The sequence below is a fragment of the Molossus molossus genome, unplaced genomic scaffold (assembly GCF_014108415.1).
Source record: "Molossus molossus isolate mMolMol1 unplaced genomic scaffold, mMolMol1.p scaffold_m16_p_2, whole genome shotgun sequence".
Taxonomy (NCBI): domain Eukaryota; kingdom Metazoa; phylum Chordata; class Mammalia; order Chiroptera; family Molossidae; genus Molossus; species Molossus molossus.
Genome location: NW_023425355.1, coordinates 116,915,337 through 117,037,232, shown reverse-complemented (window position 1 = coordinate 117,037,232; position 121,896 = coordinate 116,915,337). Strand labels below are relative to the sequence as shown.

Sequence of the window (121,896 nt, the reverse complement as noted above, 5' to 3'; positions counted from 1 at the left end):
GGGGATCTTTGAGTGGGAAGGGGGTTCCCAGAGTCCATGGGTGGATCTCTTGCTAGAATCCTGGGGCAGACAGCATGAAAGGCATTTATTTAGCTCTCTTTGTCTGCCTTCTTTTCATCCCTCCAGTCAGGGAGGTCTTTCTTCAGAAATCTGGGGAGTTGTTGAAGAGCAATGGGGCCATCCAGCTATAGCCAAAGTGGCATGACAGACTTTCACTCACCCCATTTCACTTTCCACCTCCTCTGCTAGAGAGGTTGCTGATGTATCTGGTGCTGCTGTCTTCTGTCATTTTATCTATTTTATTTATTTATTTATTTACTTACTTCTTTACTTATTTATTTATTTTGGTACGTGCCCCTAGCGGGAACCGAACCCGGGACTCTCTGTTCCGCAGGCTGATGTTCCAACCGCTGAGCCAAATCAGCCAGGGCATTTTATCCATTTTTAAAACACCACGAAGAATAAGTCCTAAAACCATTGACGATACTAAGTATGGCTGGTGCTTTGAAAACAAAATGAGTTTTAATAAATTTGCTCCAAAATATTTTATTAGTAAAAGTTTTATATTAAAAAAATTGAAGAAAAGTTACCTGTCACACTGAATAACATATTAAAAGCATGTGTATGATATGGTTTCTAATTTCTCTACAAAATTAACCAGCCATCATGGAGTAAAGAAAGTTAGAAATAGTAAATATAGTCATATCATTTTTTGGAAAACTTCAAAGTACAAAAAGCATTGTGCTAAATTTTAAGTGCAAAGAAAGGTCATAATAAAATAGACTTTAAAAATTACAAATAAAAATCTGTACATCAAGGATATTTTTAAGGCCTTTCCGTGTGCATAGCACTATATAGAAAGAGAAGAGGGACTGCAGAGATAAGAACTATCACATCAGGTGTTACAGGTCTGGCCCATTTCAGCTTGCAGGACCATCTCCTCTTTTCTCAGGGGAAAAGTGTCAATCAGGTTGAAGAGAGCCACAGGTGTCACTAGGGAGACATAGCGCTCCTTGTCCATGCCATGCTTATCTACTAGCACCATGCTGAAGGAATAGAGTGGGATTCGCAGCAACAACCTAGGGCAGAAAAAGAGAAGAATGTGTCAAACCTGCCTCCCAAGGGTTCTGATGGACAAACCAGGGCCCTATAGTGACACAGTGTGCAGAGAAAAGCTTAAAACAACAAAGGACTAAGTTAACCTTTAGACTCTTGTTACTCAAAGTGTGGTCCCTTGGACCAGAAGCATCACATGGGATCCTGTTGGAAATGGAGACTTCCACACTCCACTTCAAACCTACTGAATTAAATAGAATCTGCATTATTAGCAAGATTTCCCCAGATGATTGGCATGCATATAAAAGGTTGAATAACTCTGCTTCAGATTATAATGGTCAGGAAATAATTAGGCCTGCAATGGTGCTATACACCAATAGTTGCTACAAGTCGACAAGTCATGTAAAACAATACTAATGAATATTTTGCATTAAATTGGAGACAATCCAACTTTGCAGACTAGGTTTGCACAACCACATGCACACTATATCTAGGTCAGTGGTTATTATCAACGGGGTTGATTTTGTCCCACAGGGGACATTTGGCTATGTCTGGGCACATATTTGGTTGTCACAGTGTGGTAGAGACCAGGGATGCTGCTTAACATCCTCCAATGCACAGAACACCACCACCACCACCCAAAATGGATTATCCAGCACCACATGGCAACAGCAAAGGTTGAAAAAGCCTGGACTAGGTGAAGCTGATTGAAATAAGTTTCTAAACTTTGTAATTCTGGTCCGTTTAGTAGCCAGCACAAGATAGTACAGTTAGAGGGAATTGAACTTGGGTCTACACCCTTAAGTATACTGATTTGTTTAATTATAATTTATACCTCAAAAAATTCCAAAAAGAATTTGAAGTGGCTTCAAAAGTCTGATTTTTTTGTACTTTACTTCACTAGAATCTGAACTGTAAAAATATAATTGTTATTCAATAAAAACATATTTAGATGAAAAGCCAAAGAAAGCAAACAATGGCTAAGCTGAGCCCAGTGAAAAAATTAGCCTGCTCTGTCTTTTTTCCAGCTTTTGGTTTTTTTAGTTTAGATATCATGAGATTGTGTGTGAAGCAGAATACATAGTGCCATATGGATTTAAAATAAAATATTTTTCTCACACATATGGATCAAATAAAAAAAGGCATTCAAATCCAAACTGACTACACTTTCTTCTGCCTTTTAAGAGGAGTTACAGAGAAGATGGGAATAATTTGTATTTTATCACAATGGGAAACTAAATTACTACTCCACTTCTAGTGACTAGAAATAACAGAGACATTACAGTGTCTCTGCAAAGTTCCATGCAGTGGTAAAAGGGGAGGTCAGGTGTAGATGCTTTCTAGAGGTGTTTTAATGAGTCTTTGAACTTGTGAATGTAGACCATGAAGTCAGGGGAGAATGGAGAGCTAAACTGCTCTGCATCTTTAAGAAGAGAAGTATCCAGTTTTTTGGTGGGGGTGGAGAGAGTGAGATATCCTAGCAGGGTTGGGGGAGTTCCAGGAAACAGAAGACTTGAGAAGCAAGCAGGTCTGGAGTGAGAAAAGGGCCAAGCAATGTTGTGGTATCTGGAGTCTGTGGGTAAGGGTGACCAAAGAGGAATTGGAATATTTGATGTTATAGTGTTTATGAGGCTAGGATGAACCCCCCTGCCCCATGATGCCACCATCTGCTACCATGCACATTCATCATGTCAGCCTTGTGTCTTAATTGACATATAATACAAAGAGAGAAACCACCAGGGGAAGAGATGAGTGTTGGAGTGGGTTCTTCCTGGAGAATCTTCTAGAGAACACTGCAGACTCAAAACATACCATAGGAGGTTCTGGTTCAAAATGGTAACATAGGAAGTTCCTGAATTCACCTTATCCCACAGACACACTGAATCGGAAACTACATATGGAACAATTTCCTCTGAAAAACAAATACTAAAAACTAGCAGAGTGACTCTGCATATTGGGTAACCAAGAAGGAAACCACATCCAGGTGGGTATGAAAGGTTGAGCCACATTCTCACTATAAACTCCACCCCAGCATGATGGCCCACAGTTTGGAAGTAACTCAAAACTGAGAGCTTTTCCCCAAGGATTGAAGGGTTTGTACCCCACATCATGAACCCCAACTTTTAAAAGTTGCATCTGAGAGATGAGCCCTCTAAACATCCAGCTTTGAAAATCAATGGAGCTTGAGGCCATGAAACCTGTAGGGCTGTTGCAAACTGAGAAATGGCCCCTTGCATGTAGACTCACTGACTCCAAGGGACAGTGTAGAAACAACCATTTGAAAAGCACCCAGACTTTGTGAAAGAGGCTCATTTGATTATTTTAAAGCTTCAGATTGAGGGGCAGGGGCCTGACCAGTACTCTCCAGCAACAAAGGCTGGTAAGTGCCATTTTGTGCTTTCCCTCTGTCTTACTAAACCCAGCAAACAAACACCACCTCCTTTCTTTATTTTCTCTGTTTGTTTTGTTTTTTTCCAAATGGCTGTCATGTTTACACTCCAGCTAGTGGGTGCCATCATTGCGTTATCCCTCTGCCTTGCTAAAGCCAATGGGTACCATATCTCTCTCTCTTTTTGTTTGTCAGTCATTGTCTCCATCTCAGTCTCTCAGACTCTATCTGTGTCTCTTTCTGTCTGCTTTCTCTCTGTTTGCCCCCTCTCTCCACCTCCATATCCATCTCTCCCTATCTCTCAATCTCTTCATCTCTCTGTCTCTGTCTCCCCATCTCCATTTCTCAGTCTCGGTGTCTGTTTCTCTTAATCTGTCTGTCTCCTATAGTCTCTGTCTTGTGTGTCTCTCTATTTCTCCTTCTCTCTGTGTCTATCTCCATGTCTGTGTCTCTTTGTATCTCTGTCCATCTTGGTCTCTCATCTCTGTCTCAGTTTCTGTGCCTCCATTTGCATGAGTCACTTCTCCATGTCTCCCCAACTCCAAATCTTTTCTTACTCTCACATGATCCCCACCCCCCATTCCCACTGTGTGTTTTCACCTCACTTCTTCATTCTCTCCATCAAGCTTTCTCTCTTGTGGACTCTGAGAAAGAATATACCTACTAAAATGGGCTTCTCATGGCTAATGGGGCTCAAATTAAAACAAAACAAACAAAACAAACCAAAAAAACAGCCTAGCAGCCATTTCTACACAAGGGCCTCTCATGCATACTTCACTTCAGGGAGAAGAGCCTGCACTGAACTGCCTGCCTGTTCTGTTTGCTGAGCCAGCCTTCATGAAGGAGTTCCTGGAGTCCTATTTCAACCAATAGGACTGAGACTTTTCTTATCCATTTGGTTCTGTGCAGCTATATCCCCATAAGCTTCTTCACCCACTGAACAATCAGAGTAACTTCATTCTGACCAATCAGGACAGTGCCTTTTGGACCAACCAAATTGTAAGAATTTAGAGACTTCATTGAGGATGGACCAATCAGGGACCAGGGGTGGGGATTTCTGTCTATATGAGACAGCTCCCCTTGCCTCTGAAAATGCATGTTCCCTTTCCACTAAGACTGTGTCCCCAGCTGGAGCTGAAATTCAAACATATCTTGCTGGAGAAGAGAGGAGCAGACCCACACAGGGCAAAGCCAACCAGTGAGTAGCAGAGCAGATCTGCCTAGCCTAAGAGAGGCCAGGCCCAGGGCCCCCTGGCCTCAGGGCTGCCTCACAGCCCTGCTGTTTTCATAGTCCTGCTGTATCACAGTGGAGCTGTTTTACACTGAATAAAAGTTTTCTTCTTCATTGTACCCCAATTGGGGATTCCTGTTGGCACCAACAACCATTAGTTGACACTCTCCACCTGTCTCACTCTGTCACTCTTGGTCTCTGTTACTCTCCTTTTCCTTCTCTGTCACCATCACTGTCTCTCTCCATCCTATTGTCTCCATTTCTCAATCTGTCTCTGTGTCTCTAACTATATATGATTCTGTCTCCATGTCTCTGTGTGTGTATCTCTTTTGCTCAATGTCTCACTCTCTATAGCTCTGCATGTCTCACTATGTATCTCTTTGTGTCTATCTCTGTTTTCTTTGTCGGCCTTCTTTCTCTCTGTTAATCTTTCTTTGTCACCTGTCTCGCTGTCTCTCTTTCTACCAACTTCCTCACTCCTCTGCTCCAACTTACCCATCCTTCCTCTCCCTGCTTACACTCTCGCCCTCCCATCCCCACTTCTCCTCATTCCTCCTCCCCCTCCCTTCTCCTTCATCCCCTCTTTCCCTCTCCATCCTCCCACCTCCCTTCTTCTCCAACCCCTCCTTCCCCTTCAGTCCTCTCTTATTCTCTCTCCTCCTCCCCCATTCTAGTTCCCCTCCCCTCCCCCTTTCCCATTCTCTCTCTTCCCTTTCCCTTCCTCTATCCCACCTTTCCTCCCTCTCCCCCTCCAAGTCTGTCTCTCTCTCCCACTCTCCTTCACCCCTTTCCTCCCTGCTCCTTCATAGCCTCCCTCCCTCCTACCCATGTCCTCCTATTTCTCTCCCTCCTCCCCCTTGCCCCTTCTCCTTCTCCCCCTCAACCTTCTCCCTCTCCCTCTCTGTGTTGGTGTCTAGCTCTATGTCTCTATTTCATTCTTTCTCTGTCACTGTCTCTCTATTCTCCCTTTGTGTCTAATCTTGTCTATGTCCTCACTGTCTGTATATCTCCCTTTCCATCATCACTCTCCATCTATCTCTGTAATCACTGTCTCCCTATCTCTATCACTATCTCTCATACTCTTTGTCTGTCTCCCTCTGTCCTTCTCTCAATGTCTGTATCTGTCTTTCTGTTGGTGTCTGTCTACCTCATCCTCTCCCTCTCTCTCTCATTCTGTGCTTTCTGTCTCTCTTTTTGCCCTGCTCTCCGTAGGTCTCACTCCCTGTCTCTGTCTCACCATGTCTATCTCTCCATATCTCTGTGTCTATCTCTCTGTCTTGTGCTCTTACTCTCTGTTTCTGTGCTCTCTCTGTGTTTTTCTCTACATCAGTTTCTGTATCACTCTCTCTCCCTGTCTTCCTGTTTGTGCCTGTTTATCTATGTCTATCTGTTTCTGTCTTTATATCTGTCTCTATATCTGTCTCTCCATGTCTGTCTCTAGTCTTCTGTTCCCCCTCTGTCTCTGTCTCCCTCTCTGTCACCATCCTATTTCTCTGTTATTCACTCTGTGATTTCTGTATCTCTGTGATCTCTGCCTCTGCTCTTCCCCTCAATCTGTATCTTCGTCCATGTCCCTCTCTGTCTTTGTCGGTCTTTCTGTATCTCTCCCTCATACCCTCTGTCTATGAGTGTCTGTCTCTATGTATTTCTTTGTGTCTTTCTCTGCCTTCGTCACTCTCTTGTCTCTTTCTTGATCTGTCTCTCACTGTTTCTCTGTCTGCTCTCTATGTCTCTGTCTACCTCTCATGCTCTCCCTCTATCTATGACTGTCTTTCTCTGTATGTCTGTGCTGTCTGTGTAGATCTCTCTGTGATCTCTGTCTCTACCTTCGTCTGAATCTCCATGTCTGTTTCTCTGTCTCCATCTATCTCGCTCTCCTTTCTCCCCCCTCCCTCTCCTTGTCTTGTTCCATATCTCTGCCTCTCTGTGTCCCATTCTCTTTCTGTTTTTCTGTGTCTATCTTTGTCTTTCTACCTGTCTGTCTTTCCCTGTCTCTCTGTGTCTGTTTCTCTGGGTCCCTCTCTATCTTTGTCTTTTTGTCTCTACTTCCCTCTTTTTGTCTCTGTCTCAAGGTCTCTCTTTCTCTGTATCTCTGTCTCTCTCAGGTATGCTCTCTCTCTCTGACTTTCACTGTGTCTTGATCTCTGTCTCCCTCTCAGTCTCTCTCCGTTTGTCTGCTCTCTCTGTCTCATTCTTTCTGTATGTGTCTATCTCTCTCTGCCCCTGTCTATTTTAGTCTCTCATATTTCGGGGGCTGCTATTATCCTCACACTCTCTCACTCTAGCTCACTGTTATCTTCCATAAAGTAACTTATGTCCTTTTCTGGCTCACTGATACTTGATGCTACTGCTGCCAGGGCACATTTCTACACCATCTGGCACTAGTGACTAGCGACACCCTCGGGTCCCACAGGACTGTAACCAAGAGAGAGAGAGAGAGTTCTTAAACAGCTACCAGCTTCAGGGTATAGCAAGAAGTAACAGACCTAAAAATTCAGTCTTTCTGTGAAAGAGGCCTATTGGCTTATCATCACAGCTGCAGCCTGAGGGAAAAGATTCTAATTAAACAAACATGTAAGGGCTGGCTGTAAACTGTTCAGAGACCTCTGATGGATAAGTTCTATCTCCGCACTTGCCCTCTGCCATGCTCCAGAGCACTAGCATCTATCAGAGGTAAGTTTGTATACATAGATGCTGCCCAGTTTTTACAGCTGGTGGCCTGGTTTTAGTGGTTGCCACCTAAGGGACACCCCTTGTTTGCCTGGTTCTAGTGGTCATGGGGACCTGTGTTCTTGATCCCACAGGACTGTAATAATATGATACAATTCTCAGCAGACTACTGCCCCCAAAGCACTGCACAGACAGCAGACTGAAACAGACCATCAGTCTTTCTATAAAAGAAGTTTCTTTGCTTGTCCTGAAGCTTCATCCTCAGGAACAGTCTTTAGGCCTGGCACACATGTAGGATCTTACTATGGGTTCTCAGATAATGTAGGCAAGGGGGTGCCATCTTTTCACTCTCCTGCTTCACACAGCTTGCCAGTATCTCCCAGAAAGGAGCTTATGCACTTGCCTGAAACCCCAAGTTTTGTGACTGGCACCCAAGGAGCACCTCCAGATCACTTGGCTCTGGTGGCCAGCCAGCAGAGATTATATTGTGGTCCCACAGGACTGCATATATTTGCATTTTTTTTAATCCTCACCCGAGGACATTTTTCCATTTTTTTGTTCAGATAGAGTGGGAGGGAGATAGAGGAAGAGAGAGAGTGACGTGAAAGGGACACATCAAGTGGCTGCCACCCGCATGACCCAACCAGGCCCAGGGACAAACTACAACCGAGGTACATACCCTTAGAGGGAACCGAACCTGGGTCTCTCGGGATTGCAGGCTGACGCTCTAACAGCTGAGCCAAACTGGCCAGGGCTATATTTGCATACTTTAAAAGCAGCTGGCTGAGGGTTTGGCTTCTAATCAGCCTGAATATAGCTGTTGGGATCCTTCCCTTTGGATACTGATGTTGTGTCATACCCTCAAATACTAGTAGATATTAAAAGTAAAATAGACTTCTTGGGCAATCAAAAATACTGAGAAACAACCAAGACCTGGGCATAGTTAATTGAAAAGTTTCATCTTTTACATGAGGCCAGTACTTCAAAACTGGAAGAGGTGATTGTCTGATCTAATACAGATAAACCAACAGAGAGTCAAACAAAATGAAGAAACAAAGGAATATGTTCTAAACAAAAGAATGAGATAAATCCTTGGTAAAAAGCTATAATGTGGTTACTTTACCTAGCAAAGCTATTATTTAAAATTGAAGGAGAAATAAAGAGTTTCCCAGACAAGAACACACTAAAGGAGTTTGTTACCACTAAAACAGTATTAGAAGAAATGATGAAAGACTTGCCAGAAGAAGGAAAAGGAGGAGGAGAAAGAAAAGGAGGAAGAGAGGAAGAGGAGGAGGAAGAAGAAGAAATGAAGGAAGAGGAGGAAGAAGAAAAAAACACAAAAGAGAGGAAACATAGTTAAAAAATAAAATGCAATAAATGCATACATATCAATAATCACTTTAAATGTAAATGGCTTAAATGCTCCAATCAAAAGACATAAGGTAGCTGTATGAATAAGAAAAAAAGACCCACGTATATGCTGTCTTCAAGAGACCCACTTCAGAAGGAAGGTGTGTAGAAGGAAGGAAATAATGTAGATGAGAGCAGAAATAAATAAAATTGAGTCTCAAAAAAAAAAAAAGAAAAGAAAAAGAAAAACAATACAAAGATCAAGAAACCAAGAGCTGGTTCTTTGAAAAGATAAACAAGGTTCACAAACCTTTAACTAGAATCATCAAGAAAAAGAGAGAGGACTCAAATAAATAAAATCAGAAATGAAAGAGTAGAAGTAACAACTGACACCAAAGAAATACAAAGGATTGTAAGAAAATATTATGAACAACTATATGCCAACAAATTGGGCAATCTGGATGAAATGGATAAATTCCTAGAAACATACAATCTTCCAAAACTAAATCAGGAAGAATCAGAGAATCTGAATAGACAGATTACAAATAGTGAAATTGAAACAGTAATAAAATATCCCCCAACAAACAAAAGCCCTGGACCAGATGGCTTTGCAGAATTAATATCTATCCTTCTCAAAGTATTCCAAAAAAATTCAAGAGAAGGGAAGACTCCCAAGCTTATTTCATAAGGACAGCATTATCCTAATTCCAAAACCAGATAAAAACACAACAATGAAAGAAAATTACAAGCCAATATCCCTGACAAACATAGATGCTAAAATCCTCAACAAAATATTAGCAAAACGCATCCAGCAATATATTAAGAAGAGCACACACCATGATCAAGTGGGATTTATTTCGGGTATGCAAGTTGGTGCAATATCTACAAAACAATAAATGTAATGCACCACGTAAACAAATTAAAGAATAAAAATCACAAAATCATATCAGTAGATACAGAAAACAAATTTGATAAAATTCAGTACCCATTTATGATAAAAAATTCTCAGCAAAATGGGAATAGGGGGAACATACCTCAACATAATAAAGGCCATATATGACAAACCCACAACCAACATCAAACTCAATGTGCAAAAATTACAAGTGTTCCATTTAAGATCAGGAATGAGACAGAGATGTCTGCTTTCATCACTTTTATTCAACAAAGTACTGGAAGAAGTTCTAGGCACAGCAATCAGACAAGAAGAAGAAATAAAAGGCATCCAAATGGTAAAGGAAGAATTAAGATGTCATTATTTGCAGATGACATGGTGCTGTATATAATCCTAAAAATTCTATCAAAAAAAAAAAAAACAACTATTAGAACTGATAAATGAATTCAGTAAAGTAGAAGTATAGAAAATAAATATCCAGAAATTAGTTGCATTTTTATACATCAATAATAAACTATCGGGAAGAGAAACTAAAAAAATATCCCATTTACAATTGCTTCAAAAATAATAAAATACTTAAATACTTAGGAATAAATTTAATGAAAGATATAAAAGACTTGTATTTGGAAAATTATAATACACTGAAGAAAAAAATTGAAGAAGATACAAATAAGTGGAAGTATATAATGCGTTCATGGATAGGAAGAATTAACATCATTAAAATGTCCATACTACCAAAAGCAATCTACAGTTCAATGCATTTGCTATCAAGATACCTATGGCATATTTCACAGAACCAGAACAAATATTCCAAACATTTATATGGAACCACAAAAGACATTGAATAGCAACAGCAATCTTGAGAAAGAAGAACAAAGTTGGAGGAATCATGCTATTTGGTATCAAAGTACACTACAAGGCCATAGTAATCAATAGTGCATGGTTCAGGCATAAAAACAGACATAAAGATTAATGGAACAGAATTGAGAGCCCAGGAATAAACCCATGCCTTTATAGTCAATTAATATTTGACAAAGGAGGCAAAAACATACAATGGGCTAAAGATAGTCTAGTCAATAAATGGTCTTGGGAAAATTGGACAGTACATGCAAAAAAATGAGACCAGACCACAAACTTACACCATACAAAAGAATAAACTAAAAATGGATAAAAAGATTTAAATGTAAGACGCAAAACCATAAAAATCCTAGAAGAAACCACAAGTAGTAAAATATCAGACATTTCTTATAGCAATATTTTTTTTTATGATATATCTCCTTGGGCAAGGGAAACAAGAGAAAACAATAAACAAATGAGAGTACATCAAACTAAAAAGGTTTTGCACAGCAAAGGAAACCATCAACATAATGAAAAGACAACCCACTTAATGGGAGGACATATTCACCAATACCTCTGATAAGAAGTTAATATCCAAAATTTATAAAGAACTTATAAAGCTCAACAACAACAATAAACAAATAATCCAAATAAAAATGGGCAAAGGACTTCAACAGACACTTCTCCAAAGAGGACATACCGATATTCTATAGACATATAAAAAATGTTCAAGGTCACTAATCATCAGAGAAATGCAAATGAAAACCACAATGATGATGTCAGAATGTCTATCATCGATACATCAACAAGCAGCAAGTGCTGGTGAGGATGTGAAGAAAAGGGAACCCTTGTGTATTGATAGTGGGAATGCATATTGGTGTAGCTACTGTGGAAAGCAGTATGGAGTTACCTCAAAAAATTAAAAATGGAACTGGCTTATTCCACTTCTGGGAATTTATCCTAAGAATTCCAAAACACTTATCAGAAAGAATATATGCACTCTTGTGTTCATAGCAGCGGTATTTACATAGCCAATATCTGGAAACAGCTGAAATGCCCATCAGTAGATGAGTAGATAAAAAAAGCTATGGTACATTTACACAATGGAATACTACTTGGCCATAAAAAGGAATACATTTTTACCCTTTATGACAGCATGAATGGACATGGAGAACATAACGTGAAGTGAAATAAGCCACTCAGAGAAAGACAAGTACCATATGATTTCAATCATATGTGGAATTTAATGAACAAATGAAACTAACAAGCTAAAAAGAGACAGATTCATAGAGAACAGGCAGACAGCTCTGGTGTGGTAGATGGTGTTGGGGGTAGAGGGATTGAGCAAAAAATTAAAAACAATGAAAAGAACTCATGGATATGGACAACAGTGTGGCAATTGCAGGGAGCAAGGGGAGCAGGTGGAGGAGGAAGAGGGTATAAAGGGGATAAATGGCAATGGAAATAAAAGAAAAGAAACAGAGATAAGTAATTTACTTTAAAAAGAGTTCAATGTAATGCTCATAAAGATTCTCACTGAACTCAGCAGAAGAATGAACACCGTAAGAACTTCAACAAAGAGATAGAAAATACAAGAATGTACCAAACAAAAGTCACAGAGCTGAAGAACACAATAACTTAACTAAAATACACACTAGAGAGGATTAACAAAAGCCTGTATGAAGCCAAAATAGGGGATCAACAATCTGGAAAAAAGGGCAGCAAGAAGAAAAAGAACAACAAAAAAAGTTAAAATAACTTAAGGGACTTATGGAACTATATTAACAAGACCAACATTTGCATTGTAGGGGTTCTAGAAATGAGAAAGGGGCAAAAAAGTTATTTGAAGAAATAAAGGCTGAAAACTTCCCTAACCTAGGAAGGAAAAAACATCCCCATCAGTAAACCCAGAGGGTTCCAAATAAAAGGAACCCAAAGAGATCTACACCAAAACACATTATAATTAAAAATGACAAACATTAAAGACAAGGAGAAATGCTTAAGAGCACCAAGAGAAAAATAGCTTATGTACAAGAGGAAACCCATAAAACCTTAAGCAGATTTTTCAGGAGAAATTTTACAGACCAAAGACAGTGACACACTATATTCAAAGTGTGTATATTAAAAAAACATATTTTTCGGTTGCAGTTTGTCCCCGGCCCTGGTTGGTCGTGCGGGTGGCAGCCACTCGATGTGTCCCTTCACGTCGATGTTTCTCTCTCTCTCTCCCTTGCTCTCTCTCCCTTCCACTCTATCTGTACAAAAAAATGGAAAAATATCCTCGGGTGAGGATAAAAAAAAAAAAACAACAAAAAACATATTTTTCTGATGTAGCTCCTCAGGCAAGGGAAACAAGGAAAAATAAACAAATGGGGCTACATCAAATTAAAAAGCTTTTGCACCACAAAGGAAGCTATCAACAAAACATAAACCTACTAAGTGGGAGAAGATATTTGCAAATGATATATCTGAAAGGGAATAATATCCAAATATATATATATATATAGAACTCTTAAAGCTCATCTTCAAAAAAACAAACTATCTCAATAAACGGGCAGAGGACATAAATGGACATTTCTTAAAAGAGGACATACAGATGGCCAACAGACACATGAAAAAATTTTCAACATCACTAATTTTAGGAGAAATGCAAATCAAGACCACAATGAGATATCACTCTACCCCTGTTAGAGTGGCAATTATCAATAAATCAACAAACAAGTGTTGACGAGGATTTGGAGAAAAAGGAACCTTCATGAACTGTTGCTGGGATTGTAAATTGGTACAGCCTCTATGGAAAACAATATGGAGGTTCCTGAAAAAATTGAAAATAGAACTACCATATGACCCAGCAATTCCACTACTGGATACTTATCCAAAGAAATCCATAACACTAGTTTTAAAATATATATGTACACCTGTATTCATGGCAGCATTATTTACAATAGCCTAAATATGGAAGCAACCTACGTGTCCATTTATAGACGAATGGATAAAGTGGTACACATATACAATGGAATATTATGTAGCCGTAAAAAGTAATGAAAACATGTGCCCTGGCTGGTTTGGCTCAGCAGTTAAAGCATTGGCCCACAGACCAATGAGTTGCAGGTTTGATTCCAGTCAAGGGCACATACCTCAGTTGCAGTTTATCCCAGGCCCTGGTCAGGTCGTGCGGGAGGTAACCAGTCAATGTGTCTCTCTCACATCGATGTCTCTCTCTCTCTCTCTCCTCCCCCCTTCCTCCCTCCTTTGCACTCTTTCTGATGATAAAAAAATATCCTCAGGTGAGGATTAACAATAATAATAATAATAAAACTTGCCACTCAGGAAAACACAGTGAACCTAGAGGGTATTAAGCTAAGTGATATAAGTCAGACTGAGAATGACAAATACTGTGTGATTTCAAAAAAATAAAGGAACAAATAAAACAAACAAACTCCTTGATACAGAAAATAAACTGATGGCTACCAGATGGGAGGAGAGTTAAGGGGAGAGGCAAATAAGGTCAAAGGGATTAAGTAATACAAATTGCCAGTTATAAAAATACTCATAGAATATAAAGTACAGCATAGGGGATATAGTGAATAATATTTTAAGAACTATGTATGGTGTCAGATGGGTACTAGACTTATCAGGGTGATCACTTCATAAGGTATATAAATGTCTAATTACTATCTTGTACATCTGAAACTAATATAATATGTCAACTATAATAAAAAAATACAAAAGGAAAAACAATCTCTTGTACAACTGCATGAAAACAAATAAAAATACCTGGGAATATATTTATTCAAAGAGGTAAAAGACCCGTATATTGAAAACTCTAAGACTTTGATGAAAAAAACTGAAGATGACATAAATAAATAGAAACATATTCTGTTTCCATGTATTAGAAGAATATTGTTAAAATGCACATTGTACCTAGTGATATCTAGAGATTTACTGTAATCCCTATCAAAATTCCTATGGCATTTTTCACAGAAATAGAACAAACAATACAAAACTTGTATAGAACTACAAAAGACCCTGAATAGCCAAAGCAATGTTAAGAAGAACATAGAGGCATCATGCTCCCTGATTTCAAACTAACTTACAAATCTATGGTAATCAGAACAGTAAGATATTTCCTAAAAACAGAAATTTAGATCAATGGAACAGAATAGAGAGCCTAGAAATAAGCCCATGCATTCATGGTCAATTCATTTAAGATAAACAAGTGAAGAATATACAATAAGGAAAGGACAGTCTCCTCAAAAAATGGTGTTGGAAAAACTGGACAGCTACATGAAAATGAATGAAACTGGACCCATTTCACACTATTCACAAAATTTAACTCAAAATGGATTAAAAACTTAAATGCAAGATCTAAAACCATAACACCCTCAGAAGAAAATGTAAGTGGTGAGATCCTTGACATAGCTTATAGTGATAAGTTCTTAGATTTGATAACAAAAGCAAAGGCAACAAAAGCAAAAGTAAACAAGTGTGTGTGTTGGGGGAGCAGGTACATCAAACTAAAATGCTTAAGCACAGCAAAGGAAACTATCAACAAAATGAAAAGGCAATCTAATGAATGGGAAAAATATTTACAAATCACATATCAGATAAGGGGACAATATCTAACATATATAAAGAACTCATACAACTCAATGGCAAAACAACAAACAACTCAATTAAAAAATGGACAGACGGCCCTGGCCGGTTTGGCTCAGCAGTTAGAGCATCAGTCTGTGGTCTGGAAAGACCCGGGTTTGGTCCCCTCCAAGGGCATGTACCTCGGTTGCAGTTTGTCCCAGGCCCTGGTTGGTCGTGTGGGTGGCAGCCACTCGATGTATCCCTTTCACGTTGATGTTTCTCTCTCTCCCTCCCACTCTACCTGAACAAAAAATTGAAAAATGTCCTCGAGTGAGGATAAAAAAAAAAAAAAAATGGACAGACGGACTGTATAGACATTTTTCCAAAGAAGACATACAGATGGCCCACAGGTACATAAAAAGATGCTCAACATCACTAATCATTAAGGAAATGCAAATCAAAACCACAATGAGATATCACCTCACACCTGTTAGATTGGCTATTATAAAAAAGACAGGAAATAACAAGTGTTGGTAGGATTATGGGGAAAGGGGGATCCTTGTGCATTGTTGCTGGGAATTTAAGTTGGTACAGCCACTATGGAAAATAGTATGGCAGTTCCTCAAAAAATTAACAGAACTACTATGTGGTCCAACAATTCCACTTCTGAGTACCATCCATATAGAAAAAAAAGCATTAAATAAAAAAGTTAGGGAGAGAAAAAAATGGCGGTGGAGTGAGTGAAAGCTACACAGACCATCTCCCAGGACCAAACTGGATTTACAATGAAAATAAAGACAAATCATTAGGAAGGGGCAACGGAAAGGCAGCTTGGAGGAACACACAACCAGGGACACTGACTCAATCCTGGTAGGCTTGCGAGGACATGAGAGGGGGCCAGGAGCCCACGGTCTGCAGCGGCCTGGGCTGGGACCAGCAGACTCAGCTGGGACCAGGGGACTCCGCTGGAAGCTGTGCCCTCGGCTGGGACCTGTGACCTCGGCTGGGTCCAGCTGCCTTGGCTGAAAGCTGCTGCCGCCTCGGCTGCGTCCGGCGACCATGGCTGGGTCCTGTGGCCTTGGCTGGATGCTACGCCCTCGGCTGGTGCTGCAGACTCAACCGCCCTTGGCTGGGAGCAGCGCCCTCAGGTTAAAAGTCTCAGGCGGCTCCAAGAAGCAGAGTCCGGACAGAGGTTAAATTGGCAGCAGCCACTCACCTTGGGCTCCAGCAGAGGGAAGGCAGACTGGACTGGAACTGTGTGGGGACACTCAGGATTTGGAGGGTGCTCAGAGCTTTTGCTGAGTGTAGTCACACAGGACTGTGGTTATCTTACTCCTTCCCAGGGCCCTGGGGAGAGGCAGTGGCCCCTCCCTCGGAGATTCAACCCCACCTGGTGGCCATTGGAATGCTAATTGAGGCCCAAAAACAACCAGCATCTGCCCCACCCTCCAGAAATCCTCTTACACTGAGCACCTGAGGGAGTTTTTCAGGCAACTCACAAACCAAGGTTCTTCAGGTGACCTCTACTAATAGCCACCAGGCCAAAAAAGCTAGAGGATAACTAACATTCCATGGGCTAGCAACTCTAAGCAGGAAAGTTAAGACTTGACAGTGGTGTTAAAAGTGGGTCCTCCCTGCCTCATCCAAACCTAGGAGAGGGAGCCACAAACGGCAGAACACCAACACCCACAGGGAAAATTTGGCATACTCCAAATCGCACTATGACAGCCAAAATGGTGAAATACAGAAACAAAAGCCAAATGAAAGAACAAGAAAACTCTACTGAAGATGAGATAAATGAGGTGCAGTTAAGCAAGTTAACAGAACTAGAATTCAGAGCCATGATCTTGAGGAAGCACAACAGCATGTGTAAGGACATAGAGATGCTAAAAATAAGTTAATTGGAAATTAAAACCACCAAGAAGAGATACAATATGACATATCAGAAAAGAAAAACACATTGGAGGTCTAAACAGCACAGTAGAGGAAGCTGAGGACCGGATCAGTGAATTACAGGACAGGGTAGAAAAAATCAACCAATCAGAAAACCAAAAGGAAAAAATGATTAAAAAACAGGAAGACAGCTTAAGAGAACTGTGGGACAACTGGAAACGTAATAATACGGGCATCATAGGAGTCCCTGAAGAAGAAGAAAATGAGCAAGGGTTAGAGAACATATTCAAAGAAATAGTGACAGAAAACTTCCTTAATTTGGTGAAGGAAGAAGGCACTCAAGTTCAAGAAGCACAGAGAGCCACAAGTAAGAAGAACCCAAACAGGCCCACACCAAGACACATAGTAATCAAACTGCCAAAAATTAAAGACAAAGAGAGAATCCTAAAAGCAGCAAGAGAGAAGCAACAGGTTACCTACAAAGGAAACCCCATAAGGTTCTCAGCTGACTTCTCAACGGAAACACTACAGGTCAGAAGGGAATGGCACGAGGTAAACAAGGTCATGAAAAACAAGGATCTGAATCCAAGACTACTCTACCCAGCAAGGCTATCATTCAAAATAGAAGGTCAAATAAAGAGCTTCTCAGACAAAAAAAGGCTAAGGGAGTATATTAGCACTAAACCAGCACTACAAGAAATGTTAAAAGGATTGCTATTATTAGCAGGAAATATGGGAAGAAAAATAGAACCACACTAAACAAAAATGTCAATAAATAAGTACATATCAATAATCACCTTAAATGGAAATGGTTTGAATGCTCCCATAAAAAGACACAGAGTCACTGATTGGATAAGAAAGCATGACTCATCTATATGTTGTTTCCGAGAGACCCACCTCACAACAAAAGACTCACATAGGTTGAAAGTGCAGGCATGGAAGAAAATCTTCCAAGCAAATGGAAAGGAATAAAAAACTGGGGTAGCAATATTCATATCTGATTAAATAGATTTCAAAATGAAGGCCATAACTAGAGACAAAGAAGGCCACTACGTAATGTTGAAAGGATCTATCCAACAGGAAGATATAACCTTGATAAACATATATGCACACAATATAGGAGCACCAAAATATATTAAAAATATTCTGGAAAAATTCAAAGGAGAAATTGATAGCAATACAATCATAGCAGGGGACTTCAACACCCTGCTGACATCACTGGATAGATCTTATAGACAAAAAATTAGCAAGGAAACACAGACTCTAAATGAAGCACTAGACCAAATGGATTTAATAGATATCTACGGAGAATTATACCCCAAAACTACACAATTCACATTCTTCTAAAGTTCACATGGGACATTCTCAAAGATAGACCACAAGATAGGACACAAACTAAGTCTCTACAAGTTCAGGAAGACTGAAATAATATCAAGCATCTTCTCAGATCACAATGGCATGAAACTAGTAATCAATTGCAACAAGAACATGCAAAGACTTTGAACACATGGAAGCTAAATAGCATGTCATTAAACAATGAATGGGTTACCAAGGAGATCAAGGAAGAAATTAAAAACTTCCTGGAAACCAATGACAATGAAGACACACCAACACAAAATACATGGATGCAGCGAAAGCAGTTCTGAGAGGGAAGTTCATAGCACTACAGGCCTACCTCAAAAAACAAGGAAAATATCTAATAGACTATCTAACCTCACAACTTAAAGAACTAGACATCAAACAAATAGAAAACCGCAGAGCAAGTAGAAGGAAGGAAATAGTAAAGATCAGAGCACAAATAAATGACATAGAGTTCAAAAAAACAATTCAAAGGATCAATGAAACAAAGACCTGGTTTTTCGAAAACATAAACAAGATTGATGGACCCTTAGCAAGACTCACCAAGAAACAAAGACAGAGAACCCAAACACACAAAATCAGAAATAAAAGAGGAGAAGTAACAACTGACACCATAGAAATACAAAAGATTGTTAACAACTACTATGAACAATTATATGGCAACAAATTCGACAATCTAAGCAAAATGGACAAATTTCCAGAAACATATAGTCTCCCAAAACTGGACCAAGAAGAGATAGAAAACTTGAACAGACCAATAACAACAGAAAAAATTGAAGATGTAATCAAGACTCTCCCAAAAGAAAGCCGAGGCCTGGATGGCTTCACGGGGGAGTTTTACAGAACATTCAAAGGAGAACTAACACCCATTCTCCTCAAACTATTTCAAAAAATTCAAGAAGAAGGAAGACTTCCAAACTCATTTTATGAAGCTAGCCTAATTCTAATTCTAAGAAGAGAAAAAGTCACCATGAAGAAAGAAAACTACAAGCCAATATCCCTGATGAACATAAACGCCAAAATCCTGAACAAAATACTAGCAAATCGTATCCAGCAATACACCAAAAAAATTATTCAACATGACCAACTGGGATTCCTTGCATCCCTGGGATGCAAGGCGGGTACAATATTCGCAAATCAATAAACATGATACACCACATAAATAACATGAAGAATAAAAACCACATGATCATATCAATAGATGTCAAAAAAGCCTTTGACAAAATCCAGCATCCATTTCTGATAAAAACACTCTGCAATGTGGAAATAGAGGGATCATATCTTGATATAATAAAGGCCATATATAAAAGACCTACAGCCAACATCATACTCAATGGGCAAAAACTAAAAGCATTTCCCTTAAGAACAGGAACAAGGCAAGGATGCCCCCTTTCACCACTCTTATTTAACATAGTACTGGATGTCTTAGCCACAGCAATCAGGCAGGAAGAAAAAATAAAAGGGATCCAAATTGGAAAGGAGGAAGTGAAACTGTCATTATTTGCAGATGACATGATACTATATATAGAAAATCCCAAAGACTCCATCAAAAATTACTAGACTTCATAAATTAATTTGGAAAAGTAGCAGGATACAAAATTAACGTCAAGAAATCGATGGCATTCTTATACACCAATGATGAACTCACAGAAAGAGAAACTGAAAAAACAATCCCATTTACCATTGCGGCAAAAAAATTAAGATACCTAGGAATAAAGTTAACCAAATAAATAAAGGACCAATTTGCAGAAAACTACAGGTCATTGAAAAAAAGAAATAGAGGAAGATATAAAAAAGTGGAAGCACATACCTTGTTCATGGATTGGAAGAATTAACATCATTAAAATGTCTATACTGCCCAAAGCAATCTATAGATTCCATGCAATCCCCCATCAAAATATCATCGGCATACTTCACAGAATTAGAACAAATACTTCAAAAGTTCATATGGAACCAAAAAAGACCTCGAATAGCCACAGCAATCTTGAAAAAGAACAACAAAGTTGAAGGGATCACATTACCAGATTTCAGGTTATACTACAAAGCCACTGTAATCAAAACAGACTGGTACTGACACAAGAACAGGCATATAAACCAGTGGAACAGAACAGAGAACCAAGAAATGGACCCAAGGAAATATGCTCAATTAATATTTGACAAAGGTGGCAAGAGCATACAGTGGAGTAAGGACAGCCTCTTTAATAAATGGTGTTGGGAAAATTGGACAGCTACATGCAATAAAATGAAACTAGACCATCAACTTACACCATACCCAAGAATAAACTCAAAATGGATAAAAGATTTAAATGTGACTCATGAATCCATAAAAATCCTAGAAGAAACTGTAGGCAACAAAATTTCAGACATCATATGCAGCAGAATTTTCACTGATACATCACCTAAGGCAATAGAAACAAAGGAGAAAATGAACACATGGGACTACATCAAACTCAAAAGTTTCTGCACAGCAAAAGATACAATCGTAAAAATGGAAAAGCTACCCACTGTATGGGAGAGCATTATTGCCAATGATATATCAGATAAGGGGTTAATTTCGATTATATATAGAGTGCTTGTACAACTCCACAAAAGGAAGACAAAGAACCCAATTAAAAATTGGGCAGAAGAACTAAATAGACACCTCTCCAAACAGGTCATACAAATGGCCAAGAGTCATATGAAGAAATGCTCAACATCACTAATCATCAGAGAGATGCAAATTAAAACAACAATGAGTTATCACCTCACACCCATCAGAATGGCCACCATCAACAAATCCTCAAACAACAATTGTTGGTGAGGGTGTGGAGAAAAGGGGACTCTAGTACACTGCTGGTGGGAATGCAGACTGGTGAAGCCACTATGGAAAACAATATGGTGTTACCTCAAAAAATTAAAAATTGAACTTCCATTTGACCCAGTGATCCCACTTCTAAGAATATACCCTAAGAAGCTTGAAACACCAGTCAGAAAGTATATATGTACCCCCTTGTTCATAGCAGCACTATTTACAATAGCTAAGATCTGGAAACAGCCCAAGTGTCCATCAGTAGACGAATGGATAAAAAAGTGGTGGTACATATACGCAATGGAGTACTATGCAGCTGTAAGAAAAAAAAGATCTCTTATCCTTTGAGACAACATGGAGGGACCTGGAAAGTATTATCCTAAGCGAAACAAGCCAAACAGAGAAAGACAAGTATCATATGATCTCACTTATTTGTGAATATAATGAACATAACAGTCTGAGGAATGGGGTAGTCCCAGAGACATGGAAGTGGGGTACACACTGACAATCTCCAGAAGAGGGGGTGGTGGGGGAGAGATAAACCACAGAACTTATATGCATGTATGCATGAACAATGGACAACAAAGCTGGGGACAAGGCAGGGAGGGAGGGGTAGGGGGGAATCAGTGGGGGAAAAAGAGAAACATCTGTAACAAAAATATGTAAATTAATTTAAAAACATTAATAAATAAATAAATAAATAAATAAATAAATAAATAAAAATTTTAAAAATTACATTGGGATTTTGATGGGACTTGCATTAAAATATGTATTGTTTTGGATAATATGCCATTTTAACTATATGATGCTTTCCATCCATGAAGAGAGAGAGAGAGTTGCCTCCTGTATGTGCCCCACAACCTTGCCCCCACCAGGAATGGAACCCACAGCTAGGTATGTGCCCTAACCAGGCATCAAACCCTCAACCTTTTGGTGTATGGGATGAAGCTCCAACCCACTGGGTGAGACTGGCCAGGGCTTAGGGAGGTTTTTAATGGTTGTTTCAATTTCCTCACTGTTGATTGGTCTATTTAGATTTTCCAATTCTTCCTGATTTAGTTTAGGAAGGTTGTATATTTCTAAGAACTTATCCATTTCTTCTAGCTTACTGAATTTGGTGTTATACAGTTTTTCATAGTATTCTAGTATGATCCTTTGCATAACTATAATGTCAGTGGTAACTTCTCTTTCATTTCTGATTTTATTTATGTGAGTCTTTTCTCTTCTTTCCTTAATGAGTTTAGCCATGGATTTGTCAATTTCATTAATCTTTTTAAAGAACCAGCTCTTTGTTGTATTAATTTTTAATAGTCTATTTGTTCTCTGTTTCATTCTATTTGGCTCTAAGTTTTATCATTTCCTTTCTTCTGATGACTTTCAGTTGCTTTTATTCTTCTTTTTCTAGTTCTTTAAGATGTAATGTTAGGTCTTTTCCTTGGAATTTCTTTTGTTTCTTGGGATAGGCTTGTAATTATACAAACTTTCCTCTTATTACTGCTTTAACTGCATCCCAGAAGTTTTCATATGCCATATTGCCATTCTCATTTGAATTTCTATATCTTTTCATCTCATCTTTTCTTTCTTCTTTGACCATTTTTAGTAGTATGTTGTTTAATCTCCACATATTTGTGGATTTCTTTACTTTCTTTTTGCAGTTAATTTCTAATTTAAAAGCATTGTGGTCAGAAAATATGCTTTGTATAATTTCATTCTTCTTTAATTTGTTGTCTATCCTTAAAAATGTTCCATGTATAATTTGATGTCCTGGATGAAAGGCTCTGTAAATGTCAATGAAGTCCATTTGGTCTAATGTGTCACTTAAAGCTAATATTTCTTTATTGATTTTTTTGTTTGGATGATTTGTCTAGAGCAGTCAATAAAATATTTAAGTCCCCACTATGATTGTGTTTTTGTCAGTTTGTCCCTTTAGTGCTGTTACTGGTTGCTTTATATATTTCCGTGTTCCCTGACTAGGTGCATATATATTGAGAAGTGTTATGTCTTCTTGATGTAGTGTCCACTTTACCATTATAAAATGTCCATATCTTATTACCTTTGTTATCTTGAAATCTATTTTGTCAGCTATAAGTATGGCTACACCTGCCTTTCTATGGATACTGTTTGCTTGGAGAATCATTTTCCACCCTTTCACTTTGATTCTATCTTTGTCTTTCCAACGTAGATGTGTCTCTTGAAGGCAGCATACTGCTGGGTTTTGTTTTTTTGTTTGTTTGTTTTATCCAATCTACTACTCCTGTGGCTTTTTATTGGTGAATTTAATCCATTTACATTTAGGTAATTATTCAGGTATTAGGATTTTTTATAGAAAATTTATCTTTTGTTTTCTGGTAGCTCTGTGCCTCCATTGGTTCTTTTCTGCTGTTTTTCTGTCTGTTATTTTTGTTTGGTAGTACTCCATACCTCTTTCCTCTGTTTTCTCATTTTCTATGCTAAGTGTTTCAGTTTGGGGTTGTGTGTGTAGGTCTCTCTGTGTGTGGTTAGTATTTGGTTTATGAAAAAAGAAGTTTCATATATACACTAGTCCTTTTTCTTTTGAATGCATCTCACCTCCATCCTCCTTTGCAAATTCTGACCTTTACTCCCTCCCCTTTTATGTTTTTGTTGTCACAACTTATCCCTGTTTATGCTGTGATTTTGTTGGTGATCTTACTCATAGTTTTGTGACCTTGTGTTCTTCGTTTTAGATAGAATAACCCCCTTGAGTATTTCCTGTAATGGATGTATAGTAAGATTTGAAAAGATTTGATACTGATCTCAAAGGAGGTTATAGGTGCAAATACAGTAGGACAAAAACAAATCAATAACCTTATGAGTGTACCTAGCTTTCTCTTCCCTCCTTCAGCCAAATGAAGGTAATTCAGGCTTCCTCCTTTTTTTTTTTTGGGTCCCATCCCTGTCCCTCTATGTTTTTATCTTGATGTCGATGGGTCAAACTCTTCTTAGGTGGTGAGAGAAGTATAAATCAAATATAGGATGGGTCAAAAGGCAAATGGGAAATAAAAGAATCTACTATGTCAATCAATGACATCACTTACTAAATATATATTTCTATCACATATCTCAAGGAACTTCTGTGACCCTTTTTGAATATCTATAATAGGGTTCATCAAGTCTTATTTTATTTGCTTCTCCCTGGGAATACAGAAAGAATGTATTTCCCAGCCTCCCCTGGAGTTTGGTTGTAATCATGTGATGAGTCCTGGCAAGTGGACTAGGAAAGAGAGCAATTTTATGCTTCCAACCTAAAGCATAAAAGAGCAGTATGGGTTCCTTTTACCCTCTCTTCCCTTTTTGAAGAAATCTGGAACCATGTGTTCTGGACATTTATGCTACAAGATGGTGGAGCCGCCATCAGCCTGGGACCCTGAAAGACAATGTAGAGCAGAGATCTGCACTGTACCTTGCAGTGTGTGAGAGAAAAAGACTGGTGAGGAAGGAAGATTTGCAGTTTTGCTTTAGCCTAATTAAATTATCTTTTTCACAATGGTCAAAATATGCAAGTAAAAATTTAGTTTGTTCTGAAATTACCTTTTGGCTGCTGAATTCTGCTTCTTTAAAGCACCATTACTCAGAGTCTGAACACCATGGCTCTGGCTTTATAAGTATTACCAAAATAAAATATAATTGTTAAAATGAGGATACGGACCCATGTCCTGAAAGCATGGAGGAAAAAGAGGCCATGCCTGAAAAGGCTCATTGGATTAACAAGACCAAGGATTACTTAAATCCATTGTGCAAGCTCTCCTCTACCCATACCACTCCCACCAAGAGGGAAAAAAAAGAACAAAGACAAAGCAGAAACACTTTGTTGCAGGGTGAAAGAAGAGATCACTGGTAATTACCCACTGCATGATCCATTTGGACAAGCAGCAACATGACAATTAACATCGTTATAATTATCCCAGCATAAAAGCAATTAACTGTTGACAGTTACCCAGAATAAATACTCAATAGAAAGAAATCAGGGAACCTGTCAGGAAAAAAAAAAAAAGTATGTTTTATAAGGGAGAAAATTTAAGGATAGGATCTCCCCCTACCTGAGCTGCAGAGCTAGGGCTGGAGGCATAATCTTTGCTCCTATTCTGCCAATGAGGGTTGGGAACACGCCTACCAGCTCTACCACGGTGATATGTCGAAGATCCAGGTTGCACTGTGCTTGCTGGGGAAAAAAAAACACAGTAGGGGAGGTGTGAGTATGACTGAAGAAAGAGACTTCCATATCAAACTACAGACTGAAGGAAACAGAATTGGTCTGTTTTGGAAGTTTATTAGCTCACTCAACACTGTCCTGAAAACAGTTGAAAAATTGGGGGAAACCAGTGGCTATAAAACCTTAATACCTTCCTAGAGGAATCATTCAGAAATGGCTTGGCAGTGGGATTTTGAAAACCTAAGCAAAATAGCAGTCTCTGTGTTTCCAGATGGGGTAAGACCTTACATGAGCCAAATTTCCTAGAAAGTGTCCAAGAACATCTCCACAGGATTCTAAATTTGTCTTTGCAAGGACAGAAAAATATTTCCAGAGTCCCCCTATCTGACCTTGTGTCCACCCTCCTCATCCCCTGCGCTAAGCCCCTATACCCAAGCACGTGAGGGAAACAATGATAAAAAGTTCCAGCTCTCTGAGCTGGTCCTTGGCAAGAGCCTCAGGAATATGGCCCACTCAGTGTTGTGCCAGGAGGACTCTCATTAGGAACAACAATGGCAATATGGAACAAAAAGTAACATAAGTCAAATCTGCCTAAATGAGAAAAGAAATTTGAACCTCCTGAATCATTAGAACACCATTTTTTAAGTGATAATTCCACTGAAACATCCAACCCTATATGGGATGACAGAATTGGTAAATTAAAAAAAAAAAAAAACAAAACTTAGAAAATGTTAAAATACACTTTTTATTATTCTAACTGAAACACCTAAGTCAATCAAACATTGAAAGCTCTGGTTAAAATAAAAATATAAATATATTGAGTGGGGGGAGGTGACATATAAACACCTTGATGTCAAATATCTTATTCAACCTGTTGATTGGTAATTTTGCTAGTACCTGAAGGAATGGGCTAGACTTGAGCAGGGGTTAGCAAACCTTTCCCACAAAGAGTCAGATAGTTATGTTAGGCTCTGCAGAGCTGTATGGTCTCTGTCCTAATCAACTGTGCCACTATGCTACACAAGCAACCATAGGCAATGCACAAATGAATGAGTGTGGCTATGTTCCAATAAAATTTTACCTACAAAAGTCATAGTTTGCCCACATAAAGGAAAAGCAAGTTGTTTGGTTTAATCATTTTTCTATGGAATAAGAAGAGGTCAGGAAATGTTTGGTTACAGAATTATAGCCTGCAAGATCAATTTCCCACACAATGGAGTGGTATGAGATTGTGTTATCTGAAGAGCAAGTCCCCTAACTGGGACAAGGGGATACAAGAATGAAGGTAAGGTGGCAGGGTTAGGGATAAAGATGCAATGAATTGGATTCCTATTTAAGAAGCCTAAAAAATTTTGTATGGGGAAGTCCTTCAAGTTCATGAGGAGAATGAAGACTTATGATTTATTATATTAGTGTTGAAATGAGAAATAAAAGTGTAGCTTTTTATTAAACCAATATTGTTCTATACATTTAGTTCTATTCACTGTACTAACTGAAGTATTCCTCAGAAAAAAATGCAGCACCGTGTCCATGACCCAGTGCATATCCTGCCTCTTTAGCATTCAGTCAGTTGGCCACTCTTGCTGCAAACAAGCTTAAGGACAAAATCAAGCAACTTCTAGTTTGATCCTTTCAGTTTCTAGTTGTTGTTACTTAAAGACATTTAGCAGTTACAAAATTGACACAGCTAAGAAGGGCACATTTCCTAGAAAAGTATTCCTCAAATTTTCAGGTGCTTAGGAATCACCTGATCTAATTAATGGTAGGCTATTATCCAGTAGGTCTGGAATTCAGCTTGAGAATTTGCATTTCTAGTGAGCTCCTGGGTGATGCTGATGCCACTGGTCCATGGACCACACTGAGAACCAGTGTTCTGAAGATGGTCATCACTCTCTGAGGAACTCTGTGAAAGTTGGGGAAGCTCCATGGGGTTAGAATCTGGAGCCTGGGGGTTCCTGGACTCCCCTTATCCCTTGAGCCAGACTTTAGGGCTAATGATTGATCACCTCCAGCCCAGGCATAGCCTAGACAGGTTCAGCAAAGAACTGTTTTTTGGCTACCCTGGACAGCATGTCAGTGAGGCTCATTAGTGAAGACAAATGAACCTAGTTAGTTGAAAATGATTAGGTTAGTGCTGGGGAGGAGTCAATGTTGATGTTAATCAGGTTATGCCCCAGAACCAGAAATGAACAGTGGTAATTCTAAAGTGCCAGTACCTAAAGTTCACGGTAAATGGATTAGGCATTGAAGCTGGCCTTTACTTTTAATTTAATGACTGAGTCCTTTCTGTTGGGGGTCCCTTCCTCATCCTTGCCCCAAGAACTCACCTGTAGCATTCCCAGCTGTAGCCTGTAGAGGAGGTTTCGGGCTGTGGGTGTAGACACAATGAGGAGTCTCCTTTTCTCATAAAATTGATCCAGAAGTGCAGCTGCGGTTCTGACACCCACATTGATATTCATGGCTATTATTAGAAAGGGCAAGATAGGTCATAAATGCTCTCCTTGTTCTGGCTCAACATAGCCTATGATGACACAGAACCATATGTGTAAGAAGTGGACCCTAAGATAAAGATTCAATTGTAAGCAGTTACTTGGGGAAGTATATTAGTTTCCTCTTATTGCTGTGACAGATCACCAGGAACTTACTGGCTTAACACAGACACATTTATTCTCTTACAGCCCTGCCCATTGGAAGTTTGAAATGGGTTTCACTGGCCTAGAGTCAAGGTGTTGGCAGGATGGGATTACCCCAGATACTCTAGAAGAGAATCTGTTTCCACATCTTTTGCATCATCTAGAGGCCAACTGCATTATTTGGCTCATGGCCCTTTCTCCATCTTCAAAGCCAGCAGCACAGCCCCTTCAAGTTTCATGTCTCTGTAACTTCTGTTTCCATCATCTTTTTCTCTGGCTCTGACAGCAGTTCTTCCTCCCTCTTATAGAGACCCCTCTAATTACCTTGGGACCCCAGGATAATACAGGATACTCTCCCTATCTCAAAATCCTTAACATAATGACATATGCAACACCCCTTTTGCCATGTCAGGCAATATATTCACAGGTTCTGGGGATTAGGAAGTAGACATGGGGGAAAGGGGTTGGAGAGGGTCATTCTCTCACCTTTAGGAAGTGATATGGGGAAGGAAAGAGGTATGTTCTTTCTACTTTAATGTATGAAATTGAAGAACCTTAGGCATTTAGCTGATGGTGCACATGTCTCTCTCTCTCTCTCTCTCTCTCTCTCTCTCTCTCTCATCTAACTCTGAATGGCTGGGACTAAAGGGAAATCATAAAGATGAGAAAGGACCAGAAAAAGAGAGAAAAATAGGAGTATATAAATAAGAGATATGTCAAGAATTTTCTAACTAGTCCAAATTTGACACTATTATCGCTACCCAGTTCAAGTTTTGTTCCTCAATAATAATAGCTGACATGTATTGAGAGCTTACCGTGAGCCAGGCACTGTTCTATTCAACAGCTCAATGGATGACCTCATTTAATTATTTCAACAACTCAAATAGTAGGCATTATCTTTCTTATTTGACACAGGATGAAGGATTTAAATATCCAATTTTGAGATGTGTGACTTTCAAGCCAGTGCTGAAAAACAGGCATTATATTGCCTGGACACGTGGTATACTGCCTTTGTGCAAAAAATCCTTACATTTGTAAAGGGAGGAACAAATGTAACTAGAGCAGGCTTTGCTGATTAATAATGTCGCTGAAGGCTGGTCCTGGGTTTCCATATAGCTTCTTCCTTAGGGGACATGAAAGATAACTTAGAAGATAGGTAGAAATAGAGGGGGGTGGGTGAGATGAGCTGCAGCAGGAAACCAGGGACTTTTTTCACCCATCAGATGAAGAGGGATGGCATTGAAACTTTCAAAGTATGTAGACTAAAACCCTTCCTCCCTGTACTAGAATCCAGAACCAAGGGATTTTCAGGTTCTGCTGTTGGTGGTTGATAGACAGGGCTGCACACATACCTGCACAGGTGGGTTCTGTGCCAGACCAAGCCAGGTTGGATTGACATACTCGGGCAGGACTACCCTGTAGCTCATAGCCACCGATGCAGGAGAATTCACAGGTGGCTCCGTAATTATCCCCGTCGCTGGAGCACTTCATGTAACCATTCTCCGGGGCATTTAGTTTGCCACAGCGTCTGACTGCAGGGACACAAGCTCAAATGGGTCTCAGTGCTGAGCTCACCTCCACAAAGCAACCAGGGAAAAGGTCTCAGATGCACTAGATTTGTAATCAGGCTTCTATATCAGCATGTGAAATGAGCCAGGGGAAAGGGATGGCTATTTGTTTAGCAGGTGGACCTTGGAATGGTCACTGTTCATACCAGTGAGACCATTGAGATCAACTGGTTTAGACCCATGTGTTTTATATGAGGAAGTTGAACACAGAGTAGTACAGAGTAAAGAGTTAGTAATTAGCTACCCAAACCATGAGGCATAAAATAAACTTTAAAAACACTTTTTTTTAAGGTAGACTAAAGGCTGTAGAACACCAGGAACATGGTCCAGTGGCCCAATCTAGGGGGCTTCTAACCTCACTTATAGAAGGGCTTGCAGGCTTTAGCTGGTCACCCAAGCCCAGTGATGGAAAGGTTATCAAATAATATTCTTCTAAGATAGCCAGGGGAGGGCTCATATGAGACTAGCTTATTGCTCTCTCGAACTCTTTAGTAAACTGCCAGCACTGAACCTCATCCAGATTTATATTGTGAAATTCAGAGATTAAGATGGCACATTTTCTCAGCCTCATCAGAATTGAATCCAACCTAGGAAGTATATGCATGGCAGTGGGTGCTCACAGAGGGTTCTTGCTTGAGAGCCTGCTTCCCTTTGCTCTTGTAAAGAGGAGGGGAAGCCAATAAGCAATATTCTTACCTCTTACTTTAACTCGAAATTTGCAAGTGCCCTTGTTCTCAGCTCGGTCATAAACTGTGTACTGGATCTTGTGGTCTCCTTCTGGAAAATTAGAGCCTGGGGGGAGGCCTTTTAGAATAACACTTAAAGGGGGAAGAAAACAAAAAGAGCAAAGATGATTATTATGGGCCTAGCAACACTTAGGCCATTGTGGGCCTAATGATCAAAGATGATCATCCTGGGCATTTGTTTACATTTATTTTTCTCACTAAAAGATAGAACAGAGGATAGAGAGGGCTTAGAACTTAGGGCCTAAGTCTTCAGAGTGTAGTCTAAGCACTCATTGGCAATTTGGGCCTGAAAGAGGTACTGGAACTTTTTTTAATATGTGGGCCAATAGAGACCTTTCCTGAGAAAAATTCAAGTTCACTGCGATTCCTTGATGATAACAATAATGATAATTATGATAATATTGTTCTTTGCACTTACATAAACATGTATGTCAGGCATGGTTCTAGGCATTTTAAATATAGTAGTTTATTTAATCCTCACAACAACCCTATGAGGTAGTATTATCATCTCCTTTTCAAAGATGAGGAAACTGTAGCATTGAAAAGTTAAGAAACTTGCCCAACATCATGCAGCTAGAGTGACTCCAACATCTTTCTTCTTAGCTATATGATAAGAACACCAAGAGGTACAGCATGATCAAATGACACATTTTGTTTGTTTTTCAATAGACAAATACTTTCTCCCTACCATTCTTAAGAATGATGAGAATATTTGCTAACAATGGACATGTGAAATTATCATTGTTACCACCGAGGAGAACCTTATACCTTAGAACCTTGTCTAAGGTGGCTATGTACAAGGTATAAAGTGAGGGGTCTTGGGAAAGTTCCAGAAATCCCACCACTAGAGACATGTCACTTTGGCCTTTAGATGCTTTATAAGCCTCAGGAAGCATGACTGAAATGCAGATAAACCTGAGAGGAATCATACTTCACATATGAGTATCTGCCAACCTCTTGGAGACTATATCTCATTTGTGACATGCAAACAACAGTCATGAGGAATAAATAAGGGAACTCACAAGAAGCACTTATCTCAGAGCTTGACACTAGAACCTTCCCTTTTACAGGGGGACCATACAACAGTGGCTTGCGTAAGACCTGGGAAAGGGGTCACAAGAGAAACGCCAGAGAAGTAAGGGGCACAGGCAAGAGAGCTGAAAAGGGGACATGACAGCCTTCTCTGAATTCCTTATTCTGTCAGAGTGCACTGCCCACAGAATCTTAATCCAAGCCTCTGGTTCTGGGCTGTAGAACTCTGGAAGCAGACAACTGCTTTGAACAGAGAGGTAGGGGCTACTAATATGCTCCTTTAAAATGTCACATTTCTAACCATAACACAGGTTAACAATTAAAAGGCTAAAGTGAATAGTCACCTGGTGACCTGATATTTTATGTTTATTATATAGGATTTCATTCACAGTTATAGAAATTTAGGAACGTATTATATTTTAGGAACGGAGCCAGCCATTGTATGGGGCCTCAAAGATTCAAAGATAAATAAAACCTAAACCCTAATTATGTAAACTGTGAATTATTTTTAAATCCGAATTGCCCAAAGTTTCTCATTAGAGGTTTGTGACATGCATATGTGACAGCATAAATAATTTTCTCAATAAAGTTTTGAACTTTTTATTTTTTAATTTATTGTTATTGTTGAAAGTATTACAAATGCCCTCCTTTTCCCCTACTGACACCCTCCTCCCCACTCCCGCCTCCACCCCTGCCTTCACTGCACTGTTGTCTGTGTCCATGGGTTGTGCATATATGCATATAAGTTCTTTGGTTTATCTCTTCCTGCCCCTCTCCCTTCTCCCCTCTGAAGTACCATGTCTCTGGATCTATTTTATTCATGAGTTTATTCTGTACATTAGATTCAACATGTAAGTGAGATCATGTGGCACTTGTCTTTCTCTGACTGGCTTGTCACTTATCATAATACTCTCCAGGTCCCTCCATGTTGTCTCAAAGGGTAAGAGATCCTTTTTTATTATAGCTGCATAGTATTCTATTGTGCAAATGTACCACAGTTGAACTTTATTTTTGAGGAGTTACAATGAGAAACAAAACTAGTCATGTTATCTAAGCTAGATGATACACTGGGAGAAATTTATCATGGTGTAGAAACAAAATGTCCTCCAAGGGGTGGGCGACTCAACCTCTTCCAAGTATATTTTTTGTTATTACTAACAATTGATTTAAAATGTTTTCTGTTGCATAGCCTGAGTTGATAGGATTATAGAAAGGCTTTCCCTGCTGTATGGCTCACCGGGGGTAAGTCAGAGGTATCCTTTGTCCACAGATGGAAACTCATTGGGGAGGTCTAACAGGGCCATGAACTTTAAGGAACAATGTGAACATGGTGATATGAAGTAGTGGCCTCCAGGGAACATGGAGGTCAACAAAAGAGCTGTGGGGGTACAGGTCCAGATGCTATATTAGAATATGTAGTTAACCTCACCAAATGGAATAAACCATTAAAAACCATTTTGGATGTACATTACATTATTAATGCAATTAGTCCTGAAGAATGGGGGTAGGGGTGGCGAAAAAGGCAGGGTACCTCTGTTCTTTTTAAGTAAGCTCCTTCTGTAAGTGTTTAATGTAGTCACAAGTTTCAAAAACATTAAAAATAAAAAAAATTTGAAAGAAACAGGTGCCAAAAAAGGGAGGTGGAAAAGATCTGTATTAAATCATATTCACAGAGCACAAGGGGGGCTGCATCTGGCTCCACCTGGGAAACACAGAAACTTCCAGTGGGGTGATGGCTTAGTAAGGCCTGGTGGCATGTGTAGGAGCCCTCTGGGTGGCCAGTGGAGGTGATTCTAACCCTGAATTAACCAGGTGGCTTTCTCTTCCTCTTTCTGTCCCTCCTCTCCCTTTCTTCCCAACATCCATTCTAACTTTCCTTCAACAAATATTTACTAAGTATCAACTATGTGCTAGGCATGGTTCTGGACATTAAGAACATGGCAGTAAACAAATATATCAGTAACATATATAGTATGTCAGATGGGGAAGACAATTATGGGGGAAAAAGCATGAATGAGGAATAGCTGACAGAGTGCTGTACCCAGTCTCAAAGCATCAATAGACCAGCATAAATACACTTCCCCACTCTGGGTAGTAAACATCTCACATAAAAGAGGTAACATCATTCCATCTGTCAAGTTTCACTTACTCGGTTAGAATGCCATCTGCTGTGTCTCTTCCTTCAGGGGTATCCCAGGACACTCGGACTGTCAGCTTATTGGGTTCAGCAATGCGTTCCTTCACACTTGGGCATTTTATTCTAGGAGGTTCCATATCTGAAAATATAACCAGAGTATTCTTACCATCATCAAGAAGTATCTCATCAACTTGGGGTTTGACACCCAGTATTTGACATTCCTAAAGCTCTAGGTACTCCTCATTTTTGAAAGGTTTGTTTACCCTCTCTGTATTTCTTTCTTCTCTCTTCATCTTGCCCCTTCTTTCTTGCTCACATTTGAAGATTGTTTGGGTACTCACATGTGCATGGCTAAACCTACAATCAACTGGCCTTGCTAGGTGTCTACTGGCATCATTTATTAACTATAGCTTCTTCTTCCCCATGTTTCTAAATTCTGCCTACTGACTTGGCAATATGGTAGTAACCCAAGTAAATCTAGAAATAATTCAGCCTTAGTGAGTCCCTCCTTCTTTAAAAAAAAAAAAAAAAGCATCATAGAATATTAGAGAAAGGTACCTTGTCTATCATCCAGTTCAATTGAATTCAATACAACAAATCTTTAGTGTCTGTCTTACCCAAAGCATCATTCCAACTCCTGGGGTTGAGGTGCACAAGGCAAGAGAATCATGTGCTTATCAAAGAATTTACAGTCTGTTAAGAGAATTATGCCAGCACATAAAATATGAAATGAGGTAGAAATAGCACTGCGCTAAGAGAGGTAAAAGAAAATGCTATGCAGGCTTACAGGAGCCACCCAATACTCTCATTTCACAGATGTGGAAACAGAGGCTCAGAGAGTTTAAGTGGTTTATTTAAGGCCATGCATGTAGATAGTGACAGTGTGAATTAAAACTCATGTCAGAGCACATACCCCCAGAACAAGCCCTCTCTCCTCTGACTATATCTATACCCAAAACAACTGTCAATCTCTTAAAGTAAACAGTGCTCTGTCTCCCCTCTAATTGCCACTGGGCTACACCTACAGTCCGTGTTTTGGAACAGCAGTTTTACCTTGGCCCTGTTCCTCTAAAGACCTCCCAAATTTCCCCAAGTAGTTTACCTATGTGATAATAAAATTTCTGACCCCTCACTGTTAAGGATGAGTTGATAATGAGGGCTATGAAAAAAAAAAGAGATGTTAATTCTACTTTGGGTTGGATTTTGTCTTATTATAGCTAAAGTGAACTCACAACAAGGGGAGTTCAAAATTTAACAAATTCTACTTGACAATTCTAAACAGGTAGAGAATGTATTTCAAGAGGGCATAGCAAATTAACAACATTCACATTTGCATTGCTTTACATACCAACTAATAATTACTCAAATGTTATCATAACCTGAATTAAAATTAAATGTTATTTGATTCTGAATCACAAACATCTTCAAAAGTTAAACGCACCAAATTAAGTATTCATATACTTTCTCCTGTGTCTTGTCTAATAACTTTTCTTATTATTTAGGGTAAAAAATTATTAATCAACTGTTAAACAGTTTTGCCTTCAGCTATCCAAATTTATTTTTATTCTATATCATGCTTCAATGGAGTATGGATTTATAGCCTTAATAAACTAATACTAACAACCACCATATTTTATTGAATCTAAGTCACTATCAATTCTGAGACACATTCCAATTTCAGGGATATTACAGGATGAAAAATTATGTTTCTTAGAATTGATAAAATATATAAATGTTATGATGAAATGAAAGCTGCTTTAAATGCATTTGAGTTATCTAATTTCAGTTTCTAAGTTTTTAAAAATATATATTTTTTCTATGCTACGTAATGAAAGATAAACTTTCACAATTCAGACAAACATTTCACAGTTTAGGATGAATCAGAAAGACAAGTATACAATATCTGCTCCCTACTCGTCAGATATAGCTGACAATCTCATCATGAACAGCATATTCTTTTTTTATCTTTATTGTTGAAAGTACTACAGATGTCCCTTCTTTTCTCCCCCATTGACCCCCTCCTCCCCACTCCCACACCCTCCTGCCTTTCCCAAACTATTTTCTGTGTCCATTGGTTGTGCATATATGCATATAAGTTCTTTGGTTTATCTCTTCCTGCCCCACATCCCCCTTCCCTCTGAGATTTGTCAGTCTGTTTCCTACTTCCATGTCTCTGGATCTCTTTTGATCATCAGCTTATTTTGTGCATTAGATTACACAAGCAAGTGAGATCATGTGGTACTTGTCTTTCTCTGACTGGCTTATTTCAATTAGCACATTACTCTCCAGGTCCCTCCATGTCGTCTCAAAGGATAAGAGATCTTTCTTCTTTACAGCTGCATAGTATTCCATTGTGTAAATGTGCCACAGCTTATTAATCACTCTATTGATGGACATTTGGCTGTTTCCAGATCTTAGCTACTGTAAATAGCGGTGCTATGAACAGAGGGGTGCATATATTATTTCTGATTGGTGTTTCAGGCTTCTTAGGTTATATTCCTAGAAGTGGGATCACTGGGTCAAATGACAGTTCAATTTTTAATTTTTTGAGTAACACCATATTGTTTTCCATAGTGGCTGCACCAGTCTGCATTCCCACCAGCAGTATACTAGAGTCCCCTTTTCTCCACACCCTCGCCAACACTTGTTTGATGATTTGTTGATGGCAGCCATCCTGGCAGGTGTGAGGTGATACCTCATCGTTGTTTTATTTTGCATCTCTCTGATGATTAGTGACACTGAGCATTTTTTCATATGTCTCTTGGCCATTTGTATGTCCTGTTTGGAGAAGTGTCTATTGAGGTCCTCTGCCCAGTTTTTGATTGGATTGTTTGTCTTCCTTTTGTTGAGTTGTATGAGTACTCTGTATATTTTAGATATTAACCCCTTATCTGATGTATCTTTGGCAAGCATGTTCTCCCAAAGAGTGGGTTCCCTTTTCATTTTGATGCTGGTTCTTTTGCCATGCAGAAGCTTTTTAGTTGGATATAGTCCCATTAATTAATTTTTGCCTTTGTTTCTCTTGCCCTGGGTGATATATCAGTGAAAATTCTGCTATGTGTGATGTCTGAGATTTTTCTGCCTACATTTCATTTTTTAAAAATGTAAAGCCCAAGTACCCATCAGTAGATGAGTGGGTAAAAATACTGTTGTACATATACACAATGGAATACTGCTTGGTCATTAAAAGGAAGGAAATCTTACCTGTTGTGATAGCCTGAATAAACCTAGAAAGTACTATGCTAAGTAAAATAAGCCAGTCAAAGAAAGACAAGTACCCTATGGTTTCACTTATATATGGAATCTAATGAACAAAATAAGCTAACAAACAAAATAGGAACAAACTAATAGACACAGTGAACAGACTGACAGCTGTCAGAGAGGAGGAGGTTTGCAGGGATGGGTGAAAAAGGTGAAGGCATTGAGCAAAAAAACCAAAAAAAAAAACAAACAAAAAAAAAACGAAAAAAACCTCATAGACACAGACAACAGTATAGTGATTTCCAGAAGGAAAGGAGGTGGGGGGAGGTAGAAGAGAGTAAAGGGGGAATAAATGATGATGGAAGGAGACTTGACTGGGGGTGGTGAACCTACAACACAATATATAGATGATATATTATAGAATTGTACACCTGAAACTTATATAATTTTATTAACCAATGTTTCCCCCAATAAATTTAATAAAAATTTTTAAAAGGGAATAAAGGAAAAAAGTAAAGCAAAAGGGGTAGTTGGAGAAGAGGAGATAAATTCTATGTAAAATTACATTGTGCTACTACTTTTTCTTGGAGAAAGATTGTTAGAGTGAAGAGATTCTCTTAGTCTCTGTGTCATGTGAACTAAACATCTGGATGATATGATTGGTTGTTTTCTGTATCACCTAACATTGTGAGCAGACAAGTTTCCAATTAGGTTATCTGGGTGACGAGTCTCAGTTTCACAAGGCCAGCTTATGTCTAGCTAACAATGATCAGTTAAAACTGCCCTAGTTTTTCAGAAGCAGTGCTTTTCCAAACCAGAAACAAGAAGAAATAAATTACTAAAAATAATAGCTAATATTTACTTGAGCCTCCTATGTGTCCACCCCATACAAAGTATTATCTCTGTATAATTTCATTGAATTCTCACAATCGCCCACTAGACTAAAGATTATTATCACCATCGCCATTTATAAACTGGAAAGCAATTTCTCACTTTTGGAGTTTTTTTATGGTCTGATATTTTAAGATATGATCAATCATTTTTAAATTATTTTAATAAGCCAAACACTTCTGTGTGTCTGCCTACTGCTGACCTAGTGTTTTCCTCCACCTCTGCACATGCATTCTTTTGTGGTTGCCTGCTATAGCTTCCACATAAATCCTTGAAGAGCAGCAACAAGACTGGATTCTGTTGCTTCCTCAAGCATCATGCCCTCTCTTTCAGCTGATGAGAACAGCTGGTTGGCTGCCCTTCGCAGATGCTCCAGAAACCTAAACCTATTATTATATAGCCATGACCCTCACTGCTTTTTATGTTATTATAAATTTCCATGAATGAAATGAACAAAGTTGCTATAGAAACATAATGAAAATTCCCTGTTGAGTCCAGATGCCCTTAGAGCCTATTATTATGTGTAAATCTTGAAACGTTCATGAAAATCCTGGCCTCGGCCCCATTCATTGAAGACATCTGACAGACTGCCTCCCTCATCTGTGCTCTTGTTTACTCTCTACGTATAAAATACTAGAAATAAACATATAGCACAGCATCAACTTCTATTTATCTAAAAAGCTGAACTATGTACTTGGGATCCTTAACACATCTAACCAGGTAGGTGGTGAAAATAAGAAAGAGGTTCAAAGGACAATGTCCTGGCCAACAGGTAACAAGCAAAACAAAACAAAACAAAACAAAACAAAAACCTTTTAAATTAAAGTTATAAATAAACTGTATTCTAAATGTTTGCTTAAATAGTAATTTCCAGTGGAGATATGTATTTGAAGATGACTGCTAGAGAGATATGATTAAAAAGTGCTCAGAACATGACAATAACTTGTGTCTGAGACTGCCTGACCTGGGGTCCTTTCTTTCCACCCCATTCTAAGGCAAGATGATATTTTTATCCCAATAAAGGGTTGTCATAGCTTCTCACAGAAAACAGGCTCCATTTAATGTCTCTTTCCTTTCTGACTTCCTAAATATCCTGTTCAAGCTGGCTTTTTAATTGCTGCTTCTCTCGTTTCTCTTATCCTTTGATCTTTCACACCAACTTCCTCTCAATCTGTACAGTTGATGCAGCAGAGACTCATGAATGCTCACTCACTAACTGAGCCCCCTTATTTTAAAACTAAAGAAGTTTGCCTGGGCCTTTGGCCTTCCATAATAAAGACTACATTCTCCAGCCTCCTTTGAAGTTAGGTGTGGCCATGTGATGGGTTCCACTAATGGGTTGTGAGAAAAAGTGACATATGCAGGTTCTGGGTTGTGCTTTTCAAAAAAACTAGGGTCTAAGGAGTGTACTCTGCCCTTTCCCCTTCCTTCTCCATCCTGGTTTGAATGTGGATGTGGTGGGGAGCTGGAGTAGGCATCTTAGACTATGAGATGAAAGCTGAAATTTGAGTATGAAAGAACAAGTGAGAAGAAACTTGGGCTTAGGATGCTTCCCTGGACTGCTTAAGCACAAACGTTTATACAAGAATGAAACTTCTATCTTGTTTAAAGCATTGTAATATTGACCTTATTAATAGTACCAGAAAAATATATAAGCAATCACACCTGTTTTTTTTTTTTTTAATTACTCCTATATAGTATCGTGTGTGGCATCTTCCAAGATGTATCTCACTAATGATTTCCAAGCACTGATTTCCAAGAATATTGTGGTAAATTTCCTGCAAATATGGCTACCCATAACCTTCTTATATATTTGCAGATCCTCCTACCAAGAGGTCGAGTCTACTTTTCATTCTTTTGAATCTATGTCAGTCCTGTTACTTGCTTTGACTAGTAAAATGCAAGGGAAGTGATTCTGTGCCAGTCCCAGGCATATGCCCTTAAAGAGTCTGACTTTGGCTAACCTGGAAACCAGCTGCCATATAAGGAATTCCAAATACCTGACTAAAGAGGCCATGTAGATGAGAAATTATAAAGGAAAAGAGAGAAAAAGGCTCAGCCAAACCCTGGGCAGTACAGCCACCTCTGACTGAGATGCCAGACATGTGAGTGAAATTATCTTGGATCCTCTTGTTCCAGTCAGTCACTATGTGGAACAGGGATGAGCGATCTCCACTGAGCACTACCCAACTTCCCAGTACAAACAATCCTGAGCAATAACATGGTTGTTTGAAACCACTAAGTTTTGTGTGGCCTGTTGTGTAGCAAGAGAATGCTGATCCAAATATAAAACAGCTTGAGGTTGGTGATGGAAGAAGGAAGTGAGCATGTCATGGGACACAAGAAGAGTGTGACTGCCAAAGGCAGAACAAACCTGAGCACTGAAAACTTTCCCAATTGTTTGCTTCCCCAAGCTAGAGTGTAATCTTTGTAGTTGTCTTTGGGAAGTGGTTCCATTTCTTTTGCACCATATAAGATATTAGAACACTTTCCCAAATGGACAAAAGAAGCAAGACTGGCAGCAATGAATTCCACAATTAAGAGTCAACATCTTGCCCTGGCTGATTTGGCTTGGTGGTTAGAGCATTTGCCCTCAGACCAAAAGGTCTCTAGTTCAATTCTGGTAAAGGGCACATACCCAGGTTTTGGGTTCGATCCCCAGCCCTAGTTGGGGTCATACAGGAGGCAATCAATCAATGTGTGTCTCTCACATCAAGGTTTCTCTCTCTCTCTCTCTCTCTCTCTCTCTCTCTCTCTCTCTCTCTCTCTCCCTCTCTCCCTCCCTTCCATTCTCTCTAAACATAAATTGGAAAATATCCTCAGGTGAAGATTCATCTACAACAACAAAAAGAGTCAACACCTTTACCAGAAAAATGCCCAAGTAAAAATCAATTGGTGATATGTTTACATTGGAGATGTCCATTATGAGTTTACCTGTTCAGTACGCACTAGCAAACCAAGTCAGGTAAAATGTGAGTCAGTATGTCAATCAATCAAGTAGTTTCAAAACTGAAACTAGTTTCCTGAAAGTTTGCAAAGAATGTACATTTGTCAACCCACGAAAAATTTGGCATAGTTACACTCGTCTACAACAATGCACTGATACATTTATTTATTCTTACCCCACAATATTTGTATTTTCAACTGAATCCCTGGAAATAATGCAGTGCAGCCCAGCAAACTTTTCTATGGGTCTTTGAGTAAACCCAGTTGTCAGATAGTTGGGAAGCCAGAAAAGTATTCTATTAATTTGCATGTCTTAAATCTCAGCATTTTTATTCCAAAATTTCATTTGTCATACAACTCCATAAAAGGAAGACAAAGAATCCAATTAAAAAATGGGCAGAGGAACTAAATAGACACCTCTCCAAACAGGACATACAAATGGCTAAGAAACATATGAAGAAATGCTCAACATCACTAATCATCAGAGAGATGCAAATTAAAACAATGAGGTATCACCTCACACCTGTCAGAATGGCCGCCATTAACAAATCATCAAACAACAAGTGTTGGCGAGGGTGTGGAGAAAAGGGGACTCTAGTGCACTGCTGGTGGGAATGCAGACTGGTGCAGCCACTATGGAAAACAATATGGTGTTACCTCAAAAAATTAAAAATTGAATTTCCGTTTGACCCAGTGATTCCTCTTCTAGGAATATACCCTAAGAAGCCTGAAACACCAATCAGAAAGAATACAAACACCCATGTTTGTAGCAGCACTATTTACAATTGCTAAGATCTGGAAACAGCCCAAGTGTCCATCAGTAGATGAATGGATAAAAAAGCTGTGGTACATATACACAATGGAATACTACACAGCTGTAAGAAAGAAAGATCTCTTCTCTTTTGAGACTACATGGAGGAACCTGGAAAGTATCATCCTAAGTGAAACAAGCCAAACAGAGAAAGACAAGTCTCATATGATCTCACTTATTTGTGGAATATAATGAACATAACAGTCTGGGGAATGGGGTAGTCCCAGAGACGTAGAAGTGGGGTACAGACTGACAATCCCCTAAAGAGGGGGGTGGTGGGGGAGAGATAAACCACAGAACTTATATGCATGTATGCATGAACAGTGGACATGGACAACAAACTGGGGAAATGGCAGGGAGGGAGGGGGAGGGGGGACTCAGTGGGGGAAAAAGGAGAAACATCTGTAACAAAAATTAATTAATAAAAAATATATATAAAAATACAAAATCTGGCCTCTGGATGAGGATTTGTAATTTTAACTATCCATTGTTCTGTCTAAATGCCAATGTAACTAAAAATAACTTAAAATAAAAAGAAAGAAAACACACACACACACCCCTAGAACAATAGTTGTTACACTGTAAGGTTTATTTAATTTTATACCAATGGGAGTTGTGGTTCTTCAAATATTTTACCCTCCTAAAATTTGCTATATGTTTTTTCTTTTACATTGACTTATTTCAGTCTATATCTGTTTCTGAAATAAATGTGGATTTGAATCCACTGCCAGAGTGTGGTCTGCATAAGAGAATTAATCTTAACTTGTGGTACTTTCAAATTTGCCAGACCACAGAACTCACCACCTCTGAGTCAAAAGTCAGCCCAGCACTCTCTCTTTCATCAAAGTCTGGAGGAGAAGTAGGACAATTTCTTCAGCACTCAGCTCAGTTTTAGCCAAGATGCACTGTTCAAGGTTGTGTGGTAACTACTGGGAGCTACTAAAATCTGGGAACTACTCAGTCACCATGTGTCAGCTCCTAAAATAGGCTGAGGCTCTGAGTTGTATTCAAAGACCCTGTAGCCCCACCAACACACAAACTTATTAAACAAATTTAATACAATTAAAACCAAAAAGAATTAATGATGTCCCTGGAGTAACATTCACAGGGGACAAACTCCAATTTATCTGTCACCAAAATTAAAAAAAAAAAAAAAAAATTGCATGCTTGCTTTTTCCATTTCTCTCTCTTTTTTTATTTTTTATTTTGTGAGCCCTATGCTCACTTGTGGCTCACTGGTGCCCCTTTAGCCACTCCTACCTAATTTCATGCATAAGTTCCCTTCCCCAAAATATTCTAGAATGTTGCCCTGGAAAACTCTAAGATAAATCCCCTGAAATAGGGGTTTACTTTGTAGTTCTTTGTCTCTCCCTCTGGGAAGGTTCCAGGCCCATCTGGTCCAGCTTAAGACATGCTTGTTGCTTTTTGAGAATAATTAGCATTTTCTTTCCATTGTTCCACACAATCTGGACAACTAAACAGTGCGGTCCCTAGAGAACTCTTTGCCAATGCTTTCTTAGCAGAAAGATTTTTGAGCATTCCTTCCCATCACCTCTGCCCCTTCCAATGTGACGGAGGAAAGATTCAACATTTTAAAAAAATTTTGAAGAACTAGCTTGCACATACCAAGTCACAGGGGACATACTGGAACTAACATCTGTGAGAGGCCCTTTTGACCTGAACATCTGGCCTTAGGTTAAAACCTTCAAGAGGAACATGTCCAGAGTTCACAGCCTCAACACCATCATAACTGCTCCATTTGACCAGGACTGCTCGGCAGTCTTCTTTTCACTGACAACTACAATGATTCTTGGGGAGAAGTTTAAAACCTCAGAAAAAGGTTGTTGGGCCAAATATTCTGTTGATAGTAAGTTTTCCTATAATCTCCCCTTTACTGCCTGGACTAAAAGACTCAAAGTTATATTTCCCAGCTGGGTGCCAGATAAGTTTGCCAGAGAGAGGCACTCTCCTGAAACTAGAAGGCATAAGAAGGTGGAAGCCATTATGCTTCTGGTAGGAATGTCAGTGAGGGTTTCCTGGATTCCTGAAATATCAGCAAGAATGTTGGCTCCTGACTTCATCTCATCAATGATGGTGTCAGTTACAGAAATGTCAGCATGAAAGGTGGGCTTACGGACTTTGGGTAACACTACCACCCCACTTTTGCTCCTTCAGCCCTTGCTTGGAACGGCTTTCTGCAGTAACTAATCTCTGGTAACAGTTGTTCCTCTTTTAATCCTCCAGCTCTTCCTGTTTGTTTTTGTTTGTTTGTCTGTTGTAACCAATTCCCTATATTAAATTCCCTTCTGTTTTAAATACCTGGAGTGTTTTTTTGTTTTCCCAATTACTAACTAATACAAAATACTACCTAACTCCTAGAAAAAGAAAAGCCCAGAATAAATGAGTCAGTTATCTCAGTAATTATTTGGACCTGGTGCTCTTGTTAAATCAATACAAGGTATTGTCCAGGCTGTGACTATGGTATAGAAGGCTTTTGATCACATCTTGGGCCAGGTCCCTTGGCTGTAGCTTATTAACCACATAACTGCAGAGTGAAAATGGCTGATGCTATCAGGGAAGACAGTGGACAGAGTGCGTCATCAAGAAAACACCCAGGCACCAAGGTCAGAGTTGTTGTTGCATATCTGCCCTCAGAGGGCAGCATCCAATTTCAGTCTTACTCCTGAAGTATCTGCCTCAGACACTGAGCAGTTAGGAAGGAGTCCTCATGGTAAAGCACATTAGCAGACAGCTGAATAGTTTTCTGGAGGATCAACAGATCCCAGAAGGGTAGGAGCCAGGCTCCTATGGCCACTTGCCTTGGCGCCTCAGTGTCAGAGCTGTCCCTGGATTTAGGAGCTGTCCCTTGGGTCTGAGAGCCTGGAGACATAGGCTTGGCTCTATGCACCTTTGAGCAATTCAGGTGACCTGTCAGACTTCACCTATAGAATGGGGGATTGGACTAGAATATTCTGTAAGGGTGGGTCCTGGCAGCTGTAATAGTTTATGGAAAAATAACAAGGCCCCAGAGATTCGGATTGAAATGGCGACCAGAGTTAAAAACCACTACCTAGAGGAGTTTACCTCAACATTTTAAGTGCACAGGAATCCTCTGGGGATCTTAAAATGTGGATGTTGAAGTGCCAGGTTTGAAATGGGTCCCCAGATTCTACATTTCTAACAAACTTCTTGCTGGTGCTGATCTGCTGGTTCATTGGCACTATTTTGTGTATGATTTGACCTTCTAAGGCAGCTTCTCAAACATTAGAGCATCAGTGTCTCCTGGAGGGTCTGTGAAAATGCAGATGGCTAGACCTCACTCCAGAGTTTCTAATTCTGCAGGTCTGGAGTGGGGCTACAACTTTGCATTTCTATTAAGTTCTCAGGAGACGCTGACACTGCTGTCAGGGGATGACACTTCCAGAACCACTGCTCTCAGTGTTCCCTGATCTTATCTGCACATGAAAACCACCTGGGAAGCTTTTATAAAACTACTTGCCTCCTCCAGCCACAACAGGCTAAATAAATCAGAATCTCTAGGGTAGAACCAAGGTATGACTTGCATCTAAAAGATACTCAGGTGATTCCAGTTAGTAGCTAGGGTGAGGCTCCATGCCCCTAGACCAGCTATTCTCAATGGGGTAGTGATTTCTCTCCTTCCACTCTTACCCCCTCTAGGGAATATTTGACAATGTCTAGAGACATTTTTGGTTGTCACAACTAGGGGAAGGAGAATGTTACTGGCATGTAGTGAATAAAAGCCAAGGATCTGCTAAACATTCCATAATGCAGAGGACAAGACACCATGGCAAAGAATCATCTGGCCCGAAATGTCCACTGTGCTATGGTTCAGAGACCTTGCACCAGAGCATGGCCGACCAGAATCCTAGGCCCCCCTCAGACCTGCTGGATTATAATCTACATTTCTACCAAGGTCCTAAGGTGGTTCTGATATACATTAAAGTTTGAGAAACACTGCCTTAGATCAGTGGCTCTCGAAGCACTTTAGAATCCCCTGGAGGGCTCATTACAGCAAAAGTGCTGGGCCCACCCCTAGAGTTTCCGATTTAGCAGGGCCAAGAATTTGCCTTTCTAATGAGATCCCAGTTACTACCACTGCTCAACAAATCCAGAGTAAGGTAAAATATTTAAACCCCTTCCAGTTTAGCAAAATAAGTGCTTGCTGACTACTAGAGTCCATGACAAAGGAACTAAGTCTGGTAAAAGACACAGAGATGCTCTCTGCAGGACTGTGCCTGCAAGTGTCACACTCTGCTCGATGCTACAAGACAGATCGCTGACCTAAAGCAGCAGAGTGTGCTCTCCCTCTGCCAATCAACAGCTGCCTCAATAGGAAGCCAAGAAGAGACAAAAGTCAGATGAAAGCCATCAATTGTGAAGTCAGCTCTGGAGGACAGAGACTGAGGTTAGGTTTGGGCTGATCCAGAGAACTTGGGATGAAGGAAGCTATTGAAAGCAAAGCTGGATGCTTATGCTTTACTCGGGGGATATTGATGCTTCTTTTCAAATCCACTGGACAAACAGCCACTGCTCCTTCCAAAGTATGTGCCTCCTGAAGATTGTGATATTTTCTTACCAACACAAGAGGCTGGTTGGCCACTCCAGGCCTTGTTGTCCATACACGTGACTGTCCGCTCCCCTTTCAGTGTGTACCCTGGTGAGCAATAGTACTCACACCGAGAATTAAAGTAGGCACCATCTATGCACTTGAACCCTCCATTTGCTGGCATGGCAAGGGTAGGACATCGCTTTTCTGAAAAAAAGAAAACCAGGTATTCAGCATTCTGTAGTTTTTGTCCATAGAGTTTCAAAGTCCAGAAACTATGAAAGCATAAGGTGAAAAGTTAATTGAAATACAATTGACAACAAATTTGTGCTTCTGAATCCCTTCACCTTTTTCACCCATCCCTCCAACTGCTCTCCCATCTGTCAACCATTGAAATGCTCTCTGTATCTATGAGTCTGTTTCTGTTCTGCTTGTTTATCTTGTTTTTTTTTAGATCCAATTGTTGATAGGTATGTATTTATTGACATTTTATTGTTCATATTTTTATTTTTTCTTCTTCTTAAAGAAGACCCTTGAACATTTCATATAATCTTAGGAATGAAAAGTACAGAATAGTCAATAATATTTTAATAACTATATGTGGTGTCAGTTGAGTGCGAGATTTATCAGGATGATCACTTAGTAAGTTATGTAAGGTCTAATCGCTGGGCTATACACCTGAAACTAATAATGCATGTCAACTGGAATTGAAAATAAAAATGATAAAATATTTAATATATTGATAATACACACACACACACACACACACAATGCACAGAATTAGAGAAACAATGGATGGTTGCATGTCACACAAAAGGGACAAGAAATTTTGTATCAAACTGGCTTGGGTTGGCATCCCAGCTAAGCCACTGTCTTAAGTTGGGTTCATTAAAAGCAGACCCTGAGACAAGAATTTGTATGTAAGAAATTTGGTAAGAGAGTACTCCCAGGGGAGACCAGGGAGCGGTGGGGGAAGCAGAACAGTGGAGGGGAAGAAGCCATGCAAAGTCTCAGGCAAAGTCAGCCCCAGTCTGCTCCCTGAAGGGAGTTCTGGGGCGTGAATGACACCTGAGTTTGCCCCGCTTCCAGGTAAGGAAGCTGGGCTTTCATAATCCTTTAGTAGTCAGTATTAAACAGCTACAGGTGCTCACAAGATTCTCTCCTGGTCAGAACAAAGAGGGCAATTCTCTGAAAGAGCAGAGCATTTTCTTCCTCTGAAGAAGCGAAAAGGTGCAAGTCATTAAAAGCAAATCACTCAGAAACTGGGGTGGGATGGGGATGGACTAACAAGGCAAAAGAGCATCCAGGGAGATTTGGGGGAAGTACCAAAATGTGTTCACTATAGTCCCCTAGTCTGTGTAGGCTGGATCACATGGCTGCAGCCCTAAACTTCCGTTTCCCTAATAGTAAAGTTAAAGTTAAAGCTGAAAAAACTGAATGTATGTGAAATGCTTGGCACATAATGGCAGCTCAATAAATGGTGGCTGTTTTGAAAAATGATGGTATCTAAAATGTGCTTCAGTAATGCTGTACCACTTGCAGATATGGCTTTTCATGAAGCTTGAAGTCAGTCCCTAAAATGCTCTTCCAATCTTCTCCCCTGAGGCATACTTCCTTTCCTGGGATAAGCAGCATTCTTTAGTAACTTGTTCCCTGCCTCCCTAAGCTCTATCTCTTGGGAGAATACTACTTGTGTCCATTACCACAAGTCCATGCCTTAGCATCATTCTTGCACTCCTGTTATGGTTTACAGCTCTGCCTTGTTGTCTCTTATGCTATTCTGTGAGTCTCTTGATGGCAGAGCCTGTATGTGTCTTGTTTCTAAATCTGCAACATCTTTATTTTATTTTATTTTATCCTCACCCGAGGACATTTTTTCCATTTTGGGTTCAGATAGAGTGGGAGGGAGAGAGAAAGAGAGAAACATCAACATGAAAGGGACACATCAAGTGGCTGCCACCCGCACGACCAACCAGGGCCGGGGACAAACTGCAACCGAGGTATGTGCCCTTAGCGGGAACCGAACCCGGGTCTCTGTGGACCGCAGGCCGACGCTCTAACCGCTGAGTCAAACCGGCCAGGGCTAAATCTGCAACATCTTTAAAGGGTCCAGCATTTAATAAACAAACATAATCTGTTTGCTGAACAAGCCTCTATTCTTTACCCCTTTCCCAAAAAGCTGATCATACCCTTCTGTCTAAAAGGTGCCATCTCACTTCCACCATATCTTAGAAACTCCACTGCCTTCTGCTCACAAGGGAAGTTTTTCTTATCAAAGACCATAAAATATTCAATAAAAAGCATGTCAGAACAAAAGACTCTGGCCCTGACTGGCCCTAAGTACCTAACATGAGGACGGGCTACTCACGTTTGCAGATGACCTTGTCGGACCACCGTTTGTTTGACTGGCAGATCAGCTGGGAAGAGCCATGCAATTCATAGCCCTTCCGGCAACGAATGTCACACCTGGTTCCCAGGACTGTTTTGTGGTATCCTCCTTGAGGGGCCCTGCAGTACACATCCCCGTATTTCACCTTGATGGGGGAACACCACGGAGTATCTACAAGTAACAGAAACAAAGGAGGAAATAGAAAATGACATCTTCAGAAAATGTGTCTCCTCAATCTAGAAGTCCCTGACTGGCTGCATTCCAGATTTTGGACTTCCAAATAGTACCCCATGTCTTCTAAGTTATGTTTGGATGGGGAGGTAATGATCACGGGAATATGTGTCAGACATACCTAAATATAGATCCAGCTTCCTCCATTACTAGCTGTGTGATCTTGGACAAGTTACTTAACTTCTCTAAGTTGATACCTATATCTACATCATATGGCTTTTAGGAGAACCAAAAAATAATAATACATATCAAGCATCTAGCACAGTGCCTACCACATAGTAAACATTCAATTAATACTTGTTCTTTTCAATATTTCCCTTAACTACATACACAGTTCTTTTCAGGACAATTGATACCATTGTAAACTTCAACCATCCATACATGGTGGCAGGAGAGTGACAGCTATCAGAGGAGAGGGGGATGCGGGGCTGGCTGAAAAAGGTAAAAAGATTAAACAAATAAACAAAAAAAACTCATGGACACAGACAACAGTATGGTGATTACCAAAAGGAAAAGGGATAGAAGAGCATATAGGAGGGATAAATGGTGATGGAAGGAGACTTGACTTGAGGTAGTAAACACACTACAATATACAGATGATGTATTATAGAATTGTACACCTGAAACCTATATAATTTTATGAACCAGTGTCACCCCAATAAATTAAATTTAAAAAGAAAAAAATTAATTTAAATAATAATTTAGATTTTTTTCCAAGTCTGTTTGTATATTCTCTGTAAAAACTCTTAATGCTCTTTTTATTAAAGTGAATAAATCTACCACTATTTCCAGGTTTTTCCCCAAACTATATAATTTTGACTTAATGTAACAGAATCATTGCTTCCCATAGAGAAGTAACTCCCTTTTTCAAATGTTTCTAGTTATGTCCCATGGAGATAAGAGAGTGACATCCTTCCCAAATGGCATAGTTCCAGGGTGTTTTGATTTTGGTCTCGTAGTTGCCCAGAGCACAGTTAGGATGACACTAATAAATCAGAACTTCTTCCTGAGACTTTGGAAGGTGCTCACTGAGAGCCAAAAACTTATTAGGGCAAGACTAGCTCCTTGGTGGGGAAATTCCCACAATGGGCACTGCACAATCAATGGGGACTAGTGAGGAGCTCCCTCAAGCCTGCCAGGCTCTCACTCCACCTCAGCATCTGAGCTGTCAGTGAGTGGGTTTCGTGCGCCATCATGTGGCCAGGAAGGAGGACACACCCTGTTAGACGAATTGTCTCAGGATGTGTTTCTGAGTGCTTCTCAGCCATGTCCAAGTATGGTACATAGACGGCCTTTTTTTTTTTTTTTTTTTTTACACCTTTGTGCTGTCCTTTCTCATAATATAATGTTTTTCAGATAGGCCTAAATGGGTTCTAAAGTCAGGATTCAAGCAGTATTCCCTGCACTTTCTGGGTAAAAGTGATGTCCTGAGGGCTTAGCATAGAGCTAATTGAATTCAACCATGTGGATACAGACTTGCAGGAGCTTACACCAGGCCTGCAGATCATCCTTGAACAAGTTTTCCTTCCTCTACAGTTTACACATGTAGTCTGTATGTGCTAAAATTTTTAAATGAGAAAAACCTGGACCCTGAAGTGAAGTACAAAACAGCATAGACATTATTTTCTTCTACCTATAAATGAATTCCTGAACCAATTTTAAATGCTTTAGTGCTTTCTTTTATGGTGGCTCCAGGGAGGCCATGAAACTAGATTTCAAGATCACAGGTAAATGTGAAGCCTTTGGGGTATGTTTGCTTAGCTCTGCCAAGCTGTGACTATAACTTCTATAATCAAAAGTCCTTAAGATAAATTCTGAAAAAAAAAATCCATAGATGCCTACCACTTAAATGAAACTGAGATTTCAAAACATCTGGCTTCTGTGACTACTAGAAGTGAGGTAAATTTCTCTCCTTCTCTCTTTCTGCCTTTCTTTTTGAACTGTAATAGAAAAGATCATTTACAATGACATCCCCAAATGCACTTGGTGTTTTTAATCTCAAAGAAGCACTTTTTATAGTCTGTCAGAGGACTTAAATGATGTTAAATCTTAAAAACACCTTTTACTTTACCTCTTTATCTTTATCATCTCCCCCTTTTCTCCCTAACTTCCACACTCTCTCTTTCCTTAGTTTTCCTTCTAGCTGCAGTGTTTCTGTGTTTCCTTATCTCTAGTTTTCTTCTTTTGCCAATTGGCTCCCCTTTACTGCCTCTTTTCCCACCACCTCACAGGCCAAACTATGAAAACCTTGACAGAACTGGGCTCTAGGGAGAGAAAATGAAATCCCCACTGGAGGTGGGGGGAGAGTGATTTGGTGGGAGTGAATATGAGAGACCCAGAGGCAGATGTCGAAAACATAATGAGCTAGTGCAGTATGGTGGATACAATGTTGGGAAAAGAGTCAAGAGGCCTGGGCACATTTCCTAATGCTATCATCTCCTAGTAACCCTGGGCAATTCACTAAATTTTTCAGGAAATCATATTCCTCATTTAAGAGACAAAAGAGGATTAAATTATTTTCAAAGTCCCATCATGCTTTAAACTGTATAACTGAAACTCTGTCTTATTTCTCTCTGATCCACTCCCTATCTCACACCCATGCCCTCCTCCTTACTCCTTCTTCTGATAACTTTAGGTAGTCTTTTGTAACTCTTCCTCCTGGAGGCAAATCTTTTTTGCATTCTGGGTCCTGATCACAATTCTACTGATATACAAACTAAGAATGTCCAGTCCTCTACTTGTTTTTCACTCAAAGTTGAAAACCCTCACATCCTCCAGCTTCTGAACTTCAGCATAAGTTTAGGAGGGACACAATTTAAATTTTTTTCCTTTACTGATTTTAGAGAGAGAGGAAGTGAGAGGGAGAGAGAGATGGAGAAATATCGATGAGAGAGAACATAGATTGGCTGCCTCCTGCATGCCCCCCACTGGGAATTGGGCCCACAACCTGGGCATGTGTCTTGACCGGGAATTGAACTGGTGACCTCTTGGTGCATGGGTTGATACTCAACCACTGAGACACACCAGCTGAACAGGAGGGACACAATTTTAGAGTAAACTAATATGAGACAGTATATCTGCAGTTGTTAGCACACACATTCTGGTTGTCTTTTCCACAAATGTACCCATGACAAATATTTAAGGCTAGCAGGTACATTAGAGAATGACTTGGGTATACATATATCACAAATTCACATATTTGAATACAACATGCAATTAGTAGATTTTGCCCCATATCCTGAGTCTTCAAATCCTCCTAGCAGTGGTGGCTGCAGATCCAAAAGCTGTGCTGTTATCAACACATGGAAAATAATCTTGTTTTCATTTATTCACAAGAGGAATTTATTTTGGATTACTTTCTAAGACAAATCTTTGAAAGATATGTTGACAGACTGGCAGCACTGCAGTGACAGTAATTAAAATGTCCGTGAGTGACTTGAATTTAAAGTGCATACAAGCACCATGAGTTAAAGTGATTTAGCAAAACATTTAACATAGAGGTTTAGAGAAAGGAAGCTCTTATGCTGCTTCAATTAAGACAGGGTTTATTTAGGGAGAAAGCTAGATGGGTTATTCAGGAAGGCATTTTCACCTTCCTGGGCCAATGTGGTAAGCATTCCAATTAACAGAAGTTCCTGGGGTAGGCAGTGTCATGTAGCAGACTAATGAGGAAGCACTAGCAAAGTCTGAACATTGAATTAAAACACCTGGATTTCAGACTCAAATGTAATGTTTTCTACGTGTAATGTGTGACTCTGGGCAAGTCACCTACCTAATCTGTTGTCCCTCCATCTGTAAATAAGGAATAATATCAGCATATCTCTACATACCTTCTCCCTTCCATCAATTAGTATAACAATATGATAACATCCCAAGTAAAAGAATCAAAAGCTGCTTGCCACATTCTGGGAACATAAAACACGTGGGTTAGATTTCACTTTCTTTCTTTTACTTAAATTTAATTTAAAAACACTTATTGAATATATACTCTGTGCCAGGCACTGTGCAGGGGATGGAGCATCTAGACCTAAATCCCCAATTAACATTGGTTGGCTTCTAAGTTTTTAAACTAAAAACTGACAATACAAACAATTCCTTAAGAAGTATTTATTCTTAAACATTCAGGCTAAGTTTTAGACAAGCACATATTTTGGCCATCTGGTCTACCTTCCACACTTGCAATGCTGTGAGATGAGGATGAATATTGGGAACAATGATCCAAGGGCACTAGACAACCCCTACTGTACATGTGATGGGTCACATGTGCATGCATGTGTTTTAGGAAGATTTGTCAACAAGGGACTCAAGGGGGAAAAAAAGATTTTTAAATCCTCAATTAATTAAGAAGTGTTAAGAATCACAGTACTGCTCTGGCCAGTTTGGCTCAGTGATTAGAGCATCAACCTGTGGACCAGAGAGTCCACGGTTCAGTTCCCGCTAAGGGCACATACCTCAGTTGTCCCTGGCCCCGATTGGGGTCGTGTGGGTGGCAGCCAGTCAATGTGTCTCTTTCACAGCGATGCTTCTCTCTCTTTCTCTTTCCCCCTCTCTCCCTCTCACTCTATTTGAAGATAAATGCAAAAAATGTCCTCGGGTGAGGATTTAAAAAAAAAAAAGAATCACAGTACCTCCTTACCCCAAACATCTAATTAACAAGTTTGTGCTCTGCTTGGCTAGTTTATTCCTGACGCAACTTGTATAGGAGCTGTGGATAGGAATGAGTATTTGTATTCACAGGTCAAAAGATAATATGGACTATGGTGGGAAACATACCTGGACATAGACACCAGTCATTACATTAGAAAGATTTTTCACTTGTGTAGAAAACTACTGAAGGACTCTCTCCAAATGATTCTCCTATACCTGAGGCATCACAACAGAGCAGGGCAGTGTCCTCTTGCCAAATGTGGACAAATTTCCTGGGCAGAATGCTACAACGGAACTTTATTAACCAATTTTCTTCAAACTATTTCTCCACTGTAAAGTGTATCTGATTCAGAAAGAAAGAATGTAAATTTATCTTCACTTTTCCTAGGTCTCCCTATGCTTCAGAAAAATAAGTCACCAGTTGAAATATTTGTGGGCATACTTACCTGAGCCTTCATAGGAAGGTTCTTGATTAGGCTTTTTATAGTTGCTTGGGGGTGGATTGCTAGAAATGTGTAGAAATAGAGTTCTTTATCATTAGATTAAAGTTTCATGGGGCAACAGACTTCACTCATCATTTCAAGAGCCAAGTTGGACTCAGAAAGAGCATGATGAAATGAGCTTATGAAAATCAAGTTTTCTCAGTCCCCATTAATGTCAGTACATTAGCAGCACTGGGTCCAGATTTAACCTTGGGTGGCTTACTCTGGATGATTCTGGCTGTAATGTATGAATCAGGCAGAACTCCTAGCTTGATTTTCACTTTCATCAGCTAGAGCTTGACTTTGCAGAAGTAATGACAGTAAAGAAACTGATGAGAATAAAATGACCACCAGGGTGCTTAAGGTCAGCACTTCAGAGATTTCCAAATGCATTTGGTCTGCTTACTTTTGTTTTTCTTTATTTTTAAAATGGGAACATATGTGTATTAATTTTAAATATTTTTTTTCTGGATAGGTAATTAGAACTTAATTACATTGTCTGGTCACTTTATTATAATCTGCTCTGCAGGGCAAAAAAGAAAAGTTCCCCTGGCATCAGCAGGTCCTCATTAGCACATAAGCAAAGCATTCACCTTTATATCTAGGGTGTGAGTACACAACTTCATCATCTTCTAGCGGTGAGTCTCCAGATCCTACAATAAAAAAGAACAGAAACTGCAGCAAGAAAAGCCACATGATATGGACGAATATTTTGAAGCATTGCTTTGGCACAGTCCATGCAAGAGGGGCTATTAGAATGCAGAGCCAAGAGTGGAAGCTTCTATGGCCATTCATGAAAGGACAGGGGACCTCTCAGAGTGAACCTGGCTGGGCTGAGATGGCCAGAGCCAATCAAAATGAGCTTCAAACTGTTTAGGAATCACCATGTGCCAACTGAAATTCTGGACTCAGGCTAGAAAGAAAGTCAACTTCACTCTGAGAAGATGCCAATGTACATGAATCTCATGCCAGAGGAGACACAGTAAAAGGTGTGTGACTCAGACACAGGCCACAGTTTCTCCAGCAGCCAAAGAACACCCAGTAGAACTGGGTGTTATTGGTACCTGAAAATCATTCTGTCTTGTGAAGTGAATTTGGGTGGAGGATAATAAGGCAAATCAAATGTCTTAATGACAAAAGAAATACAAAGCTGTTTTGGTATATTTGTAGGAAATTAGGACCAAAATCAACAATCTGGATGTTTATTCAGAACCTCTCACCAAGTGATGGCTAACGTAAAAGTCCTTGATGAATCTTGCTACCCTTGAAAACCACAGACTTAGTGAGAAAGTCTGTATTTAATTTTAAATTTTAAACTCATTTGGAATTGGAACTGAATCATTTAAAAATAATTAAATATTGAATTCCAGTAAGTGTAGATCCTTAATCTTTGAAGCAGTACCAGGCCCCATACTTCAAAAGAGTAATCTTAAATCTAGAGATTTTTTTCTTCTAGATTTCCTATTCTGACACTGACTATTGAGTTGGCACATTCATGGTCACACATTTATCTACAGGGACCTACAACTATACCAGACAAAGACACTCTCTATTATGAGATTATTCAAATCCCCATACAGGATAAGTGAATGAGTAACGGTCCCTGTTCCACTTGTATTATGGATAAGAGATAGTGAGTGTGGACACTGAAACTGGGGAGGTGATGAAGTTCATTTGTAAAAGACCACCCAACTAGAGAAGCCTGGTTATGTGTTCTGCTCTGCCTCAGGTTTCTTCACCTGATGTCTGGCCATTCAGACAGGTACAAAATTACACAAACTTTTCATTATTCCTTATCAAAAACTGAACATAAAAACCTGTGTTACCCTTTAGGAAAGCAGTCTAGCAACATAAATCAAAAGTTTATGTTCAAACCCCCTGATCCAGTCATTCCACTTCTGGGAATCTATCCTAAGGAAATAATATTAAACACAGGAAAAAATTGACACACAGTCTTCTTTGCAATGTCATTTATAATAGCAAAAGACTATAAAAAGACCAAATAGCCAATGTCGTGATTCAATAAACTGTAGTAATAAAATGTAAGTATTATAAATAAGTAATGTTTATAAAAAGGAATAATATGGAAAAAGCTTTCTTATAATATTAAGCAGAAAATGTACTATAATAAAATTACATAAATGGTGTGATTTATAACTATGTAAGACAAATTCAAAATAAACAATGCATAGAAAAGAGTCTACGACAATTGGATGTTTTTCTTCTTTCTTCTCTTCTAAATTCTCTATAAACATGTATTACTTTCATAATCAAAAATAAACCTTATTATGCATAGAACTCAAAGAAGCTTAGTTTTCAAAATACATTTTAAATATATTAGAAATGTTAAAGTCTCTACTATCCCTCCATTTCTCTCCATATTCAAAGTTGAACTGGAATTCCTCTAAGAATTCTTGGATTCTCCAACTCCATATGGCACATTTCTATGTGCCAGGAAATCTGTCTCATATTAAGGACACTTCTCTCTTCCTTCAGGTTATCCTTCCCTCTATATAATCTACCTAGGTGGTAAGAAGCTCTGCACTTATTCCTGGCTCTAAGAAGACAATCACCACAGGTTGGATTCTCTGGAAACTAGCTTCTGTGATTAAGTTTTGTGCACAAGATGCTTATTACTGATCAACACCTGTGAAGGGGATAAGATGGAAGCAGGTCTGCACAAAAGAAAAAGTTGAGCTCTGGTGTCAGCTCAGTGACAGCCTCTCATGTTGGGCTGCAATGGCTGGAACTTTACATATCTGCATCAATCAGCTATTCATTATGCTCCACCTTGGGAAAGACATGCACTTGGACAAAGCATTCCCAACAGCTGAAGCGATCTCTGAAGGGGTTGGAAGCAGATTGCTTTCAGTTGAGCCAGTCAGTTTTTCTTTAAAGGAAGATCTGGTCAGTACATCTCCATGACCATCACAACACTCACTCTTTGAGAAATAACTTGAGATAAGTACACTCATGAGAGGGGTTGCTCCATACAGAATGGACTGGATTGAGACCTACTGGAGAGACAGGGCCACATGGGGTTCACAGCCTGACTTTACTGGTATATCAGCATTCTAAGACACATTCATCACATATTCTTTAGTATAGTAAAAATTAAAGTCTGAGAATAAGACAATGGGCAAATAAGTTATCTTATATTAATAAACTATTTTATAGCCATTAATCAAGTTTAGAATGGCAAATGTATATGAAACAGCTAATCAAAAATGCAGATGCTGCAAACTATATACATTACTCTATACATGATGAAGTATGAAATTGAATATATATATATATATATATATATATATATATATATATATCAAACTTGGAATATGATAAAATGGGACTACTGATACCTGCTTTGGAGCTATTGCGTAAGGATGAAGCTAAAGTAGCCATTTTGCAACCATGAGGTAAGATATTTCAAGATGAAAGATTTTCAGCTGATGATGGTAGAGTGTAAGGACAAAAAGAACTTGGTGTCCTTGATGACCTTATTAGGATAATAAATCAATCTTAGATATCTTACCTCCATACTTCTTGTTAGATCAGAAACTAATGTCCTTTTAATTGAAGCCATTGTGAATAGTATTGTTTGTTACTTGCAGCCAAATCCATCAAACTGATACATAAATGAATGAAAAATGTACTGCCTACTATTGGTAGGAGATCAAAGTAAAAAGAAAATAAATGGATATTATCCAGCCCTCCTTCCTAAACTTCCAGTTTATATTCAGCCTAAACCCATACATCAACTTCTATAAAAAGAAAAATGATGACCAGTCTACAGAATGGACATTCTGAAGGATATGGTAATATCAAAGACTGGTAACTTATTCTCAGCAGATTATACTTCTTATTTTTTATTTATTTTTAAAAATTTTGTTCTTTTTATTGATTTTTAGAGAGAAAGGAAGAGAGAGGGAGAGAGAGATAGAAACATCAATGAGAGAGAACATTGATTGGCCGCCTCCTGCATGCCCCCCACTGGGGACTGGGCATGTGCCCTGAACAGGAATCGAACCGGCAACTTCTTGATGCATGGGTCGATGTTCAACCACTGGGCCACACTGGCCGGGCCAGATTGTAATTTTTAAAGGGTACAAAAGCCACACAGGAGATTCATAGATATTGGGGAAATATTTTCCATAGTGTTAAATAAAGAAAGAGAAAAAAGAGAGAAAGAGAAGTGCGGGAGGGGCTATTTTTCCCTAATAAACTCCTCTTTGTTTACAAAAGGCCATCCCTTTAAAATTCTGGTTAACTGAGGTTTTAGTATGACAACCATTAATCAGTGCTCATATGGTTTGGATTACCACTATTTGGAAAGAATTCTTCAGTGCTTCTTCCACACAAATACAAATTCCACATTGGCTCAGAAATTAGAAATTCAGTGCCATGTAGGATTCTGTCCCTCAGCCATACCTCGAGCCAATTCCATTTATAATTGTGCTTTCTTTACAGAAACTTCATCTAATTCAACAAATTTCCAAAGAAAGAACCACTCCTTTTCTCCAAAGTTCAAAAAAGGGCCTTTCTGGCCTACTGAATCTTACTCTTTCATTCTGACTGTCCATGTACATAACAACATTAAGACAAAAATTCACTCTTAAGGAATATCTATAATATTTATGAGAATTTCATCAGGGATTTTTATTTTAAAAGGCTCCTAGAGTGCTCTTTCTATCACCCTAAAGTTTTTGCACTGTAAGGTGTGGTGAGGGTAGGGGAGGGAGCATTTGAGACTAATGAAAAATATTGCCAATTTGTTAAACTGTATATTTCTTTATAGATTGTGACACATTATCCAAATGGACAGATTTCCTGGTTCTTCAATTTTTTAACTCAAAGGGTGGGGTTCATTTCTGTTATTTTTCATACAGCTCTGCATTCTTAATGTTTTGTCAGAAATATTGGTTCGCCCTGCTCATCAACATTACTCTGAATATAATTTTATTATTATTAAAAGTCATGCTTAATAGTAAATACCAGCATCAATTTTATATTGAAAGTCCATGGGAAAATAAAACTCATTTTGCAGTAGAAATTCTTTTTTTTTAATTTTATTTTTGTTACAGATGTTTCTCCTTTTTTACCCCATTGACACCCTCCTCCCCATCACCCCCGCCCCATCTTCTACTTTGTTCTCCATGTCCATTGGTTATGCATAAATGCATATAAGTTCTGTAGTTTATCGCTTCCCACACTCCACCAACCCCTCTCCTGAGGGTTGTCAGTTTGTACCCTACTTCCATGTTTCTGGGTCTACCCTATTCCTCAGACTGTTATGTTCATTATATTCCATATATAAGTGAGATCATGTGGTATTTGTATTTTTCTGCTCGGCTTGTTTCACTTAGGATAATACTTTCTAGGTCCCTCCATGTCGTCTCAAAGGATAAAAGCTCTTTCTTTCTTACAGCTGCATAGTACTCCATTGTGTATATGTACCACCGCTTTTTTAGCCATTCGTCTACTAATGGACACTTGGGCTGTTTCCAGATCTTAGCTATTGTACATAGTGCTGCTATGAACATGGGGGTACATATATTCTTTATGATTGGTGTTTCAGGCTTCTTAGGGTATAGTCCTAGACGTGGGATCACTGGGTCAAATGGAAGTTCAATTTTTAACTTTTTGAGGTAACACCATATTGTTTTCCATAGTGGCTGCACCAGTCTGCATTGCCACCAGCAGTGTACTAGAGTCCCCTTTTCTCCACACCCTCGCCAACACTTGTTGTTTGATGATTTGTTGATGGCGGCCATTCTGACAGGTGTGAGGTGATACCTCATTGTTGTTTTAATCTGATGATTAGTGATGTTGAGCATTTCTTCAAATGTCTCTTGGCCATTTGTATGTCCTGTTTGGAGAGGTGTCTATTCAGCTTCTCTGCCCATTTTTTAATTGGGTTCTTTGTCTTCCTTTAGTGGAGTTCTATGAGTACTCTATATATTTTGGAAATTAACCCCTTATCTGATGTATCATTGGCAATGATGTTCTCCCACACAGTGAGTTGCCTTTCCATTTTGATGGTGGTTTCTTTTGCTGTGCAGAAGCTTTTTAGTTTGATGTAGTCCCATGGGTTCGTTTTCTCCTTTGTTTCTGTTGCCTTAGGTGATGTATCAGCAAAAATTCTGCTGTGTATGATGTCAGAAATTTTGTTGTCCACATTTTCTTCTAGAATTTTTATGGATTCACGGGTCACATTTAAGTCTTTTATCGATTTTGAGTTTATTTTTGTGTGTGCTGTAAGTTGATGGTCTAGTTTTATTTATTTTATTTTATTTTTTTTTTGCATGTAGCTGTCCAATTTTCCCAACACCATTTATTAAAGAGGCTGTCTTTACTCCACTGTATGCTCTTGCCACCTTTGTCAAATATTAAATGAGCATATTGCCTTGGGTCCATTTCTGGGTTCTCTGTACTGTTCCACTGCTCTATATGCCTGTTCCTGTGCCAGTACCAGACTGTTTTGATTACCGTGGCTTTGTAGTATAACCTGATATCTGATATTGTGATCCCACCTACTTTGTCCTTCTTCAAAATTGCTGTGGCTATTCGGGGACTTTTTTGGTTCCATATGAACTTTTGAAGTATTTTTTCTAGTTCTGTGAAATATGCCGTTGGTGTTTTGATGGCGATTGCATTGAATCTATAGGTTGCTTTGGGTAATATAAACATTTTAATGATGTTAATTCTTCCAATCCATGCACAAGGTATGTGCTTCCACTTTTTTATGTCTTCCTCTATCTCTTTTTTCAATGTCCTGTAGTTTTCTGCAAATAGGTCCTTTACTTCTTTGGTTAAGTTTATTCCTAGGTATCTTATTATTTTTTTTTTTTTCCTGCGATGGTAAATGGGATTGTTTTTTCAGTTTCTCTTTCTGTGAGTTCATCATTGGTGTGTAAGAATGCCATCGATTTCATGACATTAATTTTGTATCCTGCTACTTTGCCAAATTTATTTATTAAGTCTAGTAGATTTTTGATGGAGTCTTTAGGGTTTTCTGTGTATAATATCATGTCATCTGCAAATAATGACAATTTCACATTCTCCTTTCTAATTTGGATCGCTTTGATTTTTTCTATATGTCTGATTGCTGTGGCTAAGACTTTCAGTACTATGTTAAATAAGAGTGGCAAAAGTGGAGATCCCTGTCTTGTTCCTGTTTTTAAGGGAACTGTTTTTACTTTCTGCCCATTGAGTATGATGTTGGCTGTAGGTCTTTCATATATGGCCTTTATTATGTTGAGATATGATCCCTCTATTCCCACATTGATAAGCGTTTTTATCAGAAATGGATGCTGGATTTTGTCAAATGCTTTTCCAGCATCTACTGATATGATCATATGGTTTTTATACTACATTTTGTTTATGTGGTGTATCGCATTTACTGATTTACGAATATTGTACCAGCCTTGCATCCCTTGGATGAATCCCACTTGCTCATGGTGAATAATTTTTCTGATGTATTGCTGGATCCAATTTGCTAGTATTTTCTTCAGGATTTTGGCGTCTATGTTCATCAGGAACATTGGCCTGTAGTTTTCTTTCTTCATAGTGTCTTTTTCTGGTTTTGGAATTAGAATTATGCTGGCCTCATGAAATGAGTTTGGAAGTCTTTCTTCTTCTTGAATTTTTTGAAATACTTTCAGAAGAATGGGTATTACTTCTTTTTTTTTTTTAATGTTCTGTAAAACTCCCCCGTGAAGCCATCTGGGCCTGGGCTTTTGTTTGCGGGGAGAGTCTTGATTACTTCTTCAAACTTCTTAGTTGTTATTGGTCTGTTCAAGTTTCCTATCTCTTCCCAGTCTAGTTTTGGAAGACCGTGTGTTTCTAGAAATTCATCCATTTCACTTAGATTGTCGAATTTGTTGCCTTAAATTGTTCATAGAAGCTGTTATCGATCTTATGTATTTCTGTAGTGTTGGTAGTTACTTCTCTTTCATTTCTGATTTTGTGTATTTGGGTTCTCTCTCTTTGTTTCTTGGTGAGTCTAGCTAAGGGTCCATCAATCTTGTTTATCTTTTCAAAAAAACAGCTCTTTGTTTATTGATTCTTTGAATTGTTTTTTTGGTCTCTATGTCATTGATTTTTGCTCTGATCTTTACAATTTCCTTCCTTCTACTTGCTCTGGAGTTTTCTTTTTGTTTTCTATCTAATTCTTTAAGTTGTGAGGTTAGACAGTCAATTAGAAATTTTTCTTGTTTCTTGAGGTAGGCCTGCAGTGCTATGAACTTTCCTCTCAGAACTGCTTTTGCTGCATCCCATTGATTTTGTGTTGTTGTGTGTTCATTTTCATTGGTTTCGAGGAAGTTATTAATTTCTTCCTTGATCTCCTTGGAAACCCATTCATTATTTAATAAAATGCTATTTAGCTTCCATGTGTTCAAATGTCTTTGCATGTTTTTGTTGCAATTAATTTCTAGTTTCATGCCATTGTGATGAGAAGATGCTTGATATGATTTCAATCTTCTCGTAGAGATTTAGTTTGTTTCCTATCATGTGGTCTGTCTTTGAGAATGTCCCATGTGCACTTGAGAAGAATGTGAATTCTGTCGTTTTGGGGTGTAATTCTCCGTAGATATCTATTAAATCCATTTGGTCTAGTGCTTCATTCAGAGTCTCTGTTTCCTTGCTAATTTTTTGTCTAAAGGATCTATCCAGTGGTGTCAACAGGGTGTTGAAGCCTCTGCTATGATTGTATTGCAGTCGATTTCTCCTTTGAAGTTCTCCAGAAGATTTTTAATATATTTTGGTGCTCCTATATTTGGTGCATATATTTTTATCAAGGTTATATCTTCCTGTTGGATAGATCCTTTCATTATTATGTAGTGTCCTTCTTTGTCTCTAGTTATCATCTTCATTTTGAAATCAGTTTTGTCATATATGAGTATTGCTACCACAGTTTTTTGTTTTTGTTTTTTTTTTTTTTGCTATCCATTTGATTGGAAATTTTTTTCATGTCTTCACTTTCAACCTATGTGAGTCTTTTGTTGTGAGGTGGGTCTCTTGTAAACAACATATAGATGAGTCATGATTTCTTATCCAAGCAGCTACTCTGTGTCTTTTAATCGGAGCATTCCGTCCATTTACATTTAAGGCGATTATTGATATGTACTTATTTATTGGCATTTTTGCTTAGTTTGGTTATATTTTTTTTCCTATTTCTTCTACTAATTACAGCAGTCCTTTTAACATTTCTTGCAGTGCTGGTTTGGTGCTAATGTATTTCCTTAGCCTTTTTTGTCTGGGAAGCTCTTTATTTAACCTTCTATTTTGTATGTCAGCCTTGCTGGGTAGAGTAGTCTTGGATTCAGATCCTTGTTTTTCATGACCTTGATTACCTCGTGCCATTCCCTTCTGGTCTGTTGTGTTTCTGTTGAGAAGTCAGCTTAGAGCCTTATGGGTTTTTTTTTTTTTTTTTTTTTTTATTAACCTGTTGCTTATCTCTTGCTGCTTTTAGGATTCTCTCTTTGTCTTTAACTTTTGGCATTTTAATTACTATTAAAATTGTGTGGGCCTGTTTGGGTTCTTCTTACTTGGGGCTCTCTGTGCTTCTTGAACTTGAACGCCTTCTTCCTTCACCAAATTAGGGAAGTTTCCTGTCACTATTTCTTTGAATATATTCTCTAACCCTTGCTCATTTTCTTCTTTTTCGGGGACTCCTATGATGAGAATATTATTATGTTTCCTGTTGTCCCACACTCTCTTAAACTTTCTTCCTGTTTTTTAATTGGTTGATTTTTTCCACCCTGTCTTCTAATTCACTGATATGGTCCTCTGCTTCCTCTACTCTGCTGTTTAGACCTTCCAATGTGTTCTTTATTTGTGATATGTCATTCTCGATCTCTTCTTGGTGGTTTTTAATTTCCAATTGGTTGATTTTCAGCATCTCTATGTCCTTACTCATGCTGTTGTGCTTCCTCAAGATCATGGCTCTGAATTCTAGCTCTGTTAACTTGCCTAACTGCTCCACATTGATCTCATCTTCAGTGGAGATGATCTCTTGTTCTTTCATTTGGCTTTTGTTTCTGTGTTTCACCATTTTGGCTATCACATTGGGCTTTGGGGCATGCCAGATTTTTCCTGTGGGTGTTGGTGTTCTGCTGTTTGTGGCTCCCTCTCCTGGGTTTAGATGAACGAGGGAGGACCCATGTTACATGCCACTGTCAAGTCTTACTTTCTTGGTTATAGTTGCTAGCCCAGCAATGGTATTGTTATCCTCTAGCTTTTTGTCTGGAGGCTAGCAGTCAAGGTTACTTGAAGAGTTTGGGGTTGTCAGTTGATTGAAAAACTCCCTAAGATGCTCAGCATAAGGGGATTTCTCGAGGGTGGGGCAGGTGCTGGTTATTAGTGAGCATCAATTTTCATTTCAATGGCCCACAGGGTGGGTTGAATCTCTGAGAGAGGAGCTACTGCCTCTCCCCAGAGCCCTGGGAAGGAGCACACTGGCCACCATCCTGCATGGGTGAAACTCAGCAAAAGCTCTGAGTGCCCTCCAAATCCCATGTGTCTCCACACAGTTCCAGTCCAGTCTGCCCTCCCTCTGCCAGAGACCAAGGTGAGTGGCTGTGGCTATTTTAGCCTCTGTCCCAGCTCTGCGCTGTGGAGCCGCTTGGGACTTTAACCCAAGGGTGCTGCTCACAGCTAAGGCTGCTGCTGTCTGTGGGCTCCCAGCCCCCCTCTCGTGCCTTTGCAATCCTACCAGGATTGAGTCAGTGTCCCTGGTTATATGGTCCTCACAAGCTGCTTTTCTGTTGCTTTTTCCCGTCGATTTGTGTGTGTTTTAGTTGTAATTCCAGTTTGGTCCTGGGAGACGGTCTGTGTAGCTTCCATTCACTCCACCGCCATTTTGAAAACTCCTCAGTAGAGATTCTTAACCTGAATACCTGATCTCAAAGGATCAATGGAGGAACTTTAGAGACTTTTGGTATATAAATACACTTTCTATGAAAACCTACTAACTTTCAGTAGATTTTAGTAAGGGTCTCTGATCCAAAAGAATATTAAGAACCATGATTTCACAGCATTTTTTATTATGAAGAATGCTAGAGTACTTAGTGAAGAAGTATGTAGTATATCCTTGATATTTGACTTTTTAATATGTGAGAGGAGAGACAAATATAACAAAGATAAATGCTTATCCTTTTATTATTGGCTTATTGGTCTTATTGGCCTTATTGGCTTTTTCTAGATTATTGCTGTGTAATAGAACTTCCTGAAATGATGGAAATGTTCTATATCTGTGCTATCCAGTAGGGTAACCACTAGCCACATGTAGTTATTAAGCACTTAATATATGGCTGGTACAACTAGAGAACTGAATGTTTTTGTTTTATTTTAATTAATTTAAATTTAAATAGCCATATGTGGCTAGCAGCTACCATACTAGACAGCATAGGTCTAGGCTTGATTTTAAAGTATTCCATGGAGTCATTCGTGTCTCTGAATTTTTCAGTAGTGGGACCTATGTCCAATTAGCCTTGTATAGCTAGCATATGATTCAGAATTGGTAGTCAATAAATGTTGGGAGAAAAGAAAAAAATTGCTTAAGTGTCATATGACACACAAATCATGTGTCCTTATGCTCATATGTCTGGAATGGTTTAACCCTACTCAGACAGCTTCAGTATATAGACTTGAACTGTGACAATACTGGAAAGATTTGGATGTTCATAAAAAAAGTATTTTGCACTATTGGAAGCTACAGGACATTTATTTGTGGGAGCCAGATGATTTAGTGCTAGCAAATGATTTGCCAATGGGGTTATACTGCAACTGCAATAAAGTGAAAAGTACATTTAATCCAGGGCTGTCTGACCCCAATAAATTCAATAAAAGTAGGGGAAAGTACATTTGAATGGCTTCTGAACAAAGATAAAACCCAGGCACTTCCAGCAAGACACAGTCTAAAGATGAAGCCAATGATACCGCTGTCAAATCCTTTGTTAAATCAAGGCAGTACCTCAGAGTACCTTCAGTCACACAAAAGGTCCTTTAAAGAAATTAAGGATGTGTCTCAGATTCTCTCAATTAAACAACAGAGAAAAGTTTATGTCTATAAGATTTGTGGGTATGGCTTTATCTAATGGAGTGAACTCCAAGAAGATTCACAGGAAATCCATAAAGTTCTTAATGAGTTATATATGCAGAAATATCACCATTATGACTGAGGGGGACAGAGACATTACGGAACAAGGGGAGGTCTTAGAACTCACAGAATTCTACTGTTCAGAAGCAGACACACAGAACTGCCTAGCTGTAAATAGGTGCTACCATTCATGAAAATTCTGCAGGATTTATGTTCCTGAGACTGTACCCTTGCTTGAGTCTTTTTATTATTTTTTTCCTCTCTCCCTTATATAAAGGTTTTCCCTGAGAGCATTCTCTCAACAAGCCACAGGCTCTGTTTCTAAGGAACCAAGACAGCCACTGAATCTCCCTAAAATTCAAATACCCCAAACAGCCATACCTCATAGGTTTCTATAAAAGTTAAATGACATATTTATATGTTTTAAAATATTTTTATTATGATAATTACAACTATCCTTGGTTTGTTTTACAAGCTTCTCATTTGATGTTTCATAATCACATGTTATATTTAATTCATTGTGCATTTATTTTAGGCTTCTACTACCTTGACCTGCTATGCATATAAATGAGCTTCTGGTAAAATATTAAAATATGACAAATTTATATCTTGCCTGATATGTTTTTCAAGAAATGTTTTAAACATTAAGCATAGTCAGGCATCTCGTTGCTATAAAAGTTTCCTGTGTATGTTTTTATATTCCTTTGAAACAATTTTGTATGATTTATAAATATATATAATATTCAATTTAATAACCACCAGGAAAAGCCACATATTCAATCCTTTCTAGTAAAATAATCTTGTCGAGTCTAGTCTATAAATTCAGATAATCAGATGATAAAATTGCTTTAGGGAAAAGTGACTTTCAGGCTCAATCTATTACCATAGTCTATCCTTTGAAGCAGAAAAACCCTTGTGGTTCCCTATATACCTCAGGATTCAAAGGTATTAACAAAATGGGAGCCTACAGAAAGTTATTTTCTTGCTGTGAAGTATTACTATTGAGTTTCTTAGTAGTAATCCTTGTGGCTCTTGTTAATACATATGAGTGTTCAAACATTTTGGAGGACTCCAAGGAAGGATGGATAAAAGGTAGAGTGGTAAGTTATCTTTCCTCCATGGGTAAACTTGCAAAGGATTCATAGCTAGAAAGTTCTACTATATGGTTGAGCCATTGAAGAAACCCAGAAGTAAGTCCCACATGGCTGACTGGCATGCATGACCTGCTCTGTTATGTCTTGGCAAACTTTCTAGTCAGAGGAAAAATGTCCAGGAGCTGTGCATAAGTATGCATATTTAAAGGAGTGGAGCAGAGACGATAATTTAGCTTTTCAAGAGCATCAACTTCAACTCAAAGACACAGGCCCAGAACAAGTAGACAGAGGGCCAGAAACTATAAATAAAGCACTCTTGCTTGGAAGTCTTACTCCTGTAAATCAGTGGCAGACTAACAGATGAAAGCTCAAAAGTAAGAAAAGAGGGGGGAGGTACACAGAGAGGATGTCGTTCCAAGTGGAAAAAGAGGATCCAGAAAGATAGGTCTAAACCTTTTGCTAGTCATAGGGAATAGATTGAAGGTAATATTTATTACCAGTGTTTTTCTTGGGGGAGAATATTCACCAAAATGTTCAAATAGGTCAAGTTTACAGTAAACACCAGACATTCACCTCACCATACCCCAGTATTCAACTTCTCTATCATGATCTCAAGCCCCTCACATGTACCAACAATCAATTAGAGTACTGTGTTTAAACTTTTGACCCAATTTAATGGGTCATAAGTAGCATTGTTGGAGTGAAATAGGACAGAATTGAAAATGTCAGAGTTCATTGCACATATTAAAGATAAATCCGCAGTTACCAGCAGGACCTGCAGGGTGCTGAAGCACCAGAGAGGCCTGTGCAACCCAGAAGCCCATAACATAGGCATAGAGCTGGGTCCCCAAAGGGATTGTGCAATCCAGTTACCCACGGCACCTTCAGGGTGCAGGGGCACCAGACAGGCCTGTGCCACCCAGCTTCACACAAAATAGACATAGAGGATTTGAAAATGGAGGCAGAGTGAATGAAAGCTACACAGACAATCTCCCAGGACCAAAAAGGAATTGCAACTAAAATAAAGACAAATCCTCGGAAAAAAGCAACAGAAAAGCAGCAGGACAGGACCATATAAACAGCGACACAGGTAGGATCTGTGGAGGTGTGAGAGGGGGCAGGCCGAGAGCCCACGGACAGCAGCAGTCTTAGCTGTGAACAGCGCCCTTGGGGAAAAAAGACCAAGCCCGCTCCACAGTGCAGAGAGCCAGGACAGAGCGCTAAAATAGCCACAACCACTCACCTGGGGACTATGGCAGAGGGAGGGCAGACTGGGCAGGAACTCTGTGGGGACAACCTGAATTTGGAGGGCACTCAGAGGTTTTGCTGAGTTGAGGCCACAAAGGATGGTGGTGAGTGTGCTCCTTCCCAGAGCTGTGGGGAAAAGCAGCAGCCCCCCCTCGGAGATTAAGCCTTTTCCTGGTGAGGTAAAGAAATGCAAATTGAGGCTCATTAACAACCAGCATCTAGCCCACCCTCTGGAAATCCTGTTATGCAGAACACCAGGGTTACATTCCAAGGCACTGGGTAACTGAGACTACTACCCTCTGGGCAAAAAACTAGAGGATAACTGAACCTTTCCTGGGCTTGCAATCTACCCAGGAAAGTAAGATTTCATGGTGGTATTTAACTTGGGCCTACCGAGGCTCATCCAAACCCAGTAGATGGAGCCACAAACAGCAGAACACCAACACCCACAGGGAAAATTTGACAGGCTCCAAAACCAACTAAGATAGCCAAAGTGGTGAAAGAAAGACACAAATCCCAAATAAAACAAGAGAACTGTATCGAAGATGAGATAAATGAAATGCAGTTAAGCAAATTATCAGAGGTAGAGTTCAGAGCCATGATCTTGAGGAAACTCAACAGCATGAATAAGGACATCAGCATCATGAGTAAAGATATAGAAACATTGAAAAACCAACCAAATGGAAATGAAGAATGACATAGCAGAAATTAAGAACACATTGGAAGGACTAACCAGCAGCATAGAGGAAGCTGAGGACTGGATCAGTGAATTAGAAGACAGGGTAGAAAAAAATCAACCAATCAGAAAACCAAAAGGAAAAACAATGTAAAAACAGGAAGATAGCTTAAGAGAACTGTGGAATAACTGGAAACGTAATAACATTCGTACCATAGGAGTCCCCAGAGAGGAAGAAAATGGGCAAAGTTTAGAAAATATATTTGAAGATATAGTGACAAAAAACTTTCCAGACTTGGTGAAGGAAGAAGGCATTCAAGCTCAAGAAGTACAGAGAGTCCCAAGTAAGAAGAACACAAACAGGCCCACACCAAGACACATAGTAATTAAAGTGCCAAAAATTAAAGACAAAGAGAAAATCCTAAAGGAAGCAAGAGATAAGCAACAGGTTACTACAAAGGAAACCCCAGAAGGCTCTCAGCTGACTTCTCAACAGAAACACTACAGGCCAGAAGGGAGTGGCATGAAGTAATCAAGGTCATAAAAAACAAGGATCTGAGTCCAAGACTATTCTATCCAGCAAGGCTATCATTCAAAGAAGGTCAAATAAAGAGCTTCCCAATCAAAAAAAGGCAAAGGGAATATATTAACACCAAACCAGCACTGCAAGATATGCTGAAAGGACTGCTGTAATTAGTAGAACAAATAGGAAGAAAAATAGAACCACACTAAACGAAAATGGCAATAAATAAGTGCATATCAATTATCACCTTAAATGTGAATGGTTTGAATGCTCCGATAAAAAGACACAGAGTAGCTGACTGGATAAGAAAGCATGACTCACATACATATTGTCTACAAGAGACCCACCTCACAACAAAAGACTCACATAGTTTGAAAGTGAAGGGATGGAAAAAAATCTTTCAAGCAAACGGAAAGGGAAAAAAAAAAAAGCTGGGGTAGCAATATTTATATCTGATAAAGTAGATTTCAAAATGAAGACCATAACTAGAGACAAAGAAGGCCACTACATAATATTGAAAGGATATATCAAACAGGAAGATATAACCTTGGTAAACATATATGCCCAATATAGGAGCACCAAAATATACTTAAAATCTTCTGGAGGACTTCAAAGGAAAAATCAACAGAAATACAATCGTAACAAAGGACTTCAACACCCCGCTGACATTACTGGAAAGATCATATAGACAAAAAATTAACATGGAAACACAGAATCTAAATGAAGCGCTAGGTCAAATGAATTCCATAAATATCTACAGAGAATTACACCCCAAAACTGCAGAATTCACCGACTTCTCAAGTGCACATGGGACATTTTCAAAGACACACCACATGTTAGGGCACAAACTAAGTCTCTACAAGTTCAAGAAGATTGAAATCATTATGAAGCATCTTCTCAGATAACAATGGCATGCAACTAGAAATCAATTGCAACAAGAACATGCAAAGACATTTGAACACATGGAAGCTAAATAGCACGTTATTGAACAATTACTGGGTTACCATGGAGATCAAGGCAGAAATTAAAAACTCCCTGGAAACCAATGAAAATGAACACACAACAGCACAAAACCTATGGAATGCAGCGAAAGCACTTCTGAGAAGGAAGTTCATAACACTGCAGGCCAACCTCAAGAAACAAGAAAAATTCCAAATAGATTATCTAACCCCACAACTTAAATAACTAGAAAGCAAACAAAAAGAAAACACCAGAGCAAGTAGAAGGAAGGAAATTGTAAAGATCAGAGCAGAAATAAATTACATGGAGACCAAAAAACAATTCAAAGGATCAATGAAACAAAGTGCTGGTTCTTTGAAATGATAAAAAAGATTGATGGACCCCGAGCTAGACTCACCAAGGAACAAAGAGAGAGAACTCAAATACAGAAAATCAGAAATGAAAAAGGAGAAATAATAACTGACACCACAGAAATGCAAAAGATTGTTAACAAATATGAACAATTATATGGCAATAAACTCGACAATCTAAGCGAAATGGATGAATTTCTAGAAACACATAGTCTCCCAAAACTGGACCAGGAAGAGATAGAAAATTTGAACAAATGAATAACAACAAAAGAAATTGAAGATGTAATCAAGTCTCTCCCAGCAAACAAAAGCCCAGGCTCGGACGGCTTCACAGGGGAATTTACTGAACATTCCAAGAAGAACTAATACCCATTCTCCTCAAACAATTTCAAAAAATTCAAGAAGGAAGATTTCCAAACTCGTTTTATGAGGCCAGCATAATTCTCATTCCAAAACCAGAAAAAAGACACTACAAAAAAATAAAACCACAGGCCAATATCCCTGATGAACATAGACACCAAAATCCTGAACAAAATACTAGCAAATCAAATCCAGCAATACATCAAAAAAATTATTCACCATGACCAAGTGGGATTCATCTCAGAGATGAAGGCTGGTACAACATTCGCAAATCAATAAATGTGATACACCACAAAAACAAAATGAAAGATAAAAATCATATGATCATATCAATAGATGCTGAAAAAGCCTTTGACAAAATCCAGAACCCATTTCTGATAAAAATGCTCGGCAATCTGGGAATACAGGGATTATATCTTAACATAATAAAGGCCATATATGAAAGACTTACAGCCAACATCATACTCAATGAGCAAAAATTAAAAACATTTCCCTTAAGAACAGGAACAAGACTGGGATGCCCACTTTTTCCACTCTTATTTAACATAGTACTGGAAGTCTTAGCTACAGCAATCAGACAGGAAGGAATAATAAAAGGGATCCAAATTAGAAAAGAGAAAGTGAAACTGTCATTATTCGCAGATGACATATACTATATGTAGAAAACCCCACAGACTCCATCAAAAATTTACTATACTTAATAAATAAATTTGGAAAAGTAGCAGGATACAAAATTAATGACATAATACTATATGTAGAAAACCCCACAGACTCCATCAAAAATTCACTAGACTTAATAAATAAATTTGGAAAAGTAGCAGGATACAAAATTAACGTCAAGAAATCGACAGCAATTCTTATACTCCAATGATGAACTCACAGAAAGAGAAATTATAAGAACAATCCTATTTACCATCGCAGTAAAAAAATTAAGATACCTAGGAATAAACTTAACCAAAGAAATAAAGGACCTATTCGCAGAAAACTACAGGTCATTGAATAGAGAAATAGAGGAAGACATAAAAAAGTGGAAGCACATACCTTGTCCATGGATTGGAAGATCCAACATCATTAAAATATCCATACTACCCAAAGCAATCTACAGATTCAATGCAATCCCCATCTAAATACCAACGACATATTTCACAGAACTAGAAAAAATACTTCAAAAGTTTATATTGAACCATAAAGACACAGAATAGCCACAGCAATCTTGAAAAAGAAGAACAAAGTTGGAGGGATCACAATACCAGATATCAGGTTATACTACAAAGCCACTGTAATCAAAACAGCCTGGTACTGGCACAAGAATAGGCAGATAGATCAATGGAACAGAATAGAAATCCCGGAAATGGGCCCAAGGCAATATGCTCAATTAATATTTGACCAGGGTGGCAAAAGCATACAGTGGAGTAAAGACAGCCTCTTTAATAAATGGTGTTGGGGAAATTGGACAGCTACCTGAAAAAAAAAAAAAAAAAAAAAAAAATAAACTACACCATCAACTTACACCATACACAAGAATAAGCTCAAAAGGGATATTAGACTTAATGATGACTCATGAGTCCATAAAAATCTTAGAAGAAAATGTAAGCAACAAAATTTCTGACATCATACGCAGCAGAATTTTTGCTGATACATCACCTAAGGCAACAGAAACAAAGGAGAAAATGAACACATGGGACTACATCAAACTCAAAAGCTTCTGCACAGCAAAAGAAACAACCACCAAAATGGAAAGGCAACCCACTGTATGGGAGAGCATAATTGCCAATGATATATCAGATAAGGGGTTAATTTCCAATATGTATAGAGTGCTCATACAGCTCAACAAAAGGAAAACAAAGAACCCAATTTTAAAAATGGGCGGAGGAACTAAATAGATACCTCCTCAAACAGGACATACAAATGGCTAAGAGACATATGAAGAAATGCTTAACATCACTAATCATCAGAGAGATGCAAATTAAAACAACAATGAGGTATCACCTCACACCTGTCAGAATGGCTGCCATCAACAAATCATCAAACAACAAGTGTTGGCGAGGGTGTGGAGACAAAGGGACTCTAGTGCACTGCGGGTGGGAATGCAGACTGGTGCAGCCACTATGGAAAACACTATGGTGTTACCTCAAAAAGTTAAAAATTGAACTTCCATTTGACACAGTGATCCCACTTCTAGGAATATACCCTATGAAACCTGAAACATCAATCAGAAAGAATATATGTATCCCCATATTCATAGCAGCACTATTTACAATAGCTAAAATCTGGAAACAGCCCAAATGTCCGTCAGTAGACAAATGGATAGAAAAGTAGTGGTACATATACACAAGGAAGTATTATGCAGCTGTAGAAAAGATCTCTTATCCTTTGAGACGACATGGAGGGACCTGGAGAGTATTATCCTAAGCGAAACAAGCCAAACAGAGAAAGACAAATATCATATGATCTTAGTTATTTGTGGAATATAATGAACATAACAGTCTGAGGAACAGGGTAGTCCCAGAGACGTGGAAGTGGGACAATCCCCAGAATAGGGGTTGGGGGGTAGAGATAAACCACAGTTCTTATATGCATGTATGCATGAACAATGGACATGGACAACAAAGCTGGGGAAAGGGTGGGGAGGGGGAGCTATCAGTAAGGGGAAAAAGGAGAAACATGTGTAACAAAAATAAATTAATTAATTAATATAAATAAATAAAGATAAATGCTACTTTGTACAACTTTTGTTTCAAGTATGTAGTAATATGTGTGATAGGGTACCCTCAGTTTGCGTGAGACAGTCCCATTTTGTGATTGTTGTCCCAGCATTATTATCAATTGCACTCCTTTTTACACTCAAAAGTGTCTGATGAGACAATAAAAAATATATTCACCCTAATAATAGGTCACATTAGAATACATTTCTTCATATGGGTCTTAGTAAAAAAATTAGAATAACAGTGAATGAAAACCCAGAGGTAATAGCCTTGTCTAGTTAATTATTTGTTTCTTCTCTCAAAATAAAGATAGCTGACTGTCTGAGAAAGGTTTCTGTTGGCAGTGGTAGAAGGCTTTGCTTTGTTGAGAACATGGATATTCTATACCATGCAATATCAAGCTGGGACCAAGTTTCCCCAACCATTTGTGGCCATCCTCTCTGGTAGGATGCAATTGAAAGAGCCTTGAGATTAAGTTCCAGCTCCTCCACTAAATGTGTGCTATTGGCTGGGGAAGCCACTTTCCTTTTCTGAGCTTCAGTTTGCTGGTCTGTAAAAGGGAGCGATAGTAGTGGAGAGAAGAATGCAATATTTGTTTTCATATGTTCCCTCAGAACTTTCCTCGGTCTTCAACCTCTAGATAGGATCATTGTACTCAAACAAATCAACATGCCCTCTTCCTCCTCCAACTAGTAATAAACAATTAGCATGGTGCATCACTCTAAAACTTACCAGGTTCTTTCATTATTACTGCTCCTTTAAGTGTTCAGTGTAACCCTATGAGTTGGATATCTTCCAGGGACTAGAATGCAAACCTGGGGAGGACAGTGACTCTTTGATAACTTGTTCATGACTGTACTCTCAGCTCAGAGAATGCAGTGAATATAAGTTGCAAGAGAAATGAGGATTGAACTCCTCTGACCATAAATCCTGTGCAATTTCACAGCTACGTGCTTGTCTTTATGCCTTTGCTCAACCAACCTGAAAAGCCAAGCCTCTCCTTTTAGTCCCTTTTCGTTTTTTGTTTTTTGTTTTTATTTTGTTTTGTTTTATTTTGTTTTTTGTTAATCCTCACGCAAGGATATATTTTCCATTGTTTTTTAGAGAGTGGATGGGAGGGAGGGAGGGGGAGAGAGAAACATCTATGTGAGAGAGACACATCAATTGGTTGCCTCCCGCATGCACCCTGACTGGGGCCAGGGATTAAACCTGCAACCCAAGTACATGCCCTTGACCGGGAATCTAATCCATGCCTTTATGTGCGTGGACAAACACTCTAACCACTGAGCAACACCATTCAGACTATCCCTTTCCTGTTTTAAAAGCTATTTCAAAGCCTAGTTCCTCTAGGTTGTCCTTTCTAATCTTTAAATTCTGTTCACATTGATATGCTCTATTCACATTTTTAAAATTAGCACTGACCTTATGCAATTTTGGATTTTCAGAAGTCATTTCAAATGTTTGTAGGTTCTGTAATCCCAACTGGACATCAAACTACTCCGGGATAATGGTTGGTTTTTGTTTCCACTTACTGCCCCCAGTGAAACTAACAAGTCGTTCCTCCACTGGGAGTCCCTCAAAAGGGTTCTACCCTTCAAAACTTTAATCTACACACTACTGGGCTGCTCGAACAGTTCCACCAGTGTCAAAATGAGACACCCATCTCCCTTAGTGAAGGTTGTACTTACAGAAACAGATACTATATTTAAGATTCAAAAAAGCTGCCCAAATAAAGATACAACTGGTACATAGTTCTTGGCAGTAAACCAGTGGTATAATTTAAAAAATTCTGGCCCATTATGGCAAAACTGAGAATAACAGGATTTAGGAAAGAGAGATACTAAGAAAGTAAAATTGCAGCAGTATAAACTGAGAATGGTAGACAGCAAGCCTTTAATTGCACTCCTGTAGAATGGTATTTTTTATTTATTTATTTATTTATTTATTTTTTTGTTACAGATATTTCTCCTTTTTTACCCCACAGTAAGTTAAATGGCATAGAGAGAGAGAAGAGACTGTGAGAAAAGACACTTCCAGAAAACAGCCCTTAAATGTACATCACAAGAATGTCTGTGACAGGCTGCAGCCTACTCAGCTGAAACTTGAGGCTTCATCCTACTGGAGCATTCTCTGATTTCCTGACAGAGGATAGAACATCAGCATCCAAAGATGAAATCTTGAAGTCTTTCATGGACAATTTATTTGGCCAGTTTTGCTTGTGATAAGTAGTAGAATGATTTCTTTTCTGTGTAGTTTCTCTCTTTGATTTTGAAAGCATCCATTTTCCATTCAATGCCATTGACCTGACAGTCACACTGGCTGCTGTCAGTTATTATTATCTTCACTGGAAGAATCAAGTTTTGGGGAAAAAGGTGGAACTGAACTTATGGCAGTTTTGGTTTTCAAAATGACAATCTGCAGGTCTTGTGTAGTAACTGTTGGAAGAGGCTAAACCCCAATACACAATGTTTGGTGCTACCCCTTTCTAGGTTTGATGGACATCTGTGTTATTCTAAGTAAAACAGGACCCCTCCTTTGGGGAGCATTCCCCATGCCACCCATGTGTTTCTAGTGGAGATGGCTTTATCCTGTCCCCTGAACATAGGGAGGATCACATGAACCAAGCCAAGACAATCAGATCCTTCAGAGGATTTTTCTCTAGTAGTAAAATAAAGACAATGTGAGCCCTATAGTTAAAAATGATAAATGTTAAGTGTCATAGAGAATACTAATCCAAGAATGAAACTACCAGAGAAAAGCAGAGACAAAACAGAGAAAAGTGGAGAGAAAGAGAGATCCCACAGTAGTTGAGCCCTTGGTTCCAGACTTCCTTGGGCCTACTAGCATACTTCTGCCCTTACGTAAAACAATAAAATTTCCCTTTTGCCAAAGCAAGTTGAAGATGAGTTTCTGTCACTTGCCATCAAGAGTTCTAACAAGCAGTAAGCCCTCAACTAAGATCTGAATGAAAGAAAAGACCAAAACATACGGCATGACATCTGGCTTAGGTTTAGAAATCAGTCTTGGCATATTATCGCCTATTCCTTATTTCAAATCAATACTGTAGTTCAGATTTAAAACACATTAGTGTACTCTTCAACAAATTCAGTAGGGCTAGCTTTATTTTTATTTATTTTTCTTTTTTCTTTTTCTTTTTAATTTATCTTTATTGTTGAAAATGTTGCCTGGTTAGGATGGTTCTGTGGAATGAGCATCATCCCATGGACTGAGAGGTCCCAGTTCAGTTCCTGGTCAGGGCACATGCCCGGGTTACAAGCTTGATCCCCAGTGGGGAGCATGCAGGGGGTAGCCGGTTGATGTTTCTCTCTCACATCAATGTCTCTATCTCTATCTCTCTCTCCAGTCCTCTCTCTCTAAAAAAAAGTCAACAAAGTATATTTAAAGAAAACAAAAACAAAATATTACAGATGTCCCTCCTGTTTTCCCCCATTGACTCCCTCCTCCCTGCTCCTTCCCACCCACCCCCACTGTTGTTTGTGTCCATTGGTTATACATATATGCATATAAGTCCTTTTGTTTATCTCTTTCCACCCCCACATCCCCTTCTGTCTGAGGTTTGTCAGCCTGTTTCAGATCAGAATGGGAGGGGAGTAAACACAAAACATACTACATAGTAAAGGTTTATGAAACTTTTGATTCAGTAATATATGTATATTATATATATACACATTTCATTGATTCCAAGAAAAACCAACTATTTTTTACATTTCAATTCCTCTGAACTTGTGGTGATCTTTACTATCAATGTAATGAAGTAATTTAATTGGCATCAGTTTTTTTTTTTTTCTATTTTAGTGATACCTAAAATAACAGTGCCTCTGGCAACCAATGGAGTCTTAGATTTCATGATGTATTTGTGTGCATGTATGTGTGTGGTCTGGATTGTGATATAAAACATACAGAGCAATCTTTGCTATACATATCAATTAAGGCATTTATCCACTCATATTTACATAATGTATTAACACAACCATTTATACAAAGAGTTCCCAAAATGGCTTCCTTCTGATTGTGAAAAGCCCCTGATCTTCACAGGGAAGTTTCAAGTAGCAGAACAGGCAAAGAGAGTAATATATTGCATCAGTTGGCTTCTAGTGTTATTGAATAAATACTGTATGCAGGCCGCTGCCCAAAAGGAAGTCCAGGTTGATTTGTAACACTGCTAGGATTTGAAGTCACTGATGACGGGGGATCCCAAGTGACTCTCACCTACAGATGACAATGTCCCAAAAATGAATTTGTAAATCAGTTGTTTGTAACACAAATCTGGCTTTCCCTTGGAAACCAAATAAATGATTATCATATCCCCTGAAGAGTTCACAAAAGCTTTTTAAAGTCATAATGTAGTCAAACTCTAGATGTGCCTGGGGGGAGGGGTGACTCAATGCCCACTAAAAGGAGAAGATGATTTCCCCTCTCCAGTGCCTGCTACATCCCACATCTGCTGCTCCTCATCCTCGTCCCGGAACACAACATTCAGGCTCATTCTATGTCCCAGTATAATCATCCTGTTAGTTGGCAGTCTTGATCTGCTGACCTAGAGTCAAACAAAGAGACCAGTATGGATTTGGATATTTATATGTGTGTCCTGGTTTCCCTTATTGAGAGGACTCTTTTCCAAGAATTCAAAGCTCAGAAATTCCAGATGCAAACACAAATTACCATTTTTATGTCTTGGCTTCCCTCAAGGATGCTGCAACTTGTCAATACAGGAGCCTACAGTCATGTTGGCTTGCTCCCAGTCTCTTGCTGTAGAAGGGCCTGCAGTGACAAGTTCTTGTTGTCCTTCCTCCAGCACCTCAAGTCATCAGTAAGCCTCAGGTTCAAGGCAAGACTGTTTGCAGGGAGGGAACTGGTAGATCTGGTCAAGTTCCCACTTGCAGGGATAAACCCAATTCTCAGAAACCATGGGCCAGTGAAGAAGAAAGTATAAACCTTAAGGGAACTTTGCCAAAGCTGTGTCTTCCTGAGCAATTTTCCAGCACCCTGGTGAGTAGATACAAGTCCAGGATGAGAAGGAAGCAGCCAAATAAAAAGTAAACAAAATGAAGTAGCAATGATTCCTCCAACCTTTCATCACACAAGAGCAGCTCTGTATAGCACCACCTTATTCAGCCTTACTGGCCAAAGTAGACATCATTGAGTTCTAATGCAGGTGTTTGTGGTTTGTAAAGGGGAGGAAGGACCTAATATTTAATGAACAGACAATACCCCAGGCATTACTCTGGATGATGTACATCAAGTATTTAATTTAATCAGTGTATTCACATAAATAAAGCCTATCCAAAAGGAAGGAAAAAAGTTGTCAGTGATTGCTTTGTTGGTATTGGTTTCTGAAAGCTTTTCTAGGTGTATGGTAGTCATGTCATACTCAAATTCTATACAGCAAAATCAAACCGGGTATGGGATCTTTTTCATCATTAAGGATGTATCTAGAAAGTGTCTTACTTATCTAGATATATCTAGAAAGTGTCTTATATTGGAGCATGAATGCTCATGTCTCCTACAACTATCATTCTTCATTGAAATGCTGAGCAAGAAATTACAAATGAAAATGGGAAACACCCTCGGCAGGCCTTTCATCTTCTCCCATGGTAAACATACACAAAAATTCACAAATGTTAAGCAAATGGCAACTCTTTGTTTCATTGTGAAGTCTTGAACAAGTGCCTTCTCCACAGAGAATGTTCTAGTGTGTGAATCTGAGGATGGCAGTTTGAGGAGGTATGAGTATCTTCCAACTCATCAAATTACCTGATTGCTCTAGTCCAATATAATGAAATACATTTAAAAGCAACTATAGGTCAGAAAGGGAATCAATTTCAAAGTCAAGCAATTAGGACTCTATTTCAGGCAGCATGGGAGCCACTGTAGCCTATGCATGCTCACACAAAAATCAACTAAAAATTCTGGATGATTTTTTAAAAATATTGAAATCCACTTTGAGTTTGCAAGAAAGTAAGAAATATTCAGAAGCCAAAACAATTGCAAAATGGGAACCTGGTCAGGAGATATTGAGGTTCACCTTTCATTCTGAGGACAACTGCCCAAACTGAGCTTTGATATTCATGGACCTGTTGAAGACTCAGGTTAAGAAGACAAACTCCAGGGATCATTCAAGATTGGCAGTTTCAGAGAAGACTGCCTACCTTCTCTCACCCCTCACATAGAGCTGTTATATTAAAGATCTGCACATTGAGTATAAAGAGTTAACTAGTAATAAATGCATCCCATGTTCCAGGGCTACAAAGAAAAACATGTTGCCTTGTTCCTCAACATGAAGTAGAAGATAAAAAATACCTCCTATGGAAATTCAAAAACACATTATTATTGCTATTGTATTACTACAAAAAATCTAATTAATAATAATAATTAAAACCATGGTGATACCATTTCACACCCAACCAGTCTGCCAAAATTTTTTAAAAATCTAACAAGATCAAGTGTTGGCAAGTATGTTTGGCAGTGGAAATACCCATTGGTGGCAAAAGGTTAAACTGGTACGATGTGTTCAGTAAATAACTTTGCATTATTGAACAATGTCAAAGTTATATATGAACTGTAACCCACCAATTCCACTGCTAAGCATTTATTCTAGAGAAATCCTTGCACATTGTTCCAGGGAAATGGACAGAAACCTTCCCAACAGCACAATTTTCATAATATAAACCTAGCAACTACCCAAATGCACATCAAGAGTAGCATGAATAAACTACGCTTATTTACCCAACAGGATTCTATATAGTAATGTGAATAAACAAACTATAACCACATGCAAAACTATGAGCAAATCTCAAGAACCTAACATTGAGTGAGATAGAAGTATACAGTCAGCATGAGTTCATTTATACAAAGATCACATGTATGCAAAAGTAAATAATATACTGTCAGACATATAAACATATTCAGAAAGACTAAAAAGAAAGTCAGAGGAACAGAGGAATTACAACCCAAAAGTTAGAATATTTTTTTACCTCTGAGGAAATAGAAGGGGTGGAATCCAGCAGGGACACAGAGAGGACTTCAAAGTCACACTTATATATTTTGGTTTTTGGGTGTGGTTTGTTTTTGGTAATGTTCTTTTTATTAAACTGGCTAAATACAGAGGTATTTGTTTTTTATTACTTTATCCATATTATATAAATATTCTTTTGTTCTACTCAATGTTTAGTTAAGTTTTTTCCAACCAGAACACAATGCATTTGATGCAGAAAGTTTGTTAAGTTGGTTTCTCATTTGTTGCAATTATAAGAACATGTTTATCTTAGAAGTTCTTAAGAATGACCATTTGGGCCTCAACTAAAAGGCATGCTTTGCCAATAAAATTCAAGAATCTCAGATCTAGAAATGCTCTCAGAAGATAATCTGATGCAGAGACCTGTTTGAAAGACTGAGAGTGTCACAATGAAAACTCCAAGTCTGGAGACAAAGCCATGCCAGCCTATTATCAAGCAGTTCTTAGTATTTTACTTCTAGGATGGCCTAAATTTTGTGTTCCTTAAAGTCCACCTAAAATCTTTCTTGCTTTAGTATGTATGTCAATACCCTACTGTTGCCACTATCAGTGCTTAGGAGAAACTTTCTGTGTGGATCACATAAACCCCGGCAAAGTGTTGATGAGAATATATCAAAATAAACAGAGAAGGCCTCTTAGGGTTCAGGCAACAAAACTGGGTCAAATGGAGGCAAGGCTTAGTCCATGAAGTCACCGAAGCATACATTGGAAAGTCTCATCTCTGGGATAGGAAGTTGAGGTTCTGAATCTAGACTGCCCAGGGTAGAAAATCCTGGAAGTGCTGATCACCATGGCAAGATGACAAGGAATTTGAAGTTTGGGAAAGAACAAAAGGAGAAAGGCTTACAAATTAAATCCATAAAATATATTTTCCCAAACAGATTAGAAAAACTTAAAAAGATTAGTACTAGTTATTATTGGTTAGACTATGGGGAAATAGGCAGTCATATATTGCTTATAGATGTGCAATTGGGAAGATTCTTTCTGTAAAGCAAACTGGCAATATACGTGAAAATCCATAGAAATACACACACACCTTGAGCCAGCCACTAACAGAATCCATCCTAAGGAAACAATCAGAGAAGTGTGCATAAACAAGGATGTTTGTTGTGATGATGTTTATACTAACTGAAGTTGAAAATACTGTAATGTCCATCATGAAGGGACTAGCTAAATAAATTGATATAGCTATTATCATTAATAATACAAATAGTAATAAAATGTTAACGGTGTGCTGAATAAAGCAGGGGGATGCTAATGTCTATAAGTTTGAAATATATTAAAAAGCTAAACATATTGATGGATAGACAAATGGATGAATAGGTATGTAATGAAGCATGTGTAAATGTTAATCATAGAATCCAGTTCATCATACAAAGGCTTTCAACTTTTCAGTGCATTTAAATATTTTGCCAACATCTTGCTGGCAAAAATATTGATTAGCATAAAAAGATGTCCACGACAAATATTAAGTTTATAAAAAGCAGATTATCCCAAATAGATGGAAATAACAGTGTTTTAATTGTGTGAATGTTTGTATAGAATAGAGCCTACAAAGAAAAACACAAAATTAAAAGTGGTTATCTTTTGGTGGTAGATTATAAGTGACTTTATTTTTTCCTTTTATGCTTTATGCTTTTCCATCTTTTCAGATTTTTTCAATGGCCTGGTGTTACTTTTTAAATTATTTAATAAAGTTATTTCTAAAAACAATAAATAAAATAGCTAGAGTATCAAGTATAAAATAACTAGAGAAGCAAGTGAGTTTGGGAGTAGGGCAAGGACTTTAAGCCCAAAGCCCAAGCTGGTTGTGCTGACCCTGTTGTTCTTGTGTCCGTACCAGGCAGTTTTGATTATAATAGTTTTGTAGTATAGTTCGATATCTGGTATTGTGATCCCTCCAACCTTGTTCTTCTTTTTCAAGACGACTGAGGCTATTCAGGGTCTTGTTCAGTGCCATATCAATTTTTGGAGTATTTAGTCTAGATATGTGAAATATGCCATTGGTATTTTAATAAGAATTGCATTGAATCTATAGATTGGTTTGGGGAGTACAGATACATTTATTTTACTTTTTTTTTTTTCCTTTATTGATTTTAGAGAAAGAGGAAGGGAGAGGGAGAGAGAGATAGAAATATCAATGAGAGAGAACATCAATTGGCTGCCTCCTGCATGCCACCACTGGGGATCAGGCCTACAACTTGGGCATGTGCCCTGACCAGGAATCGAACTGGCAACCTCTTGGTGAATGGGTCAATGCTCAGCCACTGAGCCACACTGGCCAGGAAGATATTTTAATTATGTAAATTCTTCCCATCCATGAACATGGTATATACTTCCACTTATTTGTAACTTCCTGTGTTTATTTCTTCAATGTCCTATAGTTTTCCAAGTACAGATCTTTTATCTCCTTGATTAAGCTTATTCCTAAGTACCTTATTTTGTTGTTGTTGTTTCAATAGTAAATGGGATTGTTTTCTTAGTTTCTTTTTCTGAGAGTTCATTATTGGTGTATAAAAATGCCACTTATTTCTGGATATTAATTTTTTATCCTGCTACGTTGCTGAATTCATTTATTAAATCTAGTAGTTTGTGTGTGTGTGTGTCTGTGTGTGTAGTCTTTATGGTTTCCTATGTATAATATCATGTTATCTGTGAATAAGGACAGTTTTACTTCCTCCTTTCCAATTTAGATGTTTTTTATTTCTTCTTATTGCCTGATAACTGTGGCTAAGACTTCCAGTACTATGTTGAATGAAAGTGGTGAAAGCAGACATCCCTGTCTTGTTCCTGATCTTAAGGGAAAAACTTTTGGTTTTTGCCCAATGAATATGATGTTGGTTGCAGGTTTTTCATATATGGTCTTTATTTTATTGAGGTATGTTCTCTCTAGTCCCACTTTGCTGAGAGTTTAGATCATAAATAGATGCTGGGTTTCAGTAAATGCTTTCTCTATGTTTACTGATATAATCATGTGATTTTTATTTTATTTTATTTTTTTAATTAATTAATTTATTTTTCTTACAGATGTTTCCCCTTTTCACCCACTAATTCCCTCCTCCCCCTCCCTCCCCACCCTGTCCCCACCTTTGTTGTCCATGTCCATTGTTAATACATACATGCATATAAGATCTGTGGTTTAGCTCCCCCCATTCCTCTTCAGGGGATTGTCAGTACCCCACTTCCACATCTCTAGGACTACCCCGTTCCTCAGATTGTTATGTTCGTTATATTCCACAAATAAGTGAGATCATGTGGTATTTGTATTTTTCTGCTTGGCTTGTTTCGCTTAGGATAATACTTTCCAGGTACCTCCATGTAGTCTCAAAGGATAAGAGATCTTTCTTTCTTACAGTTGCATAGTACTCCATTGTGTATATGTACCACCGCTTTTTTATCCATTCGTCTACTGGTGGACACTTGGGCTGTTTCCAGATCTTAGCTATTGTAAATAGTACTATTATGAATATGGGGATACATATATTCTTTCTGATTGGTGTTTCAGGCTTCTTAGGGTATATTCCTAGCAGTGGGATCACTGGGTCAAATGGAAGTTCAATTTTGAACTTTTTGAGATAACACCATAGTGTTTTCCGTAGTAGCTGCACCAGTCTGCATTCCCACTCGCAGTGTACTAGAGTCGCCTTGTCTCCACACCCTCGCCAACACTTGTTGTTTGATGATTTGTTAATGGCGGCGATTCTGACAGGTGTGAGGTGATACCTCATTGTTGTTTTAATTTGCATCTCTCTGATAATTAGTGATGTTAAGCATTTCTTCATATGTCTCTTAGCCATTTGTATGTCCTGTTTGGAGAGGTGTCTATTCAGCTTCTCTGCCCATTTTTTAATTGGGTTCTTTGTCTTCCTTTTGTAGAGTTGTATGAGCACTCTATATATATTGGAAATTAACCCCTTATCTGATATATCATTGGCAATGATGTTCTCCCATACAGTGGGTAGCCTTTCCATTTTCATGATTGTATCTTTTGCTGTGCAGAAACTTTTGAGTTTGATGTAGTCCCATGTGTTCATTTTCTCCTTTGTTTCTGTTGCCTTAGGTGATGTATCAGTGATAATTCTGCTGCATATGATGTCTGAAATTTTGTTGCCTACATTTTTTTCTAGGATTTTTATGGATTCATTAGTCACATTTAAGTCTTTTATCCATTTTGAGTTTATTCTTGTATATGGTACAAGTTGATGGTCTAGTTTCAGATATAAAAAAGTGAAAGCACATACCTTGTTCATGGATTGGGATAATTAACATCATTAAAATGTCCATACTACCCAAAGCAATCTACAGATTCAATGTAATCCTCATGAAAATATCAACGACATATTTCACAGAACTAGAACAAATACTTCAAAAGTTCATATGGAAACAAAAAAGACCTCGAATAGCCACAGCAATCTTGAAAAAGAAGAACAAAGTTGGAGGGATCACATTACCAGATTTCAGGTTATACTACAAAGCCACTATAATTAAAACAGCTTGGTACTGGCACAAGAACAGACATATAGACCAGTGGAACAGAACAAAGAAACCAGAAATGGACCCAAGGCAATATGCTCAATTAGTATTTGACAAAGCTGGCAAGAGCATATAGGGGATTAAAGACAGCCTCTTTAATAAATGGTGTTGGGAAAATTGGACAGCTACATGCAAAAAAATAATCATGTGATTTTTATTCTTTATTTTGCTTATGTGACATAATCACATTTATTGATTTGCAAATATTGTACCAACCTTGCGTCCCCAAAATAAATCCCACTTGGTCATGTGATATGATCTTTTTAGGTCCTAAGCTTTATTTTAGAACATATTCTTAAACAGAAAAATAAGATAATTTTTAAATGGTGATAATTTTGGATTAGCTTTGGTTTTAAAAGAACAAATTGGGCCAAATTAAACTCCTTTTTTTAGTCAAGAGTATGCCTCCTCTGACACAGCTTTCTTGTATAAAGGCCCATACACTTTCATCTGATATCCCTGTGACTGGATGGGAATACCTTAAGTGTTTATAAATACCCTAAAGAAATACTGATTTCTTTATGGTGTTTGTGTGAAAAAAGTGACTTTAAAAATTTTTTATCTTTATACTTGAAAGTATTACAGATGTCCCCCTTTTTCCCTCCATTGACCTCCTCCTCCCTGTTCCAGCTCCCTCCCCTTCACCACATTATTCTCTGTGTCCATTGGTTATGTATATATGCATGTAAGTTCTTTGCTTTATGTCTTCCCACCCCCACCTTTGGAAAGCAGTGACTTTTTTTTTTTTTTTTTGGTCTGTGCCCCTAGTGGGAACTGAACCCTGGACTCTCTGTTCTGCAGGCCAACGCTTCAACCACTGAGCCAAAACAGCCCAGGCTGAAAGCAGTGATTTTTTAACTTTTCTTTTTTTTTTTTTTTTTTTTTTTTTTTTTTACCGCAACCTATAGTAAGAAAAAATCGTATCTTGTGATTCAGTACACATATACATTTATAACGAAAAATAAGTTCCATATAACAGTACTTAAGGTGTGATGCCCTCTCATGTTTTCAATTCTATTTCATTTTAGTTTTGAAAAGTCCTGCTCATGACCCACTAAATGGATTTCACAACTGATTCATGGGTAACACTGTCTCAGGAGATGTGCTGTGGGGTTTGTGTAGTTCTAGGAGTGAAAGAAGAATTAAGAGCCCAGCCAGTGTGGCTTAATGGTTGAGCATCGACCCACACTCCAATAGGTTGCCAGTTCGATTCCCGATTGGGGCACATGCCCAGGTTGTGGGCCCGATCCTCAGTGGGGGACATGCAGGAGACAGCCAATCTATGTTCTCTCTTATCGATGTTTCTATCTCTCCCTCCCTCTCCCTTCCTCTTTAACGAAGAAAAAGAAATAAAAAAGAAAGATTAATTAAGAAATGTGCAGAAGGTAAAAATTTGGAGAGGATAGATCTTAGTTTTGTTCCCTCCAAAGCAGACCCTGAGATGAGGACTTGGGTGCAGGTAGGTCATTTGGGAGGTGATCCAAAGAAGCACAGTGAGAAAGTAAGGGAAGTGAGAAAGGAAAAAGAGAAAGTTCATAAATGCATGCTAACAAGCAAGCTACTTCTGGGGGCAACCAGGGTTCATTCCTACTGGGGAATTTCTGGCAAACTTGGAAGCTAGGGTATTTATCCACTGACTCCTGCCCTCCTTGGCTGAGGACTGGCCCCAGGGGTGTTACATCTCTTACTGTTCCAGAACTTCCTGCTGAGCAAGCTCCCATGGCACCAGAGAAAACCCTGTAGGCAAAACTTCTGAGACACAGGGACAACTGAGGCAAGAAGCTGTCAGTATGAGTGGGAATTGTCTACCTCACTGCAGGGGAACACAGAGGTGGGCTGAGTAGAGATGGGGCAGAGTATCAACAGAGGTGGCTACAAATGGGCAGAAATGACAGATTATCAGAGGCAACAGCTGGTTAGAAACCTACAAGAAGGAATTCAATAGATTATAAACATGAAGTTCTTGTACTTCCTTTCCTACACTAAGCTGTACATGCCTGTCATCTATGAACTTGCCTTCAAAGACTTGGGAGAGAGTGGTCAGGTAGTGGCTCACATTGTGAGCTGGCAGGTGAAGCACCTTCTGAAAAGGGGAAAGCCAACAGTGAGTAGCAGGAGGACAGACTGATAACTCACAGAATGCTAATTTATCCTGAACCAACCACACCTGGAGAACCACCAGGCCACTTAGGCCAATTCTTGAAGCCACACTTTGAGAATGACACAGACATGCTGAAAGATGCTAGAAAGTAAAAACAAAAGGTGACAAACGTGGGATAGCTTTAATAACAAGTAAATAAGTAAACAAATAACTAAAAAGTTTGTTGAGCCTGGCTGGTGTGGTTCAGTGGTCGAGCATCGACCCATGCACCAAGAGGTCGCTAGTTTGATTTCCAGTCAGGGTACATGCCCAAGTTGTGGGCCAAATCCCCAGCGTGGGGTATGCAGGAGGTGGCCAGTCGTTCTCTCTAATCGATGTTTCTATCTCTCCTTCTCCCTTCCCCTCTCTCTCTCTCTAAAATCAATAAAGAAAAAAAGTTTTTAAGTTTATTGAAAAGTGAGGAAACTAGATTTATAGTCTGAAGAATATTGGACTTAAGGAAAATAGAATCCCTGTGCTGTGATTTCTCACAGATGAAAATATAGAGAGACTTGCTCTGTATACTTTAATTCAAGTGAAAAATAGAGACAATGTCTGGAAGTTATCCAGAGACTGGCTTCAGCCCAATGTGAGGCAGGATTTTCTAAGTCTTTGAGACCATCTTGAGATATCATCAAAGCTCGCAGAGCCTGGAAGTGTTCTCACAAGGCTGTTGGATGCTGGCAGGGGAAGCTAGATGGGAGCCTTCTGTACTGAGGAGTAAGATGGAGCTCTAAGGCCCTTTCCAAGGTTGATATTTTGTGGTTCTATAAAATTATAATACCAAATAATATCTCACACAGAGAACCCAGATTGACTTTCATGCCACTGAAAAGAAACCTTTGGGGAGGAAGGGATGGAAAAAAAAACTCAAATTAAGAGAAAGAAATAAAAAGGCAGAATGATGAACACCTACAAAAGATCATTTTGTCAGCCTTGGGAAGGAGAAAAGGACCTATGGTTTTCAATGTTCTATTGGTTACAAACTTGGGCTCCTGCCCATTCTGCTGCTATAAAAGAAAGGTGGAGGGGGGAGCCGCCTTAAAGAATAATAATTTCATATGTCTCAGATTCAACATAAAAAAAAAGAGAAAACAAAAGGTTTTGGTGCTGTCATTTAGAAAATAAGCTATAGACACTTTCATACATATTGTTGGAGCCTTGGAGGAAAGACATTTAGGGAAACTATAAATCCAGATGTGCCCTGGCTTGTTATAAGCATGCACAGAAATTATTAAACAAGCAAGTACCCCAGGGTGGGGGCCATGATTATCACTATGATTTTCAGCTCTGGCAAATGCCTCTTTTTAAGTAGGATTCTGCAGCACTGATGGTACAAAGATTATGAAGGCGCCAGGAAGTAAAAGTACCCTGGAGAGCAGAATAAAATAGCTTTCAGAGGAAAATGAATTTTTAAGATGGATGAGAGAGGTGACTTATTGCATAATAAAGACCATTAGTAAAGTTCTGAGTCCCCAGAAAAAATGGGGGATCATGCCATATGCCAATTGTCTCTCTCCTCTTCTGCACTTTTCCCAATCTGTTCACCACCAGAGTCATCCCTCTTCTGTACATTTTTTAAATGTTTTTATTGATTTTTTTAGAGAGCAAGGAAGGGAGAAAGAGATAGATACATCGTTGTGAGAGAGAAACATCGATCAGCTGCCTCCTGCACACCCTGCACTAGGAATCGAGCCTGCAACCTGGGGAATGTGCCCTGATCAGGAATCGAACCAGGACCTCTCAGTCCATGGGATGACATGCAATCCACTGAGACACACCGGCCAGGCTCTTCTATACATTTTTTATAAATATTTCATTTAAAGAGAAGTGCACAGTTCATTAAATTGTCACAAACTAAACTCACCCATGCAAAAGACTAGATCAAGAAACAGAACATGAATAGAATCACGCCACTATCCTGACTTCCGATGCCATCACAAGTTGGTTTTCTTTCATATACTTAAAAGATGTGGAAAAACACTGGCTAGTGTGACTCAGTGGGTGAACATCAACCCATGTACCAAGAAGTCACCGGTTCAATTCCTGGTCAGGGCATATGCTCAGGTTGTGGGCCAAATCCTCAGCGAGGGGCATGCAAGAGGTGGCCAATCGATGTTCTCTCTCATTGGTGTTTCTCTCTCTCTCTACCTCTCCTTTTCTCCCTCTCTAAAGTCAATAAAGGAAAATATATATATTTTTAAGATGTGGAAAGAAAAGTGTGAGTAGATTAAAAAATCAGTGTGGCATCTCTAGTTGTTAGTGCATTAAGAATTCAATGTGGTATCTTCAGAGGTGAGGTTCTGTGAACAGCACAGTACCTTTCTAGAAGAGTAGGAGTAGAACAATAGCGTGGGTGCTAGGAAGCCTCATCCAGCTCTGCTACCACCTAGCTGTGTGAATACGGCCAGCCCCATCATATTTCACAGCCTTTATTTATTCGTATTTAAATGTGGAGTTGGTTCATTTTACTAGGGATTTTTTTTTAATCCTGATCCAAGGACATTTTCTTTTTTTGCATTCATCTTCAGATAGAGTGGGAGGGAGAAAGGGGGGAAGAGAGAGAGAGAGAGACATCAATGTGAGAGAGACACATTGGTTGCCACCCACACAACCCCAACAAAGGCCAGGGACACACTGTAGCCGAGGTATGTGCCCTTAGCAGGAACCAAACCCGGGACTCTCTGGTCCATGGGCCAATGCTCTGACTGCTGAGCCAAACTGGCCAGGGCTATACTAGAGATTTTTAAATTAAGACACAGGTTGCCCAGCCCATGTGGCTCAGTGGTTGAGCATGGTCCCATGCATCAAGAGGTTGCCAGTTCGATTCCTGGTGAGGGCATATGCCCAGGTTGTGGGCCAGATCCCGGGGGGGAGGGGTGGCATGCAGGAGGCAGCCAATTGATGTTCTCTCTCATCAATGTTTCTATCTCTCTCTTCCTCTCCCTTCTTCTCTCTCTAAAATCAATAAAGAAAAAAAATTAAGACACAGGCATTGTATCAGAGAGAAAGACTTGATTTCATGAGCATGAACAGAAGTACACAGATGAGGAGGGAGATGGAACCAATAAATGACAGAGTGGCTGAAGAAAAGGAGAGGTCTTAGATACCAGGACTGCGTGCTGTAGTTGAAAAGAGCATGGGCCCATTTTAGACTTCAATTTACATTTGGATTTCTGCAGTGTTTTTATGAGCTAATGATGCATTACATGTCAACATTGTTGGTTCATAAGAGAAGACTTCAAAAGAACCTATTAAATTGGGGGATTTGGCTTTTGTTAATGTTTTAAAGAGAATATGGATGTTAAAACAAATGTTTTCAGAGCCACATCTATTACTGGATTTAAGCAGCAGTCAATTTCAGATGTCTGCTCAAAATAAGGATATGTGGCTGGTTCATCTGTGATTAGAAATAGCATGGGTGGAGTAGGAAGCTAAGTCAATCGCTTAAGCTAGGGCCACCTAGTTTATGACCTAGTCCATGGGTCTGCTGCAGAAAGCTATCATCCAACCACAGTAGAAAAGAAGCCACATGGTTCCTCGTAGTTCATTCTTTTATAGTTAAGTAAATATAATTTAACTTATGTTTTGAAGGTGTTTAATGTGTGATGATACCAATACAAGTGCCAAAACAAAACTAATTAATTGAAACATTTACTAAAAGCCTCATCTACAAGAAAGAGCATGTTTTACCTCTGAATCTCTAACAATTTCACAATTTTTATTTTTCAGGTTACAGACAGGATTGTTCACTCACTATTCAGATGAGCTAGCGAATAAAAAAAAAGAAGGACGTTAATATTCGATACATAATTTTTCTGCACAGCTATGTTCCTTTAATGATTAACATAGATTTATTGGTATTACATTTATTGGCTTCAGATAAAATTGTGTTTACCAAAGGAACTTATACCTGTGTCAGATACAGATATATTATCCTTTTGAACTTTCAGGGTGATATAAGATCAGTATCTCCCACTTTTTAAATTGTGCTTCTTTTCTCATCCCAGTAGACATATCTTTGGAAAGCATACAGTGTTTTCTAATGATGAGCATTCCAATGATTTCTCTAAATGGTAATATTTATAAAGACTTATGCAAAAGAATTTTTACCATCTGCAACAAAGTCAATTCAAAAATTATTTATCAAAGTCTAACAATATACTTGGTACCATATTCAAGAAAATATAGGAAAGGAGGAAAAGAAGAATAAAAAGAGAAAAGAAAGAAGGAAGGAAGGAAGGAAGGAAGGAAGGAAGGAAGGAAGGAAGGAAGGAAGGGAGGGAGGGAGGGAGGGAGGGAGGGAGGGAGGAAGGAAGGGAGATGGAAAGGAAAGAAGGAAAGGAAAGGAAAGGAAAGGAAAGGAAAGGAAAGGGAAGGGAAGGGAAGGGAAGGGAAGGGAAGGGAAGGGAAGGGAAGGGAAGGGAAGGGAAGGGGAAGGAGAGAAGAGAGAAGAAGAGAAGAGAAGAGAAGAGAAGAGAAGAGAAGAGAAGAGAAGAGAAGAGAAGAGAAGAGAAGAGAAGAGAAGAGAAGAGAAGAGAGAGAAAGAAAGAAAGAAAGAAAGAAAGAAAGAAAGAAAGAAAGAAAGAAAGAAAGAAAGAAAGAAAGAAAGAAAGAAAGAAAAGAAAGAAAGAAACTCAGATTGGAAAGGAAGGCATGACTATTCTAAAGAATCTATGAAATAACTCCTGAGGTTAGTAAGATTATAATATACCAAATCATAACACAAAAATCACTTGTATGTCTATATGCTAATGAAGAATCATTAGTAAGCAATTTTTTTTAAATAACCATTTCCAATAGTTCCAAAAAATAATATACCTAAGTATAAATCTAACAAAACATGTACCAGATCTATATACTGAAAACTACAAAATGCTAATCAAAGAAATTAAAAAATGACCTCCCCCAAACTAGAGAGATATACTGTGTCTGTGGATTGGAAGATTCAAAACAGTAAAGATGTCAATTCTCCCAAAATTGATCAACAGATTTAACAATCCCAATCAGGATCCCAGCAGGTACTTTTGGTAGATATAGATAAGCATATTCTAAAATTTATATGGAATTTATATCCAAAACAATTTTGGAAAATAAGAATAAAGTTGGAGGAAGTACACTACCCAATTTTAAGACTATTTACAAAACTACAGTAATCCAAATAATGGGGTATTAGTGAAGACATAGGCACAAAGATCAATGGATCAGAATAAAGGACACAGAAACAGACCGGCAAAAAACCTATCAATTAATTTTTGAAAAATGTGCAAAGGCAATTCAGTGGAGTTTATTATATGTCAAGTATACTTTTATAAAGCTATTAAAAACAACAACAACAACCCTGTGTGTTCCTCTTGCAGTATTTTTTTTTCAATTTCAGGAATTTTGTGAATGCTAAATGCATGAAGAGGGACCTTTGGGATTCACAGAAATGGAAAATTATTTGAGACACTGCAGCTGTTCATCCAAGCTTCTTTTTCCAAATGTAGAAGTTAGATGAAAAATGTTATGTTACTTACTCCTCATCTAAGCAGTGTCCTTAAATACTGGATTAAAGATAATCTATGAGAGTATAAAATAATACATCTCAGAATTTACCACCGATTACAAATTACTTCAAAGAAAAACAAATCAAGGTCAAAGTAAGTCTTTTTGGTATTGGTAGTACCAAGGAACACTAAAGCCCTTTGTTATGGGGCACAACTGATGCAAGTTCCTTGAAATGAAAGAACATTAGGACACTTGAGGGCAGAAGTAGGCAGTGAGAGGTTTTTTGTTTTTTTTTTAATGAAACCCTAAAAACCATGTTGGCTTGGAAAAGCATAGTAGGAGACACCCACGTCCACTTGAGCTTACAGTAAATGATCTGCCTCAAATTGCTAGTGGCCAGCGGTTACCTAACAATCATAGCCAGTAATTTGTGGGTGTCTGTCACATAAAGTCCAGTAAGAGAGACAGAGAAAATGGCTAGTCAGCCCTCTACAAGGAACAGAAATGTATGCAAGTTGTTTTTTGAGGGGAGTTATATCCATACCTTATATTTGCACTGTGCACTACAAATCACTTCCCTAGGAAAGCAGGTGGCATTATTCACATTTGGCAGATGAAAGTAGAAGTTAAATTGGCCAAGTTCATCCAACTAGTAGATGAATTACAGTGTTTACTATCTTTCCATATACCTTCTTCAATAAAAGGTCTTAAAATTGTTGCCCATTCTTTAAATTGGGTTACTTTCTTTCTTAATATTGAGTTTAGAGAGTTCTATATATATTTTCTGTATAAAAGTCCTTTATCAGATGTCATCTGTAAATATTTTCTTCAGTCTGTGGCTTGTCTTTTCATCTTGTTAATTGTGTTTTTTTTAAAAAAAGATTTCTTGTAAATACAAAAATTTTAAAAACAAAAGTGGTTTATTTGTTTAAAGATTTTTTAACTCATTTTTAGAGAGAAAGAAAAGAAGAGGGAGAGAGAGTGAAACATCAATGAGAGAAACATCAATCAACTGCCTCCTGCACACTCCCTACTCGGAATTGAGCCCCCAGCCCAGGCATGTGCCCCAACCAGGAATCAAACCGGGAACCTCTCAATGCATGCACGGGGCGACACACAACCAACTGAGCCATACCAGCCAGGGATAACTGTGTCTTTTGAAGAACAGAAGCTTTAAATTTGAATGAAATACAATATTGTTTACATTTTATAAATCATGATTTTGGTGTCATATCTAAGAAAGCCTTGTCTAACTCAAACTCATAAATATTTTCTCCTATATTATCAAGAAGTTTTCTATTTATAGGTTTTATATGTATATCCTTTGATGAAAATGAGAGAGAGAGAAGTGTAGGGAGTGAAGGATGAAGGTGGTGCTAGTACCTGCAAACACTAGGAAATAAACCTTGGATATTCCCAGGAATAAAGATTTATTCAGTTCTATGGATTTGTAATGAATCTTGGCCTGCCACATTCTGTAACAGTAAACAACCTAATACACTTGAAGAGCTACCTGAGGTCCAGCATTTAATCAGAATGAACTCAGCAAATATTCAATGAAATTAAACTCACATTTCCAATATACTGTTTCATATCCACTCTGTAGTGGATTGCTTGCAACATTGGCCACTAACAATTATTCTAGCTCTGCCTTTGCATACCATTCTCCCCAACTAAAGAGGTAGAGTTGATCCACTACCACCAGCACCTCAAACCTAGGCCTGCTTTTTAATTTGATTTAACAAATAGAATGTAATGGAGTTATGCTGTGACAGTTTTGTGCCTGGGCCTTAAGTGTCCTGGCAACTTTGGCTCTCATTTCTGGGGAAGCCATTTGCATGTGAAGTCTATTTATTCTGCTGGAGAAAAGGACAACATGGAGAGACAGAGAAGACCTAGAGAATGGGAGACTTCAAAGTGGTAAAGAGAGAGACCCAGACATCCTAGCCATTCCAGTCATCCCAGATGAACTGCCAGACATGTTGATGGAGCCATCTTGGATCCTTCTGTCCCAGCCAACACTATGTTGAACAGAGATGAGCCATTCCCACTGAGCCCTGGTCAAAATGCAGAATCGTGAACAAATAAGTAGCCATCTCTGTTTTAAGCCACTAAGTTTTAGAATGGTTTCTTACACAGCAATAGATAACTAAAACACTCCCCAAGCCTCCATCATAGAAGTCGGCCTTATAGTTCACTTACTAATCTAGACAGCTCTATTCAGCAGGAATCAATTCAGCAGTAGAAAGAAATCTGAATAAGAAACAAAAATCATGGGTTAAGTTCCAGCTTAGCCATTGTTTGTGTGAGTTCCCCCAAATGCACATTCCAAGACAAGGTGTAAGTAGTATTTGGGAGGAGATCCCAGGAAGCACTATGATAGACTGGGTAAGAAAGCTAGGGAAGGAAGGAAAGGCAGTAAGTGTACTGGTTACTGGGAAACTGCTGTGGACTACTGGGGTTCCATCCTTCTGAGAGTTCTCCCTCCCTCACTTGCATCCCAACACTACCCCTATGTAAACTGTTTCTCCACTAAAGCTATTCTTAAATATCAGTTTTAACATTTTTAATCCAGGAAAATATGTTGTCAAGGTGGGGGGCTGGTGAGAGAATGAGTCTTGCCAATAGGAAATCTCAGATAGCCTTGCTTCTACAGCTGCTTCACCTGAGGGAATGTTCTTCCTTTTTACAAACTCTTCTGCACTAGACCCCAAAGAAAATTTCAGGCAGAGCCGATGGCACCCAGAATTCCTAAGCACTCAGCCTTTAACTAGAAAAACAAGACCGCATGTGGCTTTTGAAATTTTAATTGTGGCCATATTTTACACAACTAACAAAAACAAAGTTAAAAGGATGATTTTATAAATGAAGGCATGATTCTCATCCAAGGGAAAATTATTAATTTTTCCAGTTTCATCTCCCTCTATTGTTTAATATTATTGGGCAGGAACAATGCATGTTCCTGCCCATTGCCTAAAACTGAAAGAAAGAAGAAATGGGAAACAGACAAGCACCTAAATCTGAATAGGTCATACCAAAGCAGGGGGTCTCAACAAATGCCAACTCTTGTTCCCACCAAGAGGCATTCCAAAGCTCTGGAGTCTGACAGTTCACATTCAACAGACAAAAAGAGGTCTAGCCTTCAAAGTAAAACCAGACAGAAGAACCAAAGCAATGGCATATGGTCCTCCGAAGGCTTAACTGTCCTCCACAGAGGTCAGCTGAGACAGTCAAAATCCAAGAAATGAGGGAGAATGCAGCAAAGTCTTTAGCAGAAGGTTCCCTATGAAGGCACTTGCTGAGGCCACATGGCATCAGAGAACTAGAGAGCATGCTACAGAGATGCTGAGCTGGAGAAAGCTCACTCTTGCACCACATTCATATTCCAGGGCAATCAAATTGCCTCTGTTTTCTGGAACATGAGGTGATTCTGCTTCTTTTCAATTATGTTCAGAAGGCAAAAACAAATCAAGAACTCACACATTCACATCAGCTCTTGAAGTCTTAAGACCTCACCATCATTTAAACAATGACAGAGCAAATATCTGGGCAAGGAAACTTAGGGGTTTCTCTCATCTCACCTGTAAGCCTCAACATCACTGGGATTTTCAAAGCAATAACTCAACATTTACAAACTCTGATAGCAAAGAATGAAAAGCATTCAAATTCAGGTCCATGGATGGGATACCACTGGCCATGATATGGAATAGTGAAGGAGGAAACTTGGGAATGAGAGGGAATGAGGTGAGCTCTGAGAAGGAATGCACAGATATCATGTGCTGAGAGGCACTGCCTGGGGACAGGCCACAGCCTCTGAAAGCTTCCAGAGGCTTTCCCATGGCAAGGGCACCAGCAAAAGCCATTTGGACATGGTTGGCCTGGAAAAATGGGTTAGGGATTTGGATGAGGAAATTTTGTGGAGGAAGAAAGAAGAATAGTCTGAGGGGAGGCAATGTGTGGTGGGGGAGAGAAGTGCATCCCAAAGGCTTTTTTCACATGTTAATACACAAAAACACATTATAAAGAATACATGTGGTGGCTTTCAACTGCAGGAAACTTCTAACCAAGTGTGCCCACAACCTTTAGCAGGACAGATGTGGAGCAAATGATGCTACCCAAAGTTTGTTTATAATATTTTTCTTCCCCCCACCCCACCCCCATAAGCCTGCAATGGTCACTGCCACCAGTGCTTCAGGAAATCTAATGTCATCTTCCCAAATGTCTTGTCCTGAAACCCAAAGCACAGTTTCTTTTAAAAACAACAAATGGGTCCAGGCAGTGTGGCTCAGTAGATTGAGCACTGTCCCACGGACTGAGAGGTTCCAGTTTGATTCCTGGTCAGCGCGCATGCCCTGGGTGCAGGCTTGATCCCAGTATTTTCTCTCTCATGTCAATATTTCTCTCTCTCTCTCTAAAAAAATCAATAAAAACGTTTTTTTTGTTGTTGTTGTTTTTTTTTTTTTTTTTTTTTTTTTTTTTTTAAAGGGAAATACTAGTCTAATGAGACGTTCTGAGAAAATTTGGAAATGTTCACACCAGTGGTTCTCACATTTGAGCGTGCACTAAAATTATTTGGAGGGATTGTTAAAACACATTGCTGGGCCACCTTCCCTCATACCCAGATTCAGTGCTCTAGGGTGAGACCCAATAATTTACATATCTAATAAGTTCCCATGTGGTGCTGCTGGTCTGGGGACCATACTTTGAGAGTCTGTGGTCCTCACTATTTCTCCCTGTCCTCTCCCAGAGGGTAACAAGGTACAGTAGAATATCGATGACCCTGAGAAGTCCTACAATCAAGAAACCTAGTTATACCAGCATTTCTCAACTTATTTACGATGCATTCTGCTGCCCATAGAACATCTGTGAACCTCTCTGGGAAACAGTGCTTCAAGGAAGCCACTTTTGTAAATGTTCTACTAGGGATGTTCCTGACCAGCAGCAAGATTACAGGCTCCTGAAGGAACAGCTACCTGTGAAAGACATGTCCAAGTCAAGCCCTCAGCAGCAATCTGGGGTAAGGGTAGTGGTGGGCTGTGGGCCACACGACCTAGCATGATCCTGGCAAGGCAGCAGATCTGGAGAGACCTGAGCTTGCTGCCTACAAATCAGGCAGCATCAAGGAAGTCTGTCAGCAGGTAGCAAAGGCCAGTCTACCTCCAGTTTTGGCTTAGGACCAAAACTGGACCAGCCCTTGGCCAATAATTCGCAAGAATAAAATAGAGCCCTAGTTTCTAGGGGGTTTAAGGTATCAGGAGATACCAGGCCTCAAACACAAAAAACAAGTCACCCACTTAGCTGTAAGATAAATTAACAATATTGTGTATGATGCTAGTTACAGCATGATGGATGAGGCATCTTTAAAGACTCCTGGCGAAAGCCAAGATAAATGCTGAGCCAAGCCTCATGGTGAAGGAGAAGTACCCCCAAACACCTATGACCTTTTTTAAAAGATAGACTGATTTCTTAAGTCTGAGATAAGTTTCAAGATTCCACAATTCTATAAAGCTCCTAGGTTGGTTTCCTGTCTATACTATGAGTAGCAAGGCCCTAGTTTAGGGGTTGGCAAACCTTTCTATAAAGAGCCAGATAAATACTTTCAGCTTACAGACCATACTTTCAAGTCATGCAGTCTTTGTTGCAGCTACTCAACTCTGCCATTGTTATCCCCCAGTAGCCATAGACAATACTCAACTAAATGAGTATGGCTGTGTCAATGACACTGGCATTTGAATTTCAAGAAAATTTCATGCATCATGAAAGAGTATTCTCCTTTTTATTTTTCAACCATTATAAAATTTAAAAACAATTCTTAGCTCACTGGTCATATAAAATCAGGCAATGGGTCATATTTGGCCTTCCTGGACTCAGTTTGCAGACCCCTGCCTTAGGTGACTGGTCCCAATCTCAGATCTTCCAAAAAGAATACACAGAGGTGGGGGTCAGGGAATCCTCATTTCATTAGGCTCTCCAGGTTATCCAAATCTAGCCTGCTCAAATACCATTACTGGCTTGGGAACTACTTACTCCTGAACTCCCTGAAAAGGTGAGAGGCCCCCTTTAGTGCTGTTAACAGTTCAATGTTCTTGACTTGCCCCATTCATGGGGCTTGGGGGGAAGGGGAGAATTTAATGTGAAGGGTATGCTCTCCTGACTTCCCCACTGGTGTCTTTCTCACCCATCCTCCAAGGTGTTGCCTCCTCCCTAACCCCAGTGGCATTTTGTGTCTTTAAGGGTTGGTCTGTTCCAGTGATTCTCAGCCTCAGGACTAGGTCTTGTTAGAGAGGCAAGAGCAGTTCTAATCATACTAGTGTGGATTTCTTAAGAGTTGAAAATTTTTCTAAGATGCAGGGCAAAGCCATGCAAGGACCCTGTTATCAACCACTAAAGATGTGCTTGGCTGCTGCTGGAGGTTAGGCCAGGCAGGAGCTGCACTCCTGGCAGAAGGACTTATCAAGAGATGAAGTAAGGGGCCCTCTAAGGGTTGGGTTTGTTTTTTAATTAGAAGAGGGAGTAGGAACCTAAAGGCTGTACATGCTTATCTCAGGAATGTCGGAGACAGGAAAGGAAGTCTAGAGGATGCAGTGATGAAAGCAAAGCCAAGAGGAAAAGGGAGAAAGGAGGGGAAGAGAGCTATTGTGTAGAAGTTATAAACAGGCAAGCCATCCTGTCTTGGCAAATGGCTGAACTCGTTCATCAGACCAGTACTTCACAAACTTCACTGTGTGTAAGAATCACTGGAGGGATCTTGTTGAAATGCACATGCTGATTTGTTAGGTCTTAGGTGAGGCCTGAGCTTCTGCATTTCTGACTTGCTCCCAGGTGATCCAAGGATTCAAGCATGCAAGGATGCTGGCATGCAAGCACAAGTTTTTATTTGTTCTCCTTTTAAATAGTCACAAGCTATGGGGTCCACAGCTCTATTCCACTTGGGGCTACTGACATCCAGGACTGGTGCATATACGGTTGTTCAGGAAGTTCTCTATACCACAGCACCCACCATCATTCCCACCAAAAGAGCAAGCAGAGTGTCAAAGCATCCTGCCTCCACTCTTTAAGTGTGGAGTTCAAGGCATGCCTCTATCCTTTTCCTAATTACCTGAAGTCTGTCTCCTGACCAAGCCCTGTGCACACAAATTTATATGTGCCCAGACAGTATCTTTGCGTAATTCTCCCAAGGTGCCTTATGAACTAGCAATGGCACTGTGACCAGCAATGAGAGAGTGGCAGGCATACTTAGGTGACTCTTGCCAGTATCCCACCACAGTTGCCAGAAGAGACACTGTTTTCTCACTCAACCCTTGAGTGGAAGCTGTTAATAAGCTGTGATAAAATGACATCACTTAATCAAAATGAGAGTTAATATCAAGAGTTGGGGAGGATGGAGAGAAATTGGAACCATCATAAACTGCTGGTAGGAATGTAAAATGGTGCAGTCATTTTGGCAAACAGTCTGGCAATTCCTCAAATGGTTAAACATAGAGTCAACATATGATGTAGCAATTCCACTCCTAGGTATATATCCAAGAGAAATTAAAATATATGTTCACACAGAAACTTGTACATAAATATTCAGTGCAGCATTATTCATGTAACCAAACAGTGTAAACAACTCAAATGTCCATCAGTTGATGAATGAATAGATAAAATATGGTCTATCCATATAATGGAATATAATTTGACCACAAAAAAGAATCAAGTACTGATACCTACTACAACATGAATCTTGAAAACATTATGCTAAGTGAAAGAAGCCAAATAGAAAAGAACAAATATTGTATGATTCATTTATATGCAATGTTAAAAATAGGCAAATCAATTGAGATAGAAATAAAAGAGTAGTTGCCTAGGGCTGTGGAGGAGTAGGGAGTGAGGGAGAAGGGCTGTGGGATTTCTTTTGATGGTGATGAAAATGCTCTAAAATTGCGGTCATAGATATACAACTCTGAATATACTAAAAAAAAAAAAATCACTGAATTGGTTTAAATGAGTGTTGTATGATATGTGAATGATATCTCTATAAAGCTGCTAAAAATGTTATCACATATCAGTTAGGGAACTCAAAACAAGTTGCATAGGGAAGAAGCATTTGGGACCTCAACAAAAAGAAGCAAGAGCTGGCAATGGGACAGCAACTTCTCTGAACCCTTGAGGAATATCCAAGCAGCCCCAGGTTGCGACACTGAGATTTCAGCCAAGTGTTGATATGAACAACCATGCTGAAATACACCCTGGACAGGGGTTCAGTGAGTACAAGCAGTATGATTAATTCTCGCCTGCTTATTCTTGCTGCCCATCATGTTGCCTAACATGTGGTGGCCACTCAAAAGTTGAGTTCAATACTTGCCTGTGGTAAGAGTAAAGGAAATTCTGGAGTCACCAGACTGAGTTCTAAACCCAGATCTTCTAATTCCCTGTGTGACCTCAGAGAAATTCCTTCAACTGGCTGAGCCTCAGAAGGTCATCACTAAGAAGCAAGGTGTTACATTTCAGGTACACCTCCCAGTCTGAAGTTCCACAGTCCCATGAATTAGGTGGCCCATGCAGAGGAGCCTGGATATGGGTGAGAAATGCCTATGGGAAATTACATACAGCCTGAGAGACCCACCCAGCAGGTGAGGACTAGCCAGAGATGTTCTCCCCAGCAGATTTCATTTCACAGATCCTCTGAGAGCCTTCTAAGAGTCAGGTCCCTGCTAGGCCATGAGGACACAAAATAAACAAGACTCTAGTACCTACTCACATGGCCAGGGGAATCAGATCCATGAGTAGCTAATGGTGAAACGATACGATTCCACCACTTAGAAAGCTGAATTAAAATCTAAGTGGAAAGAGAATTTCAACATTGGGTATTTAAAGGAATTGGAGCCTTTGTCTGACAAATGCTGAGTCAGTGGCAACAAGTCAGAGTTCCTACACAGATGGCCACAGAGGGCAGAGTCTCAGAAGGTGGGCCACACCAACACTTCCTCACCACTCCACAATGAGCCTGCCAAACCTTGGCTCAGTTCTCACTATGTGGCCTTAATTTAACCAGTGATTTTGAACATTCTTGGATCCTCAAACTGGCAGGGTCATTCAGCTCAGCCACCCACACAGGAAGTGGCAGGCCAGAGTCCTCTGTCCAAGGGTCCTAGAGTGCAATCAGCATTGAAGAGATAGATGTTCAAAAAGCACAACTGGACAGACACTGCAAACAGCCAGTGGCAGCAGGGGGAAACAAGTTACTGATGCATGTGAGCCATCACAGTGCAGGTCATTGTAACAACAGAGAAGAAGAAAAGCGCGGCAATATTTCAAGGCTAAGGCAGAAAGTCCTCTCCCAAATTCTATGTTTGGATCTATCTGACTATTACTCATAAAAATAGTTTAAACCCAATATGCTCAATTTACAACCCTAAACCTCTGGGAGAATCCAAGCTATTATGTCCAAACCCGTTTATTGTCTCCCTGGAGAACAATACATAAAGAGGCATCCAGTATGAGCTAAGGATTATGGGTGAGTGAATCATTCAGTGCGAGAATGAGTGATCCAGAGGTTTCTGAGGCCAGAGCACCACGCAACCATAAGATCCAGGTGCAACCAATTATCATCTGGAAAACTTGGGAGCTTAGCAATGCTACCAATGGCTTTTCTCTTGTACAAGCTTTATCCTTAAATCTTTATCTGAAAACGCTGCCCTTGGAACTCCCTGGAGTCTCTTAAGTCTCCTAGAATAGTGTCCTGGGTGACAGAAAATCCAAGAGCCTCAGCAATTAGGTATGCCCTGAATTTTTTTTATTTTATTAATTTATTTATTTTTGGTACAGATGTTTCTCCTTTTTCCCCCACTGATTCCCCCCTCCCGCTCCCTCCCCACCCTGTCCCCAGCTTTGTTGTCCATGTCCATTGTTCATGCATATATGCATATAAGTTCTGTGGTTTATCTCTCCCCCACCACCCCCTCTTCTGGGGATTGTCAGTCTGTACCCCACTTCCATGTCTCTGGGACTACCCCATTGCTCAGACTGTTATGCTCATTATATTCCACAAAGAAGTGAGATCATATGATACTTGTCTTTCTCTGTTTGGCTTGTTTCGCTTAGGATGACACTTTCCAGGTCCCACCATGTCGTCTCAAAGGATAAGAGATCTTTCTTTCTTATAGCTGCGTAGTACTCCATTGTGTATATGTACCACAGCTTTTTATCCATTCATCTACTGATAGACATTTGTATGCCCTGAATTTTTGCCTGCTCAGATGGATCTTTTGTTCAGGGTACTGCAAATTTCCTGACATTTTACTATAATGCATTCCTTTTTCTTTGGGAGTTATCCTATTGGAATTTCTGATTAAATGCTGCAGGGATATTTGAAATATAATGTGTTGATTCCTTATCACATTTACTTCAAGCAATCAATTCACAAGTATTGACTAAATATCCTCTACAAGGTCTAATATACTGTGTTAAGTAGGGGGCAAAACCAGTTGCCAGCCCAGGCCTGAATGCAATTCCAATCTATGATTATGTCTGGTTTGTGTGCTGTTGTTTTTTAAATGAGAACAGGAAATTGTACCACTGGTTATAACTCAAGAGGCTACCTGCTCACTGTTTCAATCAAATTTTCCCTATTCTGGAAACTGCATCATACTTTGTTTTTTTATTGTTGTTGTTGTTTTGTTTTTAATTTTTTTCTTTATTGATCTTAGAGAGAGAGGAAGGAAGAGGGAGAGAGAGATAGAAACATCGATGAGAGAGAACATCGATTGGCTACCTCCTGCATGCTCCCCACTAGGGATTTGGCCCACAACCTGGGCATATTCCCTGACCAGAAATCCAACCAGCGATGTCTTGGTGCATGGGTCAATGCTCAACCACTGAGCTACACCAGCCGGGCTCATCTTACTTTGTATATTGATTTTTATGCCCATTAAATGTACATTCTCTCATAGAATTCACGAAGATGATCTTGTGGGCAGTGGCTTTGAATCAGGATAGGGTCTTCTCTTCAGAAAAAGAACACCCATAAAGACTTTTGTTTCCAAAGTTCATCTCTAGTACAGTCAAGATGGCAGCATAAGTAAACACGGTATCACCTCCTCCCACAACCACATCAAAATTACAACTAAACTATAGAACAATCATCATTCAGAGCCACCTGAAATCCAGCTGAATGGAAGTCCTACAACTACAAAATTAAAGAAACCACGTGGAGACTGGTAGAAGGGGCGGAGGTACAGACTGGCTGGTCCCACACTCATGTGTGGAGGATAAAAATCAGGAGGGCTACCTGAGTTGTAAAGGTCCTCCCTGAGGAGCAAGGGGTCCTGGTCCTACACCAGGCCCCGCAGCTCAGGGTTCCAGTGCTAGGAAGAGAAGTCCCCATATCTTTTAGCTGTAAAAACTAGAAAAAAATTGAGGCTCAGGGAGGCTGAGGCTTCTGGAGCCACAGGCAGTTCCTCTTAAAGAACCCACCCATGGACTTACATGGACCCACTCCCTCCAGGCTCCAGTGTGGGGGAAGCAGCTTGAAAGGCACCAGAGACATACCAGGAAGAACTGAGTTGTTTGGCATTGGGGCAAGAGCTGGAGAGGCAGCTTGCTTCCAGACAGATGTGCTGGAGGAGGTCTTTGTTCCTTTGGTGAGCCCTTCCCCCAGGGGGCAGGCAGACAGCCTCCATATCTGGGACTTCAGCAACCTGGCTCATACTGTTTGCCCCACCCTGGTGATTCCCTGAGGCCCTGCCCCAATCAACTTTCAGGCCCACCCAAGCTGTTTCCAATGGCTTTATCATAAAAATGGCCTGTCTTGGCTTCCATTTCAGATTTTCCTAAATTCTCCCAAAAAAAGCAGCATCTGGCCTCAGCAAGCCCCATACCTCTCACTAAGTGGCCCCAGGCCCAGCACTAGGAGCAGCTAGCCTTTGTTCTCAACTTGGCTTTGCCTGGGCACCTCCAAGCCCAGCACAAGAAGAAGCCATCTGCAGATTGCTTTGTAGCTTATGCCTGGTGGCCCTGGGTAGAACACAGGCAGTGGCTGACCTTACCCCAGAGCCAGCACACCCAGTGGACAGCTTTAGACTACGTCAAAGCACCACCACCCAACCACATCCACAAGCAACACACTCAAAGTGTGGACTCAGTGGGTACCAGAGCCCTGCTGAAGTAAGTCTTGCTGTCTGTGGTGGGCCCCTGCACAGCTGGTCTTCCAAGGTAGTCAGAGGTCAGTGGTCAGTGGGCAAAGCTAGTCCTTGGAGCTGATCAGCCTGAGTAAATACCTCCCATTGACATGCCAACAGTAATCAAGACTCAATTACAATAGAAGGGTATACAGTCCACACAAAGGTGCACCTTTGAGGGTCCACCTAGGTGACCAGGGAGGCTGTGCTACTGGACCCTACAGAACACCTACTACGATAGGCCACCCTAGGAAGCCTAGTAGACATAGCAACTCTACCTAATACATAGAAACAAACACAGGGAGGCAGCCAAAATGAGGAGGCAAATAAACATGTCACAAATGAAAGAACAGAACAAAACTCCAGGAAAAGAACTAAACAAAATGGAGATAAGCAATCTAACAGATGCAGAGTTCAAAACAGTGCTTATAAGGATGCTCAATGAACTCAGTGAGGGCCTAAAGAGCATAAAAAAGGACCAGTCAGAAATATAGATGAGTGGATAAAAAAGCTGTGGTACATATATTCAATGGCACATTATGCAGCTTTAAGAAAGAGAGATCTGGAGATCCAAAATGGCGGCAGAGTGAACAGATGCTACACAGACCGTCTCCCAGAACCAAACTGGAATTACAACTATAACACAGACAAATTGACGGGAAAAAGCAACAGAAAAGCAGCTTGCAAGGACCATATAACCAGGGAAACTGACTCAATCCTGGTAGGATTGCGAAGGCGCGAGACTGGGGCTGGGAGCCCATGGTCGGCAGCTTGGTAGCAGCTTTATTTGGGACCAGCACCCTCGGGTTAAAGTCCCAAGCGGCTCCACAGCACAGAACCGGGACAGAGGTTAAAAAAGCCACAGCCACTCTCTTAGGGCTCTGGCAGAGGGAGGACAGACTGGACTGGAACTGTGTGGGGACACTCAGGATTTGGAGGGCATTCAGAGCTTTTGCTGAGTTGCTGCCATGCAGAACGGTAGCCATATTGCTCCTTCCCAGGGCTCTGGGGAGAGGCAGCAGCCACTCCCTCAGAGATCCAACCCAACCCTGTGGGCCACTGAAATGCTAATTGAGGCTCATTAATAACCAGCATCTGCCCAATCCCTGGGAAATCCCCTTATGGTGAGCACCTGAGGGAGTTTTTCAATCAACTGACAACCCCAAACTCTTCAAATAACCTTGACTGCTAGCCTCCAGGCAAAAAGCTACAGGATAACAGTACCTTTCCTGGGCTAGTAACTTTAACCAGGAAAGTAAGACTTGAAAATGGTGTTTAATGTGGGTTCTCCCTCGCTCATCTAAACTCAGGAGAGGGAGCCACAAACAGCAGACACCAACACCTCAGGGAAAACTGGGCAGGCTCCAAAGCCCACTGTGATAGCCAAAATGGTGAAACACAGAAACAGAAGCCAAATGAAAGAACAAGAGACCTCCACAGAAAATGAGATTAATGTGGAGCAGTCAGGGAAGTTAACAGAGCTAGAATTCAGAACCATGATCTTGAGGAAGCACAACAGCATGAGTAAGGACATAGAGATGATGAAAATCAACCAATTGGAAATTAAAAACCACCAAGAAGAGATCAAAAATGACATATCAGAAATAAAGAACACATTGGAAGGTCTAAACAGCAGAGTACAGGAAGCTGAGGACTGGATCAGTGAATTAGAAGACAGGGTGGAAAAAATCAAACAATCAGAAAACCAAAAGGAAAAAAATGATTAAAAAACAGGAAGACAGCTTAAGAGAACTGTGGGACAACTGGAAATGTAATGATATTTGCATCATAGGAGTCCCCGAAGAACAAGAAAATGAGCAAGGGTTAGAGATATATTTGAAGAAATAGTGACAGAAAACTTCCCTCATTTGGTGAAGGAAGAAGGCATTCAAGTTCAAGAAGCACAGAGAGCCCAAGTAAGGAGAACCCAAACAGGCCCACACCAAGACACATAGTAATTAAAATGCCAAAAATTCAAGACAAAGAGAGAATCTTAAAAGCAGCAAGAGATAAGCAACAGGTTACCTACAAAGGGAACCCCAGAAGGCTCTCAACTGACTTCTCACAAGAAACACTACAGGCCAGAAGGGAATGGCATGAAGTAATCAAGGTCATGAAAAACAAGGATCTGAATCCAAGACTACTCTACCCAGCAAGGCTATCATTCAAAATAGAAGGTTAAATAAAGAGCTTCCCAGACAAAAAAAGGCTGAGGGAATACATTAGCACCAAACCAGCACTGCAAGAAATGTTAAAAGGACTACTGTAATTAGTAGAAGAAATAGGAAGAAAAATAGAACCAAACTAAGCAAAAATGGCAATAAATAAGTACATATCAATAATCACCTTAAATGTAAATGGACTGAATGCTCCAATAAAAAGACACAGAGCCCTGGCCGGTTTGGCTCAGCGGTAAGAGCGTCGGCCTGCGGTCCTGAGAGACCCGGGTTCGGTTCCCGCTAAGGGCACGTATCTCGGTTGCAGTTTCTCTCCGGCCCTGCTCGGTTGTGCGGGTGGCAGCCACTCGATGTGTCTCTTTCACATCGATGTTTCTCTCTCTCTCTGTTCCTCTCTCTCCCCCCCACTCTACCTGAACAAAAAATGGAAAAATGTCCTCGGGTGAGGATAAAAAAAAAAAAAGACACAGAATAGCTGATTGGATAAGAAAGCATGACTCATCTATATGTTGTTTACAAGAGACCCACCTCACAACAAAAGACTCACATAGGTTGAAAGTGAAGGGATGGAAAAAAATCTTCCAAGCAAATGGAAAGGAAAAAAAAAAAAAAGCTGGGGTAGCATTACTCATATATGATAAAATACATTTCAAAATGAAGGCCATAACTAGAGACAAAGAAGGTCACTACATAATATTAAAAGGATCTATCAACAGGAAGATATAACCTTGATAAACATATATGCACCAATATAGAAGCACCAACATATATTAAAAATCTTCTGGAGGACTTCCAAGGAGAAATCGACAGCAATACAATCACAGCAGGGGACTTCAACACCCTGTTGACAGCACTGGATAGATCCTCTAGGCAAAAAAAAAAAAATAGCAAGGAAACAGAGACTCTAAATGCAGCACTAAAACAAATGGATTTAATAGATATCTACAGAGAATTACACCCCAAAACTACAGAATTCACATTCTTCTCAAGTGTACATGAGACATTCTCAAAGATAGACCACATAATAGGACACAAACTAAATCTCTACAAGTTCAAGAAGACTGAAATCATATCAAACATCTCAGATCACAATGTCATGAAACTAGAAATCAATTGCAACAAGACCAAGCAAAGATATTTGAACACATGAAGGCTCAATATCATGTTATTAAACAATGAATGGGTTACCGAGGAAATCAAGGAAGAAATTAAAAACTTCCTGGAAACCAATGAAAATGAACACACAACAACACAAAATCTATGGGATGCAGCAAAAGCAGTTCTGAGAGGGAAGTTCATAGCACTACAGGCCTACCTGAAGAAACAAGAAAAATTTCTAATTGACTGTCTACCACACAATTTAAAGAATTAGAAAGCAAACAATAAGAAAGCCCCAGAGCAAGTTGAAGGAAGGAAATAGTAAAGATCAGAGCAGAAATAAATGACATGGAGACCAAAAAAACAATTCAAAAGATCAATGAAACAAAGAGCTGATTTTTCGAAAAGATAAACAAGATTGATGGAACCTTAGCTAGACTCACCAAGAAACAAAGAGAGAGAACCCAAATACACAAAACAGAAATAAAAGAGAAGTAACAACCGACACCACATAAATACAAAAGATCGTTAACACTACTATGAACAACTATATGGTAACAAATTCGACAATCTAAGTGAAATGGACAAATTTCTAGAAACACACCGTCTCCCAAAACTGGACCTGGAAGAGATAAAAACTTGAACAGACCAATAACAACTAAGAAAATTGAAGAGGTAATCAAGACTCTCCCAGCAAACAAAATCCCAGGCCCAGATGGCTTCACGGGGGAGTTTTACCGAACATTCAGAAAAGAACTAATACCCTTTCTCCTCAAACTATTTCAAAAAATTCAAGAAGAAAGAAGACTTCCAAACTCATTTTATGAGGCCAGCATCTTACTAATTCCAAAACCAGAAAAAGATGCTACAAAAAAAAAAAAGAAAACTACAGGCCAATATCCCTAATGAACATAGATGCCAAAATCCTGAACAAAATACTAGCCAATCGGATCCAGCAATACATCAAAAAAATTATTCACCATGACCTAGTGAGAATCATTCCAGGGATGCAAGGCTGGTACAATATTCGCAAATCAGTAAATGTGATACACCACATACACCACATAAACAAAATGAAGAATAAAAACCACATGATCATATCAATAGACGCTGGAAAAGCATTTGACAAAATACAGCATCTATTTCTGATAAAAACGCTAAACAATGTGGGAATAGAGGGATCATATCTCGACATAATAAAGGCCATATATGAAAGACCTACAGCTAACATCATACTCAATGGGCAGAAACTAAAAACATTTCCATTAAGAACAGGAACAAGACAGGGATGTCCACTTTCACCACTCTTATTTAACATAGTACTGGAACTCTTAGCCACAACAATCAGACATAAGGAAAAAATAGAAGGAATCCAAACTGGAAAGGAGGAAGTGAAACTGTCATTATTTGCAGATGACATGATATTATGCATAGAAAACCCTAAAGACTCCATAAAAAATATACTAGAGTTAATAAATGAATTTGGCACAGTAGCAGGATACAAAATTAACGTCAAGAAATCGACGGCATTCATATACACCAATGATGAACGCACAGAAAGAGAAACAGAAAAAACAATCCCATTTACCATCGTGGCATAAAAATTAAGATACCTAGGAATAAACTTAACCAAAGAAGTAAAGGACCTATTTGCAGAAAACTACAGGACATTGAAAAAAGAAATAGAGGAAGATATAAAAAAGTGAAAGCACATACCTTGTTCATGGATTGGAAGAATTAACATCATTAAAATGTTCATACTACCCAAAGCAATCTATAGACTCAATGCAATCGCCATCAAAACACCAACAACATATTTCACAGAACTAGAACAAATACTTCAAAAGTTCATATGGAACCAACAAAGTCCCCGAATAGCCACAGCAATTTTGAAAAAAAGGACAAAGTAGGTGGGATCACAATACCAAATATCAGGTTTTACTACAAAGCAACTGTAATCAAAACGCCTGGCACTGGCACAAGAACAGACCAGTGGAACAGAACTGACAACCCAGAAATGGACCCAAGGCAATATGCTCAATTAGTATTTGACAAAGCTGGCAAGAGCACACAGTGGAGTAAAGACAGCCTCTTTAATAAATGGTGTTGGGAAAATTGGACAGCTACATGCAAAGATATATCACCTAAGGCACCAGAAACAAAAGAAAAAATGAACACATGGGACTACATTAAACTCAAAAGCTTCTGCACAGCAAAAGAAGCAATCATCAAAATGGAAAGGCAACCCACTGTATGTGAGAACATCATTGCCAATGATGTATCAGATAAGGGGTTAATTTCCAATATATATAGAGTGCTCATATAACTAAACAAAAGGAAGACAACCCAATTAAAAAATGGGCAGAGGAGCTGAATAGACACCTTTCCAAATAAGATATACAAATGGCCAAGAGACATATGAAGAAATGCTCAACATCACTAATCATCAGAGAGATGGAAATTAAAACAATAATGAGGTATCACCTCACACCTGTCAGAATGGCCGCCATCAACAAATCATCAAACAACAAGTGTTGGTGAGGGTGTGGAGAAAAGGGGACTCTAGTACACTGCTGGTGGGAACGCAGACTGGTGCAGCCACTATGGAAAACAATATGGTGTTACCTCAAAAAATTCAAAATTGATCTTCCATTTGACCCATTGATTCCGCTTCTAGGAATATACCCTAAGAAGCCTGAAACACCAATCAGGAAAAATATATGTACTCCCATGTTCATTGCAGCACTATTTACAATAGCTAAGATCTGGAAACAGTCCAACTGCCCATCAGTACACAAATGGATAAAAAAGCGGTGGTACATATACACAATGGAGTACTATGCAGCTGTAAGAAAGAAAGATCTCTTATCCTTTGAGACGACATGGAGGGACCTGGAAAGTATTATCCTAAGTGAAATAAGCCAAGCAGAAAAAGACAAATACCACATTATCTCACTTATATATGGAATATAATGAACATAACCGTCTGAGGAATACGGTAGACCCAGAAACATGGAAGTGGGGCACAAACTGACATCCCTCAGAAGAGGGGGTCGGGGGGTGGGAAGAGATAAACCACAGAACTTATATGCATGTATGCATAACCAATGGATATAATGGAAATGGACAACAAAGCCAGGGACAGGGCGGTGGGGGGATGGGGAGGAGGGTGTCAATGGGGTAAAAAAGTAGAAACACCTGTAACAAAAAAAATGAAAAAAAAATTAAAAAAATAAAATAAAATAAAATAAAAATTAAAGAAAGAAATTAACAAGAAAGAGACATCTCTTATACTTTGAGATGACATGGAGGGACCTGGAGAGTATTATGCTAAGCAAAATAAGCCAATCAGAAAAAGACAAATACCACATGATCTCACTTATTTGTGGAATATAATGAACAAAATAAGCTGATAAACAAAATAGACTCAGCGACATATAAGGGAATATGGTTCAGACTAACAAACCTTAGAGGAGGGGGTGGGGTGATGGATAAGATAAACCAAAGAACTTATATGCATGCATGTGTAACCAATGGATATAGACAACAATGCTGGGGAAGGGTGGGAGGGTGGGATGGGGAAGAGGGTGTCTGGGGGGGGGGAGGAGAAACATCTGTAACAAAAATAAATTAAAAAATTGAAAAAAATTAAGAATGCACAGTCAGAAATGAAAGAGGCACTAACTGAAATAAAGAATAATTTACAGGGAATCAATAGTAGACTAGGTAAAGCCAAGAAGCAAACCATTAATTTGGAATATAAGGAAGCAAAAAAACATCCATCAGAACAGCAAAAAGAAAAAAAAAATTTAAAAATGAGTATAGTGTAAGGAGTCTCTGGGACAACTTCAAGTGCACCAACATTCTCATCATGGGGGTGCCAGAAGGAGAATAGAGAGAGCAAGAAATTGAAAACCTATTTGAAAAAATAATGACAGAAAACTTCCCTAACTTGGTGAGGGAAACAGACATACAAGTCCAGGAAGCACAGAATTCCAAACAAGATGAACCCAAAGAGGCCCACACCAAGACACATCATCATCAAAATGCAAAAGGTTAAAAACAAAGAAAGAATCTTAAAAACAGCAAGAGAAAAGCAGTTAGTTACCTAAAAGACTGTCAGCTGATTTCTCAAAAGAAACTTTTCAGGCCCAAAGGGAATGGCAAGAAATATTCAAAGCAATGAAAAGAACCTACAATCAAATTTACTATATCCTGCAAAGCTATCATTTAAAATTGGTGGCCATATAAAGAGTTTCCCAGACAAGAAAAGGCTAAAGGAGTTCATCACCAACAAATCAGTATTATATGAAATGGTGAAGGGTCTTCTTGAAGAAATAGAAGATAAAAAATACAAACAAAAAAAAAATGGCAATACATACATATCTATCAACAATTGAATCTACAAATAAGCAGAACAGAAGTAGACTCATAGATACAGAGAACTTTCTGTTGGTTGCCCAATGAGAGTGGAGTTGGGGGAATGGGTAAAAAAGGTGAAGGGATTGAGAAGTGCAAATTGGTTGCTAGATTACCAAACCTCAAAGGGAAGGGGGGGATAGGGAAGAAATAAACCAAAAACTTATATGCATATATGCATGACCAGTGAACACAGACAATAGTGTGGGGAAGGCAGGGGTGGGGCGGGAGCAGGGAGGAGTGGGTCAATAGGGAGAAAAGGAGGAACATTAGTAATACATTCAACAATAAAGATATGTTTAAATTTTAAAAAAAAACTTTTGTTTCCAATTTTGAAGTGTTCTTAGAGGAGCCTACATGTCTCCTACTTCAACATTCCGTGGGTCTGTAGTGCCGTTATCTTTGGCATCAGCATCATTCTTTAACATCCAGGCCAATGTCCCTGCGTGGCTCCTCTCTGCACTTCCAGGCCTGTCAACCCATCCATGTTATAACATTTACCACCTTAGATAACTCAATGTCTATTCTCCTTAAGACAGAAAGCTAATGACGGAAGGAAGTCTCTCCGTTCTTCATCCTGGTATTCCAAGCACTCCATTATTCAGTGTCCACTTTGAAAAGTCAGTCTCTGGGTAGAGCCCAGGTTTCACTGAAGAAGGCAGAAACTGATTCTTTTTCAAAATTAAATTCAAATATCCAAGAGAAAAATTCAGACTTAAAACCCCTGAAACAACAGCCCATAAAAGCTGAGTCACGCGATCATACAATTGAAAACCAAGGAGCTGGCCTGGGAAACTCCCTATGAACTGGAACTCAGAGAGGTTATTATTCGCACTGTGTTTTGGGAAGTGAATCTTTAATCTGGGAATTAATCAGAGCTTGGCTACTATAATTCCATACTATGCTATAGCCTGGCAAAAGTAAACCTTCTTCTGTTTAAACTATCTTCACTTTCAATTACCCATTTTAGTTGTGTTCTCTGAAAGGGTAATTGATGTAGCACACATTTGCGTTTACTAAGGAAACCATTCAACTGCTTTGGAAGGGGCCATAGCAAAGTGGCCAACAAAAATAATAAATGCAAACTCCAGCTTGTGGCTGCAGTCAATCTCTCATCTTACAGCCCCCAACAGAGAAGGTTATTGCTTCAACAGAGGGTGTTCATAGATTTAAATGCAACCTCTATAGCCAGTAATCCATAGTCCCTGTATATGTAGATTCATGGTGGCACAACGCCCTGTCTATCTGCGCATATGTTTCTCTCAGTTCCTTTTCTTTCCAATGGTCCATCATCTGAACTACAGTGAACTCTAAACTCAATAAGCACAAATATCCACCTGGCTCAAGGTGCTCGGCTACGTACCATGGGAAATACAAAGAAGGGTAAGAAATAGCATTACCCTGCTTTCAAGAGCTCAGAATCTAGAAGTACAGGCATACCTCGTTTTATCCCACTTTACTTTATTGCGCTTTACAGATATGTTTTTTACAAATTGAAGGCAAGTCCCTCCACCAGCAAAAAGAGTGTGACTCATTTTATTGCGATTCTTTCTTTATTGCAGTAGTCTGGAACTGAACCTGCAATATCTATGAGGTATGCCTTTAGAGAGGAGTGCTTAAATGATTGTAAAGTATGGCATGCATGATAAATACCACAAGAGACATGAAGCACTGTGGATGCTCAAAGGAAAGCAGAAACTTACCATACAAGGGATCAAGGCAAAGTTTCATTGAAGTGGGGGTGTCACTGGATGATGAGCAAATTGGACAGATGGTGACCAAATTGGCCAGATGGGTAGTTGGGGGAAAGCAGTCCAGGTGCAGAAAGCAGTAATACCAAGAAGTAGCAAAATGTCACTCGAGTTGTATAAAAACAGGTAATCTATGTTGGTCAGATTTTAGGAAAACAGGTGAGAAGGACTGTAAAATTGGGGTAGAAGCAAATTGTATATTGTACCCTGAGAATAGCTTAGAACTTTCTTGTTAACCTTAGAGAGAACATAGAGCTTCTGCTTTCCATCTCTGAGTAGAAAGTAAAGTGATGACAAAATGATACTAAAGTAAAATTGTACTTAGACCAGAATATAGCCAAAGAAAGCAGAATGAGTTAGAATGACAGAAACTAAAAGTGAGATTGTTAGAGTAACAATAAAAAAGAGAGGGGTTCTGTTTTAATTGTGTGGACTGATGAGGTAGGAAGGTTTGAATATAGTGCTTGAACAATGGTATCTGGTGTTTCTTAGAGCTGACAAATCTGAAATGAGAAGCAGTAATACCAATATACTATACTGAAAGTGTTATCAGTAAAGAAAATGCCAGATGAAAATGCCCTGCTCTCCCCTGCATTCTCCTTTTTAATGCAGAGTAATTTTGCCAGCTGATTACATGTTTTAAATCCAAATAGAAATTTCTAGCCTAGCCTGAGACTTTAATTGTATATGCTGAGCCAGGTGTTCAGTTCCTAATAGTTATCTCCAAATGTGGCATTTCAGAAGACTGGTTTGGCTGATATAGTCTGGTCTGGTAAACCTCACTCAGCTTTCAGGACTGGCCAAACTACACTACTTTAACCAGCTTTCCCCAGGTGTTAAGATTCATGGAGCCTTTCTTAGTGGCCATAGTGCTCATTTCCACCTTTAGCCTTGTTTATAGAAGGAGGTGCAGTGATCCTCCAAAATTTCAGATGTAAATAAGGTTTCAAGAGTTCATTTAAGAACAGAATTGAAACTCCTACCCTTATAGGCATGCAAACACCATCAAATGCAGACAACTTGGCTATGAACTTTCCACAAATTTCATGGTGTGTGTTCTTTTAAAAGATACTGTGTCTTTGCTAGGCTGCAAAGAATAAATCAGAGGGCCAGAAAAGCTGCATCAGAATCGAAGATGGAAGAACTCCAGAGACCTTCTAGGAGTGGGAATGGGAAGGATTTACTCTCACTCTGACAGATTTGCTATTAAATCTCAGCTGGTTATATAACCAGGAGGCCAATGGGGCCCTAGATCCCCATCTCTCTCTTTCAGAGGTTCCTGACTTCAGGCCTCTTACCTTCTCTCTTGCCAGAGACATGATGTCTACTTGCTAAGAGGGTGCCTCTGAAATGATCTTCAAAATCTGTCACCCAACACTTAGGGTACACTCAGTTGACATGATTTACCTCAGATCCTGCTAGTCTCGAGTATATCCCCTCCCCAGCTTTCCTGAACTTCTGACTTGAAGTGAAATCCCACCTTTGATTCAATTGCCCCAGAAGAGCACATTTCCTGAGACACCCCATTGAGAAGAGCCAAAGGAGGACTCAAGGGGAGTGCTTTGAAAGCATCTCCAATCAGCTTCTGCTCATTTGGGGTCTGAGCAGAGCCTGAGGGCATGTGAGGATCATTCTAGGGGGTGTCAAGGAGGAGGTAGTAGCCTCCAGCAGGTCCTTAACAGCAGAAAGTGGTGAGTGCCCAACCTGGCAAACCCATGATTCTGTGGGTGGCTGGGCCCTGGCAGCAAGCTACACTATATAAGGGTAGAATCTGAGAGAAAAGAGAGTGGAGGGCAAGATAAGGGAGGGATGGCAGTCAGATGGAAAAAGAGAAGGGCCCCCTTGGCTGAAAAAGGCTCCACCCGATGTACAGGCAGCTCAAAGAAGCCTAGCAATTCAGAGTACTACTGCCTCTAGCAAAATTTCTCAACTTCTCCCCTTGCTCCCCACAAAGCTGCTCCTTGTCCAGTACTGACTTCTTCCCTCTACTGGTTCATGTTAACCTGACTCCTGCTAAAGGTGGTAGTGGGGTGGGGGACATTATCACACCATGGAAATGACACTTGCCTGGCTTTGAAGATAAAGTCTCCTTTCCACTTTGCCCTGAATCACTTCCTACCAAACAGTTTAAACTTGCAAGAGTCAGTTCAAAACACAAATGGTCCTGTTTATCACTTCACACATTTGTTTGACTCACTCATTTTGGGATGTGCAGAGAATTTCCAGCAGCCATCCCCACATCTCCCAAGCACACTCTCTGGGATCCCCCATCTCCCTCCATCCTTCATCTAGAACTCAGTAGGTTTTTTTTTTTCTCAGACCCCAGATTTAAACTGCCCACAGTCACAGTGCTGAACTCAAAGCCAAATGATTGCACACCCCATGGTCCACGTCAACCACTTTCTCATTAACACTAAATTAAAGTATGCTTGTGGATCTATTCTCCATTCCAGACACAAGGGTGCATCCATGTTGCCCTGCTCCCCTGAACCTCTTTTCTAGCCTAAGACTTCCTCATGAAGGAATAACCTGGAGGTTTTTAAAGGATATGTATCTCCAACGAAGGTTTTGCCAATACCAGGAGAGTCCTAATAAATACCAGTTTTCCCTTAGATGCTAGAGACCACGCCCTCCAGCAGCATGAAGCAACACCCTCTATGGCAGCGATGCTTTTCCTAGCAGAGCCACGCGTGTATAGCCCTCTTTCCCTGGGGCTAACCTAGCACAAGCCACATGTCACCACTCACAGCTGGCACCTCTCTCCCAGAGGCTAGACTTTCTCCGGAATCCCCAGCAGGGGGTATGGGGGGGGAGCGGGAGAGACCCCGCTTGTGCTGTCAGCAACAGTCTCTTCACTGTGACTGTGCCTGCATCCTCAAAGGATAGCCTGGGACCTGGAGTGGGAGGGGGTACGGGCTCTTTTGAGGACAATCTGCCAGTCCCCTGGGCCCTGGCCCTGAGCAACCCTGTAGGAGGTAAAACTCTGGGTGGTGAGAAAGCAGCCCACGGCCAAACTTCTCCAAGAAGCCTCCTCTGCCAACCTGGGTTTGCTTGGACCCCTGGAACCCCGGACGCAGAGGGTAGTCGGGCTCCTGGTGCCGAGAAGGCGCTCGGGGCCAGGCAAGGGGCTGACAGTCCTCTCTCTTCCCAGTGCCTAGACAGGAGCCTTGCCCCCGCGTCACCCCCTCCCCGGGGCGGCGAAAATGGATTTCGTTGCAAACAAAGGGCGACCCCCACACCTCCCTCTGTCCGGAGCGAGGGTTCTCGGTGCCCAGCTGCAGGGAGGCTGCCCCGCCTCCCGCCCTACCTGGGAAGCTGCAGCTCTGCGGGACTCTCAACAGCAGCAGCAACAGCGGAGGCAGCAGCAGCGGGGGCCGCAGTGCTGGGCTCCCCATGGCGCGCCGGTGCTCGGTTCAGCTCTGCAGCGCAGCGCTTCCCGAGGAAGGTAGAGAGGGACCAGACGGAGGGGCTGCGCGGCAAGCAGAGAGGGCTGAGCCGGAAAACTCCTCCTCTCGCCTCTCTCCCTCCCTCCGGCTTGGGGCCTGCCCTCCTTCCTCCGCCTCCCCGGAATGCTGGCGCGGTTTGGGGATCCCACCCACCCTCTTCTTTTGGGCCAGTTCTTCTGGAAGCTCGAATGACTCCTACAGGACCAGAGCATACCAGGGTTATCTTTCTGTTCTCCAATTTCGAACCTTCTCACCCGAATACATACACTGGTGGCCCAACTGCCTCCCAAGGGTCCCCAGTGCAATGTCATCTGTATAAGAAACTGCGTGAGTTACATAGAAAGAGAAGGGAGTCCAGAGTGGCCCACTGCCACAGGTTATGATGGCCACGTTGGCTGGTTTGACCCTGTCTAGGAAAGAAAAGTCCAAACCTATAGAGAGTTTTTATGAGTTTAATTACGCCAAACCGATGACAATTGCCAGATGTAAAATCACAATAGAGTGAGAAAATGCTCCAGAGAATGGTCGTTTTGCAGCTTATTTTATACGTTAGAATAAAAAGAAGAGACATAAGTAGGGTTACATGAAATCCACTGGTGGTAGATTAAGGGGGGGCAGGAGATAGAAAAGCAGGGAAATCTCTAGGATTGGATAAAAAGTAAAACGGAGTGACACATACTTCTTTTACATTTGTGGGTACAGATTAGTTAATAATTAACATTTACACCACATAAAGATGGTATTTTCAGAATGAGAAAACAATGAAGTGGTCTCCTGCTCTGGTGTTCTTGGTTTAGCCTTGAGAGGTCTGGAAAATGTTGCTTTGACAGTTCAAAGGTATTGTTTCCAAAATATAGCAATAAAAAGCAGTCTAACAAAATAATAAAAAAAAAAAAAAGAGGGGGTATGTTACCTTAGGTGCAAAAAGACAATAGACAGGCTCAGTTAAGGTAAAGATTGACCTTTGTCAAGGAACATACCAGCCTAGGACATGACTACCCACCATGACTTGCTTTTGGTTAGGAAGTTTTATGTTCAGACCATCCTGTGTGGTTACTTTTGGTCTCTGAGTTTGTAAGGCTACCATGCAGGCCACCCCTGAGCTTTTCAGGTTTAGTTGGTGGCCCCTTTTTTGTCCACCACCCTCATGACCATGTCCCAAGTTCTGTTTATCATTATGTCCCTTTTATCCAAGAAGAAACCCACATTTAAAAATTGCCCAGGTTCACCTTTACGGGCAGAGTGGGGATTTGAACTTAGGTGTGTGGTTCTGCTGGTGCCAAGGTTCACACTACAGGGTTTTGTTTCTCTTTTGTAAACAAATTAATCAAGGGATGGACCCAGTGGGTGCTTGCTGCACTGAGGTTTAGAATGGGGCTTGAGGCTCTTTCCAGGGTGAACACAAGCAAGGAATGTTCCCTGCCCCAATCGTAGCCTTGGGAATTCAGCTGCTGTAGTTCCCTGCAAGCAGATTGCCCCACTTCCTGGGTTGTTCTCAAACACCCAAGGACACTATGACAGACCTGGAGCCTCCCCCTTGTTATCTGGCATCAGGATAGGGTTTCTAGGCTGCCTGCAGGACAGATCTGGTTTCTTTGAGGCATTCTCAAATAATTTTGTTTTGTTTTTTAACCCAAAAGGCAGTACTTCACCCCTTCCCTATCCGGGAAGGAGATCTTAGCTAAAGCAAATTCTGACCAGGGCTACTGCATTATATTGTGCGGTTTGGGCACTGCACAAAGGTACCTGGAGGAAGGGGCAAGTGGGAGCGTAAATCCACCTGCCTCTGGGTTCACGGAGCCCTGTGCCTTGGCAGGGGACATGTGCAGTGTGGAGGGGTTCCTTTCTACTTGCCACAGCAGTCTGGCTCATTAGGCTAAGGGCCCTGGGAACACCCAATCTATCAGAATGTATTCAAATTCTTTTATCTAGAGGATATGCCCATTTCCCACTTCTCACAAAAACTCCCAACGGGAACTTCCATCTTATCGTCTCCAGTGTTTCAGGGGTTTTTCTTCATCTTCTATGGGTTTACTCCATTGCTGCTACTTCTTCATCGAACCAACAACCTTTCAATAATCCTCAAGAAACATGAGGGAGGTCAGCTTCATCTGTGGCCTCCATTAGACCAGACATTCCTGGAAGTGGTTTTTAATCCTGTCCTTACACAAGGGGAGGAGGGAGCGTTTATGTAAATACCATATCTAAGCTAGACCTTAGACCAATGAAACTAGAATCTTTAGGGATGTAGCCTGGTGTTTGACCAGATGCATTTTTTTTTCCCTACGTGGAGTTCTGTGAGTTTTAGAATGGGATAAATCCTAGGCCAGAGTTTCTCAGCTTAGGTACTATTAACATTTGGGGCTAAATACTGCTTTGTTGGGGAGGTGGCTGCTCTGTGCACTGAAGGATAGTTAGCAGCATCCCTGGCCTTTATGCTCCATATGTCAATAGCAATCCCTTATTTTCCAACTTGTGACAATAAAAAAATGTCAAATGTCCCTCAAGGGAAAATTTACCCCCAGTCTAGAACCACTGTTTTAAGCCCATGAGCAAAGGTTAACATGCATCCAAATTCCAGGTCCAGGTTGTCTGTCCAGTGGCCTTTCTCTCTTATATCACCTCTGAAGCAAGCTCTCCTCACAAAAACCAACATAAATTCTATTACTGTGCTGAGAAGGAATACCTGACTTTCTCCTAGCACCTGAGTCTGACTGAAATACAAGAAACACCACTCTTTGTGTTAAGCATTGCTCTCTTTGCTATCTTAGAGCACACTTCAATCAGATAGTTGTAGTAGTAGTAGTAATTATTATCCCAGGCCTCTCTCTGATACAAAGGATTAGGGCAGAGGGAAGGTGAGGGGAAGAGGTTATCAATTTATCCCACAATATCTTGATAGACAATAGGATGGTTAAGTAGATTAATAATCTGTCAAACAACTGAACCCAGAATATGGGGTGATGAGTTGATGGAAACAAAAGGAGAAGTCACTCATGGAGTGCCACAGAGCTAAAATCTTGTTCCTATTCTGTTTCACATAACTATTAATGAATTGGAAGAAACAAAGAAAGACATTATTGGCATGAGACATAAATATGGGCAGGCAAGAAATCAGTTTCAAACATCTCTATAGGCAGAAATGCTATATTAACTCTGAACAATAAGTAAATAAGGATATATATGATGTCCTTCCTACATTAGACCTCAAAAAAACAACAACAAAAAAACACAGGTACAGAGTAGGAGAAACATGGTTTCAAAGTAGTATCTGTGCGAGTATAGCCTAGCTGTCCACAAACTAAGAAAGGCTTCCCAGGCACCTCAGGGCCATGCTCACAGTGCCTGTTCTATCCTCTGAAGCATTCCTGGGTGAAGGGTAAAGTGCCAGAGGTGAGGATAAAGGAAAACAGACATCAAAGTCTGGCAGGGGGATGGAAGTGTCTTTCCTTTCCAATCTGTGCTGTATGGAGAAGGTTGGATTAAACATCACAGCCTTGTCCCATGAGTCAGAGCAAAATGAACCACAGTGGAGAAGGATTTTCAGGATTCACCCCCACTTAATTCCTTGAGCTGGTCTAATCAGAGATGTATTGAAGGAGAAACTGTCAGCCACCTACCTATTGTAGGAGAGAGATTTTCTGAGAGTGTCAGTTAAGGCCCTTCCCTCCCTGTGCCCCTACAATCTTCCCACACCTCCTCATTTTGCCACCCTCTCAAACCAGTTCTTCTCTTTCCACATACTTTCATAGTAAAGGGCATGGAGTTTGAGAGGAAAGTTGGTGGCTCACTGTCCCTTGGGAAATGGGTTGGCGTTTCTCAAAGTCGAGGCGACACTCAGGACTTATGCCAGGTAGGGCAATGTTTCTCAAACTATCTCTGGTAAAGGACTATTATTTTAAATTTTCAAACCAATACTTGATCAATGCTTTTGTAAAATTAATAAACTTGACTCACTAGAAAAATAAAATGGAACAAAAAAGTCAGAGAATAGCACAGGTCCAGGGACCACACTTTGATTAACAATTATCGTGGATTTAGTCCTTGACTTACTGCATTTATACAAACAATATACTATACTATATTCCCCAGGTTTCTGAGAACTCAAGACTAGAAGGACAAGAGATTTGACTT

At 39.6% G+C, this 121,896-nt stretch overlaps 1 protein-coding gene across 4 annotated transcripts; it reads right to left on the bottom strand.

Moving 5' to 3' along the window:
* Positions 1-530: 530 nt before the first annotated feature.
* Positions 531-117,790, bottom strand: SRPX (sushi repeat containing protein X-linked). Of its 4 annotated transcripts, XM_036271014.1 has the most exons (10): positions 117,624-117,790; positions 54,089-54,148; positions 48,115-48,306; positions 45,777-45,953; positions 33,343-33,469; positions 30,112-30,233; positions 29,200-29,379; positions 27,542-27,675; positions 25,102-25,223; positions 531-1,079 (listed from the first exon to the last, which is right to left on the bottom strand). In XM_036271014.1, the coding sequence occupies exons 1-10, from the start codon at positions 117,709-117,711 to the stop codon at positions 896-898; spliced, it is 1,386 nt and encodes a 461-aa protein (XP_036126907.1). In that variant the 5' UTR covers positions 117,712-117,790; the 3' UTR covers positions 531-895. The 4 variants fall into 4 exon arrangements, with proteins under 4 accessions (XP_036126907.1, XP_036126910.1, XP_036126909.1 ...); XM_036271017.1 differs by lacking the exon at positions 25,102-25,223 and having other exon boundaries at positions 117,624-117,787; XM_036271016.1 differs by lacking the exon at positions 45,777-45,953 and having other exon boundaries at positions 117,624-117,787.
* Positions 117,791-121,896: the final 4,106 nt, after the last annotated feature.

Coding starts and splice junctions, on each gene's coding strand:
- SRPX (XM_036271014.1), bottom strand. CDS start 117,711: ATGGGGAGCCCAGCACTGCGGCCCCCGCTGCTGCTGCCTCCGCTGTTG. Junction 33,470..45,776: donor CCAACCAGCCTCTTGTGTTG/GTAAGAAAATAT, acceptor TTATATTTTCAG/ATATGGAACCTCCTAGAATA. Junction 25,224..27,541: donor TACAGCTGGGAATGCTACAG/GTGAGTTCTTGG, acceptor TTTTTTCCCCAG/CAAGCACAGTGCAACCTGGA.